Consider the following 133,438-nt stretch of genomic DNA (forward strand, 5'->3'; position numbering starts at 1 on the left):
TCTGTTACCCTTATTATGCAAATATTATTACACTTCATATTGTCCCAAAGATCCATTAAATTATCCTCATTTTAAAAATATTTTTTTTCTTTTTGCTGCTCTAATTGGATGTGATTTTTTTTAATGTTGTTTTCCAAATAGCTAATTCAATCCTCTGTTTCATCCAGCCTACTGTTTATTCTTTCCAGTATATTCTTCATTTCAGATGTATTCTGAATTTCTGACTGGTCCTTTTTTTTTAGTTTTTATGTATTTTTTCATGTTTCTGAAGCTCTTGCTAAGTTTCTTGAGCATCCTTATAGCCATTGTTTTGAACTCTGTATCTGGTAGCTTGCTTGTCTCCATTTCGCTTAGTTCTTTCTCTGGGGATTTCTTTTGTCCATTCACTAGGGGCATGTTTCTTTGTCTCCCATTTTCTCTTCCTCTCTGTATTTATTTCTGTGCATTAGGTAGCTCTTCTATGCCTTGGTATGATGGCCTTGTGTAGTAGATGTCTTTTGGTGTTCAGTGGCAGCACCTGCCCCTGAGTAATAAAACAGTTCATGAATGTATCCTAAAAACCCCAAAGCACCAGTCAGACAATATATATACCCCTATGTTCATAGCAGCATTATTTACAATATGGAATACTATGCAGCTGTAAAAAAGAAGGATCTCTTACCCTTTGGGAGAACATGGATGGACCTGAAAACTATTATGCTAAGTGAAATAAGCCAGTATGAGAAAGATAAATATCACCTGATACCACATATTTGTGGAATCTAACGAACACAAGGAATTGACCAACAAAATAAGGCCCAAAGCATAGAGGCATGGAACAGACTGACATAGCTCAATATAGGGATGGGGGGACAAGAAGAGATAAACCAAAGAATTGATATACTTACTAGTGGCCCAGTGCATGAAATTTATGTGTGTGTGTGGGGGGTGTCCCTCAGCCTGGCCTGCACCTTCTCCAATCTGGGACCCCTTAGGGGATGTCTGACTGCTGGTTTAGGCCTGATCACCTAAGCCAGCAGTCGGACATTCCTCTCACAATCCGGGACCGCTGGCTGCTAACCACTTGCTTGCCTGCCAGCCTAATCACTCTCTAACTGCTCCCCCGCTGGCCTGATTGACGCCTAACTTCTCCCCTGCCAGCCTGATCACCCCCAACTGCCCTACCCTGCCAACCCGATGGCCCACAACTGCCCTCCCCTGCCGGTCTGAATGCCCCCAGCTACCCTCCCCTGCAAGCCCAACCGCCCACAACTGCCCTCCCCTGCCACAACCTGCCTCCTCCTCTTGGACCCGCCTCCTCTGTGCGAGGTGGTGGAGATGCTGGGACAGGCCTCCTCTGCACTGCTCAGAGCCGTGGGACCCCCAGGCCTCATCATGCAGAGCAGCCACTGGGCTCAACCTCTGCTGTGCATGTGGCCATCTTGTGGTGACCATCTTGTGATGACGTTGCGCTTGAGGGCCACCTAGGCTTTTATTAGTGTAGATATGCATAGCCCATGGACATGGCAATAGGATAGTGAAGACCTGGGTGAGTGACTAGGGCCTGGGAGGAGGAGGATAAAGGGGAGAGGGGGGAAATGGGAGATATACTATCAACAATAAAAAATATATTAAAATGTTCAAATAGTGGGAATGTCAAATAAACCTGAATAGGTTCATGTCCCTGAACCTATTCCTTTCTGCTTGGGGTCTTTAACAGATAAACACTGTTTCATCCTTAATTCCTCTATCTCTATTTATTTATTAGGCTGAGATTTCCTAGAGAAGTTTCTTACTGGAATTTCCTTCCAAAAGGGGAAAATAATCTTAGAATTTGACAGTAACTGCCAGATCAGGAGAATTAAAATGGCTTTTCAACAGATTTTATTTGTCCTGTTTTTGTTAGTGCAGTCACTGAATCTGGGACTACTGATCAATTTCCCTATTGAATCAACTGCATCTTCTTTATGAGCAAATCTTCATCTGATACTGGAAGAAACCATAGTGAATTTCTGATTATGATTCAAATTGATCATTTAAAACCTCTTCCCAGAATCCTATCTAATAATAGACAAACATGGTAATTGACCATACCTCCGCTACGCTTCCCATTGGCTAATCAGCAGGATATACAAATTAGCTGCCAACAAAGATGGCGGCTGGCAACCATGCAGCTGAAGCAAGCAGGAGATTTGCTTGCTTCAGTGATGGAGGAAGCCAAGGTTCTCCGCCTGCCGCGGCCCAGCTCTGAGCCCCGGAAACAACAATGTTTCAATTATAGAAGCCAAACAAACCCCAGATACCTGCTTTCAGCCAGCCATGGCCTCAGAGGTGGAGCTGGGCCTCAGAGCTGGAACTGGCTCTCAGCTCCAGTGATAGCTATAGAAGGTAAATAAATCCCAGAATAATAATAAAAAAAAGAGGCTGGGAGCTTCAGTCACCCGCTAGCCTGAAAATGGCCCTCAGCCCCTCACCCAGGCTGGCCAGGCACCCAAGCGGGACCCCCACCCTGATCCGAGACACCCTTCAGGGCAAACCAGCCAGCCCTCACCCATGCACCAGGCCTCTATCCTATATAGTAAAAGGGTAATATGCAAACTGACTCTAACAGCAGAAAGACTGGAAATGACTGGTCACTATGACACACACTGACCACCAGGGGGCAGACGCTCAATGCAGGAGCTGCCCTATGGTGGTCAGTGTGCTCCCACATGGGGGAGCTCTGCTCAGCCACAAGCCAGGCTGATGGCTGCCAGTACAGCAGTGGTGGTGGGAGCCTCTCCTGCCTCCCCAGCAGTGCTAAGGATGTCTGACTGCAGCTTAGGTCTGCTCCCCACTAGCAAATGGACATCCCCCGAGGGCTGCCGGGCTGCCAGAGGGATTTCTGATTGCCATCTTAGGCCCAATTCCCCGGGGAACAGGCCTAAGCCAGCAAGTGGTCACCCCCGAGGGGTCCCAGACTACAAGAGGGCACAGGCAGGGCTGAGGGACCCCCCCCCCCACGAGTGCACAAATTTTTGTGCACCGGGCCTCTAGTGAATCAATATTCTATAAGAGGTTCTTCATAGTATAAAGCTCATGATAGAAGATTCCAAAACTCAGGGTCTTATTATTTCTTGTTCTAGTCCTTGTAATGCTCTCATTTTATCTGTGAGTATGCCAGAGGATGGGGATGGAGGTTTGTCTAGAATTTCCAAAAAATAAGCAACATTATTATCCCTCTACACCTTGTTGTTTTTAACCCCCATACACTGATAGCATCTAACTGAACTAGAAATAAATTCTTTACTGTAATAAATTTATGTAGTACATTTTTTTAGAATTTCAGTTAATGAAACTAGACAATACTATTTCACCTAGTTTTGGGAAGGAAAACAATTTACCTGGACAGTAATGCCTTAGGGTTTTACTGAAAGCTCCTCTTATTTATGACAAATTTTTAAGACTGATTTGGATCATATAACTTGCCCTATAGGTTATACCTTGTTGAGAGATGTGAATGATTTATTTATTTGCTCTTTTCAGATCTCCTCTCTGGAAGACAGCATCCACCAGTTTGAACTTATGTACTTAAAGGGACACAAAGTCTATGAAGACATTTCAGTTTGTCCTAACTCAGGTAGAATATTTGAGACATCTAATATTGGAACAAGGACTGTACCTGGACCCAAGTAAGTTTCATGGTGTCCTAAGTTTCCTGACTTTTTCTTGGACTAGTTGGCTATTGCCCAAATTGGATTCCTAAACCTCATATATTTACTAAAGAATTATAGTCCTGACCAAATTTTATGGGAAGAATGGAATGAAATAGCATTTAGAGCCTTAAAGGAGAGTTTAATAAACCTACCTGCTCTTGGGCATCTTAATTATCAGATTCCATTTTCCTTTTTTTTTAACCAAAAGGAAGGTAATGCCTTTGGGGTACTCACCCAAAAACCTGGAGATCACCATAGACCCCCCCTAAGATATTAGCATTAGCAGCTTGACCCAGTGGCTCAGGGATACGCTCCCCCCCGCCTTGCCTTAAAGCCATTGATGCTACTGACTTGTTGGTTAGGGCTACAGTGAAAAAAATATATTAAAGTAACTTATGCAAAGACTAAAATCATTGTGAAAGTTTTTCATGCATATAAATCATAATGCAAATTACATTTTTCCATACACAGCAACTGTTTTTATTGCTTTAAAATGTTAATACATTCACCCCTTCCACAAACTCCATGAGGTAGTTAATACCATATGTTTATCTGCATTTCACTGGTGGGGAAGATGAGGTATAGGGTATTTCCACATTATACTTCCTTAAAAATAGTTTTACCGGATAAATTGTTTGGAAAATTATCTGTAGGAAATTAATGACTTAATTTCTTACCTTCCAAAGCATCAGTGACTTTTGTCATCTTTTATGTTTTATTGACCATTTTACTTTTGTGAATTTCCTATTCATATTCACTATTTTCATAAATGCAGTTTTGACTGATTTTTTTAAAATTTATTTTTTTTATTTTTATTTTTTTATTGCTTACAGTATTACAAAGGGTATTACATATGTGTCCCTTTTTTCCCCCGCCCTCGACAATCCCCTGGCCTCCCCTACCCCTCAGTGTCGTATGTCCATTGGTTATGCTTATATGCATGCATACAAGTCCTTTGGTTGATCTCTTACCCCCCTCCCTCCTGCCCCCCAACCCTCCCCAGCCTTCCCGCTGCAGTTTGACAATCTGTTTGAGGCTGCTCTGCCTCTGTATCTATTATTGTTCAAAAGTTTATAATGGTCTCTATTATCCATGAATGAGTGAGATCATGTGGTATTTTTCCTTCATTGACTGGCTTATTTCACTTAGCATAATGCTCTCCAGTTCCATCCATGCCGTTGCAAATGGTAAGAGTTCCTTCTTTTTTACAGCAGCATAGTATTCCATCGTGTAGATGTACCATAGTTTTCTAATCCATTCATCTACTGATGGGCACTTAGGCTGTTTCCAGATCCTAGCTATGGTGAATTGTGCTGCTATGAACATATGGGTGCATATATCCTTTCTGATTGGTGTTTCTGGTTTCTTGGGATATATTCCTAGAAGTGGGATCACAGGGTCAAATGGGAGTTCCATTTGTAGTTTTTTGAGGAAACTCCATACTGTCTTCCATAGTGGCTGCACCAGTCTGCATTCCCACCAGCAGTGCACGAGTGTTCCTTTTTCTCCACATCCTCTCCAGCACTTGTCGTTTGTTGATTTGTTGATGATAGCCAATCTGACAGGTGTGAGATGGTACCTCATTGTTGTTTTGATTTGCATCTCTCCTATGATTAGTGACTTTGAGCATGTTTTCATATGTCTGTTGGCTTTCTGAATGTCCTCTTTTGAAAGGTGTCTATTTAGGTCCTTTGCCCATTTTTTGATTGGACTATTTATCTTCCTTTTGTTAAGTTGTATGAGTTCTCTATAAATTTTGGAGATTAGGCCCTTATCAGATATGACATTGGCAAATATGTTTTCCCATGCAGTGGGTTTTCTTGTTGTTTTGTTGATGGTTTCTTTTGCTGTGACTGTTTGATTTTTTGTTGGAGATTTGTAATAGTTCTCACTATACAATGTCTACAAAAACTTTTCTGTTACAGGATATATTTTGAGGTAAGTTATTTAAGTCTCAATGCATGATTTAATGATATTATCTACTATGGCACTATATTAGTTCTATTAGTCTCTTTTTTAATATTTAAAATATTTTTATTGATTTCAGAGAGAGGAAAAGAGAAGGAGAGAGAGATAGAAACATCAATGATGAGAGAGAATCATCCATAGGCTGCCTCCTGCACACCCCCTACTGGGGATCGAACCCACAACCCAGGCATGTGCCCCGACTGGGAATTGAACCATGACATCCTGGTTTGTGGGTCAACGTTCAACCACTGAGCCATACCAATTGGGCAGTTCTATTTTGTTTCTCAAAATGTGTCCATTATCTACAGGAGTTGCATGGAAAACTCTGTGTTTTTTCCTATATTTTCCCCATCGTCAAAGTTTTAATTTATTTTCAAAATAAATTTTATGCCTTCATCTGGAAATTGTTTGTTGTAAGACTTTGATGGTGGTCTTCTTGGCCAATGAAGATCAATAAATGATTTTCCTATCTTGGACCAATTTGTTCATAAAGTGTTGTCCTGATGTGCAGGTTTTAGGAGAACTTTCAGACTCCTTTGGTTTGATTTACCAATTTCCTTTAATATTTATGTAATTTTTGTATTCTTTTCATTGGTACATATTAAGTCAGTCATAGTGTGCCCAAGTTTAATAAAAATGATAATTATTTTGTCACAACAAAGAATTGAATGTTTACATATAAGAGCTATGGGTGGAATGGGGCAACAATGTCCCGAGGAAAGGGACAAAAGAATGAGACAGATATGCCAATCTAGTATAGTTACATAGAATAATCATCATTATTTCAAATTGTGCTCAACCAAAACATTAAATTTCACACTATATCTGTCGATTGATAAGTGATGCTCCATCTTATTCTGAAAGAAATATATATACATATACAAATTTAGAGAGAATGAAAATACAATAAGTCCTTATAGGAGTACAGGTTCTATATTAACTTAATTTACAATTGGGGCCTTACATCCATTATTAAAGGCTGAAAATGAGAGTGAAAGCAATCAGGTCAGGTGAACATTTTTAAAGGCCACAAGAAAGAGATAATTTAGTTTTTGAAGTAGAAGATTTTCATAAATAGTTCAACTTTACAATAGAAAGCAAATAACTTTCTAATTCAATGAATATTCCACTGGAAAATGAGCTAAACTGCATGAAGGCAAATGACTTGCCATGTCTTTAGGTAAGAAGTTATTCTGAGGTTGGATGTATAATAAAAGCCAGGGAGCATTACTAGTCTCCCAAAATGAAATGGAAGGGTGAACCCTTTTACAGAATTCCTAGTTAAAATACTCTGAGTGCAAAATACTATGGATACTATGAGTAGACTTCTTCATGCTTTTTGTGTCATGCACAATATTTAAAACACTGTTTAACTCAATAATATTTTTGGTATTGCTTGTGAATTAGAGCAGTAAAGTTCAATATAGTCCCAAAGAGTTAGTTATTTTTAATTTTTCCAAGATTTTTCTCTTTGGAATGAAATATTTCTACCTCAAATAGGTAGTAAACCACTTGGAAATAAACTTTTATCTAAATCACTTGAAAACAAATGTTGATCTTAGAAGCTAAGTTATGAAGTCATTTTGTCACAGGAAGAAGGGATCCTTATGTTAGAACTTCATTGTGCTGAATAAACTGAAGGAGTCCCATTTATGAGGCAAATCAGCCTCAGGCCTTGAAACAACTACTCCCTTTTTTTCTTCTTTCCTGGTTTAGCAAACTTCTGGTAACAAAACAGACAACATTTTGTGATGACAAATGTAGCAGTTGCCACACAGGCCAGCAGGAACCCAATCACATCCAAAGAGTGGTACTGGAACCAGGTGAGGTCATAGGAGGCTGGCCGCAGGTGTTTGGCTCCTTTGTGGCGCATGACAAACTCGATCCAGAAGACCGCTCGATCTAGAGGTTTCATAGGCTGGTCATGATGAATTCTTGATAATTTCATAGCATTCTCCTTATATCTGAAGGAGAAACACAAAGATACCAACATTGAAAGGAAGTTAATTTGCCTAACCAATTCAAACCTATAAAAAGTTTTTGTCAAACAAATGATTTAACATACATACCTTAGAATTACAGTAGTATATTTTTATTTGGATGTCAAAGAAAGTTTGACTTCTAAATTAAAAATTTCTCATTGAAAAATATTTTAAACAGTGAAGATGAAAAATAAGTGGAAAAGTTAATGTATTTTCAGTAAAAGAAATGATAGAAGCCATTCTATATGCTATATGTTGGAGAGTGGAATTGTATCTATAATAATAAAAGCATAATACGCAAATTGACCAAACTACTGAACGGCAGAAAAACTGTCAGGACAACCTTCCAGACGACCACGCTATGACATGCACTGGCACCAGGCCAGTCAAGGCAGGTGCGATGCGATTGGTCAGGGGGCCCCATCATTGCCCCACGATCACCCCACAGAGGGAGGCCCAGGTCATCCTATGCAGGGCAATCAATGGGGGTGCTCCACAATCGATTGCCCCAAAGAGGGAGGCCCAGGCCACTGGCCAGCAGGCCAATCAATTGAGGGGGTGGGGGCTCCATGATTGCCCCAAAGAGGGAGGCCCAGGCCACCCTCTGTGTGGCGATTGATTGTGGAGCCCTGGCTGGGTAGGCGGGGCTTCCCTCTGCTGGGTGGTCAATCACGGAGCCCTGTGATTGATTGCCCCAAAGAGGGAGGCCCAGGCTACCTGGCTGGTGGTGCTGCAGAGGGTGTGCAGGGCTGGCCAGCGATAACCCCACAGAGGAAGGCCCAGCCCAGCCAAGTGATCACACCCCACACCTGTTGCCCACAGAGGGAGGTGACTGGTGGTGGGGGCAGGGGAGCAACACTGCACAGGTGGCAAGCAGTGGTGATGGTGGAGGCGGGGCCAGCTGCTGGCAGCAAGGGGAAGGAAAGCCCCAACAGGCCCTGATCACCAGCTAGGCCTAGGAACCCTACCCAAGGGGTCTTGGATTGCTAGAGGGCACAGGCTGGGCTGAGGGACATGGCCCTGTACATAAATTTTATGTACAGGGCCTCTAGTATCCTATGTAATAAAAGCCTAATATGCTATGTGTCTGGTCATCCAGTTGTCCATTCAATCAATCAAAGCACAGTATGCTAATGATATGCTAAGGCCCCTCAACGGCTCGCTATGATGTGCACTGACCACCAGGGTGCAGACACTCCAACTGGTAGGTTAGCTTGCTGCTCGGGTCTGACTGATTGGGACTAAGCAAGATGGGCCAGACATGCCCTGGAGCCCTACTGTGGTCCCTCCCGAGTTGGCTAACCTCCCGTGTCCCTTACCGGCCCTAATTGTGCACCTGTGGGGTCCCTTGGCCTGGCCTGCACCTGAGGTCAGTGCACTCCCACAGGGGGAGCGCTGCTCAGACAGAAGCTGGGCTCATGGCTGGTGAGTGCAGCAGGGGTGGCGGGAGCCTCTCCCACCTCTGCGGCAGTGCTAAGGATGTCCAAATTAGTGGACCTAAGTCATCAGAAGACCATGCTTTGAGGGCTCCCGGACTGTGAGAGGGTGCAGGCCGGGCTGAGGGACGCCCCCAACTCCCTGAGTGCATGAATTTCATGCACCGGGCCTCTAGTTTATAATAAAGCTCTAGAAGTTTTTTATTTTTTATTTTTTAAATACCTTTTAAATATTATTTTAGTGAAGGTCTGTTGTTGGTAGAATTATCGGTTTTTTAAAAACTATATTTTATTGATTTTTTTATAGAGAGGAAAGGAGAGGAATAGAGAGTTAGAAACATCAATCAGCTGCCTCCTGCACACCCCCCACTGGTGATGTGCTCGCAACCAAGTACATGCCCTTGACTGGAATCGAACCTGGGACCCTTCAGTCTGCAGGCCAACGCTCTATCCACTGAGCCAAACCCGTTAGGGCAAAGCTCTAGAAGTTCTAAAGAGGAATTGTGTCCTGGCAGGAGAAAGGCTTCCTCACAAGTCTTTGTATTTCTACTCTTCTCTTCATAACTCTATTTTTTAAAAAAAATATTTTATTGATTTTTTTAGAGAGGAAGGGAGAGGGATAGAGAGTTAGAAACATCAATGAAAGAGAAACATTGATCAGCTTCCTCCTGCAAACTCCCTACTGGGTATGTGCCCACAACCAAGGTACATGCCTTTGATTGGATTCGAACCTGGGACTCTTAAGTCTGCAGGCCGATGCTCTATCCACTGAGCCAAACCAATCACGGCATAACTCTGTCTACTTTTAACCCTATAGCCAAAATACTTTTTGTTAAACCCAACAGAATACTACACATGCTCAAAATTTCTATCTGCCTCCTTATCACATTTAGAATAAAATCCAAATCAATTATTTGCCCTGTCGTATCTTACAAGAACAGACCCCTGGCTATCTCTTCTATTATTTTGTCCCAAGCATGCTCTACTGTAGTCACAATGCTCTTCTAGTTAGCTATTCATTGGAGGTGCCAAATATGTTCTCCTGTTGGCACTTTTGTACTTTCTGTCCGCTTTCTCCCTTTCCTGGAGCAGTTTTTCCTGCAGCACCCCACTCTTGCTGGAGATGTTGGCTCAGTGTCACATCTCAGAGAGACTTTCCCTGGCCACACTATGATAGCATTTCTTTTTTTTAAATTAATTTTTAATTTTTTAAATTTATTGTCTATAGTTTTACATATGTCTCCTTTTTCCCCAGTTGACCCCTGCCCTCCAGCAATTCCCACCCGGGGCAAGCCCCCACCGTCCCAGTGTCTATGTATGATAGCATTTCTTTAATGTCTCTGGTTTTCTTTATTTTTCTATTTAATTCCTATAATTTCTAAATACATTTTATAAAACATACCTTCAATTTATTTATGAAATTCATAAGTGTGTGCATATATTCTAAGTGATCAGCTCAAAATTTCAAAATTATCAATAAAGTTATAAAGTGAACATATCAACATACCCACTATCCATAGAACCACTTCATCCCTGGGCCATTTTACTACACCCTTCTCCAAATTGCCTACTCTCCTGATCTCCAATACCATAAATTAGTTTTTCTTGTTTATATATTAGAATCTTATAGTATGTACTCACTTGTTTTTTTTTCATTTCTGTAGCAGTTATTGGTTAATTCCTTTGCTATATAGTATTTAATTATATGACAATACTACAAATTATTTCTTCATTTAATGACCAATGGACATTTAGATTATTAATACTTTTTGGCCATTACTACTAAACTACTATAAACATTTTTGTATATGTCTTTTAGTTTACATATCTATGCATTTCTATTCCTATAGACCTAAACTGATGATAACAAGAATTCACAATGATGTAGAGAATTGGAACTCTCATACATAGCTGATAGGAATGTAAATGGTATAGTCTCTTTGATCATCAGTTTTTCAGTTTGTCATAGAGTTATTGTATGACCCAGAGTTCACTTGAAGATATCTACCCAAAAATGAATGAAAACTGATATTCACACAAAAACATAATGCTGTATTCATAATAGACAAATAATTGACAAAAGACCTATTTCTAACTACTATTAAAAATGTGATACTTACGAAGGGTCATTAATGACAGTCTTCAATGCATTGAGCAAATCTGTACTTGAAATAGTGTTGAAGTCCAATCTGATAGCTGCTCCCTTGGTCTTCATGCGAACAATGTTATCAGGTTGATCCGCAAACATAGGGATACCCACCATAGGGATCCCATGGTAGATCGCCTCATAGATGCCATTGGCTCCACCATGAGTTATAAAGGCTTTGGTTTTTGGATGACCTAGGATTGAGTGAATTTCAGCAAATAATGAATTATAAGTCTTGGAAATAAAATGAGAGTTGGGCAATAAAGGCACTGATAGAGACTATATATTTAGTAACATATTGGTCTACCCTTCAGACTGTATTAAAATGTTTTTCAGAAGTCATAGGAAGAGGCACTTAAGTCTGCTGGAGAGACAGTGAAGGCTTACATAGAAGATAGGTGTGTTCCTTTTGACTTGAAATGAATACAAGTTGCTAGTGGACAAATGGAAAGAGAATATTCTGAATTTAAAAAAGTGTGCAAAAAAAAGTGGTGGTGCATGTTGAAATATATTCTCTTAATAAAATAGTGAAGTCACAGAGTGTGATATGTAGATGTTAAGGCAACCGACAATGGGATGGTGATGGCACAGGAATTAAAGGAAGGAACAGGTACACATTATCATGAAATTATTTATTACTTCAAAAAGAGATATATATATTTTTTCCCAATGGAAAATGTAGAGTCACTGGCAATAAAAGAGGAGCTGATATTTTTCAGGGGCACCTGTACACCCTTACCGTGGATTAAATGATTGGTATAAGGAGAGAATTAGGAGGCAGAGTGACAATCAGGAAAGTGTTGAGATATTCTCTCTGAGAGGAATTACATATGAAATAAAGATCTTTTGTTTGTGGCCGTAAGTAACATGGCTGTGTAACATAAGATGCCAACTTATAGCTTATCCTTTTCCCCTAGGACTGGGAAAGAAATATTGGGAAGTTCATTTTTATTTTTGAGGTTTTCAGTAAGAAATGTTCAATACATTTCTATCCTAGTGAACTGTTTATCAATCTGGTTAACTTGATTCTGATTTCAGGGTTTTCCAGAATCTTACCAAGAAGGTCATTCTGGGGGATCCATTTATAGAGCCGGGTGTTTGGCCCTAAGGTGTCTGGTTTTTTGCCATCATATCTCCATATAACCTGTTAGGGTAAGGAAGGGAATGTATTACTTGAGTCAAACTGCAGAGTTATATCATGTTAGAATTCTAAATAGTTTAAGAGACATCTAGTTAAACCCTGACATATTACAGGTAAGGGAATGAGGAAAAGACATTCTGATAATGAGAATCAATAAAAGGCTGATGTAAGAAGTGTACATACTTATATTGCATGTTACTTATTTTTATATTCAGTCAGGTATGAGTGCAATCATGATATTTCACACTTTGGGGTTAGAAAAATGAGATTATCAATGACCAATTCAAGCATATAAAAATTTTTATGTAGTCATATAATTGTAGTGCAAAACCCAGCAAATTAATGGTCTATGCATTTATTTTAATTATTTATTATTCTAGCTGTTATCATTTAGATTTAATGTTAACCTGTTTATTTCTTTTTGAATGATGGGGAAGTGCTTTTCTTATATTCATTAATTTCATAAAGTATATTAGAGTTTTACATAATTTGATTTACAAAATCAAGGCAATCAGCTATTTATAAGAATTAAATCATTTTGATGTTTATTATTAATAATAAATAATGTCTGCTTAATGAGTATGTTTAGCTTCTTTTAGTTTTCTACTTATTAATCACCACTTCCAAGTGGTAATTTTTACCTAAATCCAGTGTTATCACTCTAGCTAGGATGGAAAATTTTCTTAAAATGTAGAAAAGAAAAGTCATTGGCACTTTATAAATAATAGTTTACCTGTTGAAAAGATCAAATATGATAATGACAGTAAATTTTACTCAACTGACTGTTAACACTACAAAACATGCTACAATGTACTGACAGCATTGATTAATACGGTTAATTAATGATAAATAGCCAAGCAATTTCTAAGTCCACCAGCAAGCTGGATTCTAGTTTATAAGTGGTTAACATCTCTTTTCTATGTGTGTGTTAACGTTACTTTAGGTTTGCCGGGGTCCAACCCCAGCAGGTCCAGGGGTTCCCAAAGGCGTAGACGGAGTCGGTGAAGAAGGAAGGACACGGAGACAGTGTTCAGTTGATCAGCAGCCTAGCCAGGATCTCCAGCCAGGATCTCCAGCCAAGTTCTGGTCTGGATCTCCAGCGAAGTTCTGCTGTTTATTGTCTTGTTACATCCATATTTATACCAGTTGATTTTAATCCTGTCAATTTCTATTACAAAGGTTAGGGCGTTTCTTATCTTCATTCCAGGGAGTAAAGATTATGTAGCTTAAACATGATTGTTTGTAGTGATTAACTACCCGCCTGGCACTTAGTTAAGGAGTTTCATCCCCTCCCTGACTTCAGGGAAAAATTCCTACCTGGGGAAACAACCTTTCTTGGAGAGGTGACCTTGGTTAAAACACACAGCGCTAAGGGGAGCAAACATATTAAGAACAGTATGCTATATACGCCAGGTCCCTTGAAACATATGCTGTGCAGATGTTTCTTTCCTGCAGCGACTGTGTCAAGCAGCAAGGATGGACCGGCTTCCGGCATAGGTTCTCAGTAAACTTGCGTAGGTATTAAGGAGAAAGCTACATTAGTTAGGAAACTACAAGTATTTTACAATTACACAGAGACAATTGTATTTTATGTATTAGAAAATATGATTTATTATCATATTTTATGGAGAAGGGGGAGGCATTTTAAACTATCCTATGTTAGGCTTGCTTCTGGTTGACTATTACATTTCCTTCTTCTTCTTAATCAGGAGAAGTTATTATTCTGATGGGTTGTTTTAGGGCCACATATAAAACACAGGGTCACCTTGAAGGCTGGACCCACCTTCACCTTTTCTTTTACGTCTTCCTGCCTCAGAATTTAGCAGGGCCCAGCCCACCAGGGAGGTTCTCATTCCTTTTTACGGGCCATTTTTTCTCTTTCTCTAAATCATTGTTTCTGGATTAGGTACCTGGATGCAGCTTGGTGAGCCCTAGACATCCTTACTCTGAATATCACCTTGCAACCAAATAGGCCTAATCCAAAATCCAGGGAAAATAGGAGAGGCCTGGATTACCTGGAAAGTCTAAATTGTAAGATGCCTTTCAGACTGTTATCATTCCGTGGTTAATGTTAAAATTTAAGTCTAGTCTGAGAACATTGGTACTGTGTTCAGTACTCTAGGAATCCGGCAAGGAAATGAAGCAAATGACAGGATAGGATGTGATGATATCGGTTTCTGCACTATTATCAAAGAAAAATTCACACTGTATTTTTGAAATATATTTCTTTGTGACCAGAATGTTAATGCCAAAGTTACTGCCCATCAAAAAGACCCTCTATACTACTTTAGCACCTGACATGTGTATTTTGTTTTTCAAATTGTTATCCGAGATAATTGGAGCTATCCTAATAGTTAACCTTTCATGTAGAAATTTCTTAATCAGACCCTTTACAGAGTTTAACACACTCATTAATTTTCTGCTCTAAAGTAGTTTATCTAACCTTTTGAGGAACCTGGGCAAGGGCTGATGCAATCACATTGGCTTTCTCTTCTGTCATGTTAGTGACCATCGACCCCAGGGAAAACACCACAATACCATTTTCTCCAGAGCTCTGGACAAACTCTTCCATTTCCTGTGAATAAAGAATTTTCTCCATCACAAAAGAGCAATAGCATAGTGAACACTATTGAAGGGATTGCTATAAACAGCCAAAGAGAAAATTAAGTATTATAAGGAGTTATTAGTGTAGTGCTTGTTATTTTAAATTGTGTTAAAATGCACAAAATATAAAGTTACCATCTTAAGTATTTAAAAATATTTTTATTGATTTTTAGCGAGAGAGAAGAAGAGAGAGGGAGAGACAGAGAGAATCATCTATTGGCTGCCTCCTGCATGTTCAAGGTGGTGGGGCCCACAAGCTGGCCATATGCCCTGACTGGGAATCGAGCCAGTAACCTTTGGTGCATGGGACAGTGCCCAACCAACTAAGCCACACTGGCCAGGGACCATCTTAACCATTATTAAATGCACAGTTCTGTAGTATATATAGTCTTATTGTTATAAAACCCATCTCTGTACTTTTTCATCTTGCAAATTGGAACTGACAATCATCATTCTACTTTGTTTCTATGCATTTGAGTAGTCTAGATACCTCATTTATTGCCATTTATTCATGCACTCATTGGCTGCTTCTTGTATGGGCCCTGATTGGGATCAAACCTGCAACCGTGGCACACTGGGACAATTCTCTAACTAACTGAGCTACTTGGCCTGGCCAATACTGTTCTTAACAGCAGTAAAAATAACAATAGTAGCAATAGTTAATATTACTTTTGTGTCACTATGTGCCATAGACATTGTAAGTATTATATCCTATCTAATAAAAGAGAAACATGGTAATTGGCGTACAACCACTACCCTTCCCATTGGCTAATCAGCGAGATATGCAAATTAACTGCCAGCCAAGATGGCGGCAGGCAGCCAGGCAGCTTGAAACTAACATGAGGCTTGCTTGCTTCAGTGACGGAGGAAACCAACGTTCCCCGCCTGCTTTGCCGGCCTCTGAGCCTGCAGTTTAAGAAACATTGTAACAAATATAGAAGCTAAACAAAACCACAGAAACCTGCTTTCAGCGAGCCCGGGATCTCAGAGCTGGAGTTATACATTGTTTTGATTATAGAACCAAAACAAACCAGATACCTTCTTTCAGCAGCAGAAGCCTCAGAGCTGGAGCCAGAGCTAAAGCTGGCCCAGAATAAAAAAAAAAAAAAGAAAAAAAGGAGCAGTTGGGAGCTTCAGTAGGCCTGAAAACAGCCCTCAGCCCCTCACCCAGACTGGCCAAGCACCCCAGTGGGGACCCCCACCCTGAAGGGGGTGTGACCAGCTGCAAATAGTCATCATCCCCTCACCTAGGCTGGCCAGGCACCCGAGTGGGGGACCCCCACCCTGAAGGGTGTGTGACCAGCTGCAAACAGCCATCATCCCCTCACCCAGGCTGGCCAGGCATCCCAGTGGGGACCCCCACCCTGATCCAGGACACCCTTCAAGGCAAATCAGCCAGCCCCACCCATGCACCAGGCCTCTATCCTATATAGTAAAAGGGTAATATGCCTCCCAGCACCGGGATCAGCAGAGCCATGAGGCCTCCTGGCACCGGGATCAGTGTGACAGGGGGCAGCGCCCAAACCCCCTGATCAGCCCTGCTCTGTGCCTGATAGGGGGGAGCTCCCCAACCCCCTGATCGCCCTGTGGCTCTGTGTGTGACAGGGTGTGGCACCCCAACCCCCCCCCCCCCCCACAGGCCCTGATCTGTGTGTGATGGGGTAGAGCCATAACCTCCCCATCGGCCCTGTCCTGAGTGTGCGAGTGGCAGTGCCCCAACCCCCTGATGGGCCCTGCTCTGTGCGTGACAGGGGGCAGCGCCCCAAACCCCTGATTGGCCCTGCTCTGTGCGTGACAGGGGGTGGCGCCGCAACCTCCCCATGGACCCTGCCTTGAGTGTGACAGGGGGCAGTGTCCCAACCCCCCAATTGGCCCTACCATGAGCGCGACAGGGTGGCATCACAACCTCCCAATCTGCCCTGCTCTGTGCATGACAGGGGGCAGCGCCCCAACTCCCCAATTGGCCCTGCTCTGAGCCTGACCAGGGGCTGCACCTAGGGATTGGGCCTGCCCTCTGCCACCGGGAGCAGGCCTAAGCCAGCAGGTCATTATCTCCTGAGGGGTCCCAGACTGCGAGAGGGCACAGGCCGGGCTGAGGGACCCCCCCCTTTCCCCTGAGTGCACAAATTTTTGTGCACCGGGCCTCTAGTATATATATAGAATTTTTTTATACTGAATAGAAATATGAGGTTGATATTATAACTATAAGAGTAGATTTCTTCACATCTTTAATCTGTGTTTTTCATTATTTGTTGCTGGAATTCTCACAGCAGCCTCCTCTTTGTTTGCCTTTCCACTCTTGTCCCTATGCAATTCAATCCAGAGATTGCATCTTGAGGGCTTTGTGAAAAAGAGAATCTGATCATATCTCTGCCCTTTTACTCCCTTTTCCCCTTTTCATTGGCTCCTGAATACTTTCATTAGATTCTTCAAAATTCTCATAATTAATTATCTCTAATTTACTTCTCCAGCATCATCTGCCTCTTTATTCAGCCTCTTCCTGATGCACTAAACTTGGACTTCTTGGGAATTGTCATTATTATTTTTCTGGCATTACCTTTTGTGTCTTCCTTTATTACCATTCCTTTCTGCTATCCTATGTTAGGCTTGCAGTTCCCACTTAATTATCAATTATATGAAATATTTTCTATAATCCCTGAGGGATATTGTTTAGCATTGTGATCTTCCCTATTATACTACTCTTCACAAAATTTTTATTACTAATATTAGAGGCCCGGTGCATGGATTTGTGCACCGGTTGGGTCCCTCAGCCTGGCCTGCGCCCTCTCACAACCCTGGACCCCTAGGTGGATGTAGTAGTGCACAAAGTGGCAGATAGCTGGGGAGGAGTCCAGGCTAGGGGCCACACTGCTCCTGCTCATCCAAGTCCCCCTGTGCCTGCAGCTGCTGCTGCTCAGTAGTGCTGTCATGAAGGTGGGATAGGCTTGCACTGCACAGCTGCGCTCACCAGCTGTGAGTCTGGTGTCTGGCACCTGTTGGTCAGCTGAGCGGCACTCCCACTGTAGGAGTGCACTGACTACTGCGGGGTAGCTCCTGCATTGAGCGTCTTCCCCCTGGTAGTCAGTGCGCATCATAGCGACTGGTCGACTGGTCATTCGGTCACTTAGGCTTTTATGTATATAGATTTATGTATATAGATTCTGTCTTTCCAAGTAGAATGTTGGGTATTTATGGATAAAAATTGTGTCTTCACTGATTCTCTTTTATCCAGTGCTTATCTCTGGCTATGTGAGTCACTCTAAGAATGTCTTTGAATGAATGATTGACACTTTCTTATATATTCAACAGTAAAGAACTTAATTTAACTGACCCTATTTCCAAAGTCTCCCAAGTATAATTATTTATTTGGTAATGATAATGACATTCAGATTCTTGAAATAGTATAAAATGTATGCTTTTCTAATTGTCACTTGACCCAGATTCCCACATCTCTCACCGTGTGGTCAGAAATACGGAATGAAGAACACAGAATCATTGCTACTGAAAGTGCAAAATAATCAAAGTAGAAAAAACATGAATAGTTTTACCTTAGGCAGGGGTTTGGCAGGCTTGCAGTGGAGTCCTCCAACAAAATCGAAATGTGGTAAGACTGGGCGAGGAAATTCAAAATCCCAATAGGTTCGAATGAGCCACATTTCAGCTTTCCCCATTAACTCAAATAATGTAATGGGTTTTCCTGAAGGGGAAAAAGAAAAGAAAATAAAGATAGTGAAAATGAGAATAGTGTAATGTGAATATAACAGGTAATTTTCTGAAAGGAGCTTAGAGTAATGTAGCCAAAGATGTTTAAAAGTGATTGGCTTACACTCTTTTCAAAATTGCCTGGTACTGGCACAAGAACAGATATATAGAGCCATGGAACAGAACAGAGAACCCAGAATTCGACCCAAACCATTATGCTCAATAAATATTTGACAAAGGAGGCAAGAGCATACAATGGAGTCAAGACAGTCTCTTCAATGAAGGGTGTTGGAAAAATTGGACAGACACATGCAAAAAAAATGAAACTAGACCACTAAACATAAAAATAAAATCAAAATGGATAAAGGACTTAAATTTAAGATGGGAAACCATAAAAATTTTAGAAGAATCCATAGGCAGTAGAATATCAGATATGTCATAGCAGTATCTTTACCAATACAGCCCCTAGGGCAATAGAAACTAAGGAGAAAATAAACAAATGGGACTACATCAAAATAAAAAGCTTCTGTATAGCAAAAGAAACCATCAGCAAAACAACCAGAAAGCCCACTGCATGGGCGAACAGATTTGCCAATTTTATCTCTGATAAGGGCCAATCTCCAAAATTTATAGGGAACTCTTACATCTTAACAAAAGGAAGACAAACAATCCAATAAATAAATGGGCAAAGAACTTAAATAGAAACTTTTCAAAATAGGACATACTAAAGGCCAGGAGATAGATGAAAACATACTCAAAGTCACTAATCATCCGAGAGATGCAAATCAAAATGACAATGAGATACCATCTTGCCGGAGTCCAACCCCAGCAGGTCCAGGGGTCCCCAAAGGTGTGGATGGAGTCGGTGAAGAAGGAATGACACAGAGACAGCGTTCAGTTGATCAGCAGCCTAGCCAGGATCTCTAGCCAGGATCTCCAGCCAAGTTCTGGTCTGGATCTCCAGCGAAGTTCTGCTGTTTATTGTCTTGTTACATCCATATTTATACCAGTTGATTTTAATCCTGTCAATTTCTATTACAAAGGTTAGGGCGTTTCTTATCTTCATTCCAGGGAGTAAAGATTATGTAGCTTAAGCATGATTGTTTGTAGTGATTAACAACCCGCCTGGCACTTAGTTAAGGAGTTTCATCCCCTCCCTGACTTCAGGGAAAAATTCCTACCTGGGGAAACAACCTTTCTAGGAGAGGCATCCCCTCCCTGACTTCAGGGAAAAATTCCTACCTGGGGAAACAACCTTTCTTGGAGAGGTGACCTTGGTTAAAACACACAGCGCTAAGGGGAGCAAACATATTAAGAACAGTATGCTATATACGCCAGGTCCCTTGAAACATATGCTGTGCAGATGTTTCTTTCCTGCAGCGACTGTGTCAAGCAGCAAGGATGGACCAGCTTCCGACACCATCTCACACCTGTCAGAATGCCTATTATCAACAAATCAACAAATGACAAGTGCTGTTGAGGATGTGGAGAAAAAGGAACCCTCATGCACTGCTGGTGGGAATGCAGACTGGTGCAGCCACTATGGAAGACAGTATGGAGTTTCCTAAAAAAATTAAAATGGAAGTCCCATTTGACCCAGTAATCTCACTTGTAGGAATATATCCCAAGAAAACAGAAACACCAATCAGAAGGACATATGCACTCCTATGTTCATTTTACATTAGCTAAGATTTGGAAACAGCCTAAGTCCCCATCAGCAGATGAGTGGATTAAAAAACGGTGGTACATCTACACAATGGAATACTATGCTGCTGTAAAAAAGGAAGAACTCTTAGCATTCACAACAGCAGGATGAACCTGGAGAGCATTATGCCAAGCGAAATAAGCCACTTGGAGAAAGATAAATATCACATGATCTCACTCATTTGTGGAATATAATGAACAAAAACTGATGAACAAAAATAAATCCAGAGACAAAGAAGCATCAAACAGACTGTCAGACTTCAGAAGGGAAGACAGGGAGGGGGAAATAGGGGAGGTGGATGGGTAAGAGATCAACCAAAGAACTTGTATGCAGGCATATGAGCATAACCAATGAACACAGACACTAGGTGGGTGAGGGCATGTGCTTGGGGTTGGGGGTAGCTGGGGAAAGGTCAGTGGGGGAAAAAGGAGACATATGTAATACTATATGTAATACTTTCTGCCGGGAGCCGGTCCATGCTTGCTGTTTCAAGGGACCTGGCATATATAGCATACTGTTCTTAATATGTTTGCTCACCTTCTTGGCACTATGTGTTTTAACCAAGGTCTCTGAGAAAGGTTGTTTTCCCAGGTAGGGATTTTCCCCTGAAGTTAGGGAGGGAATAAAACCTCTTAACTAGTGCCAGGTGGGTAATTAATCACTTTAACTACGAACAATCGTGCTTAAGCTACATAATCTTTACTCCCTGGAATGGAGATAAGAAACGCCCTAACCTTTGTAATAGAGATTGATAGGATTGAATCAACTGGTATAAATACAGATGTAATAAGACAGCAAGAGACAGAACTTAGAATACGGAACCAGAAGAAGACAGAACCAGGAGGCACAGAACCTACACAAAACGTTCTCAAGAGACAGAAGAACTTCACTGGAGAGAACATGGCAAAAGATCCTGGACTGAACCTGACTACAGAAATTGGCAAGAGAACCTGACTAGAACCTGGTAACTGAACCTGGCTGGAGAACCTGGACAGAACCTGGCTGGAGAACCTAGCAAGAGAACATGGACACAGACCCTGGCGGGAGATCCTAACCAGAACTTCGCTGGAGATCCAGACCAGAACTTGGCTGGAGATCCTGGATGGAGATCCTGGCTAGCCTGCTGATCAACTGAACGCTGTCTCCATGTCCTTCCTTCTTCGCCGACTCCGTCCACACCTTTGGAGACCCCTGGACCCGCTGGGGTTGGACCCCGGCAACTTTCAACAATAAAGAATTAAAAAAAGAAAATTTCCTTATGACCCCTGTACCATAAATGCATGCATAATATTTATGTCAAAAAATTAAAGACAAAAAATTATTTAAAAAATGATTGGCTTAGCCCTGGCTGGTGTGGCTCAGTTGGTTTAGGGTCGTCCCGTGCTCTGAAAGGTTGCTGGTTTGATTCCCAGTCAGGACACATGCCCAGGTTGCAGGTTTGGTCCCTGCACAGGAGGCAACTGATCAATGTTTCTCTCTCACATCAATATTTTTCTCTCTCCCTATCATATTCTCTCTCTTTGAAATTAATAAAAAAACATATTTTAAAAATAAATAAATACAAATAAAAGTGATTGGCTTGAAAATACAGTATTCACACACATTATTTATATAGACTTTTATCTCTAATATCACATCAGTACATTCAGAATCATACACATTTATTTAAGCACTAAAGAGTTAAGTATACATTTGTTTACTCTGTAAAACTTCAAAATTAACGAATGCAAATGTAAACAGTGATTTCAACTCTTTAGTCAATCAACCCTACCATACACACAGAAATGCCTTTCCCTAGACTACTCAGTCTAGATTCTATTTAGCAAGCTATTCCCTTATTTCTAGATTTTACAAGTAAATTGTGAGATCTTTGAGAGTATGGCCACTATTGCATTTGGTTCATATTCAGAGCTTAAGAATATTTGTATGTGAAATAAAAATATTTGCCAAAAACAGCTGGAAATCTTTCATAAAGTATGGAAATAGATGTGCTCACCCTTAATTTTGTCTATAATAGAGAAATATAGTTTTTGAAAAAATATAGACTTTTAACTTGATTATCTACCCTTCAACAAGATTTTAGGCCTTTAAAACAGATGATTTATAAGCCCGTAGTGAAGCAATATAATCATTGGAAACTTCGAGTTATAGGTTCTTATCTGAGAGTCATATTTCTCCATTGTCAAAGACTCCTTCAGGTAGTAAGGCAAAACAGTATAATTTTTAAATAAGAAAACTGAGGAGAAACAAATAAAAACAATTTCCCCAATGGTCCATAGACATTGTGTTAAAACTATGTAATTCCTCAATTTACATTTGTGCTTTGATGAAAATATTTAGTGAAATTTCTAATGCATTTATTGAAGAAAAATATTATAGTAAAATTGATATGTAGGATAAATGGACAGAGCCACTGCCCAGAGGATTTTTAGGGCAGTTAAACTACTCTTTACAATACTATAATGGTGGATACATGACATTATAAATTTGTCCAAAAATCACAGAATATACAATGCCAAGAGTGAACCATATTATAAACTATGGACTTAACATAATAATAATAATTCAGTATATTTTCATCAATTGTAACCAATGTACTTCTCTGCTGGGGAATGTTGACAATAAGGAGGCAGGGCATATATGGAAAGCTCTACTTAATTTTGCTGTGGACCTAACACTCTTCTAAAAAATGAAGCCTATTACAAAAAAACAAAGAAGAATGGGTATGTGATTGCTGATGGAACTCCTCAGTGCTTCAATTTGGGGTCTCTAACTTCCTGGAGTATCCCATACTAGTGTACCCAGGGTTTAAATTAACCTTATAATTTAAGCATTTCTGTAATATAGGGTGTCCCACAAATATAGACGCACTTTGAATCATTATTAACTCCAATGGGTTAAATCTGAAAATAAAGAAACATCAACTGAGCTATCAGAAAAAAGTTTGTATACATTTTTGGGGGGAACACTCTCCCTGTGTTTGTGAGATTAAAAGATCATTATATATTATTAGAGGCCCGATGCATGAAATTCATGGAAGAGCTTGGCCCTCACAGCTGCGGCAGCTTGACTCAGCCAACATGGACCCAGCTTCGTCCGGAAGGTCATCTGGAAGGTCGTCCAGCTGTCTGGTCTAATTAGCATATTATGTTTTTATTCTTATAGATTATTTAATCATTGCACTTATAAAAGACAAATTCCTCTCAATATTTATACCAACTCATCTTCCAAAGCACTAGGAAAGTTAGGACTTCATGCTACCAAGGAAAAACATAGCTTACCTAGTACTTCGTTCAGAAATTGATCCCACTTCTTCTGATTATATGTTTGCAGGCAGAAGTCAAAATAGAGCACATAGACCATATTTTTTACCCTCTCTATGAATGTCATCTGATCACTTAATTCTGAAAAGACAACAGGTACATAGGATGGAGGGAATGGCAGTCCTCCACTGTACTTTTCAATTTTATAGCCAGGAGAGAAGCGGAGACTGTAAACAAAAGGTATTTTAAGTAGCTCAGCCAGCAGCTCACCACATGCTCCAACGGCATCTGCAAGCACAACATCAAACCTTGACTCCTGTAGTTTTGTCATAAGTTTCTTATTAAAAACAGCATCTTTACAGAGCTTTTCAATGAAGTCAGAACCTTCCCAAAACATTTCTTGCATTAGTGAAAAATGTGTCCAAAAGGTATCTTTTGGCAGATCATATGTCCATTTATTGATCAGCCGCATGAAAAAAGAAACCATATCATCTTTTGTTAAAGATGTAGGAAAAACCTCAAATTGAATAGCAGATGGTTTATTGGGATCAACAAGAATTGAAGCTGAAGATGTCAGAACAGTCACTTCATGACCTCTCTGGACAAGTGCATCCAGGATGGTCTTCATGTTGATCCAGTGGCTGTATTCTGTGGGCCACACCAGCACCTTTCCACAACTCCCAGGGCTGAAGTGACCACTCAGCTGTAGCAGCAGCAGAACTGAAATCCACTTCATAGGCATCCTGGTGGCACACAGGCTTCTTTTCAAATGGCTGATCCCTTTACCCTGGCTCATGCTTACGTGCAAAGGGAAATCAATTAGAAAGTTAAAATATAACTCCTCCACCTGGAAGTAAAAACAGTCATGGCATCTGGAGCACAAGAGGAAAAAGCAAAAGGTAGATGAATAGTTAGGCAATGATGATGACACAAAAACATGTCATACTGTTTTTGTCATAGTTATTAGATTCCATGCGAAGATACACAACAATATGTATTTACTATATGTATTGATTGATTGATTGATTGATGGAAGCTAGCTCATGTTTAATTGTGGCATTTTAAAATTGGACAAGTGCCCTAGCTGGTTTGGATCCGTGGACAGAGCATTGGCCTGCAGACTAAAGGGTAGCAGGTTTGTTTCAGGTCAAAGGCACATGCCTGGGTTGCGGGCTCAATTCCCAGTTGTGGGTGTGCAGAGGGCAGTTGATCAATGATGTTTCTATATCTCTCTTGATCTCCCTACCTCTTTGAAATAAATAAAAATATATTTCAAAAAATAAAATTGGGACAAGTGTTTTGACATCTGCCCCTCCCCCCTTTTTCAGTTTCTTTAAAGTTGCAAGAAAACAGTAACCAATCACAGGTTTAATGGATTTAATAAATTTACCCCTTTGGCTCCTATTTGCAGCACCCAATATTCCTTTGAAACCCCAGACAGATTCGGTGGTGGCCAACAGTAAGTTTCAGACCTCTAGAGTTTAACAGTTCAGGTTCTCTGAGCATTCTGTATTGCAGTAGCACTCATCCAAAATTGGTACCTCTTGTAGTTGGGCAACTTCAAATGTACCCGTTGAAAAAGCTTTTTCCCTTCAAGGGGAAAAAAAATCACTCCTCAAAACCCTGCAGATATGGCTGTGTGGTCTTTCCTCCTATTCCATGTCTTCAGGATTTATTTATTTTTTATTTTTTTTTGCAGTGGAGCAAGAGACCAAAACCTAACCTGAGTGACAAGAAACAAGATAGTAATGGCTATAAAGGCAGTGACCAGGAAAAACTGAGGTGCTTCTTTACCTCCCACATCCAATATATGTGCCTCACAGAAAACAACAAAAATAACAGGTCCACAAATTAGCTAGAATTACAACATCCATTCATCTAAGAGTGGTGGAAGGCAGGACAGTGAGTGGGATAGAAAATGGTGCAGGGAGAAAAAGTATTCAAATTAGTCCATGGGAGTTGGCAAATGCTAGTAAAGAGCTGCAGAAGAGCTTGTGGTCCTTTCAGACTTACAGGCTAAAAATCCACATGCTGGGGAAGAAAAAATGGCGACCGGCAGGAAGGTAGGGAGGGAGAGAGTGTGAGAGCACAAGGAAGTGATAGAGGAGTGTGTGGATGTGTGTGGTGTGTGGTGTAAGTGTGTATGAGCTAGGGACAGTTAGATTTTGCAGGTCTTCTAAGGGGCTGCTAAACCGGGCAGTCTTAGATGGCAGAGCCCTTCTCCCTGCTCGGACACTCCTGGGCGGCCAGCAGGGGCACAGCACCACCCAGTCAGATCTCAGACTCATACCAGGACCCTGCAGCCATTGGGGACAGAGACCTGTGACCACAGCTACAGACCCATGGATACCAAAAGTCCAGAAATCCCCGCGGCAGATCCGTGAGTAACAGAGCCCATCCTCCTCCCCGCAGGCTCGTGGTCAGTGCCATAGTAACTGATAGACCCACCCCTTGCCCGGGCCTCAGTGCTGCTACAGGAACTTTAGCCTGGAAGTGCGCAAGCACCTTGGAACTGGTCCCACACAGTGCAGGCTATAGGTGCTCTGGCCTGGGAGCTAATGTGCGAACACCAGGAATTTGTCCAGCTCCCAAGGACCCAGATTCTCTGGGCAGGAGGCAGCACCAAGCACCAGTGACTTGACTGTGTTTCTTATCACCTGCACCTGGGATCCCTGATTCCCTGTGCATTCATACTAAGAGCCAGTTACTCCAATTCTTGGTGCATGGGCACACAGGGACCCTGATTCTCAATGTGAAGTCGCTTGAAGCAACAGAGACTCTGATACTGGATTCTTGGGGAATTCTGACTCTTGCTGCACGCTAGGGGGCTCTGATTTTCAACACACTCCAGGGGGGTCTCTGTTTCAGCATGGTGCAGGCAAGGTCCCTGATTCTAAGGGCGCACACGAGGCCACATTGAGCACTGGCAACACTGACTCTTAGTGATCCTGGTTCCCACCAACCCACAACAACCACACATCTTAGTGTCAGAGCTCTTCAGTGACACTAGGGTGGTGTGAGGCTCCCACTGCACACGGCCCAGGCCCATGCAACTCGACATTTTGAGCCATTGGGAGATAATCAGAATGAAGAGACGACACAACACCCAGAGGAAAGAAAATGAGGAGTCTCCAAGAAAGGAAATTAATGAAATTGAAGCATGCAACATGAGAGAAAAAGAATTCAGAGTAATGGTTGTACAATTCATTCACAAGATGGATGAGAAAATCAACAACCTATGCAAGAATCAGGAAGAAATGAAAAGTGATATAGCTACAATCAACAACACCATGGAAGGTTTCAACACCAGACTAGAAGAAGCAGAGGACCAAATTAGTGATAAGGTAGAGAAACAAGCTCAATCTGAACAGCAACTGGAGAAAAGAATTAAAAAGCAGGAGGAGAGCCTAAGGGAGTTTTGGGACAACATGAAACGAAGTAACATACGCATAATAGGGCTGCCAGAAGGACAAGAAGAGCAGCAAGGATTAGAAAATCTATTTGAAGAAATAATGACAGAAAACTTCCCAGATATGGGGAAGAAAAAAGTTACACAAGTACAGAGAGTCCCAAGCAAGATGAACCCCAAAAGACCCACACCAACACACGTCATAATAAGGATGGCAAATGTACAAGACAAAGAAATGCTAAAGGGAATGCTGTAAAAAGAAGAAATATAAAGGTAAGAAGGAACACAGGCACAAAAATAGAAATGACTACAAGCAAGTACCTTTCAATAATAACTTTAAATGTAAACGGACTAAATGCTCCAATCAAAAGACACCATATATATGCTGTCTACAAGAGACCCACCTCAGAAAAAGGGACTCACACAGACTGAAAGTGAAGGGATGGAAAAATATCTTTCAGGCAAATGGAAATGAAAAAAAAGCTAGGGTAGCAATGCTTATATCTGACAAAATAGACCTCAAAGTGAAGGCCATAACAAGAGATAAGGAAGGCCACTTCATAACACTAACGGGATCAATACAACAAGAGGATATAACCCTTATAAACATATATGCACCCAATGCAGGAGCACTGAAATACATAAAAATCTTCCTGGAAAATAACAAGGGAGAGATCAATAACAACACAATCAGAGTAGGGGACTTAAACACACCACTGACATCACTGGATAAATCTTCTAGAAAAAAAAAAATCAGCAAAGAAACAGCAATCTTAAATGACTCACTAGATCAGATGGGCTTAATTGACATCTTCAGAACATTTCACCCCAAAGCCACGGAATATACGTTCTTCTCAAGTGCACATGGGACATTTTCAAAAATAGACCACATATTGGGTCACAAGCAAAGTCTCCCCAAATTCAAGAAGATTGAAATCATACCAAGCATCTTCTCAGATCACAATGGCATAATATTAGAAATAAACCACAAAAAACCAACCCAAAAATCTCAAACACTTAGAAGCTGAATAGCATGTTACTAAATAATGATTGGGTTACCAGTGAGATCAAAAAAGAAATTATAAACACCCTGGAAACTAATGACAATAACAGTACAACAATCCAATATCTATGGGACACAATGAAAGCAGTCCTGAGAGGGAAGTTTATAGCACTACAGGCCTACCTCAAAAAACAAGAACAAATGATAGTAAATCATTTAACTCTACAACTCAAAGAATTAGAAAGAGAACAACAAAAAAAGCCTAGAGTGAGCAGAAGAAAGGAGATAATAAAGATCAGAGCAGAAATAAATGACATAGAGACCAAAAAAAAACAACAATACAAAAGATCAATGAAACCAAGAGCTGGTTCTTTGAAAGGATATACAAGATTGACGAGCCTCTAGCCAGGCTCACCAAGAAGCAAAGAGAGAGGACTCAAATAAACAAAATCAGAAATAAAAGAGGCGAAATAACAACAGACCCCACAGAAATTCAAAGAATTGTTAAAAAATACTATGAACAACTCTACTCTAACAACTAGACAACCTGGAGGAAATGGACATATTCCTTGAAAAATACAATCTTCCAAAAATCAATCCAGAGGATTCTAAAAATCTCAACAGGCCAATAACTATGGAAGAAATTGAAGCAGTCATCAAAAAGCTCCAAGCAAACAAAAGCCCGGGGCCAGATGGCTTCACAGGGGAGTTTTACCAAACATTCAAGGAAGAACTAAAACATATCCTCCTCAGACTATTCCAGAAAATTCAAGAGGAAGGAACACTTCCCAGCTCATTTTATGAAGCCAGCATCACCCTAATACCAAAACCAGATAGAGACAACACAATGACAGAGAATTATAGGCCAATATCCCTCATGAACATAGATGCCAAAATACTCAACAAAATTCTAGAAAATTGGATCCAGCAATACATCAGAAAGATCATACACCATGACCAAGTAGGATTTATCCCAGGGGTGCAAGGATGGTACAATATCCGCAAATCAATAAATGTGATACATCACATAAACAAATTGAGAGATAAAAACCACATAGTCATAACAATTGATGCAGAAAAAGCTTTCGACAAAATTCAGCACCCTTTCTTGATAAAAACTCTCAGCAAGGTAGGAATAGAAGAATCATACCTCAACATAATAAAAGCCATATATGACAAACCCACAGCCAACATCATAATCAATGGGCAAAAATTAAAACCATTTCCCCTGAGAACAGGAACAAGACAGGGATGCCCCCTCTCACCACTCCTGTTCAACATAGTACTGGAAGTATTAGCCATTGCGATCAGACAAGAAGAAGAAATAAAAGGCATCCAAATTGGAAAAGAAGAAGTAAAACTGTCCTTATTTACAGATGACATGATACTGTACATAGAAAACCCTAAAGACTCCATCAAAAAAATTATTAGACTTAATAAATGAATTCAGCAATGTAGCAGGATACAAAATTAATCCCAAGAAATCTAAGGGGTTTCTTTACACCAATAGTGAAATTACAGAAAGGGAGACTAAAAAAGCAATCCCATTTACCATCACACCAAAAAAATTAAGATACCTAGGAATAAACTTAACTAAGGAGGTAAAAGACTTATATGCAAAAAAATACAGGGCACTGAGAAAAGAGATTGAGAAAGATGTAAACAGATGGAAGAACATACCATGTTCTTGGATTGGCAGAATCAACATCATCAAAATGTCCATACTACCCAAAGCAATCTATAGATTCAATGCAATCCCCATTAAATTACCAATGGCATATTTCACAGATCTAGAACGAATGTTCCAAAAATTCATCTGGAATAAAAAAAGACCTCGAATAGCTGCACAATCCTGAGAAAGAAGAACAATGTAGGTGGGATCTCAATACCAGATATCAAACTGTATTACAAAGCCACTGTTCTTAAAACAGCTTGGCACTGGCACAAGAACAGACTTATAGATCAATGGAATAGAATAGAGAACCCAGAAATTGACCCAAACTACTGTGCCCAATTAATATTCGACAAAGGAGGCCAGAGCATACAATGGAGTCAAGACAGTCTCTTCAATAAATGTTGTTGGGAAAATTGGACAGATACATGCAAAAAAGATGAAACTAGACCACCAACTCACACCATACACAAAAATAAACTCAAAATGGATAAAAGACTTAAACGTAAGATGGGAAACCATAAAAATACTAGAGGAATCCACAGGCAGTGAAATTGCAAACATATGCCGAAGGAATTTCTTCTCTGATAATGCTCCTAGGGCAATGGAAACTAAAGAGAAAATAAACAAATGGGACTACATCAGAATAAAAAGCTTTTGCACAGCAAAGGAAACCATCAACAAAACAACAAGAAGACCCACTGCATGGGAGAACATATTCGCCAATGATATCACCGATAAGGGTTTAATCTCCAACATTTACAGGGAACTCATGAAACTTAACAATAGAAAGATAAACAATCCAATCAAAAAATGGGCAATGGACCTAGACACTTTTCAAAAGGGGACATACAGAAGGCCGAAAGACATATGAAACATGCTCAAAGTCACTAAGTATACGAGAGATGCAAATCAAAACGACAATGCGGTATCATCTCACACCTGTCAGAATGGCTATCATCAACAAATCTAAAAACAACAAGTGCTGGAGAGGATGTGGAGAAAAAGGAACACTTGTGCACTGCTGGTGGGAATGCAGACTGGTGCAGCCACTGTGGAGAACAGTATGGAGTTTCCTCAAAAAACTACAAATGGAACTCCCATTTGACCCAGTGATCCCACTTCTAGGAATATATCCCAAGAAACCAGAAACACCAATCAGAAAGGATATATGCACCCCTATGTTCATAGCAGCACAATTCACCATAGCTAAGATTTGAAAACAGCCTAAGTGCACATCAGCAGATGAGCGGATTAAAAAACTGTGGTACATCTACACCAAGGGTCCTCTAACTTTTTAAACAGGGGGCCAGTTCACTGTCCCTCAGACCATTGGAGGGCCAGACTATAGTTTAAAAAAAAACTATGAACAAATTCCTATGCACACTGCACATATCTTATTTTGAAATAAAAAAAACAAAACAGGAACAAATACAATATTTGTATTTGCATGTGGTCCATGGGCCGTAGTTTGAGGACCCCTGACACAATGGAATACTACGCTTCGGTAAAAAAGAAGGAACTCTTGTCTTTTGCAACAGCTTGGATGGAACTGGAGAGCATTATGCTAAGTGAAATAAGCCTGTCAGAGAAAGATAAATACCACATGATCTCACTCATTTGTGGAATATAGAGAACAACATAGACTGATGAACAGGGTCAGATCCAAAGACAGAGAAACAGCAATCAGACTATTAATCCCCAGAGGGAAAGTAGGGAAGGGTGGGGGTAAGGGGAAGCGATCAACCAAAGGACTTGTATGCATGCATATAAGCCAAACCAATGGACATGGACAACAGGGGGATGAGAGCATGAGTTGGGGGGGGGGGGAATGGGGGTTAATGGGGGGGATGATGACATATTTGTAATTCCTTAACTAATAAAGAATTTAAAGATTAAAAAAAATCCACATACTGGTGTCAGTTATCTGAAGATTGTACTTTCTGTGCACCAGAGACAAAAAATCCAATTCCTTAGAAGGGAAGATGCAGATGGCCCTTGGCCAAATGGGTCCTGCCTTCCTTGGTGGGGGAGATGAACAAGGAAAGAGCTGAAAAGCCTCCAAACCCACTCATCCCCTCTGGATGGCTGGTAACTCCGTGTCCTGCAGACGCCTTCAGTTTGGTAGGCGATGGATGCGGTGAAGGGAACTTCTCTGCAGAGGCTGAGCCACTCGGGGAAGACTGCAGGCAGCCACTGCTAATGTGCCACGAGGCCCCATAACATGCTGGACTGTTAAAGAGTCTAACTCTTGGGCTGCTGACGAAGACAGCAGTATCTTCACAGCTTTCTGGGGTCGCCTGTCCAAGGAATTTTAGGCTCTCTGCATCTCTTAGTTCCAAACTTTTCAAAGGGATGAAGCACATAACACATGCCCACCCCCACTTGTGGCCTCTAGGGGTGGGGTGACCCAGAATCCAGAAATCGCTTATTGTGGTTTAGTCGGTGACAGACACTTTCTCTCCTGTGCTCAGCAACTGCAGGGAGTACCGCTTAAGGTGGCTGAGAAGCCAGGGAAGGCTTTGCTCCAAGGTTTGCAAGTCTGAAGGCATCCAAGGGCAACAGGCTGCCACTGTCCGAGAGGCCCAGCCCTGCAGCGATCTTCTACATTTTCGGCCTCTGCAGGCAGCCAGGACTCCAGTTACAAGCCAGCACCCTGCCATCCACGCAGCTGGAGGGAGCAGAGTGAAGACCCGGCCATGGCAAGGCCCAGTATCATAGTGGTAGATTGCGTTTTGGCCCTTGAAACATGTGACGCTGGCCAACAGGAGAGGCTGGTGGGCCAGCACCAGCCCTGTGGGAGGCATCATTGACAAGGTAGGAACAGGGCACATTGTCTGAGCAATCTGGAGCTGGCCATGGAGTAACCTAGAGCCTTGAATGACATCAGTGGAGAGCATGGGGCATGAACTCCGGGAAGAACTGAGCAGGCGCAGGCGCAGGCGCAGGCGCAGGCGCAGTGTGGTGCCCCCCAAGACTTCGGCCTGGCGGACTCATGCCTGGTCATGCAGTGCCTAGCGGACCAATCAGCTGCTTTCTACTGCGTCTTAGTCCACAAGGCCAAGGCGGCCTGCACTGGCTGCTGCCAGTGTTGAGCAATGGGCAGTGGTGCCTACTGCAGCCAAGGACGCCATTGTCGGCTGCAGCTGTGGGTGCTCGCCCAGCTCAGAAGCACTACAACAGGCTGAGCACAGAGTCTCACTTCGGGACCTGGAGGCTCTTGGTACCAGGCGGCCCAGGAAGCAGCTGCTCTGGCTCCTGATGCGCTGGAAGGCCGCTGCCAGCTTCTGTGTCCAGGGACTCAACGCCTCCTCCCCCACGGGCAGCTTGGGCCCTCTAGGTGAGTACTTTCTGGCAGCCAAGGCGGCCTCTTCCCGCATAGATTCCTATGCTTGGTAAATATTCCGTGGGTAACAATTTACTGACTCAGTTTACCTTTACCTGAAATCAGGGCCTTTGCCATCCTTGATATGTTATTGGCCATTTCTACTTCTGTGAATTGCCTGTTCATATCCTCCATGTATTTCCATCTTGGAATGTTTGTTTGTTTATTTATTTATTTATTTATTTATTTTTTGTAAGTTTTCTCACTCTGCAATGATTACCAGCCTTTATCAGTTATATGTGTTATAGATTAGATCTGAGGAAAATTAAGCTTATATGCATGATTTGACATAATTATCTACAGAGATAATCTGTTATTTTGATGCATAGGCACTCCATCTTGCTACCATAATCTCTATTCTGCTGTTTGAAATTTTAACCCTGCTATTTTGGCTTCTGTAGATGCTTGCTTGCTTGAATAATAGGGAAAATAAGTTAAATTATCTGACCTTGCAAGCTTCTCTGTCCTTTCAAGTTGCTCTGTTACTGCTTCTAGCTACTGCCATGCAAAGTGTTTGTTTGTTCTCTGAAATGTACTGTGCTCAAGGTTACAAGCTGCATGCAAAAAATAACCTACAGAGAGCTCTTTGTAAAGTCTGCACAAGGTCTGGAAAATCCCTTATTTGGGAGACAAAGGGACTGGAGTGGCTATAAAGGGAGAGCTTCTTCCATGCTGCTTCTCTCAGATTTGGGAAATTACTCCTCTGAGACTGCTAGCATAATAAAGGCTCTTAATTACTACTTATTTTGGCTTATTAAGGCATCTTATGTCAGCTCATCAATTTACAATACAACATTTGGAGGCCCCAGTGAGATAAGAGATCAGTGCCTACCAGTACTCTGTCTCAGATGCCTAGGGCTGACAACCTCCCCCCACCTGGCTGCCAGGCCTGGAGAATCTCTATAGGACGCCCACCTGAAGAAGGTCCAGGGCCCCAGAGATGCCTTTCAGGCCTCGGCAGCCGGACAGGAGATACCTGACATGTCCCTCCATCCTTTCAGAGTCATCAGAAATACCCCTGGGGGTAAGTGAATTCAATTAAACAAATTTGAGTTCACTTTCCTGCTTGCTTGCTTGTGTGACCTGTCATTTTATTACTGAGAAGGACTGGATGCAGTGTACCTTCTCTGGTAGATTCTCACCAAGACGTTGGTCAAGAATCTTATTCTTGGGGCGTGGGTTCAGGAAGGTCCCCCATGTCTGTCCTTGTTAGGCCCCCTGCATTTGTTTTTGTTAGGGGAGTTGAGCAGGAATCCAGTTAACTGCATAACCTCCAAGTAAATGTCTGCTGAAAAGCTGTAAATGTAGAGGGAGAGGGCTTCCACTCTCCTATTCATTGATTGGCACAGGGGGCATGGCATCTGTGTGGATCTATGAAAGTAGATCACCCACCCCTAACCTCGTTTGTCTCAGCATATTTATTTGTTCATTGACTGGTATGTAAATGTGAGTGTGAGAGCTTGAGTAAAGTGCAAGGTACTTTATATTGTCCTGTGCCTTTGTTAACTGAGAGGTTTTGAGCCGTCTGGCTGAAAAACAAGAGTATTTGTTGATGTTTTGTCTTTTGCTTAATTTGTTTGGGGCAAGCCCCGCTTTAGGGGAAGCCCAGTTAGATAGTGGGGCTGAACTGTAAAAGAAATTGCGGGATGACATTCCAGCAGCTGCTGAGAATCATTACCTTGGGAATCATCCTTCTCTTTCTTTTTAAGTATTAGCTTGCCAGAGAACTCTTAGCTAGGGAGGTTTCTGTCTGAGTAGAGACTTTAATTTACTTTTTCCTGATTTATGATTTTGTTGTGTTGGGTTAAAATTTTAAGACTTTAAGGTTGTAACCCAGTGAAATTTAAACAAAGAACCACTAGCTAGTTTATTGCATGCCTGTAAATAACAGGTTCTTATCTCCCCTTGCCCTAGACCAGTGGTAGGCAAACCACGGCTCTTGAGCCACATGCGGCTCTTTGGCCCCTTGAGTGTGGCTCTTCCACAAAATACCACGTGTGGGTGCGCACGTACAGTGCGATTGAAACTCCGTGGCCCATGTGCAGAAGTCAGTTTTCAGCCTGGGCGAGTCTATTTTGAAGAAGTGGCATTAGAAGAAGTGGGGGGTGTTGGGCGGTCGGGCGATGGGGAATCACAGGCAGGCAGGCCAGGGGATAGGCAGCGTGGGGGAGGCGCACAGGATTCACGCATGAGTTGAGTGAGCCAGTCAGTCAGCAGTCTCATGGTGCAGTGGATAGTGCTAGTTGCATCCACAAGTCGCGCGCAGGTGATAAAAGATAGATGAAACAAGTATACAAGTCGAATGTGGATGGGAGAGTTGGAAGAGGTCGACCTCAGCGAACGTACCTCAATCAGATCGAGGATGTTTTTGCAAAGGCCAGCTTAGGAGTACCCTAATTAAGTTAATAACAATGTACCTACCTATATAGTTTAAGTTTGAAAAATTTGGCTCTCAAAAGAAATTTCAATCATTGTACTGTTGATATTTGGCTCTGTTGACTAATGACTTTGCCGACCACTGTCCTAGACAGAGTGAATAGTTAAATCACAGAGGGAGGGAAAGGGGAAAGGATAAAATAGAGGAGCAAAAGATTTTGGCTTTGAGCCTGGCAGAATACAATTGCTGGACATCAAAGAAAGAGAAATCCAACTAGTGTTATTATAATGATTTGTTCATGGACCCCGTTTACCTCGGTTATTCAGTTTGTGTGTTTTGTTGTTTTCAGTTATTTGCTAGGGCCCTCCTGGCGGACATACCCTGGTTCTTTCCCTCTTTGCCCACTCCTGACAGCATCTGTGATTGGATTGAGGACCTTTTCTATCAAGGCGCCCTCCAGGATTTCAGTCCACCAGAAATCTCCCTGCATACCTTTCTCCTCCTCTGTCTTCTTTCTCTGCCTGACTAAAAGTCATTTTTCTCCACAGGTCACTCCCCAGTCCCTGAGAGGGAGGACTTCTATGGTGGTGGTCTCTGTTTTTCTCCAAAGTTCCTGTTTTTTCTCTTTCTCCTGTCAGTGGGGGTTGTTTCTCTCTGCTTCACGATGGGAAGGGGACCCAGCACGGCTAAGACACCCTTGGAATGTATGCTGAGGCATTTCAAGGAATGTTTCTCAGATGACGTATATGGCATAAAGTTCTCAAAGGGAAGGTTAAGGACTTTATGCGAGTCAGAGTAGCCCAAATTCGGAGTGGGCTGGCTGGACACGGGGTCTTTTGATCCCAGGATTGTAAAAGTGGTTTGGAATATAGTCGCCAGAGACCATGGGCACCGGGATAAATTTTCCTACATAGATAAATGGTTAGACTTAGTTCAGAATCCCCCACTGTGGTTAAAGAATTGTGCTCTGCAGATTGGGGTCTGAATATTAGTTGCCAGCCCTAAGGGGAGTGCACCAAGGAGAGTCAGCCCCCAGGAAAACCCCGAAAAGGGAGGCACCAGCCCCAAGGGAAGTGCTGGAAGGGAGACCCTGTCCAAGCCCCCGGCCCTTCCCCCGACTCCAGCAGAGGCAGACCTCCCTCCACCTTATAATTCCCAGGTCTTGCCGCCTCCACCTTGGCCACAACTTCCCTGATCACAGAGGGAGGGAAATCCCCAGGCTCCAGCACAGGGGAACGGTCTCTTGGTCTCTTTTGTTCTCACTTCCTGCCACTGAGAGCCACACCCAGGCAAGGGAAGGCAGCGTCAGAGACCCTTCACCTGAGGGATCTCTACTACCCTTAAAGGAGGCACCCCAAAGAGGGAAATTTGGGAGAGCAACCCTTCCTAGTTTGAGAGCAACCCTTATTAGTTTATGTCACCTTCTCCACAAGTGACCTCTATAATTGGAAGACCCCAAAGTCTCCTTTTTCTGAGAAGGCTCAAACCTTTATGGCCTCCTAGAACTTTTCATACCCACCGACCAACCTGGGATGATTGCCCGAAACTCCCAGTCCAGGGGTGGGCAACCTTTTTGGGAGTGCGTGCCAAAACCAGCAAAATCTCTGACTCAACTTCCGCGTGCCAACCCTAATTTTTTGAGAACATGTTACACCTGCTTGATATCTCTTAAGGTGTATGTATGTGAAGAACCTTGAAGAAATAATAAAATTCCGCCGAAACTGGTTTGGCTCAGTGGATAGAGCGCCGGCCTGCGGACTGAGGGGTCCCGGGTTTGATTCCGGTCAGGGGCATGTACCTGGGTTGCCGGCGCATCCCCAGTGGGGGATGTGCAGGAGGCAGCTGATCAATGTTTCTCTCTCATCGATGCTTCTGGCTCTCTATCTCTCTCCCTTCCTCTCTGTAAAAAAATCAATAAAATATATTTAAAAAAAAAAGAAAAAAAAAGAAATAATAAAATTCATTCGAGCAACAAAAACACAGTATATGATGATGAAAAATACATTTATTTTTTAATGTATACATGTACACTGATAGTCCGACAGAAAACTTTATGACTCCGTTTGATATTATCAGTGGGACTTTTGCTGCTGCATCACTGATGAGAGATTTTACATCAGGTTTCTATTTCGTGACCTTCAGAGATATGCACGAGCTACTACTTTCATCAGTCAGGCTACTCCTATTATGAGACTTACCAAAATTCATCACTGAGAACAAAGATTCACAAGTGTATGTGGATGAAAACATGGAGAGTAACGCTGTTGCAAAGTTTTTTAAACAGAAAAAATTTTCTGGACTGGCATTCCAAGTCCTAAATAGTTCGTTTTCGACACTTCTGTATGGTACTCCTGTCTCTAATCGCTTTTTTTTCAATGTTTCCCAAGTCAACTCTAAGGTCAATAAATTTTTTGCTTCCTAATTGAGCTACTCTGAAATTCAATCAACTGCATTTCAAAGTCAGCCATGTCTATCCATGAAAACATTTGTAAGTTTAGTTCCTCCAGTTTCATGCTGTCTGGAAACCTCATGAATTTTGCTGTCTCTTCCAGTTCTCTGAATTTCGCAAATCTTGAGAAGAACTGCTCAATAGTTGACTCGATGATGTTTAAAAACAGCTTTTGAAGGCTTTGACAGACTGTTCTGCCATCTTTTGGGAGGTCTTTGATGTGCCTCTTGAGGTTTGGGAAATATTTAAATCTCTCACCATCCACATCTCTCTTAAAGACTTCCAGTTTCTTTTCAAAAGCCTTTATGTAACCAAACATAACATCAAGTGTTTTGCCAGTTCCTTGTAACTTAACATTTAAGTCATTCAAATGTTCACAAAAATTGTAAATGGAAGATTTTAAGAGAGAGTTTCGCGTGCCAGCAAATGTTACAGGCGTGCCATGTTTGGCACGTGTGCCAGGAGTTGCCCACCCCTGTCCTAGTCACTCTCTTCACTTCAGAGGAGAGAGACAGAATTTGGCTTGAGGCTAAGAAAGCAGCCCTAGAACCTGGGGGAGGTTCACTAGAGGAGAATAGGGATCAGGTGGAGGAGATTTCCTATCCCTCTGACCTTGATGGGACCCTAACTTGGCAGGAGGGAGGGTTTCCTTGGACACTTTTCACCGTGTTCCCCTGGAAAGCATAGAGGCAGCAGCCCAGAGCCTACAAATTTATCAAAAGGTACTGAAGTCATTTAGGGAGCCCAGGAATTGCCTGTGGCTTTTCTGGAGCGCCTCTGTGAGGCTTACAGAGTTTACGCTCTCATTGACCCGGACGCTCCAGAAAACCAACGGGCACTCAAATTTAGCCTTTGTAACCCAGTCCACTTTAGATATAAGAAAGAAGCTTCAAAAGTTAGAGGGATTCCAGGGCATGAATCGGTCTCAATTAATTGAGGTAGCCCCAAAAGTATTTAACAGCAGAGACTCCCCAAGGGAAAAACAGGACAAGAGACTAGCAAGGGCAGTTGCAGCAGCTATAAAAGAAACAAACCCCCAAAGAAAAAAAGCGTTCACAAAAAGACCAACAGCGGGGAAGTAGACCCCTGTGAAGGAAAAACCAGTGTGCCTATTGTAAAAAAGAAGGACACTGGAAGAAAGACTTCCCCGACCAACCTGACAGGGAAAGAAAAAGGCGGTCTCAGCTCGAAGGTCCTGAATCTAGAGGAGAATTGATGGGGCCAGGGCTCCATCCCACTCAGCCCCCAGGAGCCCAGGGTAACATTACAGATAGGGGGCAAGATGATTAGCTTCCTAGTAGATACTGGTGCCACCTATTCCGTCCTAACCAAGCCTATGGGACCAATAACGATCAAGGAAACTTCCATTCGGGGGCCACGGGAAAGTCAACTCTCTGCCCATGGACTTCAAAAAGGACAGTAGATCTTTGGAGAAGCACTGTAACCCATTTGTTCCTAATCATCCCAGAATGTCCCTATCCCGTATTAGGATGAGACCTCTTACAGAAGCTACAAGCCACCATCTCGTTCAAAGGGGACAAAGCCCACCTTACCCTGGATCCTCCAGCCCAAGGTTCTTTTCCTACTAGAATCTTACTCACCTGCCCTCTGTCGGAGGAATATCTTTTACAGGAAGAACTGCCTCTGGAAACTTCACCTGCCAGTGAGTCCTCTGTATACCTGAAAAGACTTAAGCAGCTTTTCTCCACCATATGGGTGAAGAGCAACCCTCCAGGACTGGCAAGTCACCAAACCCCGGTCGTAGTTCAGCTAATGGCCACCACCACACCGGCTCAGGTAAGACAATATCCTATGAGCCTAGAGCAGGGGTGGGCAAACTTTTTGACTCGAGGGCCACAATGGGTTCTTAAACTGGACCAGAGGGCTGGAACAAAAGCATGGATGGAGTGTTTGTGTGAACTAGTATAAATTCAAAGTAAACATCATTACATAAAAGGGTACGGTCTTTTTTTTTTTTAGTTTTATTCATTTCAAATGGGCCGGATCTGGCCCGCGGGCCGTAGTTTGCCCACGGCTGGCCTAGAGTCTAAGTGGGGTGTTGCTACACACATTCACAGACTATGAGAAGCAGGAATTCTTATTTCTTGACAGTCCCCCTGGAACACCCCCTTACTCCACGTCCTAAAACCAAGGACAAAAGACTACTGGCCAGTGCAAGACCTAAGGGAAGTAAACAAGCGGGTTGAGACCATACAGCCAACAGTCCCTAACCCTTACACTCTCCTGAGCCTCCTCCTGCTGGAGTGTCTTAAACCTAAAGGGCGCCTTCTTTAGCCAACCCATTTTTGCATTTGAATGGACAGACCCTGAGGCAGGATTTTCTGGACAATTAACCTGGACCCAGCTACTGCAGGGGTTCAAGAACTCCCCCAACTTATTTGATGAAGCATTAAGCTCAGATCTGCTCCCCTTTTGGCATACAAACCCCAAGTGTACCTTACTACAGTATGTAGATGACCTCCTCCTTGCTACAGACACTGAAGTTGAGTGTAAAAAGGCCACTGAAAGTCTCCTGGACACATTACAAACTCTGGGATATTGAGTATTGGCCAAGAAGGCCCAACTCTGCACCCCCAAAGTTATATACCTGGGGTACAACATCTGTCAAGGCAAGCAGACTCTTCCCCTCAGTCGGATTGAGGCAATCCTATGAATCCCCACCTACAAGACTAAGAGACAGCTAAGAGGGCTCCTAGTGGCAGTTGGATACTACTGCCTATGGATCCAGGGTCTGCAGAGATCGCTAAGCCTTTATACTCCAGCATGGGGGAACACAGCCATTGGAGTGGTCTAAAACAGAGCAGCAAGCCTTTGAAAAATTAAAAACTGCCCTAACATCAGCTCCTGCTTTAGCGCTGCCAGATGTAACCAAGCCCTTCCACCTCTACGTATTGAGACAAGGGGCATAGCAAAAGGGGTCCTCGCCCAAACTCTTGGGCCTTGGAAAAGACCACCTGTCCAAGAGACTCGACCCTGTTGCATTCAGTTGGCCTGCTTGCCTCTGGGTGGTAGCAGCCACAGCTATACTTGTCAAAGAAGCAGACAAGTTAATCCTAGGGCAGGAACTAATCCTAACCACCACACATGCAGTTGAGGCTTTACTCCGAAGCATGCTGGAGCGCTGGATGTCAAATGCTCGAGTCACCCAGTTTTAGGCTCTTCTACTCAACCAGCCCCGCATCAGGTTCCACAAGACTCTTGCCATCAACCCTGCCAGCCTCCTCCTGGATGATGACCCTGAAGAACCTCTACATGACTGTTTGGAGGTTGTCGACTTGGTACAGACAGCCTACCAGACCTCACTGACACCCCACTGGCATCGCCGGATGAGGTATTGTTCACGGACCAGAGAAGTTTTATCCAGGAAGGAATCAGGTATGCGGGGGCAGCAGTAGTTACCTTAGACCGAACCTTCTGGTCTCAGGCACTCACTTGCAGGATGTCTGCCAGGGTTCTTGTCCCAGCATCAAGAAGGGTTCAGGAATCTGGAGAAGGCTGCGCGTAGATGACATAGAAATCCAGAGACTAATAAAGAGTCCGGAGATGAGATATAATTTTGAAAGGCATTGGGGGTCAGAGGACCTTTAACTAAAAGAACTGAAGACTCCCTCCTTGTCTTGGACCCTTGCTTTTATTAACACAATTTGTCCTAAGGCAAGGTGGAGATAATACACTTAAAAGGGTGGGGTTTCAAAGGGTACAGAAGCATTGTCAGAATGGGGGAATTAGCCTATGGCTGTTCAGGTGTTTGTCCAGTAGGAGGCAATAACATGTAGATTAAGGTGCCCTTTAACTGTCTGGCAGCCACAATCAATTTAATGTATCCTATTCAGGTTTGGGGAAATGCCTTTAGCCATTCCCAACAGGTGACTACATGTGTGACTCAGCCCTGTTGAGTCCCCAAGTCTCATCAACCTTTTGATGAAACTCTTGAAATTATGACATGCTGGAATTGGTTCCTGGCAGATGTTGGCCCAGAAGGCCAAGTTAATTGCCCTTATTCAGGCTCTCCAGTGCTCAAAAGAAAAATCAGTAATGATTTATACTGATAGCAGGTACGCGTTTGCAACGGTTCACATACACAGTGCTATTTACAAGGAAAGGGGACTCTTAACTTCAGCCCAAAGGACATCAAAAATAAGAAAGAGATCCTAGCTCTATGAGAAGCCATCTGGCTACCCAAGGTGGTGGCATTGGTCCACTGTAAGGGGCATCGGAAAGGGGACTCCATGGAAGCAAGAGGGAACTGGGCCTCAGATGAAGCAGCCTGGGAGGCTGCCCTAAAACCAGTGGTGCCCTTACAGATTCTGGTGACTCTCCAAGACCCTGACTTACCCACCTCACCAGCCTACATGGAGAAGGAGGAGAAACTAGCCACACAGAGGCAGGCCTCCAGGAGTCCGGAAGGATGGTGGACTTTATCGGATGGCTGACTTTTGGTTCCTGAGGCTCTAGGTCAGATAATAGTTAATCAGTTACACCAGTCTACCCACCTAGGCCATACCAAGCTTCCTGAACTTTTAAGGGATAGATACTATATACCCATCCTAGATAGTATAATAGACAGCATTGTTTCCCAATGCATCAGTTGCACTCAAGTGAATGCCAAACAGGGTAAAAAAACCAAAAAAAACAACAACGCAGGAATCGGGGCTCAGGGAAAGTCCCCGGGGGAAACACTGGAAAGTAGACTTCACAGAAGTCAGGCCCACGGTGGCAGGGTATAAATATCTCTTAGTTTTCATAGACACCTTCTCAGGATGGGTTGAAGCTTACCCGACTAGGACAGAAACTGCCACCATTGTAGCTAAAAAGTTACTCCAGGAAATAGTCCCCAGGTTTGGCTTACCTATAACTCTAGGATTGGACAATGGACCTGCTTTTATAGCCAAAATTTCACAGGACATAGCAAAGACATTAAATATTAATTGGAAACTACATTGCGCCTATTGGCCCCAAAGCTCTGAGCAAGTAGAGCACATGAATAGGACCTTAAAAGAGGTCCTCATCAAATTTACCTCAGAAACCAGTGAAAAGTGGGCCACCCTACTCTCCTTTGCCATTGCCCTACTCAGGGCAAGGTGCACCCCATACCAAGTGGGGTTCTCCCCATATGAAACTATGTTTAGGAGACCCCCCTCAAATACTGCCAGGACTTAGAGAAGAAATAAAAGCTGAAATCCATAACCAATCTTTACTCAAGTCCTTACAGGCTTTGCAGTCCACCCAAAAAGCAGTCCAGAAGCACTTCCGAGATGCTCTGCCTGTACCAACTTCTGATCCAGTCCATCCTTTCCAACCTGGTGACTCTGTTTGGGTAAAGAAATTCACCGCCCAGGGACTGACTCTCACCTGGAAAGGACCACACACCGGCATCCTAACCACCCTCATGGCAGTCAAGGTTGACGGGATCCCAATGTGGCTTCATCACACCCGACTTAAGGCAGCACAAGCAAAATAGAGAGTCCAGGACTCCTCGGACCCTCTAAAGATAAAACTCTCACATGTATTGTGCTTTTAATTCTCTTTAGAGAACTGGCAGAAGGAAAAAATAATTTTCTACCTGAATGGGTTTACAATCCCCATAAGCCGACTCAGAAGTGGGTTTGGGAATTCAGGAATGGAATCACTGGGGAAATTCTTACTAACGTATCTGAACCAGACTGGGAGGTATATTTCTCACTACAGATCTGTGTACCCTATTCAAAGATAGCCAATCCTTTCCATATTCAGTACCAGAGGGGATCGGATTCCTGCCAGAGGCCAACCAGGGGGAACACTTCCTAATGAATCTGGTTACAGTAAAGGGTGTGGAAGCACCCCCAGGCAAAAACCTTACAAAATTTAGGCATATATATATATATATATATATATATATATATATATATATATATATATATAAATAAATATATTAGGGGTCCGGAAAGGTCAGTTACCAATGTCTCAGAACAGATGAATATTTTTGCCCCCATTGTGGTTGTGAAACCATCTCCACCACACCTTCCTCATGCTCAGTAGGGAATTGCAACCCCATAGAATTTAAGGTCAAAAATAGCCAGGACCATTCCTGGAACATGGGAAGAACATGGGGAGTAAGATTATATGTAACAAGTAAAGATCCAGGTACCCTCCTAACTATCCAAGGAAAAGCATACTCTCTGCCCCAGAGGCCCATAGGCCCTCTCGCAGAGCTAGCTTTACCTATCCCAGCTGGTCCTGCTCTGACCAAATCACCCCAAGTCTCACCTCTTCCAACCCACCCTCCGGCCTTCCCTTCCCTACCACCTTTCTCTACTTCTCCCTGAGAACCTTCTCTTTTCACTATGCTCGCAGCCGTGCATCAGTTTATAAATGCTTCACAACCTGAACTGGGAGCCGATTGCTGGCTATGCTTGAACTCCAAACCCCCGTATTATATGGGTATAGGAGTCTCTGAACTTCCCCATCTTGGCACAGACCCTAAGAAATGCCACTGGGAACAGCCGAGATTAACTCTGGGGGACATCCAAGGGAAAGGCACCTGTTTAGTATCCACCACTTACAACCTTTTAGCTTCCCCTTTCTCGGACCTCTGCAACTTCACCCTTCTGGTCAACAGCAGCACCAAGGCCTTCTATCAGGCACCAAATCATACCTGGTTGGCCTGCATAGATGGCCTCACCCGCTGTGCTTCCTCCCTCAGGTTCTGGAAGGCTTCAAAACCCCTACTCTGCATTCTTGTACATGTTCTTCCCCAGGTATTCCTATACAATGGGAATGAGGGCAGAACCCTAATCTTTCCTCGAAATCCTTATCATGATGGAAGAGGGCTCCAATCTTGGTCCCTATATTAATCGGGCTAGGGATTGCAGGCTCTGCAGCAATAGGGACTTCCACCCTAGTGAAAGGGGACATTAATGTAGCAGAGCTCATCAGACAAGTGGACGCTGACCTTAGCCACCTTGAAAGCTCCATTTCCCAACTAAACAAACAGGTCGATTCCCTAGCTGAAATTGTTCTCCAAAATAGACGAGGGTTAGATCACCTCTGTGTAGCATTAGGGGGAAACTGCTATTTCTATAGCAATAACACAGGAGTCATACAAGAAAGCCTATCTCTAGTCAGAAAAAAATACAGAAATCAGAACAATCTCAGAGTTGGTTTCAAAAATTATTCAATTGGTCTCCCTGGCTAACTACCCTCTTCTCTTCCACTATAGGACCTTTACCCTTATTACTCCTTGCCCTCATTCTGGGCCCCCGTCTTATAAACTGGTTTACTAACTTCATTCAACAAAGAATTAATTCTGTCAAGCTCATGGTCCTCAGGGGTTGGTATAACCCCCTCCCCAACAATGACTCACAAGAGTCAATGATTTGACCCATGACCATAAAACCAGTGGGAAATGATGCATAGGTACTCCATCTTGCTACCATAATCTCTATTCTGCTGTTTGAAATTTTAACCCTGCTATTTTGACTTCTGTAAATGCTTGCTTGCTTGAATAACAGAGAAAATAAGTCCAACTATCTGACCTTGCAAGCTGCTCTGATACCGCTTCTAGCTACTGCCGTGCAAGGTGTTTGTTAGTTCTCTGAAATGTACTGTGCTCAAGGTTACACGCTGCCTGCGAAAAATAACCTAGAGAGAGCTCTTTGTAAAGTCTCCACAAGGTCAGGAAAAACCCTTATTTGGGAGACTGAGGGGGGTATAAAGGGAGAGCTTCTTCCATGCTGTTTTGCTCAGATTTGGGAGACCTCTAGCATAATAAAGGCTCCTAATTACTACTTAATTTGGCTTATTAAGGAGTGTTATGTGAGCTCATTGATTTACAATACAATTTCTGCTTTTTTAAAAAAATGATTTCAAATATCTAGAAGAGTTCTATGGAAATTCAGTGATAAATGTGCCCTGTAATTCCCCCAGAAATAAAGTTTTTATTTGTTTCTAAAATGAATTCATGCCATAGGCTGGATGATATTTACTATGAGACTCTGATAATGGTCTTCTTGACCAATAAAGACAGGAATGATTTTCTCATCTGGACCCCTGCAATCCTCGTGTGTATGTTTTAGGACAGCCTTGAGAATCCTTGTGATTTGTTATTCCTATTACCATAAAATTTTCATGATTTTTATATTCTTTGCATTGCTATTGATAATGGTCACAGTGTGCCTAGATTGCAAAGAAAGAGATGATTGTATTTTTTATTTTTTGTCATGATGAAGGTTGTAATGCTTTTATATAAGGTTAGTGGGAGGGATGGACCAACAGACTTCTGAGGACAGAAAGAACTAATGAGACATGCTGATCTAGTATGAGTTATATAATAATCATTGAAATAATAATCATTTCAAACTGCCTTCAACAAACACATTGAATTGTTCATCATGTCTGTAAGTAGCTAAGTTATTCTGTGCCTTGTTTTACAAGAAGTGGGCATATATATGTACAGACGTATTTGGAGAGAATGAAAATTCAGTAAGTTCCTTTAGAGCATGGGTGCTACATTATCAAACCTACAATTGGAACCATATACCCATTATCAAAGACTAAAAGGAGAGTGAAAACAACCAGGTGAAGCTTTTTAGGGGGCTGTGAGGTAAAAAGAATTAGCTACTGAAACCAAAGTCTTTCATATATAGCTCAGTGTACAATAGGAAGCAATTAGCTGTTGTTATATTTTTCAATCCACATAAGTTTTGATGAAAATTAACTTAAAATGAATGAAAGCAAACGACTTCCATGTCTGTAGGTAAGAAGTGATGCTGAGGCTGGATGTACAGTAAAACAAAGGAGCATTGGTGGTCTCCCAAAATGAAATAAAAGGATGAATCATTTTGCACAATTCTAACTTTTGAATAGTTTCTTTAGCAAAAGATAAAACTACAGAATTTTGCACCAAAATAATATTAAAATATTCTGAATATTTGCAAAATAATATTAATATGGGAATAGACTACTTAATGTTCTTGAGTTCATGTGTAATGTTTGAAACACAGTTAAGCTAATGTTTTGGTATAACTTTGCAATTAGAATAACAGATTTAAAAATATATTCATATGGCTTTATTTTTGGTTTACTTTTCATAAATTTTTATGTTTGGCATGACATATTTATAACTCTTAACCAGGTAGTCACTTGAAAACAAATTTGGATCTGAGAAGCTAAATTGTGAGAAGTAAGGTCATCACAGGAGATAGTGATCCTTACATTGCAACTTGTTGCTAGAATAAAGTGGAGGATTCCCATCTAGGAGGCATATCAGCTTCAGGCCTCTGAGACAACTATTCCCGTTTTTTCTTCTTTCCTGGTTTAGCAAACTTCTGGTAACACAACAGACAACATTTTGTGATGACAAATGTAGCACTTGCCACACAGGCCAGCAGGAACCCAATCACATCCAAAGAGTGGTACTGGAACCAGGTGAGGTCAAGGGCGGCTGGCCGAAGATGTTTGGCTCCTTTGTGGCGCATGACAAACTCGATCCAGAAGACCGCTCGATCTAGAGGCTTCACTGGTTGGTCATGATGAATTCTTGATAATTTCATAGCATTCTCCTTATATCTGAAGGAGAAACACAAAGATATCAACATTGAAAGAAAGTTAATTTGCTTACTAATAAGCCAATCATTCCCATTCAAGTTGTGTTTTTTAATTAAAAAATATTTTATTGCCAGGCCAGCATGGCTAATTGGTTGAGCCTAGACCCATGAACCGGGAGATCACTATTGGATTCTGTGTCAGGGCACATGCCCAAGTTGCTGTCTCGATCCCCAATGTGGGATGTGCAGGAGGCAGTCGATCAATGATTCTCTCTCAATATTGATGTTTCTATCTCTCTCTCCTTCTCCCTTCCTTTCTGAAATCAGTAAAAATATATTTAAACAATATACACGAAAACGTATATCATATGATTCTGTTATTATGAAATATCCAGAAGGACTAATCCATAGAGACAGAAAGTTGACCAATAGTTTTTTGGGTGAGGGAGCTGGGAAGTGACTTCTAAGGCATATGGTATGTCTTTTTGGGATGACAAAAATGCCCTAAGTTTATATTGTGATAGTTTCATAGCTTTGCAAGCATACTATGTATATTTGAATTATATAATTTTAATTATGAATTTTTTGTATGTAAATACTATTTCATAAAATCTATTTAAATGATTATAATAAAATAAATTTTTGAATGTAAAGATATTTATAGTTTCAGAATTTTAGATATTGAATTTATTTAAGTAAAGAATTTATGCTTTTTCTTCTAGTTTATCACTCTTCCTTTTATGTACTTTATCATATTTTAAAAATGTGTCCTTATAATTATTACATAACTTTTATTATAGGAGGAGAAAATTGTTGCACTCGATGCTCCCCTTTAAATACATGGGGTTAAAATGCAACTTTGAAGTAAATGTGTGGTTGAAAATACAAGTAGATTAAGATGGGTTAACTCATGTTAATAATGTCAAAATTAGCCTCTTAAAAATAGGATGAAACTAAGATACACTATTGACAAAATAATCTATGTATAAATACTATCTATGAAAAATATGTGATACTTACGAAGGGTCATTAATGACAGTCTTCAATGCATTGAGCAAATCTGTACTTGAAATAGTGTTGAAGTCCAATCTGACAGCTGCTCCCTTGGTCTTCATGTGAGCAATGTTATCAGGTTGATCCGCAAACATAGGAAGGCCCACCATAGGGATCCCATGGTAGATCGCCTCATAGATGCCATTGGCTCCACCATGAGTTATAAAGGCTTTGGCTTTTGAATGACCTAGGATTGAGTGAATTTCAGCAAATTTTGTATTATAAATCTTGGAATAAAATGAGAGTTGGGCAATAAAGTCACAGAGACAATATATTTAGCAACAGATTGGTCTACACTTTAGACTGTATTAAAATGTCTTCAGAACTCGTAGGAAGAGGCACCTAAGTCTGCTGGAGAGACAGTGAAGGCTTACATAGAAGATTAGTGTGTTTCTTTTGACTTGAAATGAATACAAGTTGCCAGTGGGCAAATTGAAAGAGAATATTCTGGATTTAAAAAGTGTATTAAAAAAAAGTGCTGCATGTTGAAATATATTCTCTTAATAAATTAGTGAAATCACAGAGTGTGATATGTAGATGTCAAGGCAGTAGACAATGGGATGTAGGCAGTGGCACAGGAATCAGAGGAAGGAAAGGCTACACATTATAATGAAATATGTTATTATGCCCTAGCTGGTTTGACTCAGTGGATAGAGCATCAGCCTGCGGACTGAAGGGTCCCAGGTTTGATTTCGGTCAAGGGCACATGCCTGGGTTGTGGTCTTGATACCCAGAGGGATCATGCAGGAGGCAGCCAATCAATGATTCTCTCTCATCATTGATGTTTCTATCTCTCTTTCCCTCTCCCTTCCTCTCTGAATTAAACAAACAAACAAACAAACAAACAAAAGAAAGAACTGGGAAGCAGTTAGCTGCTCTTAAAAAAAAAGAAATATGTTATTACTTCAGAAATATGTTATTACTCCATTTTCCAAATGGAAAACGGAGAGTCACTGGCAATAAAAGAGGAGCTGATATTTTTCAGGGGCACCTGTACACCCTTACCGTGGATTAAATGATTGGTATAAGGAGAGAATTAGGAGGCAGAGTGACAATCAGGAAAGTGTTGAGATATTCTCTCTGAGAGGAATTACATATGAAATAAAGATCTTTTGTTTGTGGCCGTAAGTAACATGGCTGTGTAACATAAGATGCCAACTTATAGCTTATCCTTTTCCCCTAGGACTGGGAAAGAAATATTGGGAAGTTCATTTTTATTTTTGAGGTTTTCAGTAAGAAATGTCCAATACATTTCTATCCTAGTGAACTGTTTATCAATCTGGTTGACTTGATTCTGATTTCAGGGTTTTCCAGAATCTTACCAAGAAGGTCATTCTGGGGGATCCATTTATAGAGCCGGGTGTTTGGCCCTAAGGTATCTGGTTTTTTGCCATCATATCGCCATATAACCTGTTAGGATAAAGAAGGGAATGTACTTCTTGAGTCAAACTGCAGAGTTATATCATGTTAGAATTCTAAATAGGTTAAGAGACATCTAGTTAAACCCCTGACATATTACAGGTTAAGGGAATGAGGAAAAGACATTCTGATAATGAGAATCAATAAAATACTGATGTAAGAGGCGTACATACTTATATTGTGTGTTACTTATTTTTATATTCAGTCAGGTATGAGTGCAATCATGATTTTTCACACTTTAGGGTTAGACAAATGAGATTACCAATGGCCAATTCAAGCATATAAAATTTTTTAGGTAGTCATATAATTTTAGTGCAAAACCCAGCAAATTAATGGTCTATGCATTTATTTTAATTATTTATTATTCTAGCTGTCATCATCTAGATTTAATGTTAACCAGTTTATTTCTTTTTGAATGATGTGAAAATGGTTTACTTATATTCATTAATTTCATAAAGTATTTTAGAGTTTTACATAATTTGATTTACAAAATCAACGTAATCAGCTATTTATGAGAATTAAATCATTTTGATATTTAAGTTTATTATTAATAATAAATATAATAAATAATGTCTGCTTAATGAGTATATTTAAGTTCTTTTAGTTTTCTACTTATTAATCACCACTTCCAAGAGGTAATTTTTACCCAAATCCAGTGTTATTACTTTAACTATGATTGAAAATTTTCTTCAAATGTGGAAAAGAAAAGCCATTGGCACTGTATAAATAATAGTTTACCTGTTGAAAAGATCAAATATGATGATGACGGTAAATTTTTTTCATCTGATTGTTAATATTTCACAACATGCTACAATGCGCTGACAGCATTAATTAACAAGGTTAATTAATTATAAAAAGCCAAGCAATTTATAAGTCCACCAGTGAGCTGGATTCTAGTTTATACATGGTTAACATCTTTTTGCTATGTGAGTGTTAAAGTTACTTCAAGTTCTCAGCAAATTTGCATAGGTGATAAGGAGGAAGCTACATTAGTTGGGAAACTAAAAGTAGTTCACAATTATGCAGAAACTTCAAGTGTATTTTATGTATTAGAATAATTCACTACCATAATTTATGGAGAAGGAGGAGCAGCTGAAACTGTCCCACGCTAGGCTTGCTTCTGATTGACTCTTTTTTTTTTTTTTTTTTTTATTTTTTTTTTTTTTTTTTTTTATTGCTTAAAGTATTACAAAGGGTATTACATATGTGTCCATTTTATCCCCCCGCCCTAGACAGTCCCCTAGCCTCCCCTATCCCCCAATGTCTTATGTCCACTGGTTATGCTTCTATGCATGCATACAAGTCCTTTAGTTGATCTCTTACCCCCCTACCTCCTGCCCCGCAACCCTCCCCGGCCTTCCTGCTGCAGTTTGACAATCTGTTTGAGGCAGCTCTGCCTCTGTATCTATTATTGTTCAAAAGTTTATAATGGTCTCTATTATCCATGAATGAGTGAGATCATGTGGTATTTTTCCTTCATTGACTGGCTTATTTCACTTAGCATAATGCTCTCCAGTTCCATCCATGACGTTGCAAATGGTAAGAGTTCCTTCCTTTTTAGAGCAGCATAGTATTCCATCGTGTAGATGTACCACAGTTTTCTAATCCATTCATCTACTGATGGGCACTTAGGCTGTTTCCAGATCTTAGCTATGGTGAATTGTGCTGCTATGAACATAGGGGTGCATATATCCTTTCTGATTGGTGTTTCTGGTTTCTTGGGATATATTCCTAGAAGTGGGATCACAGGGTCAAATGGGAGTTCCATTTGTAGTTTTTTCAGGAAACTCCATACTGTCTTCCATAGTGGCTGCACCAGTCTGCATTCCCACCAGCAGTGCACAAGTGTTCCTTTTTCTCCACATCCTCTCCAGCACTTGTCGTTTGTTGATTTGTTGATGATAGCCAGTCTGACAGGTGTGAGATGGTACCTCATTGTTGTTTTGATTTGCATCTCTCGGATGATTAGTGACTTTGAGCATGTTTTCATATGTCTCTTGGCTTTCTGAATGTCCTCTTTTGAAAGGTGTCTATTTAGGTCCTTTGCCCATTTTTTGATTGGATTGTTTATCTTCCTTTTGTTAAGTTGTATGAGTTCCCTATAAATTTTGGAGATTAGGCCCTTATCAGATATGACATTGGCAAATATGTTTTCCCACACAGTGGGTTTTCTCGTTGTTTTGTTCATGGTTTCTTTTGCTGTGCAGAAGCTTTTTATTTTGATGTAGTCCCATTTGTTCATTTTCTCTTTCGTTTCAAGTGCCCTAGGAGCTGTATCAGTGAAGAAATTGCTTCGGCATATGTCTGAGATTTTGTTGCCTTTGGATTCTTCTAGAATTTTTATAGTTTCCTGTCGTACATTTAAGTCCTTTATCCATTTTGAGTTTATTTTTGTGTATGGTGTAAGTTGGTGGTCTAGTTTCATTTTCTTGCATATATCTGTCCAATTTTCCCAGCAACATTTATTGAAGAGACTATCTTGGCTCCATTGTATGTTCTTGCCTCCTTTGTCAAATATTAATTGAGCATATTGGTTTTGGCCGATTTCTGGGCTCTCTATTCTATTCCATTGATCTATATGCCTATTCTTGTGCCAGTACCAGGCAGTTTTGAGAACAGTGGCTTTGTAATACATCTTGATATCTGGTATTGAGATCCCACCTACTTTGGTCTTTTTCAGGATTGCTGCAGCTATTCGAGGTCTTTTTTTATTCCAGATGAATTTTTGGAGAGTTCGTTCTAGATCTCTGAAGTATGCCATTGGTATTTTAATGGGAAGTGCGTTGAATTTATAGATTGCTTTGGGTAGTATGGACATTTTAATGATGTTGATTCTACCTGATTGATTCTTTTTATATTCCCTCCTCCTCCTCCTCCTCCTCCTCCTCCTCCTCCTCCTCCTCCTCCTCCTCCTCCTCCAAGTTATTGTTCTGATGGGTTGTTTTGGGACCACATTTTATAAAACACTGGGACACCTTGAGGGCTGGACCCACCTTCACCCTTCTTTTATGTCTTCCTGCTTCAGAATTTAGCAGGGCCCAGCCTACCAGGGAGGTTCTCTTTTTTTTTTACAGACCAGATTTTCTCTTTCTCTAAATCATTGTGGCTGGCTTAGGTACCTGGATGCAGCTTGGTGAGCCCTGGACATCCCTTCTCTGAATATCTTCTTTCAACACTGAATAGGCCTAATCCAAAATTCAGGGAAAGTAGGAGAGGCCTGGATTACCTGGAAAGTGTAAACTGTATGATGCCTTTCAGATTGTTATCATTCCCTGTTTAATGTTAAAATTTAACTCCATTCTCAGAACATCTGTAGTGTGTACATTATTCTAGGAATCCTGCGAAGAATTAAGCAAATGACAGGATAGGATTTGGTGATATCTATTCCTGCCCTATAATCCTATATAATAAACCTTAATATGCAAATCGACTGAACAGCAGGTAGAATGACCATTCACTATATGACACGCACTGACCACCAGGTGGAGGCGATTTGCAGTGGTGGCTGGGGGCATTGCTGGCCAGTGGGTGGCGCCAGGCCACTAGTCAAGGTAGGTGCCAGCTGTAGCCCCCCGCTGGCCCTACCCGCTGGCTGCCCCACAGATGGCCCTGATCTCTGGCCAGGCCTCACATATTTTTGGAACAGTCTCTTAGATTTAAAAATTAAAACCTGGCAAGGCTACTCTAACACTAAAAAAAAACAAAACAGGATGATGCAGCATGGACTCTGGCTTGCACATTTTGTGGTCAGCCCTGATTCTGACACTTATAACTGTGTGACAAACCCAAACTCAACTTCTCTCTGTTTCAGTTTTTCCACCCATAAGATGGGGAAAATGCTACTACTGCCTCAGAAGGATCTGTTATGTACTACATTTTATAATCAGGTCAAAAAATGTAGCTGTCCATACAACAGCAAGATGCCTTTCTTGCAAGAGGACACAGGCTGGGCTGAGGGACACCCCAACCCCATGCACGAATTTTGTGCACTGAGCCTTTAGTACTATTATAATACCAAACTTCACACTGTACTTTTGAAATATACTTCTTTGTGACCAGAATATTAATGCCAAAGTTATCGTCCATCAAAAACACCCTCTGTACTACTTTAGCACCTGACATGTGTATTTTGTTTTACAAATTGGTATCTAAGATCATTGAAGCTATCTTAATACTTTAATTTTCATGTAGAAATCTTTTAATCAGACACTTTAACACACTCATTAGTTTTCTGCTCTAAGGTAGTTTATCTAACCTTTTGAGGAACCTGGGCAAGGGCTGATGCAATCACATTGGCTCTTTCTTCTGTCATGTTAGTCACCATTGACCCCAGGGAAAACACCACAATACCATTTTCTCCAGAGCTTTGGACAAAATCTTCCATTTCCTGTGAAGGAAGAATTTTTTTTCCATTACAAAAGACAAAAGCATAGTGAACAGTATTGAAAGGATTGCTACAAACAGCCAAAGGGAAAATTAAGTATCATAAGGAATTATTAGTGTAGTTCTTGTTATTTTAAATTGTGTTAAAATACACATAATATACTTACCATCTTAACCATTTCTAAGTGTACAGTGCAGTAATCCATATATTCTTATTGTTATATAATTCATCTCTAGAACTTTTTCATCTTGTAAATTGATACTGTATATTTCTTAAACTGTAATTCTCCATTTCCCAATTTAACAGTCCCTGACAATTTTCATTCTTTCTGTTTCTATGAATTTGACTAGTCTACATCCCTTATGTAAGTGGAATCATGCAGTATTTGTGTTTTTGTCTATGGCCTATTTCACTTAGCAAAATGTCCTTAAGATTCATCTATGTTTTAACAGGTATTAGAATTTCCTTCAATTTTAAGGCTTGGTAATGTCCATCTACAGATACCCTGAGCCACGAGAAAGACAAGTATGTCCTAGAGCAGGGGTGGACAACCCCTGACACGTGTGCCAAACATGGCACACCAGTAACGTTTGCTGGCACGCGAAACTCTCTTTTATTATCTTCCATTTACAATTTTTTTCTTAATATCAACTTTTTTATTTTTCAGATAAATTCAGTGTAGGTGCATCTTAGATAAACAAATAATTTTACATAACAAGTTATCTTAAAGACCATAGACATGGATTGACGAGAGAGGGGAAGAGCAGTTTCTATGCCTCTGCCTTAACTCTCCCTGCCTTCCTAGATCCGACCAATGTTTTGGTTTCAGCCTTAGACACAATGGGTTTTCGTTAACCGCCTCACTTACTTATTCAAAAATTTCACTCTATAAAAATGAAACCTTTCCTCTCGCTTTGCCCACCGGTATTAACAAAAGGGGAATAAATTTCTGTTTCTCTCGGCAGCAAAAGTCCCACTGATAATATCAAACGGAATCATAAAGTTTTCTGTTGAACTATCAGTGTACGTGTATACATTCTGTCAAACTACAGAAGGAAGGCTGGGGAGGGTTGGAGGGCGGGAGAGTAGGGTAAGAGATCAACTGAAGGACTTGTATGCATGCATATAAGCATAACCAATGGACATAAGACACTGGGGCGTAGGGGAGGCTGGGGGAATGTCAAGGGTGGGGGGAAGGAGACATATGTAATACTCTTTGTATTACTTTAAGCAATAAAACAAAATAAAAAAAATAAAATAAATAAAAAAAAGTAAATGTAGCCCTGACCGGTTTGGCTCAGTGGATAGAGCATTGGCCTGCGGACTCAAGAGTCCCAGGTTTGATTCTGGTCAAGGGCATGTACCTTGGTTGCAGGCACATCCCCAGTGGGGGGCGTGCAGGAGGCAGCTGATTGATGTTTCTCTCTCATCGATGTTTCTAGCTCTCTGTCCCTCTCCCTTCCTCTCTGCAAAAAATCAATATATATAAAAAAATAAAATAAATAAATGTATTTTTCATCATCATATACTGTGTTTTTGTCGCTTGAATGAATTTTATTATTTCTTCAAGGTTCTTCACATACGTACACCTTAATAGATATCAAGTAGGCGTAACATGTTCTCAAAAAATTAGGGTTGGCATGCAGAAGAATTTTGAGTCAGAGATTTTGCTGGTTTTGGCACGCACTCACAAAAAGTTTGTCCATCCCTATCCTAGAGCAAATTAATACTGAAATATTGCAGGAGGTAAAAATTACAAAAGTGATAACTCTCTTTTTCAGGGATATCATGAGAAGGCAGGGTTCTTTGAAAAAGATAATGCTGGGAAAAATAGAAGGCAGCAGGAAGGAGGATGATCAAATATGAGATGAATTAACTCCATAACAGAAGCCATAGGCATGAGTCTAAAAGAGTTGAGAGGGCTGTTAAAACTAGGATTTTGTGGCCATCACTCATTCATAAGGTCCTCAGGAGTCAGAGCTGACTCACAGCACATAAAACACATAATATACCATTGTGTGTATTGATTGTTTATTGATTTATCTATCAATGGCCCTTGGGTTGATTTTATCTTTTGGCTCTTGTGAATAGTGTTATGAATATGATTCTAATGTCACTATTTTGGAATATACCCAGAAGTTCTATTGCTGGATCAAATGATAATTGTTTTTATTTTTTTGAAGAGCCTCCATTCTCTTATAATCAGTAGCTGTTTTGAAGAGACCTAATCCCTTAGTTTTTTTGGAGTATACAGTTGATGAGCTTGAAATCCCTTATTACATACTATTGGCCCAGTGCACGGATTCATGCACATTGAAAGGAAATTAATTAGAAAGTGGCTGGCGGGGTGGGACTGGGCGAGACAGGCTGGGAATGCTGTGGAGCCAAGTTCCTGCGGTCCCCTCCCCAGCTGGCCACACCTGGGGTGGTGCTGTGGCTCAAAGGGTGTCTGTGGAGTGAGTGGGGATCCCTCCAGCTGTTGGGGTCCCTCAGCTGGCCTGTGGGGATCAAGCTGAAATTGGCTCTCTGACATCCCCTGAGGGGTTCCAGAGTGTGAGAGGACACTCTCCACAGTTGCTGTCATACAGGGTGTGGAATGCAAACACAAATGTGCAGTAAATCAGATTCGGGGCTGACAGTGCCCCAGCAACAACATAACCCATGGCTGAAGGTGGAATCACGTTGCCCCGCAAAGAATCAGGCTCCCTCCTCTCTGGTTCTGGAGTGTGTCACCCGAGAACTGAGAACCGCCACTGCCAAGTCACTGCAGCTTGGTGGCTCCTGCGTCTTTAATATATATTGGTCGGTAGGTATGATGTGTACTGACCACCAGGGGGAAGATGCTCAATGCAGGAGCTGGGCTCATGGCGCATGAGCACAAGTGGTGGCGGAAGCCCCATGGGGAGCAGACCTAAGCCTTCACTCAGACATCTCCTGAGGGCTCCCAGACTGGGAGAGGGCGCAGGCCAGGTTTAGGAACCGCCCCCCTACCCCCCTTGAGGGGACTCTAGTTAGTTTATAATTTGTATCTATAAGTCTGTTTTCTTTCTTTTGTTTTAGATTATACATATAAGTAAAATCATACAGTATTTGTCTTTTTTTGTCTGATTTCTTTAACTTAACATAATACCCTCTAGGTCAGTGATGGCGAACCCATGACACGTGTGTCAGAGGTGACACGCAAACTCATTTTTTTGGTTGATTTTTCTTTGTTAAATGGCATTTAAATATATAAAATAAATATCAAAAATATAAGCCTTTGTTTTACTATGGTTGCAAATATCAAAAAATTTCTATATGTGACACGGCACCAGAGTTAAGATAGGGTTTTTCAAAATGCTGACACGCCGAGCTCAAAAGGTTCGCCATCACTGCTCTAGGTCCTTCCATGTTGTTGCATTTAGCAATATGTGATCCTTTGATAGTGGTGAGTAATATTTCATGGTGTGCATAGACCACATGTATTTTACCCATTTATCTATTGATGGATACCAAGGTTGCTTCCATATCTTGGCTATTGTAGTTAATGCTTAATGAGCATGGGGGTGTATATATCTTTTCAATTAGTCTTTTTGTTTAGCTCTAATAAATACTCAGAAGTGGAATTGCTGGATTGTATGCTATTTTATTTTTAATTTTTTGAGGAACCTCCATACTGTTTTCCATAATGGCTCCAGCAATTTACAAACTAGCTCCATGTACAGGAGTTCTCTTTTCTCTACCTTTTTGACAACACATTTTATTTGTTGACTGATTTCTGGATATTTATTTTGTATCCTGCTACTTTACTTAATTCATTTGTCAATTCTAGTAGTTTTTGTGTGGAAACTTTAGCGTCCTCTATATACAGTATCATGTCATCTGCAAATGGTGACAGTTTTACTTCTTCATGTCCAGTATAAATGCCCTTTATTTCTATTTCTTCTGTGATTGCTGTAGCTAGGTCTTCCAATACTATATTGAATAAAGGTGGCAATAGCGGGCATCACTGTGTTGTTTTTAATCGTAGAAGAAAAGCTTTTACATTTTCACCATTAAATACGATATTAGCTGTGGGTTTTATTGGTCATATATGGTCTTTATCATGTTAATGTATGTTCTCTCTGTACCCACTTCATTGAGAGATTTTATCATGAATGGATGCTGGATTTGTCAAATGCTATTTTTCTGTATCTATTAAGATGATCATATGATTTTTATCCTTGGTTTGGTTGATGTTGTCTATCACATTGATTTTTTTGTGTGTGTGGATACAGAACCAACATTGGATTGCTAGAATACATTCCACTTGAGCATGATGTATAATCCTTTAACATATTGTTGAATTCAGTTTGCTAATATTTTGTTGAAAATATTCACATCTATTTTTATCAGAGATATTGGCTTGTGATTTTTTTGTATTGTCTTTGTCTGGTTTTGCTATCAGGGTACTGCTGACTGCTTTCATAGAATGAGTTTGTGAGTGTTATTTCCTTTTCAATATCTCTGGAATATTTTGAGAAGGATAGGTATTAATTGGTAGAATTAAATGTTCAGTAGCATTTATTTGTGAAATCATCTGGTCTTAAACTTTTGTTTGTTGAGAGGTTTTTTTTAGTACTATTTCAATTTTCTTGCTAGTAATTGATATGTTCAGTTTTTTTAAAAAATATATTTTATTGATTTTTTACAGAGAGGAAGGGAGAGGGATAGAGAGCCAGAAACATCGATGAGAGAGAAACATCGATCAGCTGCCTCCTGCTTGCCCCCCACTGGGGATGTGCCCGCAACCAAGGTACATGCCCTTGACCGGAATCAAACCCGGGACCCTTGAGTCCACAGTCCAATGCTCTATCCACTGAGCCAAACCGGTTCTGGCAATATGTTCAGTTTTTATGCTTCTTCCTGTTTCATTCATTGAAGGTTGTATGTTTCTTGTATTGCTCTTTTTCTGGAGATTTTTCTATTCTTCCATTTGGGGCCTGCTCCTTTGTCTCCCTATACTTGCTGCCTCTTTGTGTTTGTTTCTATGTATTAGACCAACTTGCTTTGACTCCGAGTTTTGTGTATTCCCTCATTTGTTTTACTTTCTTTGTTTATTTCTAAGAATTTGATGAAACAGCCACCTCTCCTGAACTTGATGGAGTGGCTTTGTGTAGGAATAATCTTTGTGTGGTCTGTGTGTCCTGTGTGGCTTCGGCAGGCTGGCTGGAATTGAAGTGGTTGTTTGAGGTATCAGGGGGTCCCTGGCATGTAGGCTAGCCACAGTTGAGGCAAACATGACCAATTTTCCCAGTGTGCCCAGCTCTGTGGGCACCCTGGCAGGCTGGATGGCTTGGTTTGGAACAGCCAGTGGCATATGGCTGCAGCATTGCCATGGCAGTTTGTCTGTCTGAGCCTGAGGTGGGTGTAGGGTGAGTGGCCTTGGGCATGCTATGGTAGCCTTGCAGGTGAGCTATAGCACTTGAATTGAATTGTTGCCCATGCTATCAGTGGAAGAGAATGTAAACATTGGCACTAACAGGTACCTCAAGTCCCAAAGAGTTTCCACAGAGTCTGGAGAATTCTCACAGTTTCTCAACATTCTCTATACAGTCTCTCTCTCATTAGTTGTGCAGAAGCTGTTCAGTCAACCCTCAGCTGTTTTTCAGGAGGAAATGCTCTTCATGTAGGTGTACATTCTGAGTGTTCATGGGAAGGTGTCAGTTCAGGGTCTTCCTATGCTGAAATCTTGGACCTCTCTCCCTAAATCACTTCTTACTAGCTGGAGGATTACTATAATTCCTGAGTCTGGTATTATTGCTCAGAATATCCATGAAATAGCCTTAAGATTTCTATTTATAATTCAGAATTATCCTTATATACTTTTCTGAGTGTCCATGTTTCTGACATGTATGTGTATGACACCTTTTTCTCTGAAATCATATTGTACGTTTTAGTAGAATATGCTATGTGTAATCGGCTGTGAGGGGCCCTCATCATCACCTCGCTGACTCTCCCAGGGAGCACCTGCCCCACAGTGGGAGAGCTACAACTGGGCTTTCTGCAGCAAAGATCTGGTCACCCTCTTGAGTAGCTCAGTTTGATGTATTTAAAGTTGCTGGTCAAGTCATGTTCACCTGGAATTGTTTCAGATTTATTCTGACTGTGGTCCCTGATTTTTTTTATTAGTTTTCAAATTTTATTACTTTCAGTGCTAGAAAAATTCCTGATTGCTCAATGTACTTTCTAGTTCCCCACCCCCAAATGTGCACCAAATGTGCAAGAAGCCAAAATTTCATATCTGTTCCAAACTTCATACTCTTCTATCTACCCCTACCGCCTCTGCTGATTTTTCTGTTTTAAATAGTTTACTTCTGTGTTTTTTTTTCACTGAAAAATAAAGACCTAACCCTTCTAACATTAAAAGTTAACTTTCTCATTCTAATCATTGCTTCAATTTTTTGTTTAAAGATTTTGAGATGCCGAAACAGGTTTGGCTCAGTGGATAGAGCGTTGGCCTGCGGACTGAAAGGTCCCAGGTTCGATTCTGGTCAAGGGCATGTACCTGGGTTGCGGGCATATCCCCAGTAGGAGATGTGCAGGAGGCAGCTGATTGATGTTTCTCTCTCATCGATGTTTCTAACTCTCTATCTCTCTCCCTACCTCTCTGTAAAACATCAATAAAATATATTTAAAAAAAAAGATTTTGAGATATAATCCTATATAATAAAAGCCTAATATGCTAAGTGTTTGAACGTTCATTCGACTGTTCAACCAGTTGCTATGACATGCACTGACCACCAGGGGGCAGATGCTCCAACCAGTAGGTTAGGAGTATGCTGGGGTCTGGCTGATTGGGACTGGGCAAGATGGGCCGGAGATGCCCTGGAGCCCTCCTGCCATCCCTTCCCTGCTGCCCTACCTCTCAGGGTCCCTCCCCTTCTGGCTGCCCCTGATCAGCCCTGATCAGGACTGGGTGAGGTGGCCCAATTGGCTCTGATTGGTCCCAATTGGAACTGGGCGAGATGGGCCGGACAGGCCCTGGAGCCCTCCCGTAGTCCCTCCCAAGCCCTGATCATAAACCGGTGGGGTCCCTTGTCATGGACACTTCTCTCTAGCAATCCGGGAACCTTGGGAGATGTTGGAGACCTAGTTTTGGCCCGATCCCTGCAGACCAGGCTGAGAGACCCTACTGGTGCACGAATCTGTGCACCAGGCCCCTATTTGATATATAACATTCTGTAAGTTTAAGGTGTACAGTGTATTGAGTTGATTTATTTATATATTTCTACAGACCCGGTGCACGGATTTGTGCACCAGTGAGGTCCCTCAGCCTGGCCTGTGCCCTTTAACAATCTGGGCCCCCTCGGGAGATGTTGGACTGCTGGTTTTGGCCTCATCCCCACAGGTTCTCATGGGTGTAGTAGTGCGCAAAGCAGCAGGCAGCCAGGGAGGAGCCTGAGCCAGGGCTGGGCACTGTGCCACTCCTGCTATATCTGGCCCTGCTGCACCTGCTGCTTCCATGGTTCGGTAGTGCTGCCTTACAGGTGGGAGATGCTCGTGCTGCTGCAGGCCTGCATGCCAACCGTGAGCTCGGAGTCTGATGCCCACTGTGAGAGCACACTGGCCACTAGGGGGCAGCTCCTACATTGAGCGTCTGCCCTCTGGTGGTCAGTGTGCATCATAGCTACCGGTCGGCCAGTTGGGTGATCGCTTAAGCTTTTATATGTATACTAGAGGCCTGTTGCACGAAAAGATTCATGCAATAGACCTTTCCTTCCCCTGACTGCCAGCACTGGTTTCCCCCCAGCACCGGGGACCCAGGCCTTCGCTCCAGCTGGAGCTGCCTTCAAGCCTTCACTTCCCCGTCAGGCCGCCCCAGGTCGGGTCACACACGGAACGCCCACCGCCCTGGGTCACAGATAGCAGGCCCGGATGGTGACAGGGCAGACGGGATGGCGCTGTCCTGCCCTGCCTGCAGTATGCAAATTATCTGCCATCTTTGTTGGCCATTAATTTGCATATCATGCTGATTAGCCAATGGGAAGTGTAGCGAAGGTACGGTCAATTACTATGTTTGTCTATTATTAGATAGGATATATATATATTACTATTACTACCTAATATTAGTGAACAATTTTATTAGGTCACATAATTATCTTTTTATGGGTATTGAGAACATTTAAGATCTAGTATGTAGAAACTTTCAAGTATGTAAAGAATATATAATCACTATATCTCCCGAACTTTATCATCTTTGAGTTGCAAGTCTGTACCCTTTTTCTTACCCACTAATCTCCCTTTCACCAGTCCATGGTAATCACCATTATACTTCTGTTTCTAATGGGTTTGCCATTTTTAGATTCTACATATAAGTGATATCCTATACTATTTATCTTTTTCAGTGTGCTTTATGTCACTTAGCATAATACCTTCATGGTCCATCTATGTTGTCCCAAATGGTAGGATTTACCCCTTTATGATGACTGAATAATATTTGTGTGTGTGTATTTCACATCTCTTAAGTTGTTTCCATTTATTGGCTCTTGTGAATAATGGTGCAATAAACATGGGATTATGGATATATTTTTGATATCCTATTTTTCTTACTTTTAGAAGTATACCCAGAAGTAGATTTGTGGGGCATATGGGAGCTCTATTAAAATTCTTAAAAAACCTCCATACTGTTTTTCATAGTGGTTGCACCAGTTTTACATTCTCACCAACAGTGCACAAGATTCAATGTTATCTTTTAGATCACCAAGTTTCCTTAGCACAGCTATTTTGACATTTTTATTGGGTGAATGATATATCTCCATGTCTGTATTTGTTTGCTGGAGGATTGTTGTAGAATTTGGTGACCTAATGTTTCCCTGATTTTTCATTTTCTTTGGAATTTTGAATTGCTGTTTTTGCATTTGAATTAGCAGTCACCCACTGATGTTTACTACTTTCAGGGTAGAAATACCTTTCGTCAGTACTGCTATAGATAAGGCTTTTTCAGTTCTTGTATGAATATGCCTGCTCTGTGCTTCATGCTCCCTCTTGTGGGAGAATTCTTGAGCCTATTTTTGTTCCCTCTATTCGATAAAGCACCAGACTAGATGCTGATCTTCTTAGTATTAAGCTTTTTCTTTCTTTTCTTTTCCTGAAGGTTGTGCTATAGCTCAAGTTTGTGATTCTCCCCTGTCTGCAAACCCTTGCCTGTATTCTGCTCTTGCTCCTTAGCCTTTTATCAAATCTTGCTCTTGCTGCTGCCCTTGGCAGCTTATACATGGAGCTGGCCACAGAGGGGAGGAAATATGGGTTGGAATGCAGGTCACTGTTGTTGCCCACATGCCAGCATGCAGAGATCTGTAAGAAAGGTTTTCTTCGTGGTTTGTGGTCAGGCTTCCTGATAGAGTACAGAATGCAGTCAGGAGGAACCCTATCTCTTTAACATGCCCTCTAGTAATTTTCTTTGCCAGATCTGCTCCCTCTCACCAGTCACTGAGCTCCTAATACAATACTCTGGATGCTGTGAGAGAGAAATGAGCTCTTTGGAAGCATCCTGCAAACCAGGGGAAGCTCGGCACCCACTCATGGGCTCTCTATCCCTGTGAGGGAAATCACGGGAATGGGCAGGCCTTCTTTTAGCCTTACACTGAGCTCCATCAAAAGAGGAATGATGCTGGCAAAATCAAGCTTTCCTCTCGCCCACACCAATGCATTCAAACTCATCTATTTGGTGCTCCAACAGAGTGCAGGAACTTCTCTAGCTATCTGGACTTCCACAAAAGTTCTCTACTCCATAGGTCAGTGGTCTGCAAACTCATTAGTTAACAGAGCCAAATATCAATAGTACAACGATTGAAATTACTTTTGAGAGCCAAATTTTTTAAACTTAAACTATATAGGTAGGTACATTTTTATTAACTTAACTAGAGGCCCGGTGCACAAAAATTTGTGCACTCGTGGGGGGGGGGGGTGTCCCTCAGCCAGGCCTGTGCCTTCTCGCAGTCTGGGACCCCTTGGGGGATGTCCACCTGCTGGCTTAGGCCTGCTCCCTGGGGGATATGGCCTAAGCTGGCAGTCAGACATCCCTCTGGCAGCCCGGGAGCCCTCAGGGGATATCCACTTGACAGTGGGGAGCAGGCCTAAGCTTCAGTCAGACATCCTTAGCACTGCTGAGGAGGCGGGAGAGGCTCCCACCATCACTGCTGTACTGGCAGCCATCAGCCTGGATTGTGGCTGAGCAGAACTCCCCCTGTGGGAACGCACTGACCACCAGGGGGCAGTTCCTGCATTGAGAGTCTGCCCCCTGGTGGTCAGTGTGTGTCATAGTGACCGGTCATTCCCAGTCGATCTGCTATTAGGGTCAGTTTGCATATTACCCTTTTACTATATAGGATAGAGGCCAGGTGCATGGGTGGGGGCCGGCAGGTTTGCCCTGAAGGGTGTCCCAGATCAGGGTTGGGGTCCTGCTGGGGTTCCTGGCCAGCCTGGGTGAGGGGTTGAGGGCTGTTTGCAGGCTGGCCACAGCCCCTTCAGGGTGGGGGTCCCCACTGGGGTGCCTGGCCAGCCTGGGTGAGGGGATGATGGCTGTTTGCAGGCTGGCCACAGCACCCAGCCACCAAGCTCCCAGTGGAGGCTGGCTGGAAGCAGGTATCTGGGATTTATTTATCTTCTATAATTGAAACTATGTTGTCTTTAGCGAGTCTTGCTGGAAGATTGGCTTTCTCCATTGCGGGGGCAACCAAGTCTCCTGGTTGCTCCAACTCCGTGGCTGCCAGCTGCCATCTTGTTTGGGTTATTGAAACTTTGTTGCCTTCAGCAGAGGCCCAAGCCGGCGGGAAGCTTGGCTTCCTCCATTGCTGGGGCAACAAAGCCTCCTGCTTGCTCCAGCTCCGAGGCTGCCCGCCAACATTTTGGTTGGGTTAATTTGCATATAGTCGCTCTGATTTGCTGGTGGGCGTGGCTTTGGACATGTCAAAGTTATGGTCAATTTGAATGTTTCTCTTTTATTAGATTAGATTAGGTTACTCCTCAGCTGACCTTTGCTAAAACGTCCTCAATCTGATTGAGGTACGTTCGCTGAGGTCGACCCCTTCCAACTCTCCCATCCACACTCATCTAGTATACTTGTTTCATCTGTCTCCTTTCCGAAAACCGACTTGTGTGCATGGGCCACAAAGTTTTAATTGCATTGTACGTGTGTGTCTGCACGTGGTATTTTGTGGAAGAGCCACACTCAAGGGGCCAAAGAGCCGCATGTGGCTTGCGAGCCGTGGTTTGCCAACTACTGGCATAGGTGACTGCCCAAGTCAGGGTTGTAGGTACTCCTGGACTGCAGGTAAGAGGGGCTGGAATAATCCACAATATCCTTTCAGTGTCACAGCCAGTACTGGAGTCTTTCTGCCTATTACCTGATGCATAGGTGAGCAAGATTCTTTCCAGGTCCTTTTGCATTGGCACTTTTGTTCATGGATAGATAACAAATTTTGTTGTGAAGGTGTAAAATAACAAGGGATGTCTCATGCTCACTTACACCAGATTGCTATTGTCACTCCTGAGGTATTATGATTCACTCCCATGGGATGTTCTTTAGCATTATTGCAGTATTATGCTTTCTGTTTATTATAATACTTTCCACACTGTTTTTATTACTTATATTATACTCGAGGCCCGGTGCATGAAAATTCATGCACTGGAGGGGGGGTTCCCTCAGCCCGGCCTGACCCCTCTCACAGTCTGGGAGCACTCAGGGGTGGGAGGTGACCTGGTAATCAGGGGAAGGCAAGGCCCCATCACACCTCTGCTGCTGCCACTGCCAGCAACGCAAGCCTTGGCCTGCCCTGGTTACCTGAGCCTCAGGCGGCCCTGGATGGCTGGGGGGCTGAGAGGACTGGGGGACTCTGGAGGGAGGCACGTGGGGCAGGCTTGGCCTTGCCGTGCACCTGCTGCCCTGCTGGGGCTAAGGAGACAGGGTGCAGCCATCTTGTGGCTGTGGGCACTGCCATCTTTGAGGGTGTGGCAGTCAATTAGCCTATTCCCTCCTTATTGGCTGTGGGCACCGCCATCTTTGCCAAGGCATGAGGGTCAATTAGCCTATTACCTCCTTATTAGATAGGATCTTTCTAAGTGAAACATCTGGTGTGTGGGAGCAAAAATGGTATCTATACTGTTTCTCTGTATATCCACCCCTTATCCTTGCACTATGCCAGTCACTTTAAAAAATTAGTTTTTGAATTAATGGTTGATATTTTTTAAGTGTTGAATAATGAAGGCCTTAATATAACAGGCCCTATTACCAAAGTCTCCCAAATATAATTCTTTATTTTGTAATGATAGTGACATTGAGATTCTTGAAATAGTATAAAAATATGAGTTTGGCAGGTCACTTTACCCAGATTCCCATATCTCCCTCAGTGTGACCAGACCTTCTGAATGAAGAACACAAAATCATTCCTAATGAAAATGCAAAGCAGAACAAACATGAATAGTTTTACCTTAGGCAGAGGCTTAGCAGGTTTGCAGTGGAGGCCTCCAACAAATTGAAAATGTGGCAAGAGTGGGCGAGGGAATTGAAAATCCCAATAGGTTCGAATAAACCATATGTCTGCTTTTCTCATTAACTCGAATAATGTAGTGGGTCTTCCTGAAAGGGAAAGAAACAAAAAGTAGAAAAAATAAGAATATTGTAATATGAATATACCATTTTTTAAAAAGTTTGTAATAATGTAGCCAATGATGTTTAAAGTGTTTGTGGCTTGATAGTGCAAACATATTTATATACATGTTTTGTATTATGTTGTTCACATATATTAACTATATATATAAAATTTAACAGTTTTTCTTCTCTAACATCACATCAGGACATTCACAATCATAGAAAATGATTAAACCTAAGCCACTATAGAATTAAACATGCATTTGCTTACTCTGTAAAGCTGCAGAAGTAATAGATGCAAATGTAAACAATGATTTCAATTCCTCAATCAATTAACTCTACCATATCCATGGAAACATTTTCCCCTAGATTATTTAGTCTAGTTTCTGCATTTTAGCAAGCTATTCCCTTTATTCTACGATTTCACAAAAACTGAGGTTTTGAGAGTATGGTTCAATTCCTGGTACTATAAATACATTTGGTTCATTTTAGGAGCCTAATAATACTTGTGCATTAATAAAAACATTTACAAATAACAGCTGGACTATTTCATAATGTATGGTAATAGATGTGCTCACTCTTAATTTTGACTCATTTTGTTTTTAATGAAGGGAGAGTTTTCACAAAATGTAGTTTATTGACTTACATGTCTGCCCATCAACAAAAGTTTAGTGTTTAAGCAGATGAGTTGTAAGTGCTTAATGAAGGAATGTGTAGTCATTAGAAACCTGAAATTATAGGTTCCTGAGTCTTGGACAGAGCACTCCAGTGTGAAAGAACCCTTCAGGTAATATGGTAAAATAGTTCAGTTTTTAAATCAAACTAAACTACATGAGAGGAAGCAATTACTTAATGACCTTATAAGTTAAGCATTTCCATAATATTTGTGAGAATGAAAGATTATTTTATAATGTTATTTTATCATTTTACTTATAAAAAACAAATTTCTCTGACTTAATATTTACACAAACCCACCTTTTAGGGCCCTAACAAAGTTAGGATTTCATGCTACCAAGTAAGGACATGACTTACCTAGTGCTTCGCTGCAAAGCTGATCCCACTTCTCACTAAATGTTTGGAACCAGAAGTCAAAATAAAGCACATACATCATATTTTTTACTCGCTCCATGAATGTCATGTGATCACGAAATTCTGACAAGACAATAGGTACGTAGGATGGAGGGAATGGAAGTCCTCCACTGTACTTTTCAATTGTATAGCCAGCAGAGGCACGGAGACTGTACACAAAAGGTATTTTAAGTAGCTCAGCCAGCAGCTCACCACAGGGTCCAGAGGGATCTGCAAGAACGACATCAAACCTTGATTCCTGTAGTTTTCTCATAAGTTTCTTGTTCAAAACAGCATCTTTACAGAGCTTTTGAAAACAATCAAAATATTCCCGAATGTTATCTTGAATTTTTGAAAAATAAGTCCAAAATGTATATTTTGGCATATATGTCCACTTAGAGGTCAGCCGCATGAGAATATCCTCAAAATCATCTTTTGTCACAGATGTAGGAAAAATCTCAAATTGAATAGCAGATGGTTTATTGGGATCAACAAGAATTGAAGCTGAAGATGTCAGAACAGTCACTTCATGACCTCTCTGGACAAGTGCATCCAGGATGGTCTTCATGTTGATCCAGTGGCTGTATTCTGTGGGCCACACCAGCACCTTTCCACAACTCCCAGGGCTGAAGTGACCACTCAGCTGTAGCAGCAGCAGAACTGAAATCCACTTCATAGGCATCCTGGTGGCACACAGGCTTCTTTTCAATGGCTGATCCCTTTACCAGGGCTCATGCTTATGTGCAAAGGGAAATCAATTAGAAAGTTAAAATATAATCCACACGCCCAAAGTAAATACATTTGATTAACAGTCAGCATTTTATGGCGTCAGAAAATTATGAAGTAAATGACCTTTTTAAAATACAAATCTGTGTAATATCTAAAGGTGCTGTCATCCAGTTGGGTCATCTTTGCAGTTTTCCTGTATTGTATAATTTATTATAGATGAATGTCATAATTATAGGATGTTAGAGGTGACTGTGTCTGTAATCACGTTTCATGAAGAAACGAAGATAAAGCTATTATGCAGCTGACAAAGAATTACCTGGATGACAGTTCCAGAGATTTTATTTATTTATTTATTTGTTAAATTTGTCTTTATTGCTGAAAGTATTACAGGTGTCCCCTTTGTGTCTTTTTCCCCATTGGCCACCTCCTCCCTATACCTGCCCCTCCCAAGGCTGTGCCACGCTACTGTCTGTGACAATTGGCTATGGGTATCTATACTAATAAAAGGGCAATATGCTAATTAGACTGGGTTGACTGGACATCTTCTGGTCATCCTGCCTTCCTTCCTGACAAAGCCACAGTGGCAGGGGCTAAAGCAGAGGCAGTTAGGGGTGATCAGGCCCGAAGGGAAGAGAAGTTAGGGGTGATCAGGCCCGAAGGGGAGAGCACTTAGGGGCGATCAGGCAGGCAGGCAGGTGAGTGGTTAGAGCCAGTGGTCCTGGATTGCGAGAGGGATGTCCGACTGCAGGGATCGGGCCTAAACTGGCAGTCGGACATCCCCCGAGGGATCCCAGATTGAAGAGGGTGCAGGCCAGGCTGAGGGAACCCCCCATGCACGAATTTCATGCACCAGGCCTCTAGTATGCATATAATTCCCTTATTAATCTCTACCACCACCCCCTCCCCCCCCACACAGTATCCACCCCCATATTTCCTGTGAAATTCATCAGTCTGTGCTGGGGTCCAACCCCAGCAGGTCCAGGGATCCCCAAAGGCGTAGACGGAGTCGGTGAAGAAGGAAGGACACGGAGACAGTGTTCAGGTGATCATCAGCCTAGCCAGGATCTCTAGCCAGGATCTCCAGCCAAGTTCTGGTCTGGATCTCCAGAGAGGTTCTGGTTAGGATATCCAGCCAGGTTCTGTGTCCATGTTCTCTTGCTAGGTTCTCCAGCCAGGTTCTCCAGGTTCTCCAGCCAGGTTCTGTAGCCAAGTTCCCTCGCTAGGTTCTCCAGCCAGGTTCTATCCAGGTTCTCCAGCCAGGTTCAGTTACCAGGTTCTAGTCAGGTTCTCTTGCCAATTTCTGTAGTCAGGTTCAGTCCAGGATCTTTTGCCATGTTCTCTCGCTAGGTTCTGTCTCTAGGTTCTGAGATCTATTTTTGTTCATCAGTTTATGTTGATCATTATATCCCACACATGAGTGAGATCATGTAATATTTATCTTTCTCTACTGGCTTATTTCGCTTAGCATAATGCTCTCCAGTTCCATCCATGCTGTTGTAAATGGTAAAGCTTCCTTCTTTTTTATAGCAGCGTAGTATTCCATTGTGTAGATATATGGTAGACTTTTATCTCTAATATTACATCAGTACATTCAGAATCATAAACATTAATTTAAGCATTAAAGAATTAAATATGCATTTGTTTACTCTGTAAAGCTTCAAAATTAAATAATGCAAATGTAAACAGTGATTTCAACTCCTTAGTCAATCAACCCTACCATACACACAGAAATGCCTTTTCCCATTTGCAAAATAATATTAATATGTGAATAGACTACTTAATGTTCTTGTGTTCATGTGTAATGTTTGAAACACAGTTAAGCTAATGTTTTGGTATAACTTTGCAATTAGAATAACAGATTTAAAAATATATTCATATGGCTTTATTTTTGGTTTACTTTTTATAAGTTTTTATGTTTCGCATGACATATATAAAACTCTTAACCAGGTAGTCACTTGAAAACAAATTTGGATCTGAGGAGCTAAATTGTGAAAAGTAAGGTCGTCTCAGGAGATAGTGACCCTTACATCGCAACTTCCTGCTGGAATAAGGTGGAGGAGTCCCATCTATGAGGCATATCAGCTTCAGGCCTCTGTAAAAACTACTCTCTTTTTTTCTTCTTTCCTGTTTTAAAAAACTTCCGGCAACAAAACAGAACACATTTTGCGATGACAAATGTAGCAGTTGCCACACACGCCAGCAGGAACCCAATCACATCCAAAGAGTGGTACTGGAACCAGGTGAGGTCAAGGGCGGCTGGCCGAAGATGTTTGGCTCCTTTGTGGCGCATGACAAACTCGATCCAGAAGACCGCTCGATCTAGAGGCTTCACTGGTTGGTCATGATGAATTCTTGATAATTTCATAGCATTCTCCTTATATCTGAAGGAGAAACACAAAGATATCAACATTGAAAGAAAGTTAATTTGCGTAAGCCAATCATTCCCAATGAAAGTTGTGGGTTTTTTTAAAATTAAAAAATATTTTTATTAACAGACTAGCATGGCTAATTGGTTGAGCCTAGACCCATGAACCAGGAGGTCACTATTGGATTCTGTGTCAGGGCACATGCCCAGGTTGCTGGCTTGATCCCCAATGTGGGGTGTGCAAGAGGCAGCTGATCAATGATTCTCTCTCAATATTGATGTTTCTATCTATCTCTCCCTCTCCCTTCCTTTCTGAAATCAGTAAAAATATATTTAAACAATATACACAAAAACATATATCGTATGATTCTGTTATTATGAAATATCCAGAAGGACTAATCTATAGAGACAGAAAGTTGATCAATGGTTTTTTGGGTGAGGGAGCTGGGAAGTGACTTCTAAGGCATATGGTATGTCTTTTTGGGATGACAAAAATGCCCTAAGTTTATATTGTGATAGTTTCATAGATTTGTAAGCAAACTATGTATATTAGAATTATATAATTTTAATTATGAATTTTATGGTATGTAAATACTATTTCATAAAATCTATTTAAATGATTATAATAAAATAAATTTTTGAATGTAAAAATATTTATAGTTTCAGAATTTTAGATATTGAATTTAAGTAAAGAATTTATGCTTTTTCTTCTAGTTTATCACTCTTCCTTTTATGTATTTTATCATATTTTAAAAATGTGTCCTTATAATTATTACATAACTTTATAATATTGGAGGAGAAAATTGTTGCACTAGATGGCTCCCCTTTAAATACATGGGGTTAAAATGCAACTTTGAAGTAAATGTGTGGTTGAAAATAAAAGTAGATTAAGATGGGTTAACTCATGTTAATAATGTCAAAATTAGCCTCTTAAAAATGGGATGAAACTAAGATACACTATTGACAAAATAATCTATGTATAAATACTATCTATGAAAAATATGTGATACTTACGAAGGGTCATTAATGACAGTCTTCAATGCATTAAGCAAATCTGTACTTGAAATAGTGTTGAAGTCCAATCTGACAGCTGCTCCCTTGGTCTTCATGTGAATAATGTTATCAGGTTGATCCGCAAACATAGGAAGGCCCACCATAGGGATCCCATGGTAGATCGCCTCATAGATGCCATTGGTTCCACCATGAGTTATAAAGGCTTTGGTTTTTGGATGACCTAGGATTGGGTGAATTTCAGCAAATTTTGTATTATAAATCTTGGAATAAAATGAGAGTTGGGCAATAGAGGCACAGAGACAATATATTTAGCAATAGATTGACCTACACTTCAGACTGTAGTAAAATGTCTTTCAGAACTCTTAGAAAGAGGCACCTAAGTTTGCTGGAGACACTGTGAAGGCTTACATAAAAGATAGGTGTGTTCCTTTTGACTTGAATTGAATATAAGTTGCCAGTGGACAGATGGAAAGAGAATATTCTGGATTTTAAAAAGTGTATGCTAAAAAAAAAAAGTGGTGGTGCATGTTGAAATATATTCTCTTAATAAAATAGTGAAGTCACAGAGTGTGATATGTAGATGTCAAGGCAACAGACAATGGGATGGTGGTGGCACCGGAATCAGAGGAAGGAAAAGCTACACATCATAATGAAATATGTTCTTACTTCAGAAAGAGATATTAATTTTTTCCCAATGGATAATGGAGAGTCACTGGTAATAAAAGAGGAACTGATATATTTCAGGGGCACCTGTTACTGTGGATTAAACCATTGGTGTAAAGAGAGAATTAGGAGGGAGCGTGACAATTGGGAAAGTGTTGATCTATTCTCTCTGAGAGGAATTACACATGCACTAAAGATCTTTTGTTTGTGGCCATAAGGAATGTGACTATGTAACATAAGATGTCAACTGTTACAGCTTATCCTTTTCCCCTAGGACTGGGAAAGGAATATAGGGAAGTTCATTTTTATTTTTGAGGTTTTCAGTAAGAAATGTCCAATACATTTCTATCCTAGTGAACTGTTTATCAATCTGGTTGACTTGATTCTGATTTCAGGGTTTTCCAGAATCTTACCAAGAAGGTCATTCTGGGGGATCCATTTATAGAGCCGGGTGTTTGGCCCTAAGGTATCTGGTTTTTTGCCATCATATCTCCATATAACCTGTTAGGGTAAAGAAGGGAATGTATTACTTGTGTCAAACTGCAGAGTTATATCATGTTAGAATTCTAAATAGTTTAAGAGACATCTAGTTAAATCTCTGACATATTACAGGTAAGGGAATGAGGACAAGACATGTTGATAATGAGAACCAATAAAACACTGCTGTAAGAGGCATAGGTACTCGTATTGTGTGTTACTTATTTTTATATTCAGTCAGGTATGAGTGCAATCACGGTGTTTCACACTTTGTGGTTAGACAAATGAGATTATCAATGTCCAATTCAAGCATATAAAAATTTTTAGGTAGTCATATAGTGTAAAACAGCAAATTAATAGTCTATATATTCATTTTAATTATTTATTATTCTAGCTCTCATCTTCTTGATTTAATGTTAACCTGTTTTTTTTTTTTTAATAACAAGGAAGTGGTTTATTTATATTCACTAATATACATTAGTAGTGTGTATAGTGCTCTAGGAATCCTGCAAGGAAATGAAGCAAATGACAGGATAGGATTTGGTGATATCTGTTCCTGCCCTATAATACTATTATCAAACCAAACTTCACACTGTACTTTTTTTTTTTTTTTTTTTTTTTTTTTTTTTTTTTTTTTTTTTTTATTGCTTAAAGTATTACAAAGGGTATTACATATGTGTCCATTTTATCCCCCCGCCCTAGACAGTCCCCTAGCCTCCCCTATCCCCCAATGTCTTATGTCCACTGGTTATGCTTCTATGCATGCATACAAGTCCTTTAGTTGATCTCTTACCCCCCTACCTCCTGCCCCGCAACCCTCCCCGGCCTTCCTGCTGCAGTTTGACAATCTGTTTGAGGCAGCTCTGCCTCTGTATCTATTATTGTTCAAAAGTTTATAATGGTCTCTATTATCCATGAATGAGTGAGATCATGTGGTATTTTTCCTTCATTGACTGGCTTATTTCACTTAGCATAATGCTCTCCAGTTCCATCCATGACGTTGCAAATGGTAAGAGTTCCTTCCTTTTTAGAGCAGCATAGTATTCCATCGTGTAGATGTACCACAGTTTTCTAATCCATTCATCTACTGATGGGCACTTAGGCTGTTTCCAGATCTTAGCTATGGTGAATTGTGCTGCTATGAACATAGGGGTGCATATATCCTTTCTGATTGGTGTTTCTGGTTTCTTGGGATATATTCCTAGAAGTGGGATCACAGGGTCAAATGGGAGTTCCATTTTCAGTTTTTTAAGGAAACTCCATACTGTCTTCCATAGTGGCTGCACCAGTCTGCATTCCCACCAGCAGTGCACAAGTGTTCCTTTTTCTCCACATCCTCTCCAGCACTTGTCGTTTGTTGATTTGTTGATGATAGCCAGTCTGACAGGTGTGAGATGGTACCTCATTGTTGTTTTGATTTGCATCTCTCGGATGATTAGTGACTTTGAGCATGTTTTCATATGTCTCTTGGCTTTCTGAATGTCCTCTTTTGAAAGGTGTCTATTTAGGTCCTTTGCCCATTTTTTGATTGGATTGTTTATCTTCCTTTTGTTAAGTTGTATGAGTTCCCTATAAATTTTGGAGATTAGGCCCTTATCGGATATGACATTGGCAAATATGTTTTCCCACACAGTGGGTTTTCTCGTTGTTTTGTTGATGGTTTCTTTTGCTGTGCAGAAGCTTTTTATTTTGATGTAGTCCCATTTGTTCATTTTCTCTTTAGTTTCAAGTGCCCTAGGAGCTGTATCAGTGAAGAAATTGCTTCGGCATATGTCTGAGATTTTGTTGCCTTTGGATTCTTCTAGAATTTTTATAGTTTCCTGTCGTACATTTAAGTCCTTTATCCATTTTGAGTTTATTCTTGTGTATGGTGTAAGTTGGTGGTCTAGTTTCATTTTCTTGCATATATCTGTCCAATTTTCCCAGCACCATTTATTGAAGAGACTATCTTGGCTCCATTGTATGTTCTTGCCTCCTTTGTCAAATATTAATTGAGCATATTGGTTCGGGCCGATTTCTGGGCTCTCTATTCTATTCCATTGATCTATATGCCTATTCTTGTGCCAGTACCAGGCAGTTTTGAGAACAGTGGCTTTGTAATACATCTTGATATCTGGTATTGAGATCCCACCTACTTTGGTCTTTTTCAGGATTGCTGCAGCTATTCGAGGTCTTTTTTTATTCCAGATGAATTTTTGGAGAGTTCGTTCTAGATCTCTGAAGTATGCCGTTGGTATTTTAATGGGAAGTGCGTTGAATTTATAGATTGCTTTGGGTAGTATGGACATTTTAATGATGTTGATTCTACCAATCCATGAACACGGTATGTTCTTCCATCTGTTTATGTCTTCCTCTATATCTTTTTTCAACGTCCTGTAGTTTTCTGAGTAGAGGTCTTTTACCTCTTTAGTTAAGTTTATTCCTAGGTAGCTTAATTTTTTTGGTGCGATGGTAAACGGGATTGTTTTTATAATCTCTCTTTCTGAAAGCTCACTATTGGTGTATAGAAATGCCTCGGATTTCTTGGGGTTAATTTTGTATCCTGCTACATTGCCAAATTCATGTATTAAGTCCAGTAGCTTTTTGATGGAGTCTCTAGGGTTTTGTATGTATAATATCATGTCGTCTGCAAATAAGGACAGTTTTACTTCCTCTTTTCCAATTTGGATGCCTTTTATTTCTTCTTCTTGCCGAATTGCAATGGCTAACACTTCCAGTACTATGTTGAACAGGAGTGGTGAGAGGGGGCATCCCTGTCTTGTTCCTGTTCTTAGGGGAAATGGTGTTAGTTTTTGTCCATTGAGTATGATGCTGGCTGTGGGCCTGTCATATATGGCTTTTATTATGTTGAGGTATGATCCTTCTACTCCCACCTTGCTGAGAGTTTTTATCAAAAATGGGTGTTGAATTTTGTCAAATGCTTTTTCTGCATCAATTGATATGACCATGTGGTTTTTTTCTTTCAATTTGTTTATGTGATGTATCACGTTTATTGATTTGCGGATATTGTACCATCCTTGCATCCCTGGGATAAATCCTACTTGGTCATGGTGTATGATCTTTCTGATGTACTGCTGGATCCGATTTGCTAAGATTTTGTTGAGGATTTTGGCATCTATGTTCATGAGGGATATTGGCCTGTAATTCTCTTTCATTGTGTTGTCTTTACCTGGTTTTGGTATTAGGGTGATGCTGGCTTCATAGAATGAGCTTGGAAGTGTTCCTTCCTCTTGAATTTTTTGTAGTAGTCTGAGGAGGATAGGTTTTAGTTCTTCCTTGAATGTTTGGTAAAACTCCCCTGTGAAGCCGTCTGGTCCTGGGCTTTTGTTTGCTGGAAGCTTTTTGATGACTGCTTCAATTTCTTCCATAGTTATTGGCCTGTTGAGATTTTTAGATTCTTCCTGATTGAGTTTTGGAATGTTGTATTTTTCTAGGAATTTGTCCATTTCCTCCAGGTTGTCTAGTTTGTTGGAGTAGAGCTGTCCATAGTATTTTTTAACAATCATTTGTATTTCTGTGGGGTCTGTTGTTATTTCGCCTCTATCGTTTCTGATTTTGTTTATTTGGGTCCTCTCTCTTTGCTTCTTGGTGAGTCTGGCTAGAGGTTTGTCAATCTTGTTTATCCTTTCAAAGAACCAGCTCTTGGTTTCATTGATTTTCTGTATTGTTTTTTTGGTCTCTATGTCATTTATTTCTGCTCTAATCTTTATTATCTCCTTCCTTCTGCTCACTCTGGGGTTTTCTTGTTGCTCTCTTTCTAATTCTTTGAGTTGTAGAGTTAGATGATTTACTACCATTTTTTCTTGTTTGTTGAGATAGGCCTGTAGAGCTATAAACTTCCCTCTCAGGATTGCTTTCATTGTGTCCCATAGGTTTTGGATTGTTGTGTTTTCATTGTCATTAGTTTCCAGGATGTTTCGAATTTCTTCTTTGATTTCATTGGTAACCCAATCAATATTTAATAGCATGCTATTCAGCTTCCAGGTGTTTGAGTATTTTGGGTTGTTTTTATTGTAGTTTATTTCTAATATTATGCCATCGTGGTCTGCGAAGACGCTTTTTATGATTTCAATTTTCTTGAATTTGGGGATACTTTGCTTGTGACCCAATATGTGGTCTATTTTTGAATATGTCCTATGAGCATTTGAGTAGAATGTATATTCCCTGGCTTTCGGGTGAAGTGTTCTGAAGATGTCTATTAAGTCCATCTGATCTAGTGAGTCATTTAGGATTGCTGTATCTTTGCTGATTATTTGTCTAGAGGACTTATCCAGTGCTGTCAGTGGTGTATTAAAGTCCCCTACTATGATTGTATTGTTGTCGATGTCTCCTTTGATATCTTCCAGGAGTTTTTTTATGAATTTGGGTGCTCCTGCATTGGGTGCATATATGTTTACCAGGATTATATCTTCTTGTTGTATTGATCCCTTTAGTATTATGAAGTGGCCTTCCTTATCTCTTGTTATGGCCTTCACTTTGAGGTCTATTTTGTCCGATATAAGTATTGCTACCCCAGCTTTCTTTTCCTTTCCATTTGCCTGAAAGATATTTTTCCATCCTTTCACTTTCAGTCTGTGTGAGTCCCTTCTAATGAGGTGGGTTTCTTGTAGACAGCAGATGTATGGGTCATGTTTTTTTATCCATTCAGCCACTCGATGTCTTTTGTTTGGAGCATTTAGTCCGTTTACGTTTAAAGTTATTATTGAAAGGTACTTGTTTGTAGGCATTTCTGTTTTTGTGTGGCTGTTTTCTTTCTGAGCTTTTTATTTCTTATTTTTATACCAGTCCCTTTAGCATTCCTTGCATTGCTGGCTTGGTGGTGATAAACTCCCTTAGCCTTTTTTTGTCTGTGAAGCTTCTTATTTCCCCTTCAAGTTTGAATGATAGCCTTGCTGGATAGAGTATTCTTGGATTCAGTCCTTTGCTTTGCATCACTTTGTAAATTTCCGTCCATTCTTTTCTGGCCTGATGTGTTTCTGTTGAGAAATCATTTGACAATCTAATGGGAGATCCCTTGTATGCAACTTTCCGTCTCTCTCTTGCAGCCTGTAAGATTCTCTCTTTGTCCTGAACATTTGCCATGGTAATTATGATGTGTCTTGGTGTGGGTCTTTTTGGGTTCACCTTGTTTGGGACTCTCTGGGCTTGTGTGACTTTTTCTTCCCCACCTCAGGGAAGTTTTCTGATATTATTTCTTCTAATAGGTTTTCTAATCCTTGTTCATCCTTCTGTTGTTCTGGTACCCCTATTATTCGTATGTTGTTTCGTTTCATGTTGTCCCAAAGCTCCCTTAGGCTCTCCTCCTGTCTTTTCATTTTTTTCTCCAATTGCAGTACGTTTTGGGTGTGTTTTGCTTCCTTGTCTTCTAAATCACTAATTCGGTCCTCCGCTTCTCCTAGTCTACTGTTGATACTTTCAATGGAGTTTTTCATTGCAGCTATATCACTCTTCATATCTTCTTGGGTCTTACTTAAGTTGTTGATTTTTTCATCTGTTTCTTCTAGCTTCTTCCATATGTTATCGATTTTTTCATCTGTTTCTTCTAGCTTCTTCCATATGTTATCGATTTTTTCATCTGTTTCTTCTTGCTTCTTGCTGAGGTTGTCGATTTTTTCCTCCATCCGGTTTATGCACTCTAGGACCCTTATTCTGAATTCTTTTTCTGTCATGTTGCATGCCTCTGTATTACTTAGCTGCTTTTCTGGAGAGTCCTCCTTCTCTTTCCTTTGGGGGTTTCTTTGTCTACCCATGTTTGATCTCACTGACATATCTAGACGTTGAGTCGTTCAGTGGCTGCTCCCTTGGTGGCAGTGACTCCTTGGTCTGCGGATCCTCTTCGGGCGGTTGCGGTAGCAGCTGCTCTTCAGTTGGCAGCAACTCCTCTGGTGGGTGCTGTTCACAGCTGTGGTGGCTCTTCTGGCTGGTGGGACGAGGTTTCACGTACAGCTGCTTTTCCTCAGCAGAGGGTGTGGTGCTCAGGAGGTTGCTGTTGCTTGGATCTGCTGTGTTGATTTAAAGGCACAAAATACAACACAACAAGGCACCACGTACCAGGCACTATACACAAATATATTCACGATATTAATAATCCCAAATAAAGGTGACCACCTGAATTAAGAGAATTAGGGGATAAGGAAGAAGGAAGAGAAAAAGAGAAAAGAGAAAAAAGAAAAGAAAATTAGGGACCAAAAAAAGGAGTGCAAAAATGAAAGTGGGAAAAAGGAGGGGGGAAAGTAAAAGCGAGAAAAGAAAGGAAAAGAAAAAAAAAGAGCGAAAAGAGAGAATGAAGTGGAAGAGGGGAAGAGACTTTTTATATGAGGAGAATGCTCCTATAGAACAGCCATTAATCCCAACAAATTCCAGCAACAGCTCCCTGGAGATAAATGCAAACTAGAAACAACCAATAATATAACGATGAAAATAGAATGGAGAACACTAATCCCAAAATAAAATAAAGAGAAAATAAAATGGCACTTTAAAAAAAATGGTAAAATGGTAGCAGTAATAATACTGGTTAAAAATAAGAAGGTAGTAATTAAAAGGGTAAAGTCAGGTGATGGAAAAAAGAAGAAAAAAAAAAAGAAGAAGAGGAAAAGAAAAAAAAAAAGAAAAAAAAAAGAAAAAAATTGGTTTCTTAGTTAAAAGGTGAAAAAAGAAAGAAAAAAAATATTGCAGTAGTGAAGGTCCTTCGGTTCTTCTATTCTTCAGTGTGGCTCGCCTTAGACCTGCCAGGTATTCAGGAGAGTGTTGAGTTTCCCTGCGATACACTGTTCCTCTGTGTTGTAAACCACAGTCCTTATTTTAAAGCAAGCCGCATTTGTTTCCCAGACTGCCTTATTTTGTATTTAGCAAAGAGTCAGTTTGTGGGTCAGCCTCTGGGTGGCAGTGTTCTGGGGTTGGCCTCTGAGGCTACAGGGCCTCTCTGTCCAGTGGAAGTTCACTGCCCAGAGCTGGCTGCGTAAGAGTTCACACACTGTACTTTTGAAATATACTTTTTTTGTGACCAGAATATTAATGCCAAAGTTATTGTCCATAAAAAATACCCTCTGTACTACTTTAGCACCTGACATGTGTATTTTGTTTTTCAAATTGGTATCTAAGATCATTGAAGCTATCCTAATACTCTAACTTTCATGTAGAAATTTCTTAATCAGACCCTTTACAGTTTAACACACTCATTAGTTTCCTGCTCTAAGATAGTTTATCTAACCTTTTGAGGAACCTGGGCAAGGGCTGATGCAATCACATTGGCTCTTTCTTCTGTCATGTTAGTCACCTTCGATCCCAGGGAAAACACCACAATACCATTTTCTCCAGAGCTCTGGACAAACTCTTCCATTTCCTGTGAAGGAAGAATTTTTTCCATTACAAAAGACAATAGCATAGTGAACACTATTGAAGGGATTGCTACAAATGGCCAAAGGGAAAATTAAGTATCATAAGGAATTATTAGTGTAGTTCTTGTTATTTTAAATTGTGTTAAAATACACATAATATACTTACCATCTTAACCATTTCTAAGTGTACAGTGCAGTAGTATATATATTCTTATTGTTGTATAATTCATCTCCAGAACTTTTTCATCTTGTAAATTTTTACTGTATATTTCTTAAACTAATTCTCCACTTCCCATTTTAAAGTCCCTGACAATTATCATTCTTCTTTCTGTTTCTATGAATTTGACTAGTCTACATCCCTTATGTAAGTGGAATCATGCAGTATTTGTGTTTTTGTCTGTGGCCTATTTCACTTAGCAAAATGTCCTTAAGATTCATCCATGTTATAGCAGGTGTTAGAATTTCCTTCAATTTTAAGGCTTGGTAATGTTCATCTACAGATACCCTGAGCCACCAGAAAGACAAGTAGGTCCTAGAGCAAATTAATCCTGAAATATTGCAGGAGGTAAAAATCACTAAACTGATACTTTCATTTTTCAGGGACATCATGAGAAGGCAGGATTCATTGAAAAAGATAATGCTGGGAAAAATAGAAGGTAGGAGGAAAGAGGATGATCAAATATGAGATGGATTGACTCCATAAAAGAAGCCATAGGCATGAGTCTAAAAGAGTTGAGAGGGCTGTTAAAACTAGGATTTTGTGGTCATCACTCATTCATAAGGTCCTCAGGAGTTGGAGTTGATTCACAGCACATAACACAGAATACACTATTGTGTGTATTGATTGTTTATTGATTTATCTATCAACTAGAGGCCCGGTGGATGACATGCGTGCAGAGGTAGGGTCCCTCGGCCTGGCAGGCCATCAGGGCCCATCAGGGCCTTTCAGCTGCTGGCCAGGGCCTTCCTTCATTCTGTGTCACCTCCCTGTGGTCAGTGCACATCATAGCGAATGATCAAACTCTGGGTCAAACTCCTGAGGGGACACTTTGCATATTAGACTTTTATATATATAGATGGCCCTTGGGTTGATTTTATCTTTTGACTCTTGTGAATAGTGTTATGAATATGATTCTAATGTCACTGTTTTGGAATATATCCAGAAGTTCTATTGCTGGATCAAATGATAATTGTTTTTAATTTTAAGGAACCTCCATTCTCTTTTTATCAGTGGCTGTTTTGAAGAGACCTAATTCCTCAGTTCTTTGGAGTATACAATTGATGAGCTTGAATTCCCTTATTATATACTAGAGGCCTGGTGCATGAAATTCATGCACTGGGGGATGAGGTTCCCTCAGCCAAGCCTGCCCCTCAGTCCGGGAGCCATCAGTGGATGTCCTACTGATGGCCCCAGTCTGGCAGCAGAGGCTCGGAGCAGGTGTCCCGTGTGTGTGTGTATGTGTGTGTGTGTGTGTGTGTGTGTGTGTGTGTCTGCTGGGGCCTGCCCCAAGCCATGCCACGTAGGCTCCGAGCAGTTGCCATGTGTGTGTCCCCACTGGTGGTCTGCTCCCAGCCACATTGGAGGCCCAGAGTAGGTGCGCTGTGTGTGTGTGTGTGTGTGTGTGTGTGTGTGTGTGTGTGTGTGTCTGCTGGGGGCCTGCCCCCAGCCACATCCTGGAGGCTTGGAGCAGGCGCCCCTCTTTGTTGCTCTCTCAGGCTCCTGGACTCCACTGCATGTTGTACTCTCCCTTGAGCTGTGGCCAGGGTGGGGCACCCTTTCCTGCTGTGGGATCACGGGGGTGACCCAGGGACAGGTGCACATGGGGGCTGGCTGCAGGCCACCCTTTCCTGCTCTGGGATCGCAGTGGTGACCCAGGGGCAGGTACACATGGGGGCTGGCTAGAGGCTGCCCTTTCCTGCTCTGTGATCGCTGTGGTGATCCCACGGGCAGGCGCACATGGGGGCTGGCTAGAGGCCGCCCTTTCCTGCTGTGGGATCTCTGGTTGCTGATCCAGGGCAGGGGCGGGAGGGAAGAGGCGGGCTCCCGCCTCATCCCTGCCCCCCTTCGGCTTCTCCGATCACCGGTAGGGGGGTGGGCAAAGGCGGCCCGGTTCTCCGATTCAGGACCAAGGGCAGTGCCTCATGGCTCTTGCCTGCCGCCTGTGTTTCCAATCACCGTCCTTCCCCTATGGCCTCCCATCATTGTGCCTATGTATGCAAATTAACCACCATCTTTGTTGGCAGTTAACTGCCATCTTTCTTGGCAGTTAATTTGCATATCACCTTGATTAGCCAATGGGAAGCGTAGCGGAGGTACGGTTAATTACCCTTTTTGTCTTTTATTAGATAGGATTCTTGTGCAAGTGTGTGTATGTGTGTGTATAAGGAAGAAATGAAATAGAGCCAGTACACAGTACTATAGAGGAAATGCTTTTAGAGACTCTTTTAGAGACTCTTCATTTATAATGTTATTAATTAATATATATTCTTGTAATGAGGCTACACAACAGGATCTTAACTCACCTTTATTTCTTTATTGTAGTTCTACTAAATTACTTGCATTTATGCTTGTCAGGTTTTCTGGAGAATTATTGTAGTATATTCATTAGTATTTTATTTCTTTGACTTTGATTACTAAGAAAAAGTTCATTATGATTAGAATGACTCTATATCTTTTTTATCATCTCTATAATTTATATCTCATCTTAACTTTTGTCAGATTCTCCCAAACTTTCCCCCCAACTCATTAAAATAATTTATTGAAGTATAGTTGGCATACTATATTTTATTTGTGTCAGGTGTGCAATGTAGTAATGTGACATTTATATACTTTACTATGTGGTAAGTCTAGTAACCATCTCACTGCACAAAGTTATGTTGTTATTGACAATATTCCTTATGCTGTACATGAAATTCCTGTGGTTCATTTTTTTTATTACTAGAAGTTTGTACCTTTTATTCTTCTTTCCCTTCTCCCCCATTCCCAACTCCCTCCCCCTCTGGCAATCATCTATATATACAAAAGGCTAATATGCTAAGTGTCCAACTGTCCAGGTAATGAGGTCATGTAGTAATGCCCAGCTTCCTCTCCCTAGCGACTAGCCTCCTTGTTGTTGCTTCTACCCAGAAACACGACTTGCTTTATAGCCAGATGCAAACATTTTACACTTTAACCAAATGTCTCTGAAGTGTTTTCCCAATCTCATTTGATCTTCACAGAAGTCCTGGAGTAGGTAGATAGGAGACTCGGTGGAATTCTATTTTCTTTTCATTAGCCAGAAAACAGAGATTTAGAAAGCTTAGAAACTTGACCCAACTGAAAAGAAGTAAGAAATGGTGAAACTTGAAAATAACTTCAGGTTTTCTCATTTCACAGAATATAGTCAGACACTGCTACAGTTAAATATTTTACCCTTTGTTCTCCCTGCGTGATCTACAATAATAATCTTTTAGTTGATATTTATGGCTGTGTTGCTGACAATTACTTGAAAAAGAAGTTAGGTTCTTCATTGGGCTAGAAAAAGTTTAGCTACATCAGAAGGCAGGTCTAATTAAACAAGTTTATTCTCTCTTTATAAAAGGTTAAGTTCCAGAAATCGGCCCGAACCAATATGCTCAATTAATATTTGACAAAGGAGGCAAGAACATACAATGGAGCCAAGATAGTCTCTTCAATAAATGGTGTTGGGAAAATTGGACAGATATATGCAATAAAATGAAACAAGACCACCAACTTACACCATACACAAAAATAAACTCAAAATGGATAAAGGACTTAAATGTACGACAGGAAACCATAAAAATTCTAGAAGAATCCAAAGGCAACAAAATCTCAGACATATGCCGAAGCAATTTCTTCACTGATACAGCTCCTAGGGCACTTGAAACGAAAGAGAAAATGAACAAATGGGACTACATCAAAATAAAAAGCTTCTGCACAGCAAAAGAAACCATGAACAAAACAACGAGAAAACCCACTGTGTGGGAAAACATATTTGCCAATGTCATATCTGATAAGGGCCTAATCTCCAAAATTTATAGGGAACTCATACAACTTAACAAAAGGAAGATAAACAATCCAATCAAAAAATGGGGAGGAGAACCAAGATGGCGGCATAGGTTAACGCCAGAGTTTGCTGCTTTGAACAACTACTTCAAAAGTGAAACCAAAAAACGGAAGGGACATCACCCAGAACCACAGGAACGCTGGCTGAGTGGAAGTCCTACAACTAGGAGGAAAGAGAAATGCATACGGACACTCAGAGGAGGCACAGTGCTGAAGTCAAATTCTGAGGTGCGGAGTGCACGAGCGGGCTGGCGGCGGAGGGCGCGGTTGGCGTTTTCAATTGGGAGGGAGTCGCAGACTCTGAGCTCCAGATCCGGGCGAGTCTCTAGGGACCCAGACTCAAACGGGAGAAGCGAGACTGTCTGGCTTCGGTCAGAGCGAGTGCAGCTTTCTCTCCGAGCTTTGCAGCGGGTGCTGGGACTCAGAGAGGCAGAGCCCCTGGGGACAGGACTGAGAGCCGCCATAACTGCTCTCTCCGGCCCACCCTGTTGATCCTGTGCGACCCGCCCCGCCCAAGCCCTGCACACAGGCATTTGCCGGATAGCCTCAGGCAAAGGCTAGATTAGCACCTCCCTAGAGGACAGAAGTTCTCTCACTGCTGACACAGCTCATTCTCATAGCCACTTGGCCTGGAGGTCAAACCCTCCCTGGTATTAGCTACAACAAGGTTTAACTATAAGACTGCGAACAAAGACCACGAGGGGGTGCACCAAGGAAGCATAACAAAATGCGGAGACAAAAAAACAGGACAAAATTGTCAATGGAAGATATAGAGTTCAGAACCACACTTTTAAGGTCTCTCAAGAACTGTTTAGAAGCCGCCGATAAACTTAATGAGATCTACAAGAAAACTAATGAGACCCTCGATCTTATATTGGGGAACCAACTAGAAATTAAGCATACACGGACTGAAATAACGAATATTATACAGACTCCCGACAGCAGACCAGAGGAGCGCAAGAATCAAGTCAATGATTTGAAATGCGAGGAAGCAAAAAACACCCAACCGGAAAAGCAAAATGAAAAAAGAATCCAAAAATGCGAGGATAGTGTAAGGAGCCTCTGGGACAGCTTCAAGCGTACCAACATCAGAATTATAGGGGTGCCAGAAGATGAGAGAGAGCAAGATATTGAAAACCTATTTGAAGAAATAATGACAGAAAACTTCCCCCACCTGGTGAAAGAAATGGACTTACAGGTCCAAGAAGCGCGGAGAACCCCAAACAAAAGGAATCCAAAGAGGACCACACCAAGACACATCATAATTAAAATGCCAAGAGCAAAAGATAAAGAGAGAATCTTAAAAACAGCAAGAGAAAGAAACTCAGTTACCTACAAGGGAATACCCATACGACTGTCAGCTGATTTCTCAACAGAAACTTTGCAGGCCAGAAGGGAGTGGCAAGAAATATTCAAAGTGATGAATACCAAGAACCTACAACCAAGATTACTTTATCCAGCAAAGCTATCATTCAGAATTGAAGGTCAGATAAAGAGCTTCACAGATAAGGAAAAGCTAAAGGAGTTCATCACCACCAAACCAGGATTATATGAAATGCTGAAAGGTATCCTTTAAGAAGAGGAAGAGGAAGAAAAAGGTAAAGATAGAAATTATGAACAACAAATATGCATCTATCAACAAGTGAATCTAAGAATCAAGTGAATAAATAATCTGATGAACAGAATGAACTGGTGATTATAATAGAATCAGGGACATAGAAAGGGAATGGACTGACTATTCCTGGGGGGGAAAGGGATGTGGGAGATGCGGGAAGAGACTGGACAAAAATCGTGCACCTATGGATGAGGACAGTGGGTGGGGAGTGAGGGCGGAGGGTGGGGCGGGAACTGGGATGAGGGGAGTTATGGGGGGAAAAAAAAAGAGGAACAAATGTAATAATCTGAACAATAAAGATTTAAATAAAAAAAAAAATGGGCAAAGGACCTAAATAGACACCTTTCAAAAGAGGACATTCAGAAAGCCAAGAGACATATGAAAACATGCTCAAAGTCACTAATCATCCGAGAGATGCAAATCAAAACAACAATGAGGTACCATCTCACACCTGTCAGACTGGCTATCATCAACAAATCAACAAACGACAAGTGCTGGAGAGGATGTGGAGAAAAAGGAACACTTGTGCACTGCTGGTGGGAATGCAGACTGGTGCAGCCACTATGGAAGACAGTATGGAGTTTCCTTAAAAAACTGAAAATGGAACTCCCATTTGACCCTGTGATCCCACTTCTAGGAATATATCCCAAGAAACCAGAAACACCAATCAGAAAGAATATATGCACCCCTATGTTCATAGCAGCACAATTCACCATAGCTAAGATCTGGAAACAGCCTAAGTGCCCATCAGTAGATGAATGGATTAGAAAACTGTGGTACATCTACACGATGGAATACTATGCTGCTCTAAAAAGGAAGGAACTCTTACCATTTGCAACGTCATGGATGGAACTGGAGAGCATTATGCTAAGTGAAATAAGCCAGTCAATGAAGGAAAAATACCACATGATCTCACTCATTCATGGATAATAGAGACCTTTATAAACTTTTGAACAATAATAGATACAGAGGCAGAGCTGCCTCAAACAGATTGTCAAACTGCAGCAGGAAGGCCGGGGAGGGTTGCGGGGCAGGAGGTAGGGGGGTAAGAGATCAACTAAAGGACTTGTATGCATGCATATAAGCATAACCAGTGGACATAAGGCATTGGGGGATAGGGGAGGCTAGGGGACTGTCTAGGGCGGGGGGATAAAATGGACACATATGTAATACCCTTTGTAATACTTTAAGCAATAAAAAAAAATAAAAAATAAAAGGTTAAGTTGACTCATGCATGTGTGTCTGTCTGTCACTGTCGATTATGAATTTGGTTGACATTTCTAATATAGAGAAAGGGCAAATAGCGATATTAAAATATTTATTCTAATTAATCTTTTACCAATGTGCAGGAATATATACACTGGGCCACTAGTTAGTATATAATTTGTATCTATAGGTCTGCTTCTGTTTGTTTATTTATTTATTTTTAGATTATATGTATAAGTAAGATCATATAGTATTTTTCTTTTTCTGCCTGATTTACTTAACTTAACAAAATACCCTCTAAGAGGTCCTTCCATGTTGTTGCATTTAGCAAGAGGTAATCCTTTGATATTGGTGAGTAATTTTCCACGGTCTGCATAGACCTCATGGATTTTACCCATTTATCTATTGATGGACACAAAGTTTGCTTCCATATCTTGGTTATTATAGTAAATGCAGTAATGAACATGGGAGTGTATATATCTTTTCAAATTAGTGTTTTTGTTTACCTCTGATAAATACTCAGAAGTGGAATTGCTGGGTTGTATACTATTCTATTTTTAATTTTTTGAGGAACTTCCATACTGTTTTCCGTAGTGGCTCCAGCTATTTACAAACTTGCTCCATGCACAGGAGTTCCCTTTTCTCTACCTTTTTGACAACACTTTTTATTTGTTGACTGATTTCTGGATATTTATTTTGTATCCTGCTAGTTTACTTAATTCACTTATCAGTTCTAGTAGTTTTTGTGTGGAAACTTTAGCGTCCTCTATATACTAGTACAGTATCATGTAATCTGCAAACGGTGACAGTTTTACAGTGTTACTTCTTCATGTCCAGTATAAATGCCCTTTATTTCTATTTCTTCTGTGATTGCTGTAGCTAGGACTTCCAATACTATATTGAATAAAGGTGGCAATAGCGGGCATCACTGTGTGTTTGTTTGTTTCTTTTTTATCATAGAAGAAAAGCTTTTAGCTTTTCACCATTAAATATGATATTAGCTGTGGGTTTTATTGTTAAAATATGGTCTTTATTATGTTGATGTATGTTCTTTCTGTACCCACATTATTGAGAGTTTTTATCATGAGTGGATACTGGATTAGTCAAATACTTTTTTTTCTGTATCTATTGAGATGATCATATGATTTTTATCCTCGGTTTTATTGATGTTGTCTATCACATTGATTTTTTTGTGTGGATATGGAACCATCCTTGCATTCCTAGAATACATTACATTTGAGAATGATGTATAATTTTTTAACATATTGTTGAATTCAGTTTGCTAATATTTTGTGGAAAATATTCACATCTATTTTTATCAGAGATATTGGCTTGTGATTTTTTTGTATTGTCTTTGTCTGGTTTTGCTATCAGGGTACTGCTGACTGCTTTCATAGATTGAGTTTGGGAGTGTTATTTTCTTTTCAATATCTCTGGAATATTTTGAGAAGTATAGGTATTAATTGTTTGGTAGAATTAAATGTTCAGTAGAATTTATTTGTGAAATCATCTCGTCTCAAACTTTCGTTTGTTGGAAGGTTTTTTTTTTTAAATACTATTTCAATTTTCTTGCTGGTAATTGATATGTTCAGTTTTTATGCTTCTTCCTGTTTCATTCATTGAAGGTTGTATGTTTCTTGTATTGCTCTTTCTCTGGAGATTTTTCTATTCTTTCATTTGGGGCCTGTTCTTTTGTCTCCTTATATTTGCTGGCTCTTTGTTTCTGTGTATTAGATCAATTTGCTTTGACTCCGAGTCTTCTGTATTCCCTCATTTGTTTTACTTTCTTTGTTTATTTCTAAGAATTAGATGAAACAGCCACCTCTCCTGAACTTGATGGAGTGGCTTTGTGTTGCAATGATCTTTGTGTAGTCTGTGTGTGCTGGGTGGCTTCGGCAGCCTGGCTGGAACTGAAGTGGTTGTATGAGGTACCAGGGGTTCGCTGGCATGCAGGCTAGCCACAGTTGAGGCAAACATGATCAATTTTCTCAGAATGCCCAGCTCTGGGGGCACCCTGGTAGGCTGGATGGTTTGGTTTGGAGCAGCTAGTGGCATATGGCTGCAGCATTGCCACGGTAGTTTGTCTGTCTGAGCCTGGGGTGGGGGTGGGGTGAGTGGCCTTGGGCATGCTATGGTGGCCTTGCAGGTGAGCTACAGCACTTGAATTGAATTCTTGCCCATGCTATCAGTGGAAGAGAATGTAACATTGGCACTCACAGCTACCTCCAATCCCAAAGAGTTTCCACAGAGCCTGGAGAGTTCTCGCAGTTTCTCAACCTTCTCTACACAGTCTCTCTCTCACAGTCTCTCTCTCATTTTTTGTGCAGAAGCTGTTCAGTCAACCCTCAGATGTTTTTTTAGGAGGAAATGTTCTTCATGTAGGTGTACATTCTGAGTTTTCATGGGAAGGTTCAGTTCAGGGTCTTCCTAATCTGGAACCTTGGACCTCTCTCCCTAAATCACTTCTTACAGGTTGGAGGATTGCTATAATTCATGAATCTGGTATTATTGTCCAGAATATCCATGAAATAGCCTTAAGATTCCTATTTATAACCCAGAATTATCCTTTTATAGTTATTTATCTGAGTGTCCATATTTCTGACATGTATGTGTATGACACCTTTTGCTCTGAAATCATATTGTACGTTCCAGTAGAATATGCTATGTGTAACTGGCTGTGAGGAGCCCTCATCATCACCTCGCTGACTCTCCCAGGGAGCACCTGCCCCACAGTGGGAGAGGTACAACTGGGCTCTCTGCAGCAAAGATCTGGTCACCCTCTTGGTTAGCACAGTTTGATGTATTTAAAGTTGCTGGTGAAGTCACGTTCACCTGGAATTGTTTCAGAATTATTCTGATTGTGGTCCCTGATTTTTTATCAGTTTTCAAATTTTATTACTTTCAGTGCTAGAAAAATTCCTGATTGCTCAATGCACTTTCTAGCTCCCTACCCCCAAATGTGTAAGGAGACGACATTTTATGGATATCTGGTCCAAACTTCATACTCATCTATCCCCTCTGTCCCCCCCGCTGATTTTTCTGTTTTAAATTGTTTACTTGTTTTTTTTTCTCTGAAAAATAAATACCTAACCCTTCTAACATAAAAAAGTTTACTTTCTCATTCTAATAATTGCTTTAAGCTTTTGTTTAAAACAATTGAAATATAACATTCTGTAAGTTTGAGATGTATAGTGTGTTGAATTGATTCATTTATATTTTATAATATGACTAGGGGCCCAGCGCACAAAACTGTGCACCTTTAAAGGAACTGTGGGCCACGAGGCTGTGGTGGGCACAGGGGAGGGTCTTGGTCTATCCTTTGTGCTCTGCCCGGCCCCTCCCACCATGGCCCTAGTTCCTTGTCTGCCTGCAGCCTTGATCCCACCACCGCAGCTCCCATGTGCTGACTGTGCCAGCAGTAGGTATGAGTAAGGTTGGTATCATTAGTGGCTGCTGCTCCAATTGCCCCTCAGGGGAGGTGGAAAAGCCTTCAGTGATGATTGGGGCTGGCAGCCATCTCTTGCACCCGCTGATGGCACTGAGTTGTTGGGACCAGTGCTGGGCACCGGCAGCGGGTGCAAGTGGCAGATCCAGCTCTGGCACTGGGTGTGAGCAGCGGCTCCAGTGCTGGCCATGGATGTGAGCAGGGCCATTGCCGGCAGCGGGTGTGAGAGGTGGCTGCTGGACTGGATCGCCCCTCAGGAGCAGGGGTAGGTAGAGAAGCCCTCAGGGACAATCGGGGCCAGCAGCTGCTGCTTGCACCCACTGATGGTACTGAACGATCGGGTCTTGTGCTGGGCACCAGAAGCGGGAATGGGTGGCTGCTCTGGTGCTGGCAGCGGGTGTGAGCAGGGCCGGTGCCAGCAGCAGGTGTGAGCACCCAGTGGGACCGTGGGATGCGGGAGCAAAGAATTTTCAGTAACCACCATAGTCTCTCCCTGATGACAGTGACCGGTGCCCCTCCTTGGTCTGGTGTCCCTGCTCACTCACCAGTTCCACCATCTCACCACAGCCAACACCCGCCATATTCTGCACTCTGCCGCCTGCTGCCAACGCCTGCCATGTTTCATGCATGCCCCCTGGTGGTCAGTGCATGTCATAGTGACCGGTTGTTTGGTTGTTCTGCTGTTCGGTCTATTTGCAGATTAGGATTTTATATATATAGACTAGAGGCCCAGTGCATGAAATTTGTGCACATGGAGGGGGTCCCTCAGCCCAGCCTGCACCCTTCCAATCCTGGACCCCTTGGGGATGGCCGACTGATGGTTTAAACTGGCAGTCGGATATCCCTCTCGCAATCTGAGACCACTGGCTCCTAACCACTTGCCTGCCAGCCTGCCTGAGCACCCCTAACCACTGAGTATGCCAGCCTGATGCCCCTAACTGCTCCCTTGCCGGCCGGATCACCGCCTAACTGCTCCCCTGCCAGCTTGATTGCCCTCTAACTGCTCCCCTGCTGGCCTGATCGCCCCTAACTGCCTTTGCCTTGGCCCTGCCACTGTGGCTTTGTCTGGAAGGACGTCTGGAAGATGTTCAATCTAATTAGCATATTATTCTTTTATTAGTATAGACTAGAGGCCCGGTGTACAAAAATTTGTGCACTCAGGGGGGAGGTCCCTCAGCCCGGCCTGTGCCCTCTTGCAGTCTCGGACCCCTCAGTGGATGTCCACCTGCTGGCTTAGGCCTGCTCCCTGGGGGATTGGGCCTAAGCTGGCAATCAGACATCCCTCTGGCAGCCCGGCAGCCCTCGGGGGATGTCCACTTGCCAGTGGGGAGCTGACCTAAGCTGCAGTCAGACATCCTTAGAGCTGCTGAGGAGGCAGGAGAGGCTCCCACCACCACTGCTGTACGGGCAGCCATCAGCCTGGCTTGTAGCTGAGCAGACCTCCCCCATGTGGGAGTGCACTGACCACCAGAGGGCAGCTCCTGCATTGAGCGTCTGCCCCCTGGTGGTCAGTGTGTGTCATAGTGACCAGTCATATAGTGACCAGTCATTCCCAGTCGCTCTGCTGTTAGGGTCAGTTTGCATATTACTCTTTTACTATATAGGATAGAGGTCTGGTGCACGGATGGGGGCCGGCTGGTTTGCCCTGAAGGGTGTCCTGGATCAGGGTGGGGGTCCCGCTTGGGTGCCTGGACAGCCTGGGTGAGGGGATGACGGCTGTTTGCAACAGGTCACACCCCCTTCAGGGTGGGGATCCCTACTGGGGTGCCTGCCCAGTCTGAGTGAGGGGCTGATGGCTGTTTCAGGCTGGCCACACCCCCTTTAGGGTGGGGGTCCCCACTGGGGTGCCTGGCCAGACTGGGTGAGGGGCTGAGGGCCGTTTTCAGGCTGGCCTGCGATTGAAGCTCCCAGCCTCTCCTTTTTTTCTTTTTCTTTTTCTTCTGGGATTTATTTACCTTCTATAATTGAAACTCTGTTGCCTTCACTGGCGCTCCCAGCTCTGAGGCTGTGGCTGACTGAATTCAGGTATCTGGGGTTTGCTTAGCTTCTATAATTGAAACTTTTTTGCTTTTGGAGCTGTTGCTTTCGGAGCTTAGAGCAGGCCATGGCAGGCGGGGAACCTTGGCTTCCTCCATCACTGGGGCAAGCAAACCTCCTGCTCACTTCAGCTGTGTGGCTGCCGGCTGCCATCTTTGTTGGCAGTTAATTTGCATATCTCACAGATTAGCCAATGGGAAGAATAGCGGAGGTATGGTCAATTACCCTTTTTGCCTTTTATTAGATAGGATTACTACCTAACATTAGTGAACATCTCTATTAGGTCACACAATTATCTTTTTATGTGTGTGGTGAGAACATTTAAGATCTAGTCTCTAGAAACTTTCAAGTATATAAAGAGTATTGTTGGCTATAATCACTATAGATCCCAAACTTAATCATTGTTGAGTTGCAAATCTGTACCCTTGACCAACTTCTTCTTACCCACTAATCTTTCTTTCACCAGTCCATGGTAATCACCATTATACTTCTGTATCTAGTGGGTTTGCCATTTTTAGATTCCACATATAAGTGATATACTATATTATTTGTCTTTTTCAGTGTGCCTTATGTCACTTAACATAATACCTTTGTGGTACATCTATGTTGTCCCAAATGGTAGTATTTCCTCCTATCTTATGGTTGAATAATATTGTAGTGCGTGTGTGTGTGTGTGTGTGTATTTCACATATCTTAAGTTGTTTCCATTTATTGGCTCATGTTTATAATGGTGCAATAAACATGGGATTATGGATATATTTTTGATATCCTATTTTTCTTACTTTTATAAGTATACCCAGAAGTGGATTTGTGGGTCATACGGTGGCTCTACTTAACTTCTTAAAAAACCTCCATACTGTTTTTCATAGTGCTTGCACCAGTTTTACATTCCCACCAACAGTGCACAAGATTCTGTGTTATCTTGTAGATCACCAAGTTTCCTTAGCACAGCTATTTTGTCATTTTTATTGGGTAAATCATATATCTCCATGTCTGTATTTGTTTGCTGGAGGATTGTTGTAGAATTTGGTGACCTAATGTTTCCCTGATTTCTCATGTTCTTTGGAATTTTGCATTGCTGTTTTTGCATTTGAATTAGCAGTTACCCACTGATGTTTACTACTTTCAGGGTAGAAATACCTTTCGTCAGTACTGCTATAGATAAGGCTTTTTCAGTTCTTGTATGAATATGCCTGCTCTGTGCTTCATGCTCCCTCTTGTGGGAGAATTCTGTTTGTCCTGTTTGTCCTCCCTCCATATAAAGCACCAGGCCAGATGCTGATCACCTCCTTTTTCTTTTCCTGAAGGTGGTGCTACAGCTCAAGTTTGTGGTTCTCTCCTGTCTGCACACCCTTGCCTGTATTCTGCTCTTGCTCCCTAGCCTTTTATCAAATCTTGCTCTTGCTGCTGCCCTTCGAAGCTTCTACATGGAGCTGGCCACAGAGGGGAGGAGATTTGGGTTGGAAAGCGGGTCACTGTTGTTGCCCACATGAGAGTATGGGGGGATCTGTAAGAAAGGTTTTCTTCAGCGTTTGTGGCAGGCTTCCTGATAGAGTACAGAAGGCAGTCAGGAGGAACCCTGTCTCTTTAACATGTTCTCTACTAATATTCTTTGTCAGATCTGCTCCCTCTCACCAGTCACTGAGCTCCTAATTCAACACTCTGGATGCTGTGAGAGAGAAATGAGCTCTTTGGAAGCATCCTGCAAACCAGGGGAAGCTCCGCACCCACTCACCGGCTCTCTATCCCTGTGAGGGAAATCACGGGCACTTGGACGGGCCTTCTTTTAGCCTTACACTGAGCTCCCTTGGAAGAGGAATGATGCTGGCAAAATCAAGCTTTCCTCTCGCCCACACCAATGCGTTCAAATTCATGTAGTTTGTGCTCCAACAGAGTACTGGAACTTCTCCTTTGGAAATCTGGACTTCCACAAACGTTCTCTACTCCATAGGTGACTGCCCAAGTCAGGGCTGTATGTGCTCCTGGACTGCAGCTAAGAGGGGCTGGAACTATTCACAATATCCTGTAGGTGTCACAGCCAGTACTGGAGTCTTTCTGCCTATTACCTGATGCGTAGGTGGGCAAGACTCTTTCTAGGTCCTTTTGCATTGGCACTTTTGTTCGTGGATGGATAACAAATTTTGTTGTTGCAAGGAGAAAATAACAAGAGATATCTCATGCTCACTTACACCAGATTGCTATTGTCACTCCTGAGGTATTATGATCCACTCCCATGGGATGCTCTCTAGCATTATTGTAGTATTATGCTTTTTCTTTATTATAATACTTTTCACACCATTTTTATTACTTGCTTATATGATCTCTTTCCAAGTAAATTATCTGGTGTGCGGAGTAAAACCTGTGTCTACACTGCTGCTCTGATATGCCTCCCTTTCACCGTGCTAGTCACTTTAAAATTAGTTTTTGAATTAATGTCTGATACTTTTTTTATGTGTTGAATAATGAAGGCCTTAATTTAACTGACCCTAGTTCCAAAGTCTCTGAAGTATACTTCTTTATTTTATAATAATAGTGACATTCAAATTCTTGAAATAGTATGAGTTTCTAATTGGCAGGTCACTTTACCCAGATTCCCATATCTCTCTCCGTGTGATCAGACCTTCTGAATGAAGAACACATAATCACTCCTACTGAAAATGCAAAGTAGAACAAACATGAATAGTTTTACCTTAGGCAGAGGCTTAGCAGGTTTGCAGTGGAGGCCTCCAACAAATTGAAAATGTGGCAAGAGTGGGCGAGGGAATTCAAAATCCCAATAGGTTCGAATAAGCCATATTTCAGCTTTTTTTATTAACTCGAATAATGTAGTGGGTCTTCCTGAAGGGGGAAAAAAAGAGAAAATAAGGATATTGTAATATGAATATACCATTTTGTTTACTTAAACCCCCCCCCAAAAAAAAAACACAAACAAAACTTGGAATAATGAGCCAAAGATGTTTAAAAGATCTGTGCTTTGATAGTGGAAACAACCTATCTAATAAAGAGGTAATATACAAACTGACCATCACTCCAACACACAAGATGGCCGCCCCCATGTGGTCAAAAATGGCCAGCAGGCGAGGGCAGTTGGGGGGGGACCAGTCCTGCAGGGGAGGGCAGTTTGGGGTAATGTGGCCTGTAGGGGAAGGCAGTTGGGATTGAAACAGCCCAGCAGGGGAGGGCAGTTGGGAGGGAACCAGGCCTGTGGGAGAGGGCAGTTAGGAGCGACCAGGCTAGCAGGGGAGGGCAGTTAGGCATCAATCAGGCTGGCAGGGAAGTGGTTTGGAGCAATGAGGCAGGCGGGCAGACAAGAGGTTGGGAGCCAGCAGTCCCGGATTGTGAGAGGAATGTCCAACTGCTGGTTTAGGCCCTGTGGGATTGGAGAAGGTGCAGGCTGGGCTGAGGGACACCCTCCCTCCCCAGTGAATGAATTTTGTGCACTGGGCCTCTAGTTTTACTTATAAAAGACAAATTTGTCTCAATTAATATCTATAAAAATTCACCTTTTAGAGCACTCACAAAGATAGGATTTCATGCTACCAAGTAAGGACATGACTTACCTAGTGCTTCGCTGTAAAGTTGATCCCACTTCTCACTAAATGCTTGGAACCAGAAATCAAAATAAAGCACATACATCATATTTTTTACTCGCTCCATGAATGTCATTTGATCACTTAATTCTGATAAGACAATAGGTACGTAGGATGGAGGGAATGGAAGTCCTCCACTGTACTTTTCAATTGTATAGCCAAAAGAGAAGCGGAGACTGTACACAAAAGGTATTTTAAGTAGCTCAGCCAGCAGCTCACCACAGGGTCCAGCGGGATCTGCAAGAACGACATCAAACCTTGATTCCTGTAGTTTGGTCATAAGTTTCTTGTTCAAAACTACATCTTTACATAGTGTTTGAATACAATCAGTATATTCCCAAAAGATATCTTGCATTAGTGAAAAATAAGTCCAAAATGTATCTTTCGGCATATATGTCCATTTAGAAACCAGCTGCATGAAAACATCCTCAAAATCATCTTTTGTCAAAGATGTAGGAAAAATCTCAAATTGAATAGCAGACGGTTTATTGGGATCAACAAGAATTGAAGCTGAAGATGTCAGAACAGTCACTTCATGACCTCTCTGGACAAGTGCATCCAGGATGGTCTTCATGTTGATCCAGTGGCTGTATTCTGTGGGCCACACCAGCACCTTTCCACAACTCCCAGGGCTGAAGTGACTACTCAGCTGTAGCAGCAGCAGAACTGAAATCCACTTCATAGGCATCCTGGTGGGAACGTGCTTCTTTTCAAATGGGTGATCCCTTTTACCTTGGCTCATGCTTATGTCCAGAGGGAAATCAACCAGGAAGTTAAAAGAAAACTTCTACACCCAAAGTAAATACATTTGATAAACAGTCAGAGCATTTTATGGCAAGTCAAAAAATGATAAAGTAATGATCTTTTTTAAAAAACAAATCTGTGTAATATCTAAAAGTGCTGTCATCCAGCTGAGTCAACTTGGCAGTTTTCCTGTGATTTGTAATTTATTATAGATGAATGTCATAATTATAGAAAGTTAGAGGTAATAGTGTCTGCAATGATTTTTTGTGAAGAAAGGGAGATAAAGCTGCCAGAAGCCAGTTCCAGCATGTCATAATTGCAAGAGTTTCATCAAAAGATTGATGGAACTTGGGATCGACAAGGGCTGAGTCTCATATGTTGTCACCTGTTGGGAATGGCTGAGGGCATTTCCCCAAACCTGAAAAACGATGATTGCTTGGCTGCTAGACAGCTCAGGGCATTTTAATCTGCAGGTTATTGCCTCCTACTGGCCAAACATCTGAACAGCTGCCATGCTGACAATGGACTCTGTATACAAAACCCTGACCCTTTGAAGTGTATATCTCTGCCTCGCCTCAGGACAATTTGTGTTAATAAAAAACTTGGGGTCCTGAGACGAGGAGATCTTAGCTCCTTTTGGCTAGGCTCCTCTGACCCCCAATGCCTTCCAAAATTATATTTCGTCACTGGACTCTTAAGTAAGGTATACACAGCCTTCTCTAGATTGCTGAAACCTTCCAGATGCCGGAACAAGAACCCCGGCAAAAGCTATTATGCAGCTGACAAAGAATTACCTGGACAACACTTCCAGATTTTTTATTTTATTTATTTATTTATTTTTAAATTTTATTTTTATTGCTGAAACTATTACAGGTGTCTGCTTTGTGTGTTTTTTCCCCCATTGACCACCTCCTCCCCATACTCGCCCCTCCCAAGCCTTTACCACGCTACTGTCTGTGTACATGGGCTATGCATGTATGCATATCAATTCCCTGATTAATCTCTACCCCCCCCCCCCAACACACACACACTATCCACCCCCACTGTTCCTCTAAAATTCGTTAGTCTGTTCATGGTTTTGACTCTGAATCTATTTTGTTCGTCAGTTTATTTTGTTTATTAGATTCTACATATGAGTAGGTCATGTGATACTTACCTTTTTCTGACTGGCTTATTTCGCTTAGCATAATACTCTCCAGGCCCATCCATACTATTGCAAATGGAAAGAGTTCCTTCATTTTCACTCCCGTGTAGTATTCCATTGTGTAAATGTACCACAGTTTTTGTTATCCACTCATCAGCTAATGGGCACTTGGGCTGTTTCCAAATCTTAACTATTGTAAATTGTGCTTCTATGAATATAGGGGTGCATATATATATTCTTTCTGATTCGTGTTTCTTGTTTCTTAGGATATATTCCTAGAAGTGGGACCATGGGTCAAACAGGAGTTCCATTTTTAATTTTTTGGGGAATCTCCATAATGTTTTACACAGTGGCTACACCAGTCTGCATTCCCAGCAGCAGTGTACTAGGGTTCCCTTTCACCAAATTCTCACCAACATGTCATTTGTTGATTTGTTGATGATAGCCATTCTGACAGGTGTGAGATGATACCTAATTGTTGTTTTAATTTGTATCTCTCAGATGATTAGTGACTTTGAGCATTTTTTCATATATTTCTTGACCTTCTCTATGTCCATTTTGGAGACGTGTCTATTTAGGTCCTTTGCCCATTTTTTAAACATGTCAATATATATTTTTAAATAATTCGTTATTTTTGAAAGTATTACATATGTCCCCCTTTTCCCCGTTAACACCCACTAGCCCACCCCCCACTTTTACCCCAGTCTCTCACCACCCCATTGTCTAGGTCCATGGGCCATTCATATATGCATATAAGGTCCTTGGTTGATTACCACCCACCCACTCACACTCTCCCCCCTTCCCTTTGAGATTCCACTCTCTGTTCCATGTTTCCATGTCTCTGGATTCACTGTACTCATCAGTTTATTTTGTTACTTAGATTCCACATATGAGTGAGATCATGTGATACTTGTCTTTCTCTGACTGACTTATTTCACTTTGCATGATATCTCCAGGTCCCTCCATGCTGTCTCAAAGGGTAAGAGATTCTTTTTTTACTGCTCCATAGTATTCAATAGTGTAAATGTGTCACATCCACTCATCTACTGATGTGCACTTGGGTTGTTTCCAGATCTTAGGTATTGTAAATTGTGCTGCTGTGAACATAAGGGTGCATATATTCTTTCTGATTGTTGTTTCGGGTTTCTTAGGATATATTCCTCAAAATGGAATCCTGGGTAAAATGGCAGTTTCATATATTTTTGAGGAAAATCCATACTGCGTTACATAATGGCTGCACCAGCCTACATTCCCACCAGCGGTGTACTAGGGTCCACTTCTCTCCACATCCTCGCTAGCACTGTTTGTTGCCCTGTGGCTGCTGGGAGCAGGTAGCTCCTCTCTGGAAAAATGACATTTTGTTTTGGATGCATCCGAACGACCAAATATAGGATTCCTGACTACTGCTTTTCCATGTCTCCCTGCACTGCTTCCCAAGCCAGCCTCTCTGTAGGCACCTCAGTCTGTGCCTCCCTCCCTGCACCAAAGCCTCAGGTGAGTAGTTGCAAATGAAAACTCATATGCTCTGGGTTTAGCAAAAAACAAATTGAGGCTTTCTCTCCAACCGGCTCCAGTCTGCCAGACTCCGCAGTGGCCAGTAGGTCTGCCACCTTTCACAGATGTATGTCACATGGGCCGCAGGTCTCGGCTCCGGTGTCGAGCCTGGGTTCTGGGCCTCTGTCTTCAGAGGGAACAGACCCTCCTGTGGCCCAGCACTCTCTCCTCTCTGGGACTGCTGCACCTGGCGCTGGGTCAGCTCCTCTCCTGACCTGGCCCTTCCTACCAGTTTCCAGGTGCTTTCTGTCCTTCTTTGATGTAAGTCTCTTCCTTAGCTGGACCTCAGTTGGTAATTCCAGGTGAATGTTCTCCAATTTAGTTGTATTTCCTGTCTGGCCCTGGGATAAGGTGCAGGATACATTGCCTATTTGGCTGCTATTTGGCTGCCACTTTCTCCTCTGAGATTTTAATTTTTAAATAAAACTTTGTGAACATGTAATTTACCCATCATTCAATTGATTAATTTAAAATGTACATTTCAATAGTTCATACTGTATTCACAGAATTGTGCTACCACCATGGTGATCATATGAAGAGCATTTTCTGCCCCAGTGAAACCTTTATCCTTTACAAGGAACTCCCTAATGTCTTCCTCCCTAAACCCTATCTGACCATTAATCTGGTTTGTGTCTCTATAGAAGTAGAGGATTTCTTGTAAACAGAACAATGTAATATGTGTCCTTTTGTGATGGGCTTCTTTTACTTAGCATAATAATTTAAAGATTCATTCATATTACAGCATGCATCCTTTTTACTGCCAGATAATATTTCATAATACAGACATACCACATTCTTTTTATTCATGCATTAGTTGATAGACATCCCCTGCCCCCAATTTTGGCCACTATGGATAATGTTTTTTTAATATTCATGTGCCAGTTATGAGTGAACAAGTTTTCCTTGGACATAAATGTGTCTGTAAATAGCTAAGTGATGTTGTGCCTTGTTTGGCAGGAAGTGGGTATATATATGTACACAGGCTATAAGAAAATTCAATAGTCCCTTTAGAGTATGGGTTCTACATTATCAAACCTACAATTGAGACCATATACCTATTATCAAAGGCTGCAAGAATAGTGATAGCAACCAGGTGAATCTTTTTAAGGAGCAGTGAGATAAAGAGAATTAGTTACTAAAACCAAAGTCTATCATAAACAGCTCAATTTTATATTAGGAAACAACTAGCTGTTGTTATATTTCTAAATTAACATACAGTTTATTTTTTGTTGTTAATCCTCACCCAAGGATATTTTTTCCATTGATATTTTTAGAGAGAGTGGAAGGGAGAGAGCAGACAAAGACAGAGACACATAGACTGGTTGCCTAGCACAAGCCCCAACTGGGGTGGGGATAGAACCTACAACTAAAGTAGGGGCCCTGGACTTGAATTGAACCCACAACCCTTCAGTCTGCAGGGTGATGCTCTAACCCAGCGGTTCTCAACCTGTGGGTCTCGATCCTTTGGGGGTCTAATGACCCTTTCACAGGGGTCGCCTAAGACCATCGGAAAACACATATTTTTGATGGTCTTAGGAACCGAGACACCACTCCACTATCAGTCTCCAGGCAGGTCCGCCCACATGCAGATACACCCACATATGAGTACCCAGCGTGCTGACATCATCACGCCAACCCCATCACAAACACCCCGTACAAATACAGGTGTATGTGACAGGGTTGGCACCATAATGTACTTATTCGGACCAGTCACACATGTGTAGAGACCAGCTACTGTGTAGAAAGCAGCTGCTGTGTTGAAAGCAGCACGTGCCAGAAGCTCCTTCATAGTCAAAGTTGAAGATGTTCCTAAGACAGCACAAGAGGAGTTCATTGAACTTACTAACAACGATGCAGCGAGAACTGATTTCTCCACAATGCCAGTTACAAAATTCTGGATCAAGTGTTTGCAGTCATATCCTGTTCTGTCTGAGACTGTGTTGCGCCTTCTTCTTCCATTTCCAACAACACATTTTTGTGAAACAGGGTTTTCCAGCTTGTTGGTTATCAAGTCTAAATACAGAGGTAGAGTTGTTGTGGAAGATGATCTTCATTGTGCTCTTGCAAAGACTGCCCTGAGAATTTCTGATTTGGTGAGAAAGAAACAATCTCAACCTTCCCACTGAGGTAGGCTTTTTACGCATACTGTCGCAAAATGTAGCAATGTAGTTTACTGTTGTTATAGTAAGACTGTTACCCATGCTACACCATGCTTCAAGACAAAATTTCATTTATTTGTAATTAGAAATAATATTGCACAATATATAATTACATATTTTTTGTGATTAATCACTATGCTTTAATTATGTTCAGTTTGTAACAATGAAAATACATCCTGCATATCAGATATTTACATTACGATTCATAACAGTAGCAAAATTACAGTTATGAAGTAGCAACAAAAATAATTTTATGGTTGGGGGTCACCACAACATGAGGAACTGTATTAAAGGGTCACTGCATTAGGAAGGTGGGGAACCACTGCTCTAACCACTGAGCACCAGCTATGGCTCCACATATACTTTAATGGGAAATGACTTAAACTAGATGAGGGCAAATGACTTGCCATATTTTTAGGTAAGAAGTGATGCTGAGGCTGGATAAACAGTAAAACCAAGGAGCAGGAGGGGACAGGAGTGGGGAGGAGGGGGAAAATGAGGGTTAAAAGAGGGGACATCTGTAATACTGTGGACAAAAGGGGCCACATGCTGACTCGACAAGCTCAGGAGAGGCCTGCATGGCAGTCTTGCAAACTCAGAGACCTAAAATAAGCACAGAGGATGGTCTGAAATTAAACTTTAAAAGCAGTTATGGTGGGCAGTTACATCCTAGGTCAGTATCTTCACTGACAAGGTCAACCTTTACCTTAACTGAGCCTATCTGTCTTTTTGTATCTATGATAACATACCCTTGAAATGTCTGGGTAACTTGTAACTTCCCTTTTTCTGGAGCCCCTGGGGCACAACCAAATATGCTGGGCTCCAAGATAGATACTACAAATTCCTTCATTATCATGTTAATCGATCCTGCACCCACCTATGTATGTGTCCATCATTTCACTTTTTATCCAATCCCAGGGGTTTTTCCCTGCTTTGCTTTATCCCTCCTCCTTAATCTATCACAAATGAGTTTCATGTAACCCACTTACATCCCTCCTTTGATTGCAATGTATAAATACAAATGTAAACCCTCCATTCTCCAGAGCATTATCTCAATTCTTTGAGGTTGTCCTTCCCGCATATGTCGACAGTTTAACTCAAATAAACTCACAAAAATTCTTTACAGGTTTCAGTGGTTTTTTTTTAATGTTAACAATACTTTGAACAACAAAGATTATATATATATATATAATAATATATATATATATATATATATATATATATATATATATATATATATATATATAATAACCCCTCCCAAAAGGAGCATTAGTGATCTCCTAAAATGAAATGAAAGGAATCATTTTACACAATTCTAACTAGTGAATAGTTTCTTTCACAAAAGATAAACCACAGAATTTTGCACCAGAATCAAGTTAAAATATTCTGAGTATTTGCACAGTAATACTGATATTGTAAATAAACTATTGAATGTTCTTGTATTTATGCCTAATGTTGGAAACTTAATTAAGCTTAATCATTTTTTAGGTATAACTTTGGAATTAAGATAATAAAATCCAATAAATACCCACATTGTTTTATTGTTATTTTTGCCCAGTTTTTTTCTCTTTGGCATGAATATTTTTAACTCTTAAATAGACAGTAATTCACTTGAAAATAAATTTTGATTTGAGAAGCCAAATTGTGAAAACTCATTTTGTCACAGGAAGAAGGGATCCTTATGTTACAACTTCATTGTGATGAATAAACTGAAGGAGGCATATCAGCTTCAGGCATGTCAGCTTCAGGCTTCTGAAACAAGTACTCCCTTTTCTTCTTCTTTCCTGGTTTAGCAAACTTCTGGTAACACAACAGACAACATTTTGTGATGACAAATGTAGCAGTTGCCACACAGGCCAGCAGGAACCCCCAATCACATCCAAAGAGTGGTACTGGACCCAGGTGAGGTCATAGGAGGCTGGCCGCAGGTGTTTAGCTCCTTTGTGGCGCATGACAAACTCGATCCAGAAGACCGCTCGATCTAGAGGTTTCATGGGCTGGTCATGATGAATTCTTGATAATCTCATTGCATTCTCTTTATATCTGAAGGAGAAACACAAAGATTACACATTGAATGCAAGTTAACTTACCTAAGCATACCATGCCCATGAAAGGTTTTTGAAAATGTCATAAAGATTCAAAATAATATCATTCATTGAATTTACTTCTTCATAGATAGTTTGGCCTTTAAATTGGAATGTTCTGATGACATGTTTTTCTAAAAGTGACGTTGGAAGTTAAGTTGGACAGTTCAGTCTTTTCTAGCGGAGTAAATGGTAGGAGCCATTGTTAGTGCTATAGATGAGATGGTGGAAATTCACTTGCAGAGTGATGCTCATGAAGTGTTTAATGGGAGTGGTGTCATTGTGAGTGAAATGTCTCCCCAGTAGTCCCTGGACCTCCACTCTTCTCTTTGACCCTCTACTTTTTAATTGCCATCAGTTGGCCAGTATGGTTTTTGAAACAGATATCAGATATGATACTTCCCTGCTCAAAATTTCCATCTGGCTTCTCGTCACATTTGAATAAAGTGATTTTAGGACTAAAGGACTCCACATCCTCATACCCCTGGCAACCTCTTCTTTCACTTGGTCTCATGCACACTTTGTTGTAGGCACACTGGCCTTCTAGCTGTTCCTTGAAGTTGTCTGACAGGTTTTATTGTTTGTTTTTAATTGCAAGTGCAATCCTTAAGCCTCCATTGCTGAGGTATCCATTTCAAAGAGGCATTTACTTTCAAGAGGACTATCTTTGTCAGCCACTTGACTAGATAAAGAGCTAGGCTGCCTCCCTCCAGTGAGGTTCCTTTGTTTTAGAGATTTATTTCACTTCAGTAACAGTGTTGCAGCTTCTGATATGCATTTGAGATTAAGGGGAAAACAAAGTAAGATTACATGAAGTTGGAGGAAGCAAAGCAGGGATTGGATTACAGGATACAGTTAATAAGATTTTGTGCTCTCGTGAGACTTAATGCCTCCCCCCCTTCTCTTTAAATATATTTTTATTGATTTCAGAGAGGATGGGAGAGGGAGAGAGATAGAAACATCAATGACAAGAGAGAATCATCTATCAGCTGCCTCCCGCATGTCCCCCACTGGGGACCAAGTTCACAACTGCAACCTGGGCATGTGCCTCACTGGGAATTGAACTGTGATTTCCTGGTTCACAGGTCGATGCTCAACCACTGAGCCACCCCAGCCAGGCAGTGCCGCTTTTGAGGGGTATTATTTCTATTATTTGAAAGGAGTATAAACCTAGATGCACAAGATCAATGGGCAGGGCTGGTGTAAAAACTTTCAGTAAATAAGTTATAGGCCTGGAGCATGTCTAATCATCATTGAAAGGGCGAGTCGTCGCGGGGCCTACGTGGGCCGGCCGCCGGGCCCCATGAGGCACAGCCTGACCACGCTGCTGGCGGCCTCGGGCACCAACTCCCCAGCCCACGGCGGGAGCCCGACGCAGGCCGCCACCTGCCTGCGGCCCCCGGACCGGACCCACGCAGCAGCAGTGGCGGTGGGGCGGGGCCCATGCCCTCGCCCGAGGAGATGGAGGAGGAGGTGATCGCCGGCGCCCCTGGGAACGAGATGGAGGACGTGGACTTCCTGTCTGGGCTGGAACTGGTCGGTCTGCTGGACCCCCGGCAACCGGACTGGCCCCTGGAGCCCGGGCTCAGCTCGCCCTGGGTCGGGGGCGGGTCTAGGACTGCGCCCTCCATCTTGCCCTGGGTCCTCCATTTTTGGGGCGGCCGCCATGTGCTCAGGAGAGTGCCTTCTTCCCGGAAGCCCAGGCCCCTGCTGGCCACGCCCAGGATTTCTTTAAACTAACCAATGACAATCAAGGGACGTGCGCGCCATAGAGATGATCACATCCTGTGTAACAAGACCCGACTCGCGCCTGGCCAATCGGCAGGGCCCACAGTCCCCTCCCCTGCCCTTACTATAAAACCCACAATCCCATCAGGCCTCGCTCTCTTTCGGCCACTGGGCTTACCGTTGTTGTATCGGTGAGTGTGGTAGGGGAGCCGAACTAGTTCGAAATGAAGGACTCTTTGCTTTTGCATCGGACTCGCTGGCTCCCTGGTGGGCTTTTTGGGAACCTTGAAATCTGGGCACAACAATCATGACCTTCCCAGTTAGGAATTTATCATCAGATCACCCTGTGAGGTACTTTCCATGGAACCCCCTTTTTGGTCCACAAGATTTATACTTTCAGAAATGTTTTTGCACTAAATTAAAATATTTTATGTAACTTCTTGAGTTCTTCATTCTTTCATTCTATGGGTTCTATCATATTTTAAAAAACGTGTCCTTATAGTGACCAATATAACTTTGGGTAACTTGTGTAGAAAATTGTTGCGGTAATTGGTTACTTGTTCAATCAGATTAAATGCAACTGTGAAATTACTGTCTGGTTAAAAATAAAAGCAGATTTAAGATTGGTAAAATCATGTTAATAATTTTAAAATTAATCTCTCAATATGGGATGAAAATTATACTCTTTATAGACAAAATAATCTATAAATACTATTAAATTGTGGTACTCATGATGGGTCATTAATGACAGTTTTCAATGCATTGAGCAAATCTGCACTAGACATGGTGTTGAAGTCCATTCTGATAGCTGCTCCCTTGGTCTTCATGCGAGCAATGTTACCAGGTTTATCCGCAAACATAGGTATGCCCACCATAGGGATCCCATGGTAGATTGTCTCATAGATGGCATTGGTTCCACCGTGAGTTATAAAGGCTTTGGTTTTTGGATGACCTAGGATTGGGTGAATTTCAGTAAATTACTAATTATAAGTCTTAGAAATAAAATGTGAATTGGGCAAGAAAAGCACTCAGGCACTGTATTCTAGATGACAGATTATTGTACATATGAAACTACATTGAAATATATTTTAGATCTCAGAGAAAGAAGAACTTTAGTTGCTGCAGAGGTAAATAGATACTGGTATGGCATTGTGACTTGAAAAATGAATACAAGATTGCTGGGTAGACAAGTTGAAAGAGAACGTTCTGAGAGGGGCAGGTGCTGGGTGGAAGGGGTCAATGGGGAAAAAAGGGACAACTGTAATACTTTCAACAATAAAGATAAATTTGAAAAAAAGAAAGAGGACATGATAAATAAAAATAGCATGTGCAGAAAAAAAGTAAAAAAGAAAAGGAGGTGGCATGTTAGAACACATTCTCTTAAAGAAATAGTGTGGCCACGTGTGGGGTATTACATGTGGGGTGTCCAGGCAGCAGGAAAGGTGAGTGTGGTGACTCTGGAATCAGAGGAAGAACAGACCCCACTTTATCACTTCATGAAAAAGATTATGGCTATTCCTTATTGAAAATGGAGTCACTGATAATAAATGAAGTGTTCTTATTTTTTAATGGCAGTGAATGAATAGCGTACAGAAGCTTAAAAAATAGAAATAAGAAGGGAGACGTAGGAGGCAGAGTGGTAGTTATTGAAAAATTCTTCATGAGAAGTAATTACACCTAAAATAAAGATATTTGATTTCAGACATAAGGGAGGAGATGGTCTATAATAACATGTTAGCTTTTATATGTTTTCCTTTTCCCCCGGGACTGGCAAACAAATACAAGGAAATTAAGGTTTTTTTTGAGTTTTTGTAAAATAAAGGTTCAATAAATTTGTTTCTTTTTGAAGTATAATCACTCTCTTTGTTGTTTTTGTTATTTTAGTGTTTGTTTTTCAGTCTCACCAAGGTCATTCTGGGGGATCCACTTATAGAGCCCAGTATTTGGCTCAAAGGTATCTGGTTTCTTGCCTTCAAATCTCCATAGAACCTGTTAAAATAAAGAAAATATTTTATTCCATGAGTTGAAGTAAAGGTATAGCATGTTCAGATTATAAAGAAATGAAGAGATAATCTAGTTAAAGCCCTTCATAGACAGATAAGAAATAAGGACAAGAGATTAAAAATGAGAACTATTATAACACTGGTATGATAGAAATACCCACATTTTATGTATTTATTTTTACATTCAATCAAGTATGAATGCAATCATGATGTCCAACACAAACAAGTATACTAATGATATTATCAATGATGAATTGAAGTATTTAAAAAATCTTAGTCCTGGCCAGCATGGCTCAGTGATTGAGCATGGACCCATGAACCAGGAGGTCACAGTTTAATTCCCAGTCAGGGCACATGCGGGGTGTTGTGGGTATGTGGAAGGCAGCTGATCAATGATTCTCTCTCATTGATGTTTCTATCTCTCTCTCTCTCTCCCTTTCTCTCTAAAATCAATAAAAATATATTTTAAAAAATTTAGTTCTAGTCATTTTAGTTCTAGTGCAAAAAAGTAGGTATTTATTACACATCCTATATAATAAAACCCTAATATGCAAATTGCCCAAGTGGTGGAACAACTGGTGGAACAACTGGTTGCTATGATGTACACTGACCACCACAGGGCAGACACTCATTGCAGGAGCTGCCCCTTGGTGGTCAGTGCACTTCCCATAGGGGGAGCGCTGCTCAGCCAGAAGCGGGGATCATGGCTGGCCACTGCAGCGGTGGTGGCAGAGCTGCTTCTGCCCCCACAGCCATGCTAAGGAGCAGCTCGCCTAGCGGTAAGGAGTGCCATGCAGGTGGGAAGTAAGGAGCGAGGGGTCCTGGATTGTGAGAAGAGTAGCCTTAACCCGGCAGTCAGACATCCCCCAAGGGCTCCCAGACCACAAGAGTGCACAGGCCAGGCTGAGGAACCCCCTCACACTGCAGGAATTTTGTGCACCGACCCTCTAGTTTATTTAAAATTTCTTTCATTTTGCAATGTAATATTAACCTGTATTTTTAAGTATTACAGAAGGGAGTTTTCTTATATCCACTTGTCTCGTAAGTTATTTGTTTACATCAAAGATTTACCTTTATTTTCACATTTTTCTCTTTTATTTGTCTATTTATTTATTTATTTATTTTTATTTTTTAAAATATATTTTATTGATTTTTTACAGAGAGGAAGGGAGAGGGATAGAGAGTTAGAAACATCAATGAGAGAGAAACAGTGACCAGCTGCCTCCTGCACGCCCCTACTGGGGATGTGCCTGCAACCAAGGTACATGCCCTTGGCCGGAATTGAACCTGGGACCCTTCAGTCCGCAGGCCGATGCTCCATCCACTGAGCCACGCAGGCCACGGCTATTTGTCTATTTAAAGTCACTAAATATTTTTATTTTTTTATTTTTTCTTTTTAATTGAATTTATTGGGTGACACTGATTAACAAAATTATACAGGTTTTAGGTGTACAATTCTATAACACATCATCTGTACACTGTATTGTGTGTTTCCCACCCAAAGTCAAGTTTCTGCCCATTACCATTTATCCACCCTATACCCTCCTCCACCTCTCCTCATCCCCTTCCCCTCTGAAATTATCACACTGTTGTCTGTGTCCATGAGATTTTCCCTTTTTTCCTTTTTTTCTCAATCCCGATACTCCCCTCTTCCCACTAGATTAAGGGATCTTCTTTGTCAGTTTGCCCTTAGAGTAAATGAGCTATTTTGTGATGGGTAACTTGTGGAAAGTCAGGATGGAAAACTGACTCTTCAAAAAGTCTATTTGTAGCATTATTTACCTAAAATGTTTTCTTAGCTTCTTTGCTACTTTGGATTATTTGTTTAGTTTTGTTTTCCCACTGATTTGCTAGCCCAACCACCTGCTCCTTTGCCATTTGATGCCTCCATTTTCCCCACATTACAGTGCATGTGCTTACTATGATATCTCATCTAAGACCTTGTTTTCTATGACCTATGATTACTGATTAATTTTAGCAGACCCACTAATAACTTTGTTCTTGGATTATTTGCTTAGTCATTCATTTGCCACATACCTACCCACCCTCCAACTCTTACCTGCTCTCCAGCTTTCTGCTTTGATTGCCTAGTTTTCTCCATGTTACCTTGCATGCCCTTTGCTATGGCATCTCTTTTAACAGCTTATTTTCTATGAGCTTTCACTTCTGATTAATTATTAGCATTATTATCTTAGAAACTTTGGTCTTTGGGTCATTTGTTTAATCTTATTCTGGACAGACCTATTCACCCTCTCACTTCACTCACCAACCAGCTGTCAACTTTGACTGTTTGTCATTTGATGCTTGGTTTTTCCTCCCCATTGCTTCGAATGCCTCAATTAAGAGCTTATTTTGTATGACCTGTAATTCCTGGTTAATATTTAGCAAATTTATTTTTGAGACTTTGGTCTTGATTTAAGCTACTTTTCCTGTATCTTATTCTATTTATTATCTATCTATCTATCTATCTATCTATCTATCTATCTATCTATCTATCATCTATCTGTATTTTTCTATATAATCTCTACATAACAATCTTTATAATATATATATATGAATGTATAAAGATTAATGCTTTTTTAATTCCAATACTTATTTCCCCTATAATCTTGTTTTTTTAATTCTTTATTATTTAAAGTATTACATATATCTCCTTTTTCCTCCATTGGCCTCTCCCTGGTCACCCCCCAACCTCACAAGCCCTCAACCCCCTAGTGTCTGTGTCCATTGGTTATGCTTATATAACCATATATAAGCATAACCTTATATAACTTGCATGCATACAAGTCCTTTGGTTGATCTCTTACACCCGTCCTCGTTGCCTTCCCTTTGAAGTTAGATGGCCTGTTTGGTGCTTCCCTGTCTCTGGATCTATTTTTGTTCATCAGTTTATGTTTTTTATTATATTCCACAAATGAGTGAGATCATGTGATATTTATTTTTCTCTGACTGGCTTATTTCGCTTAGCATAATGCTCTTCAGTTCCATCCATGATGTTGCAAATGGTAAGAGTTCTTTCTTTTTTACAGCAGTGTAGTATTCCATTATGTAAATGTACAACAGATTTTCAATCCACTCATCTGCTGATGAGCACTTAGGTTGTTTCCAAATCTTAGCTATTACAAATTGTGCTGCTGTGAACATAAGGGTGCATATGTCCTTTCTGATTGGTGTTTCTGATTTCTTGGGATATATTCCTAGAAGTGGGATCACTGGGCCAAATGGGAGCTCCATTTTTAATTTTTTGAGGAAACTCCATACTGTTCTTCACAGTGGCTGCACAAGGGGTTCCTTTTTCTCCACATCCTCACCAGCATTTGTTGTTTGTCCATTTGTTGATGATAGGCCTTCTGACAGGTGTGAAATGGCATCTCATTGTCGTTTTGATTTGCATCTCTTAAATGATTAGTGACTTTGAGCATGTTTTCAAATGTTTCTTGGTCTTCTGTATGTCCACTTTCAAAAGGTGTCTATTTAGTAGTAAGTCCTTTGCCCATTTTTTTTTTATTGTTTATCTTCCTTTTGTTAAGATGTATGAATTTCCAACAAATTTTGGAGATTAGGCCCTGGTAGGATATAACATTGGCAAATATGATCTCACATGCAGTGAGCTTTCTTGTTGTTTTGTTGATCGTTTCTTTTGCTGTGCAGAAGCTTTTTATTTTGATGTAGTCCCATTTGTTTATTTTTTCCTTAGTTTCAATTGCCCTAGGAGCTGTATTGGTAAAGATATTGCTAGGACAAAATTCTGCTATTTTGCTGCCTTTGGATGCTGTAAGTTTTTTATGGTTTCCCATCTTATGTTTAAGTCCTTAATGTATTTTGAGTTTATTTTTGTGTATGGTGTAAGTTGGTGGTCTGGTTTCATTTTTTTTTTATTTTTATTTTTTGCATGGATCTGTCCAGTTTTCCCAACACTGTGTGTTGTATACTCGGCTTTCTCTGTCAAATACTAACTGAGCATAATGACTTGGGTCAATTTCTGGGTTCTCTGTTCTGTGCCATTGGTCTATATGTCTGTTTTTGTGCCAGTACCAGGTAGTTTTGAGAACAGTGGCTTGGCAATATGGCTTGATGGCTGGTATTTTGATCCCTCCAACTTTGTTCTTCTTTCTCAGGATTGTTGTGGCTATACGGGGTATTTTTATTTTATTTATTTATTTATTTATTTATTTATTTATTTATTGTTCCATATGAATTTTTGGGGTGTTTTTTTTTTCTAGGTCTGTGAGTAAACTTGGTATTTTAATAGGGATTGCATTAAATCTATAGATTGCTTTGGGTAGTATGGACATTTTAATGATATTGATTCTATCAATCCATGAACACGGCATATTCTTCCATTTGTTTATGTCTTCCTCTCTCTTTTTTCAATGTGCTGTAGTGTTCCGAGTACAGGTCTTTTACCTCCTTAGTTAAGTTTATTCCTAGATTTACTTTATATTTTTTGTCGCAATGGTAAATGGGATTGTTTTGTTTTGTTTTTGTTTCTCTTTCTGTGAGTTCATTATTGGTGTATAAAAAAGCCATAGCCTTCTGGGTGTTAATTTAGTATCCTGCTATGTTGCCGAAGTCATTTATTAAATCTAGTACTTTTTTAATGGAGTCTTTAGGGTTTTTTATGTACAATATCATGTCGCCGCAAATAATGACAGTTTTATTTTTTATTTTCCAATTTAGATGCCTTATATTTCTTTTTCTTGTTTGATCACTATGGCTAGCACTTCCAGTAGATGTCAAACAGAAGTGGTGAGAGTGGGCATCCCTGTCTTGTTCCTGTCCTTAGGGGAAATGGTTTTATTTTTTGCCCATTGAGTATGATGTTGGCTATAGGTATTTCATATAAGGTTTTTCCCACTTTGCTGAGAGATTTTATCAAGAAAGGGTGTTGGATTTTGTCAAATGCTTTTTTTTCCATGTATTGATATGATTATGTGATTTTTGTCTCTCAATTTGTTTATGTGATATATCATGCTTATTGATTTGTGGATATTGTACCATCCTTGCAACCCTGGAATAAATCCCACTTGGTCATGGTGTTTGATCTTTCTAATGTAATGCTGGATCTGATTTGCTAGGATTTTGTTGAGGATTTTAGCATCTATATTCATCAGAGATATTGGCCTGTAATTCACTTTCTTTATAGTGTCTTTATTTGGTTTTGGGATTAGGGTAATGCTGGCTTCTTGGAAGGTATTTGGAAGCGTTCCTTCCTCTTGAATTCTGTGGAATAGTCTGAGGATAGGTTTTATTTCGTTTTTGAATGTTTGTTAAAACTCCCCTATGAAGCCAGGGCTTTTGTTTGCTGGAAGATTTTTGATCACTGCTTCAAAAGTTATCCTTCATAGTTATTAGCCTAGTCAGAATTTTTTATTCTTCCTGAATGAGTTTTAGAAGGTGGTATTTTTCTAGGAATGTGTCCATTTCTTCTAGGTTGACAACTTTGTTGGAATTGAGTTGTTCATAGTATCTTTTTACAATCTTTTGTATTTCTGTGGGGTCTATTGTTATTTCACCTCTTTTGTTTCTGATTTTGTTTATATGAGTTCTCCCTCTCTCTGCTTCTTGATGTATCTGGCTATAGGTTCATCAATCCACTTGATGTCTTTTTATTGGAGTATTTAGTCCATTTACATTTAAGCTTGTAATTTATAGGTACTTGTTTGTAGCCATTTCTATTCTTTATGCCGATGTTCCTTCTTTCCTTTCTATTTCTTCTTTTTACAATAGTCCCTTTAGCATTTCTTGCATTGCTGGCTTGGTAGTCATAAACTCCCTTAGCCTTTTTTTTTTTTCTATGAAGCTCCTGATTTCCCCTTTAATTTTTTATGATGGTCTTGCTGAAGAGAGTATTCTTGGATTCAGTCCCCTGCTTTCCATCACTTTGTATACTTCATTCCATTCCTTCTGGACTGATGTGGTTTGTTGAGAAATCATTTGATAATCTAATGGGAGCTCCTTTGTAGGTAACTACCTGTCTCTCTCTTCAGCCTTTAAGATTTTTCTCTTTGTAGATAATGTTGCCATTATAATTACCACGTGTCTTGGTGTGGGCCTTTTTAGGTTCATGCTGTTTGGGACTCTCTGTGCTTGTGTGAGTTTTTTCTTCTCCAAATTAGGGAAGTTTTCTGCCATTATTTCTTCAGATAGGTTTTCTAATCCTTGCTCCTTTTCTTGTCCTTCTGACACCCCTGTTATATATATATTTTACTTCATTTCATGTTGTCCCAAAGCTACCTTAGTCTCTCCTTCATCTTTCTTATTTTTTTCTCCAATAGCTGTTCAGATTGGGTGTGTTTCTGTGCCTGATCTTCCAACTCACTAATTCGGTCCTCTGCTTCTTCTAGGCCAGTGGTCGGCAAACTGCTGCTCGTGAGCCACATGCGGCTCTTTGGCCCCTTGAGTGTGGTTCTTCCACAAAATACTGACTTCTGCACACGGGCCATGAAGTTTCAATTGCACTATACATGCGTGCCCACACGTGGTATTTTGTGGAAGAGCCACACTCAAGGGGCCAAAGAGCCACTTGTGGCTCGTGAACCGCAGTTTGCCAACCACTGTTCTAGGCTATTGTTGAAACCTTCCATCATGTTTTTTATTGTAGCTATATGATTTTTTATTTCCTCTTGATTCTTACATAAGTTGTTGAATTTCTCATCCATCCAGTTTATGAACTGTAAGACCCTTACACTCAATTGCTTTTCTGACAACATGCCTAAGTTTCATTTAGCTCCTTTTCTGGCTATTCCCCTTTTCTTTCCTTGGGGGATTGTTTCTTTGTCTCCTCATTTTTGCTATCTCTTTCTGGCCATGGCCACACTGCTTTGGATTTCAGAGGTTGAAGACCCTATTAGGACAATGGTCTGGAAATTTTTAGCTCTGAGGCTGAGTCTGTCTTGAGTTTCATGCCTTTATTGTCTCTGCTCTGAGTCGTATTCACTTCTCCCACAGACCTGGACTATCAGTTGTCTGCTTCAGGGTGGTGGGTGCACATGCACAGTTCCTCTGATGTGCAACTCCCTGTGAGAACCCAGAACCTTCTGGAATGTAGTTCACTGTGCAGCCCAGCACCTGTGGCAGGGTGGCACCGTAGGTCCCTCTGGCAGAGCATTTGCAGAGCAGTCCTGTGGCCCCTGCCTGGGCACATCAGCTTGCTCAGGGTCGCCTTTGCAGTGCTTTCATATGGCACAGAGTGAGGGGTGTATTGGATTTCTCAAGGTAGCCCTTGTAGGACTGTCCCAGGGCTGGGGGAGAAGCAGGTGCAGGTTGCTCTGAGTCACACAGTCCCTCCTTTCTTATAGCCCAGAGTGAGATGCTTGCTATGCTACTCCATTTCACCTCTCCTTAGTGTGGAGTGGGGGCATGTTGCCCTGGGCCATTATGCCCAGCCAAGCTGACAGCTAACTATATCCTAATAAATGAGCCCAGGCAAATCCCAAAGTAGAAACATTTACTGAGCTCAGCCCAAATTGCTGAATAAAATACATTGATGAATAAAATACAACAAGATGTATGGAAACATGAACCAGACTGATGAATACAACAGGGAAGGGAGGAATGGGGCAATGGGAAGAGTTTAACCAAAGGATTTATGTATATTTGTGCACGGGTAGGGTTCCTATCCCTGGCCAGCACTCAGGGTTGATTGGGGCCTTCTGATTGCTGGCCAGGGTCTGCCTTTGTTCCACGCCACCGCCTGGTGGTCAGCCCACATCATAGCGTGCGATGAATTCCAGGTTGGTTGAACTCCCAAGGGGACAATTTACATATTAGCCTTTTATATAGGATATGCATTGTCCATGAACACAGAAATTGGGATGGTGAAGGCCTAGGCATGAGGGAACTGGGCAGTTGGGAGCATAGAAGGAACAAAGGAGACAACATTTGTAATACACTCAACAATAAAGTAAAAGAAAGAATGGTTGACACCCTGTTCTATTAAAAATGGTATAAGACTGAGTGTAATCATCACTAATTATAAAAAATGTTTAGAGTGGATACAGATGGATTAAATAGAATATATTTGTTAATAACCATATTTTAATTCATTACTGATATCAGATATGTAGGTTATCTTGCTCTTAGGATAAACATTATACTGTCTTCACCAAGAATACCTATAACTTGCTCTAATATGGAAACTCAATGTACTGTATTTATGTAATATCCAAATATGACAAAAATTCCTAACAAGTATCAAATTGTCTTATGAGACATGGTTTGATGTCTATAAAGACAGAGTAACCATGGCAGGAGATTTTTTGTTCCCATTTCCACTTAGTTTTTGATAACCATTTGATTACTGTTACTGGTAGAGTTTTAAATGGAAGACAGATATTTTAAAATGTATTCCTTTCATTCACTTAGATTTCTAAATTACTTTTGATAACAAGTTTTTAAAAAAAGCAAAATATCTTACCTAATGCCTCACTGTAAACCTGAACCCAAAAATGAATGTCATAATCCCCGATCCGTAAGTCAAAGAAAACGGAGAGCATTGTATTTTTTACTCTTTCCAGAAAGGTCATTCGGTCAGTAAGTCCCACCATCTGAACAGGAACATAGGAAGGTGGAGCGGGAAGTTTCCCACAGTGTTTCTCCTTCATGCCTCCCATAGACACCCTTAATGTGAGCACAAAAGGGACTGCAAGCAATTCAGCCACCAGCTCTCCACAAGGCATCCATCACAGGGTCTATAAGCATTACATCGTAGTTGGTTTCCCGGAGTTTCTTCATGAGTGTCTGATTGTAGACTGCACTCTCATAGGCTTTTTACAGTTTCAGTTACTTCAATAGAAACATCATTCAATCATATTGTTGATCGCCAGGGTGTTTAGTTTGGCAAGTCATTCAAAATCACATCCAGAAATTTGTCTTGTCCTCTCTCCATTAATTCTTTCGGATATTCTGAATGTAATACCTCTAAGTTCAAGGGGGAAGGTTTCCTGTAGTCAATGAGCTTAGTATGTGGAAAAGTCAACAACGGTTACCTCATGTCCATTCTTTGTGAGTTCCTCTAGAATGGTCTTTATATTAAGCCAATGGCTCATGTCAACGGGCCATACCAGAACCTTTCCACAGAACCCACAGCCAGCACTACAGAGCTGCAGCAGCAGAACCGCCAAAGCCCACTTCTTGGATAACATGACAGCAGCTCCGTCACACACTGCTCTGCAGAGGTTTTAGGGTGTTTCTGCCTAGTGCAGAGACCAAATGTACTGTAAACACATAATAAATTAAAAATTAACTTTAAAGGAAAACGTTTTTGCATTATATGCAAGGTTAATGTTTATTGGGAGAATAAAACAGAAATAAAAAAGATATCTGGGAAAAAAATTTCAAATTCAAGATTTGAAATAAGGAAAATAACAAATAGGAACCGCCTAAAGTTAATATTTCTCTCTCTCTCTCTCTCTCTCTCTCTCTCTCTCTCTCTCTCTCTCTCTCTCACACACACACACACACACATAAACACACACACCAACATCCATTCCACTCTGAGTTTGAAGGTGGCAAGTGGTTTAGGTTAAAACATATTCCACATCATTTTCCCTATGTGAAATAGCAAATAATTTGCTTGGATAAGAGTCTTATGACTAGTACAGGGTGTTCAGAATTCCAGAGAAAAAACATAATCCTTTATGGAATAATTGGAAACAACTGTAGTAAAACAGATCACATTTGAGGTGAGATGAAAGCCTTGATAGGATCTAGGCAGAGTGTGGCCAATGAGTAGAGGAATGAGAAAAGTTCATGTGTATTTGGAAAACATTCCAGTGGGTATGGATCACAGAGAAAGTTGTGGGAAGTAGGTTCTAGAAGAAAGTTAGATTGAAATAGGAGACAATAGGTAGTGTAAAATAGTTTCAATTTTAATTTATAGGCAAAAGTTATTTACTCAAATTTTAAAGAAGGGAAATCACAAGGTCAAATTTTCCCTTTAGTAAATAATTCTGGCAGCTAAACATAGAATACATAAAATACATACAAAAGCAAGAGTTTAAAGGACAGAAAACTGATTAAAAATGTGTATTGATAAATTAAACATGAGACTATTATAGCCTGAAACATGGATTAAAAATAGTAAATATGAGATATATATATAAAAGCCCAAGTGACCAAATGACCAGTCAACTGGTCTCTGTGATGTGCATTGACCACCAGTGGGCAGACGCTCAATGCACAGGATTGGGTTCCCTCCTGTCTCAATTGGACCTGTGGGGATCAGGCCAAAAACGGCTATCTGATATCCCCCAAGGGGTTCCGGATTGCGAGAGGGCATAGACAGGCTGAGGGACCCCACTGGTGCACAAATCTGTGCACTGGGCCTCTGGTCCAATAAAATAAAAGCCTAATATGCTAAGTGTCTGCTCGTCTGGTCATCTGTTCAGCCAATCAAAGTGTAATATGCTAATGATATGGTAAGGCTGCTCAACCGCTGGCTATGGCATGCACTGACCACCAGGGGGCAGACAGTTGACCGGTCATCCATCGCTATGACATGCAATGCTCCAACTGGTAGGTTAGCTTGCTGTTGGGATCTGGCCCATTCAGACTGAGCAAAATAGGCCAGACATGCCCTGGAGCCTTCTCGTGGACCCTCCCCAGCTGGCCAACCTCCTGTGTCCCTCCCCGGCCCCGATGGTGCACTGGTGCTTTCCCTAAACCTTGCCTGCACCCTCTCACAATCAACCAAAGGACTTGTATGCATGAATATAAGCATAACCAATGGACACAGACACTAGGAGGGGTGAGGGCATGTTCTGAGGGTTGGGGTGGCCAGCAAGAGGTCAATGCGGGAAAAAGGAGACATATGTAATACTTTAAACAATAAAGAATTTTAAAACAGAAAATTTTCTTATGACCCCCTGTACCATATATGCTTGCACGATATTTATGTTAATAAAATTAAAGAAAAAAATTATTTAGAAAAAGTGATTGTCTTAGCCCTGGCCAGTGTGGCTCAGTTGGTTGAGGGTCGTACTGTGCTCTGAAAGGTTGCTATTAGATTCCCTGTCAGGACACATGTCCAGGTTGAGGGTTTGGTCCCTGCACAAGAGGCAACTGATCAATGTTTCTCTCTCATATCAATATTTTTCTCTCTCCCTGCCCCATCCTCTCTCTTTGAAATTAATAAAAACATATTTTAAAAATAAACATGAATAAATAAAAATTAAAAAAATACAAATAAAGTGATTGGCTTGAAAACACAGTATATGCACACACATTATTTATTTAGACTTTTATCTCTAATATCACATCAGTACATTCTGAATCATAAACATTTATTTAAGCACTAAAGAATTAAGTATGCATTTGTTTATTCTGTAAAGCTTCAAAATTAACGAATGTAAATGTAAACAGTGATTTCAACTCCTTAGTCAATCAACACTACCATACACACAGAAATGCCTTTCCCTAGAATATTCAGTCTAGATTCTACAATTTAGCAAGCTTTTCCCTTATTTCTAGATTTTACAAGTAAATTGTGAGATCTTTGAGAATATGGCCACTATTGCATTTGGTTCATGTTCGGAGCTTAACAATATTTGTATGTGAAATAAAAATATTTGCCAAAAACAGCTGGAAAGCTTTCATAAAGTATGGAAATAGATGTGCTCACTCTTAATTTTGTCTGTAATGGAGAAATATAGTTTACAAAAAATATAGACTTTTAACTTGATTATCTACCTTTCAACAAGATTTTAGGCCTTTAAAACAGACGATTTGTAAGCACTTGGTGAAGCAATATAATCATTAAAAACTTCGAGTTATAGATTCCTATCTGAGACAGATTCATATTTTTCCATTGTCAAAGACTCCTTCAGGTAGTATAGCAAAAGATTTTAATTTTTAAATAAGAAAACTGAGGAGAAACAAATGGAAACAATTTCCTCAATGGTCTATAGACATTGTGCTAAAAATATGTAACTCCTCAATTTACATTTGTGCTTTGATGAAAATATTTAGTGAAATTTCTAATGCATTTATTGAAGAAAAAAATTATAGTAAAATTGATATGTAGGATAAATGGACAGAACCACTGCCCAGAGGATTTTTAGGGCAATTAAACTACTCTTTACAATACTATAATGGTGGATACATGACATTATAAATTTGTCCAAAAATCACAGAATATACAATGCCAAGAGTGAACCATATTATAAACTATGGACTTTACATCATAATAATAATTCAGTATATTTTCATCAATTGTAACAAATCAACTTCTCTGCTGGGCAATGTTGACAATAAGGAGGCAGGGCATATATGGGAAATCTCTACTTAATTTTGCTGTGGACCTAACACTCTTCTGAAAAATGAAGCCTATTACAAAAAAACAAAACAAAGAAAAATGGCTATGTGATTGCTGAAGAAACTCTTCAGTGCTTCAATTTGGGGTCTCTAACTTCCTGGAGTATCCCATACTAGTGTACCCTAGGGTTGAAACTAACTGTATAATTTAAGCATTTCTGTAATATAAGGTATCCCACAAATATAGACAAACTTTGAATCATTATTAACTCCAACGGGATAAATCTGAAAAGAAAGAAACATCAACTGAGCTATCAGAAAAAAGTTTGTATACATTTTTTGGGGGGAACACTCTCCCTGTGTTTGTGAGATTAAAAGATCATTATATATTATTAGAGGCCCGACGCACGAAATTCATGGAAGAGCTTGGCCCTCACAGCTGCGGCAGGTTGACTCAGCCAACACGGACCCAGCTTCGTCTGGAGGGTCATCTGGAAGGTCGTCCAGCTGTCTGGTCTAATTAGCATATTATGTTTTTATTCTTATAGTTTATTTAATCATTGCACTTACAAAAGACAAATTCCTCTCAATATTTATACCAACTCATCTTCCAAAGCACTAGGAAAGTTAGGACTTCATGCTACCAAGGAAAAACATAGCTTACCTAGTACTTCGTTCAGAAATTGATCCCACTTCTTCTGATTATATGTTTGCAGGCAGAAGTCAAAATAGAGCACATAGACCATATTTTTTACCCTCTCTATGAATGTCATCTGATCACTTAATTCTGAAAAGACAACAGGTACATAGGATGGAGGGAATGGCAGTCCTCCACTGTACTTTTCAATTTTATAGCCAGGAGAGAAGCGGAGACTGTAAACAAAAGGTATTTTAAGTAGCTCAGCAGCAGCTGACCACATGCTCCAAAGGCATCTGCAAGAACGACATCAAACCTTGACTCCTGTAGTTTTGTCATAAGTTTCTTATTAAAAACAGCATCTTTACAGAGCTTTTCAACAAAGTCAGAACCTTCCCAAAACATTTCTTGCATTAGTGAAAAATGTGTCCAAAACGTAACTTTTGGCAGATCTTATGTCCATTTATTGATCAGCCGCATGAAAAAAGAAACCATATCATCTTTTGTTAAAGATGTAGGAAAAACCTCAAATTGAATAGCAGATGGTTTATTGGGATCAACAAGAATTGAAGCTGAAGATGTCAGAATAGTCACTTCATGACCTCTCTGGACAAGTGCATCCAGGATGGTCTTCATGTTGATCCAGTGGCTGTATTCTGTGGGCCACACCAGCACCTTTCCACAACTCCCAGGGCTGAAGTGACCACTTATCTGTAGTAACAGCAGAACTGAAATCCACTTCATTGGCATCCTGGTGGCACACATGCTTCTTTTCTCTTTTTTTAAAAAAATTAATTTTATTGTTTAAAGTATTACAAATAGTAGTGCGTATGTCTCTTCCTCCCTCTCCCCCCCCATTGACCCCCTCCTGGCCTCCCCTACAGCCCGGCACATGCCCTCACCCCCACCCCCAGTGTCTTGCGTCCATTGGTTATGTCTATATGCATGCATACAAGTTGATCTCTAACCCCCTCCCCTCCCTCCCCTGCCTTCCTGCTGTAGTGTGACAGTCTGTTTGATGCTACTTTGCCTCTGTATCTATTTTTGTTCATCAGTTTATAATGTTTTTTATATTCCACAAATGAGTAAGATCATGTAGTATTTATCTTTCACTGACTGACTTATTTCACTTAGCATAATGCTCTCTAGTTCCATCCATGCTGTTGAAAATGTTAAGAATTCCTTCTTTTTTTACAGCAGCATAGTATTCCATTGTGTAGATGTACCACAGCTTTCTAATCCACTCATCTTCTGATGGGCATTTAGACTGTTTCCAAATCTTAGCTATGGTAAGTTGTGCTGCTATGATCATAGGGATTCATATATCCTTTCTCATTGGTGTTTCTGGGTTAAATGGCAGTTCCATTTCTAATTTTTTTGAGGAAACACCATACTGTTTTCCACAGCATTCCTTTTTCTCCACATCCTCTCTAACGCTTGTCGTTTGTTGATTTGTTGATGATAGTCATTCTGGCAGGTGTGAGATGATACCTCATTGTTGTTTTGATTTGCATCTCTCAGATGATTAGTGACTTTGAGCATGTTTTCATATGTCTCTTGGCTTTCTGTATGTCCTTTTCTTTTCAAATGGCTGATCCCTTTTACCATGGCTCATGCTTATGTCCAAAGAGAAATCAGTCAGATGTTAAAATATAAATCCTCCACCTGGAAGTAAAAACAGCCATAGCATTTGGAGCACAAATGGAAAAAGCAAAAGGTAGATGAATAAGTAGGCAATGATGGTGACACAAAGACATGTCATACTGTTCTTGCCATAGTTATTAGATTCCACATGAAGATACACACACAATATTTATTGATTGATAGATAGATTGATTGAAACTAGCTCATGTTTAATTGTGACATTTTAAAATTGGACAAGTGCCCAGCTGGTTTGGCTCTGTGGATAGAGCATTAGCCTGTGGACTAAAGGGTGTTAGGTTTGCTTCTGGTCAAAGGCACATGCCCGAGTTATAGGCTCGATCCCCAGTAAGGGGTGTTTAGGAGGCTGCCGATCAATGTCGTTTCTACCTCTCTCTTTCCCTTCCTCTCTGAAATAAAAAAAAATTGTTTCAAAAAATAAAATTAGACAAGTGTTTTGACATCTGCCTCTTCCCCCATTTTTAGTTTGTTTAAAGTTTCAAGAAAACAGTAACCAATCACAGGTTTATGGATTTATAAAATTACCCCTTTGGTTTCTATTTGCAGCACCCAATATTCCTTTACAACCCCAGACAGATTCGATGGTGGCCAACAGTAAGTTGTAGACCAATAAGTTTCAGCTGAGAATTCTGTATTGCAGTAGCACTCATCGCAAATTGGTACCTCTTATAGTTGGGCAACTTCGAATGTACCAGTTGAAAAAGCCTTTTCCCTTCAAGGGGAAGAAAAATCACTCCACAAAACCCTGCAGATAGGGCCATGTGGTCTTTCTTCCTGTTCCATGTCTTCAGAATTTATTTTGTGTTATTTTTTTGCAGTGGAGCAAGAGACCAAAACCTAACCCGAGTGACAAGAAACAAGATAGTAATGGCTATAAAGGCAGTGACCAGGAAAAACTGAGGTGCTTCTTTACCTCCCACATCCAATATATGTGCCTCACAGAAAACAACAAAAATAACAGGTCCACAAATTACAACACTTAGAATTGCAGCATCCATTCATCCAAGAGTGGTGGAAGGCAGGAAAGTGAGGTGGGATGGAAAATGGCACAGGGAGAAAAAGTATTCAAATCAGTCAATGGGGGTTGGCAAATGCTAGTAAAGAGCTACAGAGGAGCTTGTGGTCCTTTCAGACTTACAGGCTAAAAATCCACATAGTGGGTTCATGAAGATTGTACCTTATGTGCACCAGAGACAAAAAAATCCAATTCCTTAGAAGGGAAGATGCAGATGGCCCTTGGCCAAATGAGGCCTGCCTTCCTTGGTGGGGGAGATGAACAAGGAAAGAGCTGCAAAGCCTCCTACCCCAGTCATCCCCTCTGGATGGCAGGTAGCTCCGTGTCCTGCTGACACCTTCAGTTTGGTAGGCGATGGATGTGCTGAAGGGAACTTCTCTGCAGAGGCTGAGCCACTCGGGGAAGACTGCAGGCAGCCACTGCTAATGTGCCACGAGGCCCCATAACATGCTGGACTGTTAAAGAGTCTAACTCTTGGGCTGCTGACGAAGACAGCAGTATATTCACAGCTTTCTGGGATCGCCTGTCCTAAGGGTTTTGTGCTCTCTCCATCTCTCAGTTCCAAACGTTTCAAAGGGATGTGTAGAGCATGAGGCACACAACACATGCCCACCCCCACTTGTGGCCTCTAGGGGTGGGGTGACCCAGAATCTGGGAATCGCTTATTGTGGTTTAGTCAGTGACAGACACTTTCTCTCCTGTGCTCAGCAACTGCAGGAAGGGGCGCTTAAGGTGGCTGAGAAGCCAGGGAAGGCTTTGCTCCAAGGTTTGCAAGTCTGAAGGCATCCAAGGGCAACAGGCTGCCACTGTCCGAGAGGCCCAGCCCTGCAGCGATCTTCAACACTTTCGGCTTCTGCAGGCAGCCAGGACCCCAGTTACAAGCCAGCACCCTGCCATCCACGCAGCTGGAGGGAGCAGAGTGAAGTCCCGGCCATGGCAAGGCCCAGTGTCATAGTGGTAGATTGCATTTTGGCCCTTGAAACATGTGACGCTGGCCAACATGAGAGGCTGGTGGGCAAGCACCAGCCCTGTGAGAGGCATCCTTGACCAGGTAGCAAATGGGCAAGTTGTCTGAGCAACAGGCAGCTGGCCAGGGAGCAACCTGGGTCTAGAGGGCGTGGCTGACGTCAAGGGGGAGCATGGGGCAGGAGCTTCAGGCAGAACCAAGCAGGTGCAGGAGCGGGTGCTGGGAGGTGCGCCCCCTACCCCCCCAATCCCTACTCACCCTCCTGTTAAGACCCTGGCCTGGAGGACTCATGCAGAGTCACGCTGTGCCTAGGGGACCAATCAGCTGCTTTCTACTGCGTCGTAGTCCACAAGGCCAAGGCGGCCTGCACAAGCTGCTGCCAGGTGCTGAACAATGGGCAGTGGAACCCTCTGCAGCCAAGGACTCGCAAGGACACCATTGTCGGCTGAAGCTGTGTGTTCTCGCCCAGCTCAGAAGCACTACAGCAGGCTGAGCGCAGAGTCTCACCTGGGGACCTGGGGGCTTGGGCGCCAGGTGGCCCAGGAAGTAGCTGCTCTGGCTCCTGCTGCGCTAGAATGTGGCTGCCAGCCTCTGTGTCCAGGGACTCAGGGCCTCCTCCCCCTAGGCCGCTAGGGCCCTCCAGTGAGTACTTTCTGGCAGCCAAGGCAGCCTCTTCCCGCATAGATTCCTATGTTTGGTAAATATTCCGTGGGTAACAATTTACTGACTCAGTTTACCTTTACCTGAAATCAGGGCCTTTGCCATCCTTGATATGTTATTGGCCATTTCTACTTCTGTGAAGTGCCTGTTCATATCCTCCATGTATTTCCATCCTGGAATATTTTTCTTTTTTTGTTTGTGTTTTGTAAGGTTTCTCACTCTACAATGATTACCAACCTTTATCAGTTATATGTGTTACTGAGTAGATCTGAGGAAAATTAAGCTTATATATATGATTTAACATTATTACCTACAATGACAATGTGTATTTATGTTTTCCCTTTGAAATGATTTCAAATATCTAGAGGAGTTCTATGGAAATTCAGTGAGAAATGTACCATGTAATTCCCCCAGCAGTAAAGTTTTCATTTATTTCTAAAATGAATTCATGCCTTAGGCTGGACAATATTTACTATGAGAATCTGATGATGGTCTTTTTGACCAATAAAGTCAGGAATGATTTTCTCATCTGGACCCCTGCAATCCTGGTGTGTATGTTTTAGGACAGCCTTGAGAATCCTTGTGACTTGATTTTCCTATTTCCATAAAATTTTCATGATTTTTGTTTTGTTTGGATTCCTATTGATAATGGTCAGTCATAGTGTGCCTAGATTGAAAAGAAAAAGATGATTTTATTTTTTCTTTTGTCATGCTGAAGGTTGTAATGCTTTTATATAAGGTTAATGAGAGGGATGAAACAACAGACTTGTAAGGAAAGAAAGAAGTAATGAGACATGTTGGTCTAGTATGAGTTATCCTATATAATAAAAGAATAACATGCAAATAGATCAAAAGAGCATTGGCCACTATGGGATGGTGTAGCAGGTTAGTGTGGGCACCAGACCAAGGCGGGGTGCTGGTTGCTGTCATCGGGGCGAGCCTCTAGTGGTTATTGAAAATTCTTTGCTCCCATGTGCTGTGGTCCCATCTGGTACTTACACCTGCTGCTGGTGCCTTGCGCTGGCCCCAATCACTCCACGCTGTCAGCACTTGGGAGCAGGGTGGTGAGAGCGGGGCTACTGGCAGAAAGCAGACTGGGGGCTGCAGCTGGAGGGACCAGGCCGGGGCATGGAGGATGGGCCGAGACTCGTGCCTATGCTCACTGGAGCCTCTCAGCCCACAGCTCCTTTGAAGGTGCAGGAATTCGTGCACTGGGCCCCTAGTATGAAATAATCACTATTTCAACTGCCTTCAACAAACACATTGAATTGTTCACTGTGTCTATAAGTAGCTAAGTGATTCTGTGCCTTGTTTTACAAGACGTGGGCATATATATGTACACATATATTTGGAGAGAATGAAAATTCAATAATTCCCTTTAGAGTATGGATTCTACATTATCAAACTTATAATTAGAACCATATACCCATTATCAAAGACTAAAAGGAGAGTGAAAAAACTCAGTGAATCTCTTTAGGGGGCAGTGAGGTAAATAGAATTAGCTACTGAAACCAAAGTCTTTCATATATAGCTCATTGTACAATAGGAAGCAATTAGCTGTTGTCATATTTTTCAATCCATATAAGTTTTGATGATAAATTAACTTACTGGATGAAAGCAAATGACTTCCATGTCTGTAGGTAAGAAGTGATGCTGAGGCTGGATGTACAGTAAAACATAGGAGCATTGGTGGTCTCCCAAAATGAAATAGAAGGATGAATTATTTTGCACAATTCTAACTTTTGAATAGTTTTGTTTAGCAAAAGATAAAACTACAGATTTTTGCACCCAAATAATATTAACATATTCTGAGTATTTGCAAAATAATATTAATATGTGAATAGACTACTTAATGTTCTTATGTTCATGTGTAATGTTTGAAACACAGTTAAGCTAATATTTTGGTATAACTTTGCAATTAGAATAACAACTTTAAAATATATTCATATGGCTTTATTTTTGTTTTAATTTTTATAAGTTTTTATGTTTGGCATGACATATTTATAACTCTTAACCAGGTAGTCACTTGAAAACAAATTTGGATCTGAGAAGCTAAATTGTGATAAGTAAGGTGGTCACAGGAGATAGTGACCCTTACATCGCAACTTCCTGCTGGAATAAGGTGGAGGAGTCCCATCTATGAGGCATATCAGCTTCAGGCCTCTGAAATAACTACTCTCTTTTTTTCTTCTTTCCTGTTTTAAAAAACTTCTGGCAACAAAACAGAACACATTTTGCAATGACAAATGTAGCAGTTGCCACACACGCCAGCAGGAACCCAATCACATCCAAAGAGTGGTACTGGAACCAGGTGAGGTCATGGGCGGCTGGCCGAAGATGTTTGGCTCCTTTGTGGCGCATGACAAACTCGATCCAGAAGACCGCTCGATCTAGAGGTTTCATAGGCTGGTCATGATGAATTCTTGATAACTTCATAGTATTCTCCCTATATCTAAAGGAGAAACACAAAGATACCAACATTGAAAGAAAGTTAATTTCCTTAAGCCAATCATCCCCATTCAAAGTTGTATTTTTTTAATTAAAAAATATTTTTATTGACAGGTCAGCATGGCTAAGTGGTTGAGCCTTGATCCATGATCCAGGAGGTCACCATTTGATTCTGAGTCAGGGCACATGCCCAGGTTGCTGGCTCGATCCCCAGTGTGGGGTGTGCAAGAGGCAGCTGATCAATGATTCTCTCTCATTATTGACTAGAAGCCCAGTGCATAAAATTTGTTCAGTTGGGCGGGGTCCCTCAAGCTGGCCTGCACCCTCTCTCAGTCTGGGAGCCCTTGGGGGATGTCCGACTGCTGGCTTAGCTCCACTCCCCACGTGGAGCGGGCCTAAACTAGCAGTTGGACATCCTCAGTGCTGCTGCGGAGGTGGGAGAGGCTCCCACCACTGCCACTGCTCACACCAACCATGAGGTTGGCCCACAGAGGGAGCACACTGACCACCAGGGGGCAGCTCCTGCATTGAGTGTCTGTCCTTGGTGGTCAGTGCACATCATAGCGACCGGTTGTTCCGCTGTTTGGTCGATTTGCATATTAGCCTTTTATTATATAGGATGTGTCTCTCTCTCTCTCCCTCTCCCTTCTTTTCTGAAATCAATAAAAATATATTTAAACAATATACACAAAAAAATATTGTGCCCTGTGAAAGAAGCCAGTTCCAAAAGATCATATATTGTATGATTCTGTTATTATGTAATGTCCAGAAGGACAAATCTATAAAGACAATAAGTTGATCAATGGTTGCTTGGATGAGGGAGATGGGAAGTGACTTCTAAGGCATATGATATGTCTTTTTGGGATGACAAAAATGCCCTAAGTTTATATTATGGTGATAATTTCATAGCTTTGTAAGCATACTATGTATATTTGAATTATATAATTTTAACATGTGAGTTTTATGGTATGTAAATAATATTTCATAAAATCTGTTTAAATGATTACAGTAAAATAAGTTTTTGAGTGTAAAGATATTTATAGTTTCAGAAATTTTAGGTATTGAATTTATTTAGGTAAAGAATTTATGATTTTTTCTTTCAGTTGATTACTCTCCCTACTATGTATTTTATCATATTTTTTAAAAAATGTGTCCTTATAATTACCTACATAACTTCATATTATTGGAGGAGAAAATTGTTGCATTAGATGGCTCCCCATTAAATACATGGGATTAAAATGCAACTTTGAAGTAAATGTGTGGTCGAAAATAAAAGTCGATTAGGATGGGTTAACTCATGTTAATAATGTCAAAATTAGCCTCTTAAAATTGGAATGAAATTAAGATAAACTATTGACAAAATAATCTATGTATAAATACTATCTATAAAATATATGTGATACTTACGAAGGGTCATTAATGACAGTCTTCAATGCATTGAGCAAATCTGCACTAGACATGGTATTGAAGTCCAATCTGATAGCTGCTCCCTTGGTCTTCATGTGAGCAATGTTCTCAGGTTGATCCCCAAACATAGGAAGGCCCACCATAGGGATCCCATGGTAGATCGCCTCATAGATGCCATTGGTTCCACCATGAGTTATAAAGGCTTTGGTTTTTGGATGACCTATGATTGGGTGAATTTCAGCAAATTACGAATTATAAGTCTTGGAAATAAAATGAGAGTTGGGCACAAAGGCATAGACAGAGACAATATATTTAGTAACAGATTGGGCTACACTTCAGACTGTATTAAAATGTCTTTCAGATCTCATAGGAAGAGAAACATAAGTCTGCTGGAGGGACAGTGAAGGCTTACATAGAAGATTAGTGTGTTTCTTTTGACTTGAAATGAATACAAGTTGCCAGTGGACAAATGGAAAGAGAATATTCTGGATTTTAAAAAGTGTATGCTAAAAAAAAAAAGTGGTGGTGCATGTTGAAATATATTCTCTTAATAAAATAGAGAAGTCAGAGTGTGATATGCAGATTTCAAGGCAGCAAGCAATGGGATGATGGTGGCACCAGAATCAGAGGAAGGAAAATCTACACATTATAATGAAATATGTTTTTACTTCAGAAAGTGATATTAATTTTTTCCCCAATGGATAATGGAGAGTTACTGGTAATAAGAGAAGAGCTGATATTTTTCAGGGGCACCTGTACACCCTTATGGATTAAACCATTGGTGTAAGGAGAGAATTAGGAGGCAGAGTGATCATTGGAAGTGTTGAGCTATTCTCTCTGAGAGGAATTACACATGAACTAAAGATCTTTTGTTTATGGCCATAAGGAATGTGACTATGTAAGATAAGATGTCAACTGTTACAGCTTATCCTTTCCCCCTAGGACTAGGAAATGAATATAGGGAAGTTCATTTTTATTTTTGAGGTTTTCAGTAAGAAATTTTCAATACATTTCTATCCTAGTGAACTGTTTATCATTCTGGTTGACTTGATTCTGATTTCAGGGTTTTCCAGAATCTTACCAAGAAGGTCATTCTGGGGGATCCATTTATAGAGCCGGGTATTTAGCCCTAAGGTATCTGGTTTTTTGCCATCATATCTCCATATAACCTGTTAGGGTAAAGAAGGTAATGTATTACTTGAGTCAAACTGCTGAGTTATATCATGTTAGAATTCTAAATAGTTTAAGAGACATCTAGTTAAACCCCTGACATATTACAGGTAAGGAAATGAGGACAAGACATGTTGATAATGAGAACCAATAAAACACTGCTGTAAGAGGCATAGGTACTCGTATTGTGGGTTACTTATTTTTATATTCAGTCAGGTATGAGTGCAATCACGGTGTTTCACACTTTGGGGTTAGACAAATGAGATTATCAATGACCAATTCAAGCATATAAAAATTTTTAAGTAGACATATAATTGTAGGGCAAAACACAGTAAATTAATAGTCTACACATTTATTTTAATTATTTGTTATTCTAGCTCTCATCATCTAGATTTAATGTTAACCTGTTTATTTCTTTTTGAATGATGGGGAAGTGGTTTACTTATATTCACTAATTACATAAATTATCTTAGAGTTTTACATCATTTGCTTTACAAAATCAATGCAATCAGCTATTTATGAGAATTAAATCATTCTGATATATAAGCTTATTAACAAATAATAAATAATGTCTGCTTAATGAGTATGTTTAGCTTCTTTTAGTTTTCTACTTATTAATCACCACTTCCAAGTGGTAATTTTTACCCAAATCCTGTGTTATCACTCTAGCTAGGATTGAAAATTTTCTTAAAATGTAGAAAAGAAAAGCCATTGGCACTTTATGAATAATAGTTTGCCTGTTGAAAAGATAAAATATGATGATGATGGTAAATTTAATTAATTTGACTGTTAATATTTCAAAACATTATACAGTTCACTGACAGCACTGATTAATATGGTTAATCTATATATATATAATAGAGAAATCTGCAAATTAACCTGGATGCTGTAAGGGGAAGACCAAACAGCAGGGACCAGAGCAGCCACAGGCTCCCAGCCTTGCCAGCCCCGGAGCACCAGCACACCGTTGGGCCTGGAATAAGGGCGCATTCACAATGAGCCCAGAGTTACTGCACAGGGGCTGCAGATCAGGGGGGCTGTGGATGGGGGGACTGCAGATTGGGGGGAGTTGCAGATCAGGGGGACTGCAGATCCCGGGGCTGTGGTTGGGGGGGGTGTGGGTAAGGGGGGCTGCAGATCAGGGGGCTGCGACACTGGGGACCCCAGCTCCGAGCCCAGAGCCTGGCCTCAGGGTTGCAGCTGTGACTGCACTGCCCAGCGCGAAGCCACACAATGGGCCTCCACAGACTCAGGAGAGCCAACGGGTCCATGGGGACGGCCAAGAAGAGGCCTCGCCTGGCGCCCTTTACTCCGTGAGGAGGGCCCGGTGGATGGGAGTTGTGGGCCAGACCGTGACCAGCGATCAGTGTTTGAAGAGGGAGCCTTCAGCCCAGTGGACTTTCTCTCCCAAAGAAGCTCCGGCTCCTCCCTGCACTCAGGCCCTGCCAGAGGGCCATGCCGGGGCCACGTGGCCGCTGCCCACACCCACTGGTGTCTGCAGTCCCATGTGGGACCGTGAACCGTGTCTGAGCCACTCTGAGGTGGAGCCCATGTCACCTCTCTAAAGTGTTCATTTTTGCTGATCGGACCTTTGCCTTCTGAGGTGTAGAAGCCAGGACGGTGGGCGCAGTGGAGCCCACAGACGGGCACTCAGGAGCTCCTGGGCTCCCAAGGCTTCCTTCAGAGAAGGTGCCCCAGCCCCCTCCCCGCCCCCCAGGGCACTGCTCACTTCGGCCTGCGGGGAGCAGCACAGTCACCTCTACAGGCAAGGCCCCAAAGCTGCTCCTGAACCTCGCTCTTCCTCCCTAGGCTCCCACAGCCCAACACAGCCTGTGCCAGCCCCAAAGAGGGTTGGCTGGTGCCCTCAGCGCCCTCCCCAGGGCCCTCCCCAGTACCAGACAGGACCAGGCAGCAGGGGGGTGAGGTTGGCCTGGGACAGACTTAGCCCCTGCAAGCTGTGTCACAGCGGATCCTGAGCAGCGAGAACTTACCAATAGGGATGTTTGTGCAGACATTTCAAACAACTTCCACTTTTAAAACTGAATTAAAAGCATAGATTGTTGCTCTAGAGAGCAATGCTTTGGTGGGACCCGAGGTCACCTTGGAGGCTAGAACCAAAAGTTACATAGTAGCAAGTGTTGGGGAGGATGTGGAGAAATCTGAGCCCTCACACCCTGCTGTCGGAATGGAAATGGTGCAGCTGCTCCTCAAATGATTAATATCAGTCACATAGGACCCTGCAACCCGCCACTCCGAGGTATACATCCAAGTGAGGCAGCTGGTCACAAAACGCCCATTGTTTATGGTCCCATTCCCATGAAATAAAATGTCTGAAACAGCAGTGTGCTGATGGCTGGGTGGGGCAGGCAGCTAAATGGGGAAGGTGGCATGGGGTTTCTTCTAGAAGCAATACAACATTCTAAAAGTGATTGGTGATGCCCTGGCTGGTTTGGCTCAGTGGATAGAGCATCAGCCTGCAGATTGCAGGGTCCTGAGTTCAATTCTGGTCAAGGGCACATGCCCAGGTTGCTGGCTCTATCCCCAGTAGGGGGTGTGCAGGAAGCAGCCGATCCATGATTCTCTATCATTGATATTTCTCTCTCCCCCTCTCCCTCCTCTCTCTTAAATATCTCTCTCTCTCTCTATATATATATGTGTGTGTGTGTGTGTGTGTGTGTGTGTGTGTGTATGTGTGTATATATATATATATATATATATATATATATATATATATATATATATTGATAAAAAGGTAATATGCTAATTAGACCAGGAGACCTTTCGGGAGACCTTCTGGACAAAGCCATGGTGGCAGGGCTGAGGCAGAAGTGGTTAGAGGCAATCAGGCCAGGAGGGGAGGGCAGTTGGAGGCGAGCAGGCTGGCAGGGGGGAAGTTGGGGGTGAGCAGGCTGGCAGGCAGAGTGATTAGGGGAGATCAGGCAGGCAGGCAGGTGAGCGGTCAGGAGCCAGCAGTCCCTGATTGCGAGAGTGATGTCCGACTGCTGGTTTAGATGGGATTGGGCCTAAACCCGCAGTTGGACATCCCCTGAGGGGTCCCTGATTGGAGAAGGTTCAGGTCGGCTGAGGGACACCCCCCCACCGGTGCATGAATTTCGTGCACCGAGCCACTAGTTAGTTATAAATAGCCAAGCAATTTATAAGTCCACCAGTAAGCTGGATTCTAGTTTATAAGTGCTTAACACCTTTTGCTATGTGAGTGTTAAAGTTACTTTAAGTTCTCAGCAAATTTGCATAGGTGATA

The 133,438-nt window shown here is 41.3% G+C and overlaps 3 protein-coding genes and 3 pseudogenes across 6 annotated transcripts; all 6 read right to left on the reverse strand.

Moving 5' to 3' along the window:
* Positions 1-6,885: 6,885 nt before the first annotated feature.
* LOC118669509 (UDP-glucuronosyltransferase 2B31-like) lies at positions 6,886-24,421 on the reverse strand. The gene is made up of 6 exons (XM_036335580.1): positions 23,640-24,421; positions 18,500-18,648; positions 14,791-14,922; positions 12,263-12,350; positions 11,181-11,400; positions 6,886-7,606 (listed from the first exon to the last, which is right to left on the reverse strand). Exons 1-6 carry the CDS (start codon positions 24,415-24,417, stop codon positions 7,327-7,329), a joined length of 1,647 nt encoding a protein of 548 aa, XP_036191473.1. The 5' UTR covers positions 24,418-24,421; the 3' UTR covers positions 6,886-7,326.
* Positions 24,422-46,961: 22,540 nt separating this feature from the next.
* Positions 46,962-68,730, reverse strand: LOC118669442 (annotated as a pseudogene).
* Positions 68,731-70,583: 1,853 nt separating this feature from the next.
* On the reverse strand, positions 70,584-97,251 carry UGT2B4 (UDP glucuronosyltransferase family 2 member B4). Of its 4 annotated transcripts, none has more exons than XM_036335556.1 (6): positions 96,510-97,251; positions 95,639-95,787; positions 80,520-80,585; positions 73,180-73,267; positions 72,104-72,323; positions 70,584-71,105 (listed from the first exon to the last, which is right to left on the reverse strand). In XM_036335556.1, exons 1-6 carry the CDS (start codon positions 97,225-97,227, stop codon positions 70,826-70,828), a joined length of 1,521 nt encoding a protein of 506 aa, XP_036191449.1. In that variant the 5' UTR covers positions 97,228-97,251; the 3' UTR covers positions 70,584-70,825. The 4 variants fall into 4 exon arrangements, with proteins under 4 accessions (XP_036191449.1, XP_036191441.1, XP_036191456.1 ...); XM_036335548.1 differs by having other exon boundaries at positions 80,454-80,585; positions 96,510-97,246; XM_036335563.1 differs by lacking the exons at positions 72,104-72,323; positions 73,180-73,267 and having other exon boundaries at positions 71,073-71,105; positions 80,454-80,585.
* Positions 97,252-103,832: 6,581 nt separating this feature from the next.
* Positions 103,833-117,118, reverse strand: LOC118660960 (annotated as a pseudogene).
* A 3,568-nt stretch (positions 117,119-120,686) lies between these two features.
* Positions 120,687-121,597, reverse strand: LOC118669483 (annotated as a pseudogene).
* A 5,492-nt stretch (positions 121,598-127,089) lies between these two features.
* LOC118669496 (UDP-glucuronosyltransferase 2B31-like) lies at positions 127,090-130,237 on the reverse strand. Its single transcript, XM_036335577.1, has 3 exons — positions 130,088-130,237; positions 129,007-129,226; positions 127,090-127,603 (listed from the first exon to the last, which is right to left on the reverse strand). The coding sequence occupies exons 2-3, from the start codon at positions 129,147-129,149 to the stop codon at positions 127,324-127,326; spliced, it is 423 nt and encodes a 140-aa protein (XP_036191470.1). The 5' UTR covers positions 129,150-129,226; positions 130,088-130,237; the 3' UTR covers positions 127,090-127,323.
* Between the last annotated feature and the right edge of the window lie 3,201 nt (positions 130,238-133,438).

The sequence above is a fragment of the Myotis myotis genome, unplaced genomic scaffold (assembly GCF_014108235.1).
Source record: "Myotis myotis isolate mMyoMyo1 unplaced genomic scaffold, mMyoMyo1.p scaffold_m19_p_1, whole genome shotgun sequence".
NCBI lineage: Eukaryota > Metazoa > Chordata > Mammalia > Chiroptera > Vespertilionidae > Myotis > Myotis myotis.

Bases quoted from the DNA above. Each gene is read 5' to 3' on its own strand.
- LOC118669496 (XM_036335577.1), bottom strand. From the start codon at position 129,149: ATGGTGGGCCTTCCTATGTTTGGGGATCAACCTGAGAACATTGCTCAC. The intron at 127,604-129,006 runs GTAAGTATCACA...TTTCTCCTTTAG, and splicing joins ACTGTCATTAATGACCCTTC to ATATAGGGAGAATACTATGA.
- UGT2B4 (XM_036335548.1), bottom strand. From the start codon at position 97,227: ATGCCTATGAAGTGGATTTCAGTTCTGCTGCTGCTACAGCTGAGTAGT. The intron at 95,788-96,509 runs GTAAGTCATGTC...TTCCCCCTTCAG, and splicing joins ACTTTACAGCGAAGCACTAG to GAAGACCCACTACATTATTC. The intron at 73,268-80,453 runs GTTAGATAAACT...TTACCCTAACAG, and splicing joins TTGCCCAGGTTCCTCAAAAG to GTTATATGGAGATATGATGG.
- LOC118669509 (XM_036335580.1), bottom strand. From the start codon at position 24,417: ATGAGCCAGGGTAAAGGGATCAGCCATTTGAAAAGAAGCCTGTGTGCC. The intron at 18,649-23,639 runs GTAAGCTATGTT...TTTCCCCTTCAG, and splicing joins ATTTCTGAACGAAGTACTAG to GAAAACCCATTACATTATTT. The intron at 11,401-12,262 runs GTAAGATTCTGG...ACTCAATCCTAG, and splicing joins CCCCCAGAATGACCTTCTTG to GTCATCCAAAAACCAAAGCC.